General features: G+C 43.1%; 1 protein-coding gene across 1 annotated transcript; it reads left to right on the top strand.

The window, feature by feature from the left end:
* The first annotated feature begins 27,677 nt into the window (after nucleotides 1–27,677).
* On the top strand, nucleotides 27,678–102,255 carry GPR156 (G protein-coupled receptor 156). Its single transcript, XM_058661292.1, has 9 exons — nucleotides 27,678–28,089; nucleotides 28,308–28,444; nucleotides 66,987–67,116; nucleotides 67,363–67,473; nucleotides 79,250–79,375; nucleotides 80,262–80,357; nucleotides 83,751–83,987; nucleotides 89,517–89,672; nucleotides 100,815–102,255. Exons 1-9 carry the CDS (start codon nucleotides 27,994–27,996, stop codon nucleotides 102,108–102,110), a joined length of 2,385 nt encoding a protein of 794 aa, XP_058517275.1. The 5' UTR covers nucleotides 27,678–27,993; the 3' UTR covers nucleotides 102,111–102,255.
* The last annotated feature ends 8,123 nt before the right edge of the window (nucleotides 102,256–110,378 follow it).

Raw genomic sequence — 110,378 nt, 5'->3', positions numbered from 1 at the left:
TCCGCAGTAAAGTCTGGAGTCAAGCTTGGCCAGAAGAAAGAGTTGATGGTAACTTGGGGAAATGGGAACTTCCAGTCAAGCAAAGGTAGAACCAAGTCGAGTCATAGAAGAAATGTCAGCAGTGAGTGAATGTGAACCAGCTTCCAGCCTCCACAGCTTCCCCAGCGTGGAAGAGTAATGACCCGAGAAGAGACAGTCTCTGGAAAGAATAGACACCTAACAGTTTGTTTTCTGTTGCCTGTTGAGAATTTAACTATTTCCGTTTGTGTCTTTTTTTTTTTAATATAAGGGCATGTCCAGAGGATGGGGCCTTCTCTGAAGGTGACCCTTCTTCCTAAATTCTTATTTTATTCCATTCCCTTATGAGTTGTCAGAGAGTAGCTAGAGGTGATAAGAGAGAAGAAAAAAGTTCCAAGGCTCGGGCCCTGCACAGAAATCATGAAACATGCAGATAGAGGCAAAAAAAAAAAAAAAAAATGAATTTGAGATGTGAAAGGAAAGTTCTACATTTACTCAGAAGCCACAGCCTTAATCTTACAATAATGAAGATTCACATTTTTCGTATTCACAATCTTCATATTTTGTTGCTGATGAATTTTGTCTGATAAAGGACACCAAAACGATTTCCCTGCTTTCCTTCCATGATTTTATTAGAAAAAATGTCACAAATGTAGAGAAGTTACCCACATCCTTTTAGCTAAATATATAAGCTTGTTAATCAAGTTTAGAGTTTAGAATGCAGATAAGTGTGATCTGGCATTGGGCTGAACTTGACTCTACAGGGGTGATTAAGAAGTAGTTGTGTGAAGGATGTTGAGAAAAAAATTTTAAAAACTTAAGAGTTTTATGCTTTTGACTCTAATAAAAATCTTGGGCCAGTCTATTAATTACCCTCTTTTCCCATTCTTAAGAGATTAATTGGTTTATGTTATGCAGTTGAGCTTCCAGTGGCTTCTCTCACACTCAGAATAAAATCTCTCTCTCCACTAAGGCATGCCAAAGCGCTGTGTAATCTAGCTTGTCTGTTTTCTTGTGCGATCTGCCTGTCACTCTCTGTCACTGTGTCTGCCTTGCTCTTCCCTCTGCCTGAACAGTCTGCCCTTGAGTAAAGACACTGACACTTCTGTCAGTTCGTGCAGAGCTTTCTTCATTGAGACCTCAGAAGGGGACCTCCCCTGGCCATTGGATTAAAACAGCCCTTTATCCTCCAACCTTGCACCCTCTTTCTTCTTGGTACTTAGCAGTACCTGATGTTCTATGGTTTATCTTTCTAAATTGTGCATATTTCTTTCTCTCAGATGTAAATCCATAAGGACAGTGTATTTTTATCTTATTTATTTTGGTCATATTCCTGTGGGCACATTTTTAAAAAGATCTATTTCTCTTTATTTGAAAGGTAGATTTACAGAGAGAAGGAGGCAGGGAGATATTTCATCCACTAGTTCACTCTCCAAATGGGTGCAGTGGCCAGAGCTGAGCCAATCTGAAGCCAGGAGCCAGGAGCTTCTTCTGGGTTTCCCACATGGGTATAGGCCCAAGGATTTGAGCCATGCTCTGCTGCTTTCCCAGGCCATAAGTAGTGAGCTGGAATTGGAAGTGGAGCAGCCTGGATTAGATGTTGTTGATATGGGATGCTGGTGCTTGCAGGCAGAGGATTAGTTTATTGAGCCATGGCACTGGTCACCTGTGTAAGCAATAATTATTGAATTAATTAGTGAAATGACACAAACAAGGCATTGGCTCCCATAGGGTTTGTGAAACTCTTGGTAAAACACTAGAAGTCCTTTAAAGTAATTTAGGCCAATCAATGTTTTAGTGGTAAATGTTGATCCTGGAGATCAGTGGCTTCTGTTCTCCTCAGCATGCTTCTAAGCTGAATCCTGTGCTAGAAACGGAGCTTGTTTGGAGAAACCAACAACGCACTTAAGGCGTAAACAACTGCAGTCCCAGGAATTTTCCTTATGCACCATTCTGCTCCATCAAGTCTTTGCTATGATATCCGTTATGCATTAGTTTTGCTACTTACTGAACTTCATATAAATACAATTACACAGGTGTGTCTGGATTCTCTTGGCTCAACACAGTATTTGTGGTATTCATTCATATTGTATATATCAGAATATTTCTTTTTATTCCAGGGAGTTAGTGTATGAGCACTGACCATGTATTTATCCATTCTCTTACCGATGAACTCAGGTTCTTACCAAGTTGAGGCTATTTTTGAAGAAAGCTGCCATGAACATTGTTATAGTATCTGCCTCATTTTGAGTCCTCTGTATATTGTTTGAACATCCTCCTTGTGTCACCACTAGTGACAGAAGTAGGATAAGAATATGGGAGCAGGGACTGATGGGGCAGCTTAACTGCAGCCCAGCCAGCTCCCTCTCTAGACAGTCCCACTGGGAGCTGACTTACCCCCATCTCCCAAGGAGAGCACTTGAAACAAGAGTACCCATACACATTGTGGAAGGGCCCCTCCAGTGTACTGGAAGTGTTTTCAGATCCTTAGAAGGGACACTGTAGAGTGTCTGTGAGCCCACCCCTCTCAGCCTCCCCGTCTCAGTACAAGCCAACTCTAATCAGCCGCTATGCGATGTGCTGCCAACGGGTTTAAATATTAATGAGCCAGAGTCTTGTTCAGAGCCTGATGAAATATTGATGTGTTTCCATGGAGTGTTGGTTTCCATCTAGACTTCTCCAGGAGTTTATTTCTCTGAGCTGCTTGTCGCAATCATAAAGCACCCACAGAGAGATGGCCGGTCCAAGCACCTGTGTTGCTGAACTTCACCTTACAGAGGCACTCTGCTTTCTAGGAATGGGAGAGAAAGAGCAGACCATGTGTGGAAGGAAGGAGCTTGTTGGGATAACGGGGATTTGTTAAAGTTGGATGCCTGCATTCCATATGAAGGAACTGCCTTTGTCAAAGGCACAGTTACTCTGACACTGATGTGAGCAAGGTCTATGAGATAAAACTAAGCTGAGAGTCTAAATAACTTATCCCAACCTATTGTGTATCTTCAGGCAATGGGGGAGGCTAGCCAGGGCTTCCAAGTGGAAGACAGAACACTAATCCAGGAGAAATCATTAGTTTCCTCCCAAGAAAAAGTGGCGTTTGAGTCAGATTCTGAAGGAGGTATGCCTTGTAGAGCAGCTAAGATGTGGAAGGGCATATTCGGAGAGACAGAATAAATACTTGGGGAGATGGATATTAGAGTTGGAGGTAAAGGGTGGGTATAGTATGAGTAGAGAAGTGGGAGGAAGAGAACCATGGCAAGGCTGCAGTAAGAGATAAAGAAGGACACTAAAGGCCAGTTTAGGAAGGACACAGGAGTATGGACTTTAGTCTGTTTGCCTTAGGGAACCATATGACTTTTGATCAGAGATTGGGTCAAAATTCCAGCCCCAGCAAGGCCTTGAGGTATGTTTATGTGCAAGGTACTTCCAGAATATTCTGCTGTGTCCAGTGCGGACTAGAAACTCTCGGCGGCAGTGTAAGGGAGGCAGATGAGTGGAGTTAGATGGATTCAGTGCACTGCCAGGACTGAAAGGAAACAGGCCTCACCTCCCACCTTGCTGCTCCACAGTACATGTCCAACCCGAATGCCACAAGGCACCCTGAATTCCCAGGCTGTATGCTGCATTCTCTAATTTCCTCACGACCACTTAGCCTCAGCAAGGAAAGTAAGATGGTCTAAGGCTCTTCTTCCCACCTGAATCCAAAACTGAGCCAGTGTACTTCCAATTGAGTTGCCAGGCAACGGAGGAAGAACTGAGGCTGACAGACCCATCCCTATAGAAGCACGGCCAGAGAGCTGAGATGATAGAGGAATGGGGTGGAAGGGGTTGAGATCATACAGTTTGCTAATTCATGGACAGGATTGCTGGCCAACTTCCACGTGCAGCCAGCTTGCAGGAAGGCTCATACTCAGAAATGCCCCCAGGGTACTTTTTTAAAACCAGAATGAAAGTAGTGAGTAGAGAGGGTGTAACCTGTCAGTCATTTCTACCCTGAGCTTTTGATCAGAAAGAGATCATTGTGGAGGTAATGGCCCTAGGGAAGTCAGAACTTTGTCTAAACAGTTGTCCCTCTGTGCCCATGGGAGAATGGTTCCAGGACTCCCTGTGGACACTAAAATCTGCCCATGCTGAAGTCCCTTATGTAAAATGGCATAGTATTTGCATCTAGCATGCCAGCATCCTCCCAAGTGCCTAAATCACCATTGGATTACTTATTATAGCCTGTTCTATGAAAATGTTAGGTGAACTAGTTGTTTTTACTGTACTGTTTATAGAATAATGATGAGGGAAAAAAAGCCTGTGCATTTTTGATACAGACACAGCTGTGTGTGTGTGTTTCCCCTGAATGTTTTCGACCTGCAGTTGGTTTAAAGTCCACAGACACAGAGGGCCAAGTGTGTGTGTATGTGTATATATATGTGTGTATATATGTATGTGTGTGTGTGTATATATATATAGAAAGAGAGAGAGAGAGAGAGAGAGAGAGAGTAGCCAGAACGTCTAAAGTTCTAATAGGGAGAAATTTCTTGGGATAAATATGAGAAAGAATATGGCAGGTCTTCATAGGGAAACTCCATGATTCTGCTCAGGCTCTGGGCCTTCCCATTGTTGTTTGCCTATACTGGAATGTCAGGCTATGAGCAGGGCACGGTTAACACTGCACCTTGATTTACCAAGGGTAATTGAGAAGACCCTGAGAAACAAGGCAGAGTGATTTTTAAAAATGCATTTATTTGGGGCCCAGTGTGATAGCGTAGTGGTTGAAGTCATTGCCTTGCACGCGCCATCAACCAATATGGGCACTGGTTCTAATCCCTGCTGCCCCGCTCCCCATCCAGCTCCCTGCTTGTGGCCTGGGAAAGCAGTCGAGGACGGCCCAAAGTTTTGGGACCCTGCACCCGTGTGGGAGACCTGGAAGAGGTTCCTGGTTCCCGGCTTCAGGTCGGCGCGCATCGGCCCGTTGCGGCTCACTTGGGGAGTGAATCATCGGACAGAAGATCTTCCTCTCTGTCTCTCCTCCTCTCTGTTTATCCACCTTTCCAATAAAAGTACATCTTTTTTTAAAAATGCATTTATTTTTCTTGGAAAGGCAGATCAGATTTACACAGACAAAGAGACAGAAAGAAAGATCTGTTTGCTGGTTTACTCCCCAAATGGCTGCAATGGCTGGAGTCGAGCTGATCCAAAGCTAGGAACCAGGAGTTTCTTTCAGGTCTCCCAAGGCTTTGTTCCATCTTCCTCTGCTTTCCCAGGCCATAGGCAGGAAATTGGATGGGAAGTGTAGCAGCCAGGTCTCGAACTGTTGCCCATATGGGATCCTGGTGCTTGTGAAGTGAGGATTTAGCCTTCCAGCCATCGTGCCAAGCCTGGCAGAATGATTTCTTAACTAGGGAAATGCTAAGGGCCTGCTGGTGTGGTTGGTCTGGCAAAATCTCAGCCCAAAAAGGCTTTTCTTGGCTCCAATCTAAAATATTCCTGATTTTATGTTAGAGAGGTCTCTCAAAGACCAGTCTGAATGGCTGAACAGGGAACAGGCTTCATAGAGTGCTTTTTCTTGATAGACATTTCAGTGATTCCATGGTTGTGTCCGAGCCACCGACAGTTTCCTGCTTTGGGATGCTGCTGGGATAAACCCAGAAGTTCAGAGTAAAGAGAGAGAGGGAACGATATTGGTGGAAGTCATAGAGGGGAACAGTAGTGACCTCCTGGGGTCATGAGTACCCAATTATCTGTGAGAAACTGTAATGGAAGAAGATTAGATAACCACTCATGGGAATCATCACATGCAAGTATTGCTGACTTCCAAGGCAACTGTGAGGAGAAAGGAAGGAGGAGACACAAAAGCTGCTGTCATGAATATTAGCAGACTTGATGGAAGCTCATGGCTGTTCCGTATCAGTGAAGGTTGCAGCAATATTCTCCGTCCAAAGTCCCTTCACACATACAGTGTTTTATTTGTAATACAGACAGTGGTGCTTCAAAAATCCATGGAAAATTAAAAATGAGTTTTTTTGCTGCAAAAACCATCTGAAACCTATGCACTATTTTTCCATAATATATATTTTTTATTAATTTATTCTTAGGATGTATTTGTTAGAAAGGCAGAGTTACATGGTGGGTTCGGGGGAGATTTTTTCTGTCCACTGGTTCACATTCCAAATGGCCACAAAAGTCAGAACTGAGTCAGGCTGAAGCCAGGAGTCTGGAACTTCATCAGGATCTCTCACGTGGATGGTAATAGCCCAAATACTTGGCCCATTGTCTGTTGCTTTTCCCAAGTGTCCTATCAGAGAGCTGGATGAGAAGCGGAGCAGCCAAGATTCCAACCAGGGCTCTAATATGGGATACCAGTACTGCAGGAAACAGCTTAATGTGCTACACCACGATGCCTGCCTTTCCACAAACCTTTTAAATATCCCTCTTGATGTATGCATGAATTTCAAAACTTTTTTTTTGCAACCGTATAGGCTTAATTTTTTTAAATCAAGAATTTTTTATTTAAAATTTTTTTTAAAAAGATTTATTTATTTTTATTGGAAAGTCAGACATACAGAAAGAAGGAGAGACAGAGGGAAGCTGTTCCGTCCAATGATTCACTCCCAAGTGACTGCAATGGCCAGTGCTGTCCAATCCGAAGCCAGAAGCTCTTCCAGGTCTCCTGCGCAAGTGCAGGGTCCCAAGGCTTTGGGCCATCCTTGACTGCTTTCCCAGGCTATAAGCACGAAGCTGGATGGGAAGTGGGGCCACAAGGATTAGAACTGACGCCCATATGGGATCCTGGCACATTCAAGGCAAGAACTTTAGCTGCTAGGCCTCTGCGCCGGACCCTAATTCGGTTTTTCTAGGAACTGTTTGAAGTGCCTTCCTGTTTGAGATATTTGTCTATGTCTGCAAGGGTATATAAATGTCCAGCCCTAAAATGGGTAAACTATTCCAACACATTGGTAGTGAAATTATAAATGTTATAAATTATTATCTTTTTCAGCTCATCTGTATTTTCCATAATTGTTGTAATCATGGCTCTCTAAGATAATCAGGAGGACAGGAAAGATATATCTGTTAAAGAGGTTAGTTAAGAGACAGCAGGGAGCATGAAGGAAAAACAGTAGGATCATGGAAGGATATAAAAGATATTTGCAAGACAAGTGAACAATTTAAAAGGTCTGTTTTTCACAGATTGCCAACTTTTGCGTATTTTTCCTTGTTACTGAATGTCATTTGTCTATTTACTCCAGAAAATACAGAGGTGTGTAAAAACGGAGCCAAAGCCTTTTCTTGCCAATGCTGTTCTGTAGGTGACCATTGACAGGCCCAAGGGTGGCTTCCAGTGGGAAGGTCAAGGTATCTTCCACCATCGCTGACACAGAACATAACCTGGGCAGTAGCTTCCCTGCCATGGAGTTTAATATTTATTCCTGCAGGGCCTGGGCCAGCACTGTGCTTCGCATCTCTGAGATACAGAACTGGAGCCAGGAAAGCTTGTCAACAGTGAGAGTAGTGGAGTTTTCACTGACAAAAGCCTGTGTATTCTTGTCCACACCTTTGCTAGCTGCTCCCTGGCTCAGGCAGCTTCCTGGGAAGCTCTGTGGCTGAGACTTTCAGGAGGTAGATGTAGTTTTCATTTCAAAGCCACCAGCTTTTTCCAGGGCTTCCAGGGATTCTGTGCTTTAATTGGCTTCTGTCGGATCATGCAAGGTGAGCCTTCTCTCTCAGAGCAGACAATTCTGTCTGTACCCACTAGGATCAACTTCAAGCACTTGCTGGAGAACCACATACCCCACTGAACTCTGGGAACTGGCATTGCTGGTAATAATACAATCAATCTGTTATCTGTTTGGACTTTATTGTGTCTTCCAAATATAGAAGGTATACAAGTCTAGTAAGACATTAGTACTTAAGCTTCTCCATCAGAACATCAGAACATTTCCCTATGCCAGATCTTGTGCACACTGGTGGTTCCATGAGCCAGCCCTCCTCATGGCCTTCAGTTCATTCCAGTTCTTACTAAGGCAACTGGAATTTAAGAGCTAAGGCTCAAAAAGAAGAGAAACTCATTGAGTGCTCCCCTCATTCTAGATTGTTTTTCCCTTTGAGACATTTATCACTTATTGAACAGAACCTGAGGAGAAGCTAAGAACCAACCCATAAGCAGCTGTTAACAGTCAAAAAAAGCTAAGCGGAATATTCTGCAGTCTGCATGACTGGACAGGAAGAAAATGGAATTGAAGGATACCACGTGAACCAGTACGTGACAGGTCATGATTATTAAGGAAAATAGGTGCAGCAAAATCAGTCCAGTTGTCTAGAGCAATTTTTCTTCAAAGTCATTCACTTCTTTATAAGTAGGGCAGGTCAAGAGGTAAAAAATCCAGACAGAAAGCATGTGTTGAACAGCTTAAAAGCCAGTCAGAGCTACTTGTCATCTTGATGTGCTGGGAAGAGAAAAACAGGAGTGTAGGAAACACCCAAAAACCAGTCCTAACTTTCCACTGGGGCTCTTGAGCAGTGAGGAAAACCAAGGTGGACTCACTTTCACTCCATTTTGGAATCCAGGCCACCATCAGCTGAGCCATTGGTTGGGTTAAAATGAGCTGTTTTTATTTTGACACCCTCACAGAGACCTTCTCTGTATATATTTTTTCCTCTATAGCTTTTGGAGAAGAGAAAAACTATTCAGAGCTTCTTCTATATTTGCTATGCAGAATTTATTCAGTGAAATAAAACAAAAAGAGGCATACTAAGATCCAGTTTCCACAATATGGCACAAAGAGGAAGAAGAACCCAGGCTCCCAGAGTTGAGAACACAAAGTTTCAAGTCTAGGGAGACCAAGGTAAGTAGAATTTGCACAACAGTTTTCTAGAGGAGAAAACTATAGGGGAAATTTCAGAGAGCCTCGCAGGGCATGTGTCAATTAACACCCTAAATACAGGTCAGCACATGTGTGTGAGAAAACTACCTAGGTGTTGCAGAAAGACTCATCCAAAAGGATTAGGGAAGACAGTACTCAGCCAGAATTGAGAACAGTAGTTCCCACCAGTCAGAGTAGAAAGCTCATTATCTGTAGGGTATTGGGTGCTGTGCGCTGAAAGGCTATATGCCCTATTAAGGAGGAATGCTTAGCCATATATCAGGCAATGCTCTGATCCTGCCCAGCAGATCTTAAAAGCAGACCTGAAAAGAACAACTTGGACTCAAATTAGTTTAACTGCATCTCAGAACAAAGTTCACCACTATTTAAAAATACTTGAGCTATCAATATTAAGCATCTGATAAAGTGTATTGCAAAGCAAAGAATATTATTATTAAGGATAAGGAAAGTCATTTCATAATGACAAAGGAGTCGATTCATCAGGAAGACATAACAATACTAAACATTTATGCATCTAATTACAGAATTTCAAAACACATGGAATCGAAATTGATAGTACTTCAGGGAGAAATAGACAAATCCATAATTGTAATCCAAAATTGCATTATCCTCTCAGTAAATGATAAAACAAGATGACAGAAAATAATTAAGGGATATAAAAGAGAGTAATAATATCATCAACCAACTTGGCCTCATTGATTTTTATAGAACATTCTACCCAACAATAGCTAGATACACATTCTTTTCAAGCATGTGTGAAACATTTATCAAAATAGGCTGTGTTTTGGAACATAAAACAGTCTCAATAAATTTAAAAGGATTTGGCTCATACAAAACGTATTATTGGCTAGAGTGGAATTAATTAAGAAATCAGTAGCAAGAATCTTCAAATATGTGGTAAGAAACATACTTCAGAAGAATCATGAATTAAAGAAGAAACAAAAAGGAATATTATCATTTATTTGGGTTTGAATGAAAGCGAAGAGTCACTTTTGAAAAACGCTACTTGACTGGAATTTATAGCATTAAAAGCTTATAAAAGTTCCAAATCAGCTTTCATATTAGTAACCTAAAATGAAAGAGAGGAAATGAAATTCAAAGTAAGCAGAAGAAAGAAAATAGGAGCATGGATCAATAAAAATTGACTTAAAGATAAAGAAAATCAATGAAAGCAAGTGCTGGTTCACTGAGAATATTAATAAAACTGATAAACCTTTAGACAGACCAATGAGGAACACATGGGAAGAGGCACAGAGCAGTGAGATGACATCACCACAGGTTCTGCCGATATTACGGATAGTAAAAGAGCACTGTAAACAGCTCCAGCTTAGCGATTCATCAACTCGGTCGAGGTGAACACTTTATTTGAATGACACAAACTATCAGAGTTCACTCAAATATTCAAGAATATTAAGTCCCATACCTATTACACATAAAGTCAGAAAAAGATAGGAGTAGAACTTCCCTAACCCAATAAATGCAATCCATGCAAAAATTTTATCGAATATCATCTTTAATGGCAAGAAACAGAATACTTTTTCCCTAATATCAGGAGCCAAACAATGCAGTCTCAGTGGTTCTATTCAACATTGTTAGTACAATAAGGTCACAGGAAGAAATGAAGGGCAACCAGTCAGAAAAGGATGTACTAAAACCATCTTTATTTTTTCTATATAGATTTGATCATCTGTCTAAACAATTCAGTGGCGTTTACAAAAGAATTACTAGAACTAATTGTTTAGCATGGTTGTGAAATGAAATATCAATATGCAAATATCAGTTGTATGTCTCTGCACTAATGGTAAACAACTAGAAATGAAAGTTTAAAATGTTTATAATAGCATTGGGAATAGGAAACACTCAGGGATAAATCTAGCAAACGTGTCCAATATTTGCACAATGAAAACCACAAAAGGTTTCTGGGTTGCTTTTACAAACTGAAATAAATGGGGCCCAGCGCAGTGGCCTAGCGGCTGAAGTCCTCCCCTTGAATGCATCAGGAGGTTTCCGCTAATCCCAGCAGCCCTGCTTCCCATCTCGGCTCCCTGCCTGTGGCTTGGGAAAGCATTTGAGGATGGCCCAAAGCCTTGGGATGCTGCACCAGCTTGAGAGACCTGGAGGAAGTTCCTGGTTCCTGGCTTCAGATCAGCTCAGCTCCAGCCTTTGTAGTCACTTGGAGAGTGAATCATCGCACAGAAGCTCTTCCTCTCTGTCTCTCCTCCTCTCTGTATATCTGGCTTTGTAATAAAAATAAATAAATCTTTTTTAAAAACACTGAAATTGGGCCCGGCGGCGTGGCCTAGCAGCTAAAGTCCTCGCCTTGATCGCGCCGGGATCCCATATGGGCGCCGGTTCTTGTCCCGGCAGCTCCACTTCCCATCCAGCTCCCTGCTTGTGGCCTGGGAAAGCAGTCGAGGATAGCCCAGAGCTTTGGGACCCTGCGCCCGCGTGGGAGACCTGGAAGAGGTTCCTGGTTCCCGGCTTCGGATTGGCGCGCGCCGGCCGTTGCGGCTCACTTGGGGAGTGAATCATCGGATGGAGGATCTTCCTCTCTGTCTCTCCTCCTCTTTGTATATCCAGCTTTCCAATAAAAATGAATAAATCTTTTTTTTAAAAAAAACAAAACACTGAAATAAATGCAGAGTCATACAGCTTTCCTTGAGTTAGCAGCTCAGTATTGCTAAGATATCAATTTTCTGTTTCATCCGTATGATTTTGATTTTCTTTATATAGAAATTGCTAACCTGAAAAGCTCATATAAAATTTTATAGCGCTTATAACGACAAAATCAACTTTTGAAACATTATTTATTTGAAAGGTGAGTTACACAGAGAGAAGGAGAAACAGAGAGAGATCTTTCATCTATTGATTCGCTCCCTAAATAGCTGCAAGGGATGGATCTGGGCGAGTCGGAAGCGTGGAGCCAAGAACTTCTTCCAGATCTCCCACTAAGTGCAGGGGCCCAAACACTTGGGCCGGCCTCCACTGCTTTGCCAGACCATAAGCAGGAGATGGATTCAAAGTGGAACAGGAATTGAAGCAGTGTCCGCATAACTGCTATGAAGCAGCACCAGCCCCATTTTTTTTTTTTTAAGAACTAAGCTAGATGAGTTTCACTATCTGTGCATTATTTTGGATGTAAGAATGGTTTTACATATATGTGTCAAAACTCCTCAAATTGACACTTTAAAAATGCAGTTTGTTGCAATGTCATTTATGCTCACTGGAGCTGGTTTCCAAAAGCTAATAGGGAAATGGGATAATAGAAAATACCAGAAAGGGGACATAAAGCAGGTTAGACAAATAAAACATGTAGTAATGTAATAGACTTTAAGTTATACCCTAAGTGAGTAACTCCATCAGACAAATTGTGAGACCAGATAAAAATTGTATCTAAAATAACTTTAATATTCTAATCATTTATCATGTTAGTATGTCATACTGTATTAATGGGTAGCCACACAAACAAATGTTTGCACTTATGAGAATGCCATAAGGAATAATATAAGAAACAGTATTTTCATCCCTGGCTTCAGCTGAGTTGTGGTTTCAAATGACGCTTTTTTCTGGAGGTGATTGGGCTATGCAAGGGGGTTTCCTCTACCTTTGATCATATATATTCAACATTGTGTTTCCATATACTTTTACAGGGGAGAGTCCATAGCTTTCATCTATTAGGAATCATACGTTTAAGAATGGGAGAAGCCAGTGGTGTTCTAAGGATGTAATTTCTCAATGGTACTTCCTTGAAATTGATTTCTAGGGAAAGATTCAGATGCCTTGAGTTCTATGTGTATTTGAGTATCTTCACAGTTACCTGGATTAACGAGTTAAATGATGTTCCAATGTGTCATGTGATTTATGCTCTGATAAAAAGCTTCTTCTTTTTTTTAAATTATTTTTTTAATAATCTTACTTAGTTGATTAGGGAACAAAGGGTCAAGGGCTACAGGGTCAAAGTGGGTAATACCATTGTTTCCACATCAGTATCATTTTACCCTGTATCTGGGGTCAGGGAAAAAAACAAAGGGAAAAGCCCCACCCAACCTCCCACCCATCCCAGATCCCCAACGGGAGGCGCGCTCTGAGTGTCCTGCTCATACAGTTTTGATAGTTCATCAGTTCTGGATTTCTGCCAATGTCTCAGTTCCAATCGCAATGAACCCTATTCAGAATCCACTGGCTGACAGTCTCTTCATGGTTGGGGTTCTAAGATCAGTAGTTCAGTTGGAGGGATCTCCAAAGAAACTTCATCTGAAATGATCCCAGGCCTGATTCTTGCGCGAGTTTGCTAGTACAGAGTCCAACACCATCCGTCACACCAATCAGCTTATGCTCATGCTGGTCGTTGGGATTGCTGGGTTCGTTCTGTTTCGAGCCCTGTCTTCCACGTGAACCAACGGTTGTTGTAGTCCAGTTCGATCCTGCCCACTTCATACTCGGACCTCACGCAAACCGGTTGGAGCTACAGCCTAGTTGGGGCGACTCCCCATAACCCCCACCAGTTCTGCCCCCTACCCTGGTTCCCATGCTTGTCAGTACGCACCGCAGGCTTGTCAAGTCTGTCCCACATCCTGTTTAGCTCTCGCATGTGTTGATGGGCATTGAAGCCCAGCTCAACCCAACCAACCTACTATCCAGCTCACACATCTACTGGCAGGTGCCCTTCTGTCCAGCCACCCCTGTCCCTGTCCTGGTGTTCGTGCTGTCCAATGAGAGTGGTAGCCCCGAAGGAGGTGCCCACTATTTCCCTTCTAGGCCACACTTACTCCCAGATTATGCACTCTCCAGGTAGTTCTGGCATTTGACTTGACAGAATTAGCTCCAAGTGCCAGCCTCTGCCAGCTAGTACTGCGAAAAAGCCTCTTCTTAATGCTTCACCAGTATTCATGGTGTGATTTCCCAGGTCAGCAGCAGCAGGGCTTCAATGCCCATTGACATGTACGAGAGCTAAATGGGATGTGGGGCAGACTGAACAAGTCTGTGGTACATACTGGCAAGCATGGGAACCAGGGTAGGGAGGGTAGGAGCCAGGCCTGGTAGGGGTTATGGGCAGTCACCCCAGCTAGGCTGAAGCTCTCACTGGATTGCGTGAGGGCCAAGTATGAAGAGGGCAGGATCGGGCTGGACTACAACATCCACTGGTTCATGTGGAAGACATGGCTGGGAACAGAACTGACCTAGCAGTTGCAACGACCAGCATGTGCATAAGCTGATTGGGGCGATAGACTGTGCCAGACCCTGTACTGGCAAGCACACAAAAGAATCAGGTCTGGGAGCACCTCAGGAAAATTTTCTTTGGAGATCCCTCCAACTGAACTGCTGATCTCAGAACCCCAACCATGAAGAGACTATGTCAGCCAGTGGATTCTGAATAGATTTCATCATGCTTGGAATGGCGAGATTGGCAGCAATTCAGAACTGTTGAACTATCAAAACTGCTTGAGCAGGACCCTCAGAGCATGCCCCAGCTCGGGGACCTGGGTTGGGTGGCAGGCTGGGTGGGATCTTCTCCCTTTGTTTTTTTCCCTGACCCCAGATACAGGGAAAAAATGATGATGTTAGTGTGGAAACAATGGTCTTATCCACTTTCCTGTAGCCCTTGACCCTTTGTACCCTAAATCAACTAGGTAAAATTATTAGAAAAGAAGAAATGAATATTTGGGGTTGGTGCATGGCATAGTAGTTTAAGCCTTCACATGCAGTGCCAGCATTCATGTGGGTGCTAGTTCAAGTCCTGGATGCTCTGTTTCTGACCCAACACCATGCTGATGATCCTAGGAAAGCAGCATAAGATGTTCAGGTCAGAAGACTGCAGGCTCCCAGCTTTGGACCGGCCTACCTCTGGCTGTTGCAGCCTTTTGTGCAGTGAACCAATGAATGCAAGATCTATCTCTTAGTCTCTGCTCTCTCCGTGAGTCTGCCTTATAAATGAAAATAAATAAATAAAATTTTTTGAAGAAATGAATTTCCTCAGGTCCAGTCCAAACCTTACGAGCCAAAACTTCTGGAGGTGAGGAGCAACAACCAGTATTGTTGAAGCTTGGGTGATTCTGGTATGGACCAAGGTTGATAATCTTTGGATTCGACTCAATTTACAAATTTCTGGCTCCTTCCCTGTTTCCAGGCCATGTTTTAAAATATTTGATAAGGGCCCGGCGTGATAGCCTAATGGCTCAAGTCCTCGCCTTGGAAGAACCGGGATCCCATATGGGTACCAGTTCTAATCCCAGCAGCCCTGCTTCCCATCCAGCTCCCTGCTTGTGGCCTGGGAAAGCAGTTGAGGATGGATCAAAGCCTTGGGATCCTGTACCCACATTGGAGACCCGGAAGAAGCTTCTGGCTTCTGACTTCGGATTGGGCGCACCTCCGGCCGTTGCAGTCATTTGGGAAGTGAATCATTGGATGGAAGATCTTCCTCTCTGTCTTTCCTCCTCTCTGTATTCTAACTTTCCAGTAAAAATATTTTTTAAAAAAGATTATTAAAAAAATTTGTTAAGAAAATAGTTACACAATAACCAACCTAATATTGATGGCTTATTTTTTCCATCTCTTTGTCCTCAAGGAGCCCCAGTCACTTTCACACAAATCTCTTGGGTTGCCTGGCAACACTGAGCAGCTGGTTAAAGAAACCCAGTGTCCAGCTGGAGTTGGAATTTGGAGACACAGCCTGAGTCTACTCTTAAACATCATCTGTCCAGGCGTGCTTTCAGGGGTAGTCCCAGGCAATCCCAGCGGCCTAGCCTCTCAGCCTTCTCGGAAGGCTAGACTGTTCAGATCCTGGGATGCACTGAGCCCTCTCCTGACTGGGTTGCTCCTTCAAATGCCCTTCCATACAACACTCAGGATCACCACACTCCATTGGCAAAGTTGCTTCATTTATTCACTCAGCCTATGTTCAGGGAACCATCAGGACAGAAGTGTCAACTTAGAAAGCTGGAGCCATCTCAAACCAGACCCTGAAAGCTTCAAGTGTTCCTTCTCTCTGGTCCTGCTGTTGGCTGACGCTTGATTTGTTATGGCACCTTACTGTTCTGCTGGCAAGAAATAGCCTAGGGTGCGTCCCAGCACTTCTCATTAAAGAAGGGCAGCCAAGTGGAATTCATTCTTGGCTCACAGCAGTTTTCAAATGAGAATTTTATTGCATATTAATGAGCACTAATTGACATTTGTGACTGGTTTTTATGGAAATTCATGTAAGTATAATTTGCATAATAGTATATAAGTGTTTTTTGGGTGACAAGAACTCTGGGAAGTTGGTGAGGGTTTTTGTTTTATTTTTGTTTTTTCTATCCCTAAACCCGTGTCCCTGTAATAGTGTGGAATATTACCAAGCTTCTAGGATTTGAATAAAAAGCTCAGTTTGTCGAGTTCTTGCAGCTGGTGCCTGAGAGTTAGCAGAATATAGCAGGGCATGTGTCTGAAAGTAGGAGCTGCTCCTGTGACACCCAGGAAAGATGTACCAACCCTTGCTGTATGGGAATTGGCTCTCATGCTTCTCCTAAGTGACAGAAATAGCCAGTCATTCCTGTGGACTATTCCAGGACTTTATGCTATAAATTTTTTTTTTAAAGATCTGTTTGTTTACTTGACTTGAAAGGCAGAGTTAGGAGAGAGAGAGAGAGAGAGAAAGATCTTTCGTCCACTGGTACATTCTGCAGATGGCCACAATAGCCAGGCTGAGCAGGGTCAAAGCCAAGATCCAGCAGCTTGATCTGGGTCTCCCAAGTGAGTTCAGGGACACAAACACTTAAATCATCATTCACTGCTTCCCTAGGCATGTTGTCAGGGAGCTTGATCGAAAGTGAAACAGCTAGGACTCAAACTGGTGCCCACATGGGATGCCTGGGCTGCACAATTGTGCTGGCCCCTGTTTTCTTTCTTAAACATAGTTTGTTCATTCCTTCAAAAGGCAGAGTTACAGAGAGAAGGAGAGAGGGAGAGAGTGGGATAGAGAGAGAGAGAGACCTTCCACCCACTGGCAAGAGACCTTCCATCTACTGGCTCACTCCCTAAATGGCCACAACAGCCAGATCTGGGCAAGTTGAAGCCAGGAACCAGCAGTGCTGAGTCTCCTGCATGGCTGGCAGGGATACAGATACGTGGGCCATGCTCTGCTGCCTCTCCAGACACATTCACAGGAAGAAGGATTGGAAGTAGGTAGCCAGTACTCCAACATGCACTCTGATAGGGATGCTGACATCAAGCAGTGGCTTAACCCATTGCACCGCAATGCCTGCCTCATATCATGTTTTTTAAGTAATTCTGGATCATGTTAACAAATATGTACTGATGGTTTACTGTGTACCAGGCACTCTTCTAGGTGCTAGAGCAAGAGACCACACTGGCTTGTTCCCTGCCATTTCACTGACTGTTAACGTAATGATTAGTGTGCAATAGTTATCAATCAATGTTCACTGAATTAATGAACTTGATCTCTGCCCTGGGGGATTCTATAATTTGTTTTCTTACAAAATCTATTTTTAAAGATGGTATAAGGAGCATTGCTCTTCAAATTAGAAGACATTTTAATGACTCAGAACTTGGGAATTTTTCCAGTAGATGTAGGGAAGAAAGGTGAATAATCTAAGCACTATGCCCAAATCTTCTGTTAGGTGACCCTTCTAAACTATGGAAATGAAAGGAGCCAACATTTTTCCAAAGACCTATTACATATCATTTAGTTTTGCATATATCTTTACACTGTGTTTTTAAGTTTTCTTTTTAATTGAAAAGGCAAATTTACAGAGAAAGAGAGGATCTTCCATCTGCTGGTTCACTCCGCAAGTAGCCGCAATGGCCGGAGCTGAGTGGATCCAAAGCTAGGAGCCAGGAACTTCTTCCAGGTCTCCCACACAGTGCATGATCCCAAGGCTTTGGGCCATCCTCTACACTTGCCCAATCCACAAGCAGGGAGATGGACAAGAAGTGGAACAGCTGGGTCTTGAACTGGCATCCATATGGGATGATGGCATCACAGGTGGCAGTTTTACTACTACACCACAACACTGGCCCTCAAACCTGAGATTTTTGAGAAGCAGATTGAGTCAGTCCACTTTACATGACTTGGGAGGAAGTACTGAGTCCCAGTACTTATTGCTATACTCTTCTGTTGAAATGTGAATCATGACTACTCCGTTTCTGATCCAGTTCCTTCTAACACAATGCCGAAGGCAGCTGAAGATGGCCCAAGCATTCAGGCCCTTGCCGTTCATGTGGGAAACAGATGGAGTTCCTGGCTCCTTGCTTTGTCCTGGACTAGCCTTGGCCATTGCAGTCATTTGGAGCATACCACTTTCTGTTTCTTCCTCTTTCTTTGTCCCTCTGCCTTTCAAAGATACAAATCTTTTAAAAAATCATTTGTATATCTGAAAAGCAGAGTGACAGAAAGGGATACACACACACACACACACACACACACACACACACACACACATAAAGAATGGACCAATCATTCATCTGCTGGTTTACTCCCCAAGTGGCTACAATAGCTGGGGCTGACCTAGGCTAAAGCCACAAGCCTGAAACTCCATCTGTGACTCCCACATGGCTGGATTTAGGGTATCTGGGAATTGAATCAGTGTCTATATAGGATGCCAGTGACACTATGCCATCCCCAAATAAATCTTTTCATGTCAATGAAAAGTAGTGCTGAAACTTAATATATATGCATATATATTTTATTTCAAATGATGCTTACATAGTTGATCAGGGTGGGAGGGATCGAGGGTTAGGGAAAAGTGGAAGTGATCATTGTTTCCAGATTTTGTATTTCATTTTCCTGTATCTTGGGGGAGGAGGGAGACAAGGGGAAAAGCCACACCCAGCTTCCCACCCACCCCAGCACCACCTGGGGAGGGGGCACGGCCACCCATTATTGAGCCAAGGTCCTAGTGTGGTATACATTCTGAGAGTTCTGCCTAGGTGGTTTCAAAAGTTCTGAAATGTCAATCTCACCAATCCAAGGATGAGAGAACACTTTCAATGTCCATAAGGTGTTTCTATAGTCCACCTTAAAGTCTCCATTCTCCCAGATGTTTGCTGGCGTCGTTGGGCTGGGTAGATGACCGATTTGTTCTGTTCTCCTTCCACTGCTAGTGGTAACAGATGTCTTCTGCTGGCCCCCATGGGCTTCAGTGTCCTCTATGTGGATCTGAGCCAGCTGTCCCTTACTCTGCCTTTTCTATTGAGGAGGACCAGTTCTCACAGGTGAGCCCAAGAATCTGGAACACGCTACCGAGACCTCTTCAGACCCCACGCCCCTGGAGCTCACTGTGCTGGAAGTTTTGAATCCATGTATGTTTCACTAAAGCTTTTTTCCATGAACTTTTAAAACCTCATCGTATTTATGTTTTTGTGTGAATTTGTATATAAATCTGTTTTATTTCTCTTAGTGGATAACCTAAAGCTTAAATATTTCAAATCATGTATCTATTTACTCACCTTTGGTAGGAATGTTCATAATACTCCAATTTTTCCTTCTGTTTTTAAAATAAAACTTGTAGTGACAGGAAAGCTAAAATGATGAAGAAATCAGGAACAAGGATAAAAGGTCACTAGGAGCCAGCACTGTCACTCAGTGGGTTAAGCTGCTTCCTGCAGTGCTGGCATCTCATATGGGCTCCAGTTCAAGTCTTGGCTACTCTTCTTCCAATCTAGCTTCCTACTAATGGCCTGGGGAAAACAATAGAAGATGGCCCAAGTCCTTGGATATTGCACTCATGTGGGAAACCTAGAGGAACCTCCTGACTCATGGCTTTGGCCTGGCTCAGGCCCAGCCATTACAGCCACTTGAGGAGAGAACCAGAAGATGGAAGATGTGTCTCTCTGTCCATCTTTCTTGCTCACTATGTAACTCTGCTCTTCAATTAAAAAAAATTTTAAAGAAAAAAGGGAAAATGGGGCTTGATTTTATAGCTGGCATACTTGTATAGTCGACACAAGTTTGGCATTTACCAAGCCCAGAATGCCTGCTTTTCTCCCAGCAGTGTAACACTTGCCTAAGTACAAGGCAACCTAGGCAGTTGCCTGAAGCTGAGATTCTCACTCTTTTTGAATTACATGTTACGTGTTTCAAATAAATGATAGAAGGCCCGGCGGTGTGGCCCAGCAGCTAAAGTCCTCACCTTGAACCCTCCGGGATCCCATATGGGCGCCGGTTCTAATCCCGGCAGCTCCTCTTCCCATCCAGCTCCCTGCTTGTGGCCTGGGAAAGCAGTCAAGGACAGCCCAAGGATTTGGGACCCTGCATCTGCTTGGGAGTCCTGGAGGAGGTTCCAGGTTCCCGGCTTCAGATCAGCACAGCACCGGCCGTTGCGGTCACTTGGGGAGTGAGTCATTGGATGGAAGATCTTCCTCTCTGTCTCTCCTCTCTATATATCTGACTTTGTAATAAAAATAAATAAATCTTTAAAAATAAAATAAAATAAATGATAGGGTGACTTTTGTTGGAGGAGACAATCTGAGTAGTTGGGATCAGGTGGTCTGGAATGAGAATGCCACAGTATTGATGATTCATTTTGGACCCTTCTCTTTTCTGAGTTTAAATGATATGTGTAATTTTTCAAACAATTTTACTAATTTTATTTGAAGGGCATACTTCAGTGAGAGAAGGAGAGATGAAGAAAGAGAGAGAGGTCTTCCTTTTTCTGGTTCACTCGCCAAATGGCTGGATCTGAGCTGATCCAAAGCCAGGAACTAGGAGCTTCCTTCCAGTTTCACACATGGGTGCAGGATCCTAAGGCATTGTGCCATCCACTGCTGCTTTTCCAAGTTGGAATCATGGAGTTGGATCAGAAGTGGTGCAGCTGGGATACAAACCAGCACCCACATGGGATGTTGTTGCCACAGGTGAAGGATTAGCTTGCTATACCACTGTGTCATCCCCAAGAATATCTATAAATTTAAAAGCAATGTAAAACAGAACTATACACCAAGACAACAAAACTCTCAGGAAACACTAAAATATGAAAATCAAATGGAATTATAGCAAAGAGGAGGGATTTCAAGTGACGATGTTCATGGGAAAGTTCTATAGAAGGTGGAGCTGGGCTTAAGCAGAGATGTCTAAACAATCTGTAAAGGTTACCAGAAATGTGAGAAATTGCTGTAGAAAAGGGAGAAAATGAATCTTCTCCAAAGTTAGTTTGCTTAGCTGATAACTGTCAGTTGACTGTGAGTTACTTTTTTGTCATAAATGCCATATTCTCTTTGATAATAGAAGAGAGATTACTGTAGAAAGTTGTAATGGTTGTCACTGCAGAATCAGTAATTGATGTTTTAGGGTTATGAAGACAAATGTAACAACTCCATTTAGAATTTCTTCACACTATCCTTGAAATTTCCAAATGCTCTTTCCCTGATCTTCCCTTCTTCATTTTCTCAGTACTTCATTATACTTTTTTTTAAAGATTTATTTATTTTTAAATTTACTTGAAAGACAGAGAGGAGGAGCGACAGGCTGAAATCAGAAACCCAGAGTTTCCAGGTCTCCCATGTAGGTACAAGAGCCCAAGCACATGGGCTATCTTCTGCTGCTTTCCTAGGCACATTAGCAGGAAGCTGGGTTGGAAGTGGACCAGCTGGGATTAAAACTGGCACCTGTATGGGAAGCTGGTGCTTGCAGGCAGCAGCTTAACCCATATGCCACAGCACCAGCCCTTCTTCAATATCTTTTAACAGAATATTTCATTCATTTATGTATTTTGTCACTGATTACTCTTTGCCTTCCCCTGGAATACAAATTCTTTGAACGTTAGTGATCTTTGTTTTCTTCACCAGTGTGTTCAGTGCCTGCAACAGAGGTCCCCCACATTGTTGATACTCAAAATTATTTTTGATAAATAATGAATACCAGCAGGAACAGCTCTTTGAAAAAAAAGGGAAATTCTAATCATGGAGAAATATATTATAGTATGAAAATTTTTTCCTTACACATTTATCACATCAGTTGCTAGCCCTGAAACTCCATCATGATTCAATTTTATTGCTGCCAATTCAGGTTACAACTCAGGGAGAACATGAACCTCAGTGATTGTGTTGGAAAAAGAAAGATTAATTATTTTACCAATAAGTACATGCTTATGAGCATAGCTATTAAAAAAAGCAAAAAAATATGAATGCTTGCCCACATTTTTCTTTTATAGAACTCTTAAATCTTTTACATAGATCTGTATTTGCATTTAGTACCATTTTACTTCTGCCTGAAAAATTACCTCGAACATTTCATGCAGTGCAAATCCCTAAGAGTTTTTCTCTTTGAAAATATACTTGATCTTCATTTCAGAGATTTTCTGTGTGCATTACATTCTGCACTCTAAAGATACCCCCATATCTTTGTCTTGCATAATTTATGTAGTGTTTATTTTCAAATATTCCTACTACTATTTTATTATTTATTTATTGAAGATCAGTTTTTATATATATATATATATATATATATATATATATAGAGAGAGAGAGAGAGAGAGAGAGAGAGAGAGAGAGAGAGAGACAGACAGACAGACAGACAGACAGAAAAGGAGATCTTCCATCTGCTGGTTCACTTGCTAAATGGGTGAAATAGCTAGGGCTGGGCCTGGCCCAAGTCAGGAGCTTCCTCTGGGTCTTCCATGTGGTCAAGAGGGGTCTTCCAGAGACCCATGTCTGTGGGCCTCTTTTGTTACTTTTCCCAGGCCATTAGCAGAGATCTTGGTTGAAAGTGGAGCAGCTGGGACACTGGTATATCAGTGTCACAGGCAGCTGCTTTTCATGCTATGCCAAAATGCTAGCCCCTGCTCTAAATATTTCTCCTATTCCTCTGTATAGAATCTGGCTACTCTAAAATTTTCATTTTTATCACCATTTTCAGCAGTTTTGGTGTGTATTTGTGTATGTGTGGGTATTCTTGTGGTTAGTTGAACTTGCATCCGTGGGTTTAGAATTTACATCAAATGTAAGGAAAAAAATGGATCATCAGTTCTTTCAAGCATTTTTTCCTACTCTCAATTTCCCCCTGAATCTCCAACTACATATATGTTAGATAAGTAGTGTTCAGTGGTCACTGAGGCAAATGTTACTTTTAGCAATCATTTTTCTATTTTTCATTCCTGTCCTCATTCTAGTCATAATTTACTTTATATCCTAGAACACACTTATAGTAGTTAAAGTTTGTGTGTGCTAGTTACATAATTTTTGTTTTTTTTGTGTTTGTTTTTATTAATATGTTTTTAAAAGCATCTACATCAGGTCTGCTGTGATGTGGCAGAATCCTATATGGCACCGGTTTGTATCCTGGTTGCTCTACTTCTCTTCCTGCTCCCTCTGGTTTGTTGCCTGGGAAGGCAGTAGAGGATGATCCAAGCCTTGGGACCCCGTACCCATGTAAGAGACCCGAAGAAGCTCCTGGATTCGGGTCGGCTCAGCTCCAGCTGACTGGGGAGTGAACCAGTGAATGGAAGATCTTTCTCTCTGTCTCTCCTTCTCTCTGTAAGGTCTGACTTTTCAATAAAAAATAAGTAAATCTTTAAAAAAAAATCTACATCATTTTCATTACCTCCATGAATGCCTGCTCATTATAAATTGGAAGTTGGACATTTTGGATTTATTTGTTGAGTGCTAGATCTTGTATATTGAGTATTTGGTTGTGTTCTGAATTGACATTGAGTTCTTTATGGATTACTTTAATCTTTAAGGCTTTCCTTTGAGCATTATTAGGAAAGTGCAGAGTAGCTTTTGGTCTAGGATTTAGTTCTTATAGTAAGAACTGGCTTTTCTGAGGATTCTACCCAGACTATAGGGTCTTTGTGCTCTATTAGTGGGCATCCAAGGTATTTCCAACCCCACATGAGCTCTGAGAATTGCTCGGCCACTGCCTACCAGTAGTTACTTTTTCAACTTTGAGTAACTTTTTCTTTCTCACAGTGAAACCAGTATTTAGAAAAACACCATTCTATTCCCAAAGTGCATCCTTCCTTTCTCTGTTTCTTGTTTTTCTCCCTCTCTTCCCCTATCCATCTCTCCCTCCATCTTGCCTTTCCTCTTCTTTACCATTCATTATTCACGCAAGTTCTACATACACCAACTACCTAATGCCTCTGTCTATTCTTTTTACCTTTGCAAGACTTTTAAGTTCTATTTGCTTTTCTCATCATGTGCTGTGGTCCAGACACTCTCTTAGGAACCACATTCCTATAAGGTCTGTGGAGTGTTGTTTCTTATGTTTTGTCTGGCTTTTAAATTGTTTTTTGGAAAAAAAAAAAAAAACAATTCTAATACCAGGCAGTTCTTCATGAGATAAAGCAAAAATCCTTACTACTGCAAAAAAAAAATTGTAAGATAGTAGTTGTATGACTAGTTTTTCAGTTGCCAGAAATAATGGAGAACAAGAACAGGAGGCTGTTAAGAGCTGTGAACCTGTGAAAGACCATGTTGTCCTTGGCACCAATGTATACCCAAAGCAGCATCTATTTTGTTATGATCTAAATCTTTGGCAGGATTCTGTAATGTCCTTCTAGGAAATTTCACTACCATGCATGGCTTTTGGTATGTCTGTGACATGTATGGTTTATCTCTAGTGACTTTGTGTGGGGACATTTGCTTTAGGAGGGATCTGTAAGACCTTTATGCCTTAGATTCTGGTGCCTCATTGTTACCCTGTGACTAAATGCCACTGACTTTTCCAATTACCCAAAACTTTGACACCATTCAACTCTCTGCTCTGAGTAACTGAGTCATTTATTGTTTTACTCTCTCCTCAAGTGTCAGTCTCTGTAACTGTTTGCCAATGTGTGTTGCAGTTGAATACTTACTCTGTGGGAGCCCAAGATAATGGCATATAAAGTTCCTACAGATTATCCCAAGACTGAGAGAGGGATTAGCATTTAAACCTCCATGCCAGAAAGTTCATTTTGACCAAAGAGTCAGATTTGTATCTCCCGGAACTTTATGTCCTGATGGACAATCACATCATGTCTGTAGGATCTCTCAAAGATAACCTAGGTTTAAGATTGTCCACCCTTTTGGGATCCACAGACTTTTTCAACCTTAGCACTAATGGCACTTGGTGCAAAGATAATTCTTTGTTGTTTCAAGTGTGCTGTAGTTGTAGAATGTTCACCAGCATTCCTGGCTTCTGTCTGCTACATATCAGCAGCACCACCATTACAGTTTTGATAATGTCTCCAGATTTTTCCAAGTGTCCTCTGGGGTACAAAATTGCCCCAGTTGGGAAACACTGGTATTGATGCACCAGGCGATTTGCAGAAGTACAAATACTGGAGAGACCCAACAGCCTATGGATATCTTCTTGGGGAGAAGCCAGTCCAAGTGTAAGGCCCATGTAGAGTATACTGGGAAAATATCGACCTTGGAGTATAAACTCCTAGATTCAGGTCCTTCCTCTGCATATACAGGACAACTTTTGCCACTCCTCTGCTCCTCAGTTTTCTTATTTGAAAATGAGGGATGATATTGTTTACATCACACAATACTACAGTAGTAAAAGCCAAAGGAAATTTTATATCTACACAACCATATGTATATAAGAAAACACAAACATACATTTAATGATTCAAATAAAAGCACACTTATTTGCCAGTATGATTGTCAAGACAATGTAGGAAAAATAATTTTTATCCAGTACATCATGTATTTTAGTCCTCCATGCTTTGATATTGCTTTATACCTGAAAGCTCAACAGGAGATATCTTTTAAAAGAAGGAAAAGGAAAGAAAAGTCTTTTCCCCATCAATTAAAATTTCATCTAAATTAGAATGCAAATAGTCAGAATTTTACATTTGCTTTCTTATTTTGCATTCAGTAATCTGATCAGACTGTACAAGAATTTGAATGTCTTAATGGGAGAGAGTGGCTTTTAATTCTCCTGGGATTTCATTGTAATGAACCTGGTAAATAATTCAGGAACATTTGAGAGGCTACTGAATGGGCAGCACCTGGTGTTGTATTGTTCATGCCTAAGCACACAGAATCCAAAGATGGCATTCTACACCTGTCAGTATTGTTCTGTCTTGAAACTGGTCCTATGTTCAATGCTTATTGAAATTATAGTAATTGATATGTTTTTGCCTTGGCCAATTTTACCCTACAATCAAAGAAGACTATGCTAAGCTGTTTTTAAAAAGCATAAAGCAGGAGTGACATTCTCTGTTAAATTCCAATTAGTAAATTTTCAACTCCATTTTCTCTTTTTAAGATATGGATTGCTTCACAGAATTAGAATTGCGTCTGCCTTTTCTGCTGGCACTAATTTGAGCTTTTATTTCTCTGCCTGTGTTCCACAAGGTTGAATTTTTTGTTAAATCATAATATTCATATTGCAAGCACCATCTGAGAAAAAAAATCCCTGACCATGGACTCTGCGGGTATTCCTACTTTGCTGTTTATTCCCAGTTACCTGAATAATCAGTCTCACTCCTAATAGTTTGGTAAAGAGCTTGGCTGCCCTTCTGTGATTCAGCTAATGAGATATAGAATTTCCCTCTGGGGCTGGCACTGTGACGTAGTAAGCTAAGTCTCCCCCTGTGGTGCTGGCATCCCACATGGGTACCTTTTTGTGTCCCAACTGTTCCAGCTCTGATCCAGCTCCCTGCTTTATGGTCTGGGAAAGCAGCAGAGGATGGCCCAAGTTCTTGGATTGCAACACCCATGTGGGAGACTGGGAAGCAGTTGTTGGCTTCAGACTGGCCATTTTGAGAGTGCACCAAAAGATGGAAGACTTCTCTCTCTCTTTCAAGTAAAAATAAATCTTTAAATCTTTAATTTTTTTTTCCTTCCACTCACTGAGAGAACTTGAATGAGCAGCAGTCATGCATGGAGAAAGCCAAATGCCTCGCAGCATCAATTAGAGCCTAACCATGAGCTGCCCAGAGATCTTGGAATGGCATGGGCTTCCCAATGAAGCAAAAAAGGGCAATGTGCCCTCCAAGCCTAAACTGAAATTCTTATGGTGCTGGTCCATATGAGACCCAAGGAGAAACTACAGACATTCAAGCCAAGAAATTGTTAGCTGTGCTTTCCCTTTGTTTTTAAGATATTGTATAATTATTTTAAAATCCATTTTAAACTTTTGTGATATATTTAAGTGTATAACATTGATGAAGGTACTTCAAAAAGTTCCTTGACAGCCTGTGTTATGAAAAAACTATGTATGATATTCAAAATATTTTGTACCAAAATAAACTCATATTTTAATTCAACTTTTTGAAGTGCCCCATATATAATTAAAATGTAGCTATATACAGGTAAAAATATATGAAATATTTTTAGACCTCTGTGATACATTGTGTTATGGGTGGTGTGTGTGTAACCAGTTTCTTTTTTTTTTAAATTTTATTATTTATTATTTTTACTTCATTAATTACATTGTATTATGTGACACAGTTACATAGGTACTTGGGTTCTCCCCACCCCTCCCCAAACCCTCCCACCATGGTGGATTCCTCCACCTTGTTGCATAACCACAGCTCAAGTTCAGTTGAGATTCCCCCATTGCAAGCATATACCAAACATAGAGTCCAGCATCTTATTGTCCAGTCAAGTTCAATGGCTTCTTAGGTATATCCTTTCTGGTCTGAAGACAGAGCCAGCAGAGTATCATCCCAGTCAATTGAAAGCTCCAACATACCATCAACAAAAATTTACATCATTATGGAATTAATTGACATAGTAATGAGTAACCAATATGTTAAAAGTAAATGCGAGTTCCCAGCCGCCTTCTGTGACCACCTCACCTACACTTCAATTTTAGTTTATACCAGTTTCTTTCCTTCTTCAGGGCTCAGGAGCAGTGACTGCCCTCTGGTGGCAAGCCAGAATCGTCTCTGTGTGGAACAGATGGTTGCCAAGTGGTCCCTTTCTTGATTTCCCTGGCAGCAGGGGACCAGTTAGATAATGTCTGATGTTGGAGGGCCTCTAATGCTGGAACTTCATGAAATAACCCTTCACTTACACATGGATGGGATTTTCATCCCAGATTCTGAGCCAGAAACCGGCTCCAAAATGGGGTCTCTGAAGAAAAGACTTGATCTGCTGTTGTGTTTGAGTTCGAGAGAAGCAGCATCCCTCCTAAGACTGTGAGGAAGTACACACCACAGCAGCGAATGGTGACATGGAGTCTGAAATCAACTGCTCTGACTTGTGTGACAGTTTTCCTGGCCAGCAGTTGGAGAGGAGACCCCTCCACGATCTCTGTGGGACGACAATTGTAAGTGAGATGCCATGAGCTAGCAGGACTGCTCTGACAGTCCTGTTGTTGGTGTTGGTCGTGTTGTCGTTGAGGGTGGCAGTAGAGGGATGGAGAAAGGAAAAGGAGCCACACATGCAGGACATATTATTTCCCAGCTTTGATGATGATGGGGTAGCCCATGGTTGACCTATGGAGATGCTGCCTTCCTAACCATGTTCCCTTGATTCTGTCCTCAGACATCTACGCACCCTAGCAGTAGGAGCAGCCCTTCATTATCTCCCGTCCTCTTGGGTATTGTTTGGACTTTTCTCAGCTGTGGCCTTCTTCTGGTGCTCTTTTTTCTCGCCTTCACCATTCGCTGCAGGAACAACAGGTAAGCAGCCCCAGGTCCAGTTTCATATCTCCCACAGGTGGATAGCCAGGAGCAGCAAAGCTTGTTTCACCCTCTCAGGCACCAACTCTGCCTGAAATTGTCCTGACCTGGCAGTACAGATTCCCTCTAGAGGAGACAGGTTCATTGTAGTATTGTACTAGCTCCCACAAGCCAAGAGAAGGAGGAGTCTGTCCCCATAGAAGATGAGATGTTTGTGTTTATTCTTAACACAGATACAAAAAGAGACCATATGGAGGAAAGAACCAGTATGGGCGGGTTAAGGATTCTGTACAAACCCTGCTACCCAGCTGCTCTGCTAGACAGTTCCGGCTGCCTGTGAATTCACTAGCTAATCGGGAAAAGTATCTCTCAAGGCTGATGGCAGAAGCAAAGTGATGACTTCATTAGAAAGGACTTGCAAGGCCTTGCTGTTGCTGATACTGGAGCCTTCCCTCAGGGTCACCATGTCTCTCCCACAAAGGCACTGCTTGCCTTCCTCCTGCTCAGCTGTCCACCACTGGCTCCTAAGAGGCCCTTATACAGCCCTCACCACTGGCCCCCAGCCCACCTTTGCATCACCCGCTTCAGAATCCAACAACTCCCTGTGCTAGGCTCCGTGGTCTGTCCGTTTGGCAAAGGATCAGCCAACTGTAATTGTCTGTCAGGCATTCTGGAATTTTAGGCACAGAGGATGGGGGATTGTTAAGCAACAGAGACTTGGCTGGCAGGGTCAACCTTAGTATTACATCAGCACTTGGCACCCTGACCTGAGTACACCCTCAGGCTGTCCCAGTCACTTTTCATTTGGTTCCTCAAACACACCAAGCTAATGCCCGTCTCAAGGCTTTGTACTCCTGTCTCCTACCCTTCCCTTTGCCTGACAGTCTTTCCCACATCGTTCCGTGATTGGTTCCTCCTCATCTTCTAAGTCTTGGTACCCTTGTCACCTCTTCTGCCAAGACTCCCCCTTAACTATCTATCGAGAGTCTCTACCCAATGGTCTCATTTCATATCCCATGACCTTTTTTTGTCTTCTTGATACTGGCTACAAAAGGTCGTACTTGTATTTTAATTGGGATAGTCATTGTATTAGTATTCTAGTTACAAAGTTAAGAATGTTTTGAGTGTTATGGCCCCATCATAGTTTTTTTCTGTAATCGTTAGTTTTATATACAGTTTTGGAGCATGCAAGATTTGTCAAGAATTATGTATCTATTCAAAGAGGAATAGCTGTAAACAGCATTAAAGTAGAAACACCTATATTTCTTTCATTCTCTTAAAGATTTTTCAGCTTGTATTGCTTGCAGTTTGGAGCATGACTTGGCATAAAGAGTGAAGTAATAAGATCTGTGAGTGAAAACACGTTTTGCAATTAAGTAGCTTACAAGGTCAAACAAGGAAAGATGAAACAACCCGCTTTACTGAACAATCATACTTGTTCAAAGGTACAGCAAGTATCCCAATCAGATGCTTATTTCATTTCAGTTCTGTGGTCTCTAAATATGTGACTCTGTATGAACATGTGAGTGTGGATGCCAGATGAATAACAATATTTTACTAGCATAACAATGCTTACACTCAGTTGCAGATGTTGCATTTTTATCAGAATTTTTAAAATGTAGTTTCTCAAGAAAAATCCATAGACACAGAAAACTTGAAAAACACTCAACAATCTTGACCTAATTTAGATTTATAAAATCCACCACTCAACAGCATCATGCACATTTTTCTCAAATCCATGTAGGACATTTACCAAGACAGATCACATTCTAGGCCATAGGAAAAAAAATCTTATTAAATTTGAAAGGGTACAAGTCATGCAAAGTATGTTTTCTGAACACAATAGAATTAAATTAAAAATCAATTACAGAAAAGTCTCTGAAAAATTCTAATCATAAACAGAACACTTCAAAATAATTTACAATCAAACAATAAAGCAAAGGGCTGGCATTGTGGTGCAGTGGTTTAAGCCATTGTTTGCCAAGGAGTGCTGGTTTAGGTCTTGGGGTGCTGTGTTTCCAATCCAGCTTCCTGCTAATGTGCCTGGGAAGGCAGTGGATGATGGCTAAAGTCCCCAGGTATGTGCCACCCTTGCAGGAGACCTGGCTTCAGCCTAGTCCAGCCCTGGCTGTTGAAATCATTTGGGGAGTGAATGAAAAATCTCAGTTTCTGTCTCTCTTTCTCTCTCTCTCTTTCCCTCTTCTCGCCTCACTCCGTCTTCCTCTCTTTCTCTTCTTTCTTTCTCCCCTCTGTGTTCTACCTTTCAAATAAATAAAATCTTAAGTGACAAATCAAAAGGTACTAGAAAAGTCTTTTGAACTGAATGAAAATAAGCATTTAACACATCAAATGGGGGGAGAGGGAATTTAGAGCACTAAGTTCCATTCTGGGGGGAAAATGGTTCCATATTAATGACTCCAGCTTCTACTTCATGAAAGGAAAAAAAATTCATCAAATGAGTCCTTCACATAAGTAGAAGAAAAGAAATGATGATGATCAGAGTGAAAATAAGTTAAATAAAAAAAAATAGAAGAATAGTAGAAAAAAAAAGTCAGTGAGCCCAAAAGCTGTCTATGAATGTAATGAAATTGACCAATCTTATGACAAAAGGTTCAGGAAAAATGAGAGAGACACACTTACAAGAATAACGAATAAGAGAAATCGCTGTAGATTCTATAGCTGTTAGGAGGATAATAAGGTCGAATTGTGATGAATTATGGTAGGAATCCTTTAAAGTATTTTGCAACAATTCCCATTTCCTGGCAGTCATGCTCTCATGAAATCTTTTCTCCTTGAGCATGAATTAGATTCACTGATTCTCCTTTTCATTCTATATCACTTCTGGTGTTAAAGTACACAAAAAAATGACGGGCTTGCATTCTGGACTCTCACTCTTCATTTGTTCACCCTGAGGAAAGCTAGTCGTCATGGTGTGGCTGCCTTGTGGAAAGGCATTGATATTTCTAGTTGGCATCTAGCAATTGCCTTGGACTTACTGACAACCATGTTAGTGAATTTCAAACATATACCATCTGATGCCTGCTATCAGCCATGTAAATGAGCTTGTTAAAAGAACTCTTCTGTCACTCCTTAGAGGAAGATAACCATGGCCACACCTTGACTGCATTCTTCTGTGAGACTCTGAACCTGAGGCACCCAGTTGAGTTGTGCTTGTATTGTGATGTAAATATTATCAGGTCAACTCAAACTCTTCTTTAAAGCTGAAAATAAGAATGTACTCCCTAATTCAGTATTACCCTGAGTTCCCAACCTAAGGAAGACATTAGAAGAAGGAATGTGAATGTAGAGGGGGTGGGTGGAGGGGAGGGAGGAATATACTAGAAAAGCAATGACCATAGATCAGAAATTCTACATGAAAATTTTAAAGCTTAATTATAAAAAACTTTAAAAAGGATAATGTCATGATGAAACGGAGTTTATTCTAGGAATGCAGTGGTTTAACATCCAAAGGTCAGTTGACCTAATTTAGCTAATTTACTAACTTTAGAAAGCCACATATGAACATCTCAATAAATATAGAGAAGCATCTGACGATTTTTTAAAGATTATTTATTTTTATTTTTCATGATACAGTTCCTTAGGATCATTTTTCCCTTTCACCCTCCCCTCCCTCATCTGCTATTTTCTCTTATGTTGTAACAATAGTTTACTCTCTACAACAGTCACAGGTTCATTATTCTGCACTTGAATGTGTATCCTAACCTTGTAGGTATAGAGAATGATATAAAGTCCGGAATTCTAGTGTCAAGATCTATTTAACAATTTCATTGGTAGTACATCTTTTATTCAGAAATAGACATGTATCTCCACTTCATGGTATACTTGTCTCCATTATACAGATCCTCTAGATAAATACACACACACACACACACACGTGCACATATAAATACATGCCTAATAGTGTATCTATTAAATATAAGTATTTTGCAGAAAGATCACCTTATATCAAAGAGAATGTATGATATTTGTCCTTTTGGGATTGGCTTGTTTCACTGAGCATAGTAATGGTCTCTAGTTGGGATCATTTTGTTGCAAATGGTAGAATTTTATTCTTTTTAATTGCTGAGTAGTACTCCATGGAGTAGATGTACCACAGTTTTCTTATCCATTCCTCTTCCAAATGGGCATCTGAGTTGTTTCCATGTCTTTGTTATTGTAGGCTGTTCTGTTGTAAATGTAGGATTGCAGGTTACTTCCTCATATGTAGACTTAATTTCCTTTGGATATATTTCCATAGGTGGGATAGCTGGGTCACATGGCAGATAAATTTATTTTACTTGAAAGTCAAAATTACATAGACAGAGAGGGACAGACAGAAAGTTTTTACATCCATTGGGCTACTCCCCAGATCGTCACAATGGCCAGAGCTGGCCAGTCTGAAGCTGGGAGCCAGGAGCTTCTTCCAAGTCTCCCATGCAGGTGCAGGAGCCCAAGAATTTGAGCCATCGTCCACTACCTTCCCAGGCCATAAGGGGAGCTGGATCGGAAGTGGAACAGCTGGGATTAGAACCAGAACAGCCGGGATTAGAACCGACACCTGCATAGGATGCCAATACTGCAGGTGGAAGAATAGGCTGTTATGCCCCTGTGACAGCACCCACATTTGATAGATTTCAGCATCATTATCAATAAAGTCACAACAAAGTAGAAATAGAAGAAAACCTCCTCAACCTGATACAGTGCACATATGAAAAACCTGCAGCTAACATTATTTTTGGTAATAAAAGGCTGAATGTTTTACTATTGAAGTTAGAAGCAGGACAATTGTTTTCACTACTGTACTTCAACACTGGAGTTTTTAGCCACTGTAATAATACATGAAAAAGATGTAATAAAACACGATTACTTTTTTTTTATTAATTATTTTGCATTATGTGACAGTTTCATAGGCTCTGGGAATCCCCCCACCCCTTCACAAGCCCCTCCCCCCTGGTGGATTCCTCCACCTTGATGCAGTATTACAGTTCAAATTCAATCAAGACTCTTTCCTTGCAAACGTATACCAAGCATAGAATCAAGCTACTTATTGTCCAGATGGGTTGAACAGTTTCTTGGGGAGACCATTTCTGGTCTGAAGTTAGAGCTGGTAGAATATCATCCCAGTCAATTAAGAGTCCCAATGTAACATCAACAGCAATTTGCAACATTATGGAATTGACATGGTTTTGAGTAACCAGTAAAAACATGATTACTTTTAAAATTGAAGAAATAAATATCTATACCTCAGGTGCTTGACCACCTATATAGAAAATTCAGTGTCATCTGTTTCTAAAAAGCTGTTAGAATTAATAAATGCATTTATCAAATTTCTAGAAACAGGAACAGTGTACAAAACTTGGTTGTAAGAGTAAGCGCTTGATGCTGTGGGTAAGCTGTTGCTTGAGATACATACATCCCATATCAGAGTGCTTGGCCTTACATCTCAGCTCTGTTTTTAGTTCTAGTTCCAGCTTCCTGCTAGTGCACACCTTAGAAGGCAGCAGGTGATGGCTCAGGGATTTGATCCCTGCCACCCATGTGGGGATTCAGATTAGGTTATTTGTTCCTGGATTCAGTCATGGATTTAACCATGGTTGTGTCATTTAGGGAGTAAAACAGAGCATGGAAGATCTCTCTTTGTCTTTCTCTTTCTGCCTTTCGAATAAATAAAAATGAATAAATAGTTGTATTTTTATATGCTGACTATAGACAACTGAAAAGTAAAATTGAGAACAACCATTTAGGATATTATCAATAAATATGAAATAGTCAGGAGTACATATAACAAATAATATGAAATACCTGAACACTGAAAGCTATAGAATTTTGTTGAGAGAAATTAAAGAAAGCCTAAATAAATGAATAGGTACTGTGATCATGGATTAAAGACTCAGTTTTGTTAAGAGCTCAGCTCCTCTCTAGGTGATCTGCAGTTATAACTGCAGCTGTCATTACGTTTTCTTATTCACACATATCAAAAAAAGATTCTAAAGTTCATATGAAAGTATAAAGCATTTAGAAAGTCAAGACAGTTTTAAAGCTGAATAAAGTTGAGGGCTTGGTAGAATGGTGTCCAGACTTCATAATAACACTAGAGTAATGGAAACACTTTGGTATTGGGTAAAGATAAAATATACTTCAAAAGACAGAATGAATTCCAGAAATAAACCCACAAATGCATTAGCAACCAATTTGCAGCACAAGTGCAGATGCAATTCAGTAGAAAAGGGGAATTTTTTTAGCATACGGTGCTGGGAGAATTGACTATCCATTTACAAAAATGAACTTTGCTCTATTTATTACATCATATTCAGAAATTAGCAGATCCCAGGTAATACACTTGTATCCAGAAAATGAGAGTACTTCAAGAGTTCGTGGAAACGTGAATTAAAAGAAATATTTATTTTGGTGCAAATTTTTAAAATTCATGCACATGGGAGGTCTTGAAAAAGTTCATAACTTACATTTTATGAAAAAATATACATTTCAAAATTTTGAACACTAAAACCTTTTAGTTTCGTTTTTTTGTGAACATTTTGAAGTACTCATATATGAAGAAATCTGAAAACTAATTGATAATAAAAAGCTACTCATTTTTAAAGATTTATTTATTTTTATTGGAAAGGCAGATATACAGAGAGGAGGAGAGACAGAAAAGATGATCTTCCATCTGATGGTTCACTGCCTAAGCAGCCACAACGGCTGGAGTTGAGCCAATCCGAAGCCAGCAGGTAGGAGCCAGGAGCTCTTCCAGGTCTCCCACTCGGGTGCAGGTCCCAAGGCTTTGGGCCTTCCTCGACTGCTTTCCCAGGCCACAAGCAGGGAGCTGAATGGGAAGTGAGGCTGCCAGGATTAGAACCAGTGCCCATATGGGATCCCGGGGCCTGTTCAAGGTGAGGACTCTAACCACTACGGTATTGCACTGGGCCTGCAGAATGAGACTTAAACAGGCATTTCACCAAAAAAAAAAAAAAAAAAAAAAAGTTGATGGCAAGTAAAGATATGAATATATTTAACTCTATTAGTTATTATAGAAATGCAAATTAAAATGACAATAAATTATCACTGCCTGGTAAAATGACTAAAATTTTTTAAAAGTTTAAAAGGCTAAATCAAGCATTTGCTTATTTTATTGGTGGTAATATAGTACAACCACTGTGGAAAATTCTCTGGCATTTTATTTAAAAATTCAACACAGACCTTCCCTATGATCCAATAGTACCCTATTGTGCTGTTAGGCGTTTGGGTTTTTTTTTTTTTTCCTCAAGATAAGTGAAACTATATGAGGATTCTTGGAAATTTTCATGGGAAATACTACCTTTCAGTTGCATTCTTCCACAAATGTTTTAAAGTACCCACCAATGTCTGCACAGAAGTGTACACCATTAACAGCTTTATTTGGAATAGCCTAAAATTGAAAATAGCACCAATATCCACCAACAGTGAGAGAGTAGATAAATTATACATATGCATATAGCAGAATAGTGCATAGCAATCGAAACAATAATTTGTTGATACTTGGAACAACATGGATAAATTTCAAAATAATTAAGCTGAAGGAAAGAAACAGAAAAATTTACAAGCTGTGTAATTCAATCATAGAAAATTCTAGAAATTGAAACAATTGTGTTGTTAGCTAGTCTGTAGTTACAAAGAGCAGAGTAATGATTGCCTGCAGGTGAATAGGGTTAATGAAGAGGAGTAGGAAGAGAAAGTTACGAAGAGACATGTGAAGGGATGAATATGTTCATTCATAGTAGTTGTGATTTACATATTTTTACCTCTCATAGTTAAAGGTAGCATTCCCATAATAATCCCCAGTTTGGGAATTTTACTTTCTGGGAAATCAAGAATTTTGAGTAATATAAATTGTATAGTGTATGAGCTTTTACTTTACATATGGATTAACAAGTTAGCTTAGTACTGTATCGTGGATATTAGCAAAGATCTAATAGTCTTGACGCAGAAACAAAGTACTTAATTATGGCAAGAGCAGTAGTCAGAACTTTAGGTTGGGTTTGTGCTGGTTCTCCACCCCTGCCCTACTGTGTCCCTTGAGGATAATGAATGGATGTTTTTGCACACGCAGTGGTCTGCCATTCAGGGGCAGAGGAGCCTTGATCCTGGAAGTTTGTCTATTTTCAGAGTGAGTTATAACAAGCCTGTTCCTTGTGTGGTAGTAGATTTTACCTGATCCCTCAAGGTACTCAGTGCAAGCGTAAACCTAACAAATGGCTGGATAGAGAGCAGTTAAGGTCTTGCCTCTTGGTGTACCCAGCAAAAATGTACAGTGTTGCTCGGGGCTGCATCCCCCAACACTGAGAACTGTACACAGAGGCACCTGCCACCTGTACTCGAACCCTGGCCCGGAGTGGCAGGCAGAGATTCAGACACTGGCGAGTGACTGAATTCTGTCCATTCCTAAGGTCATCTCACTTGGTTATCACTTCCTTCCTGGTTAAGGTCGTTGTACAGGTCCTCTGGCTGCGTCTGAAAGAGTTGCCTTACATATTGTAATGTCCACCTGCTGTGTTCATTTTCTCCACCTTCAGAAAATCTGACATACTGCATGAGTCCTGGTTCTCAAGCCTGTTATTTCCATTCCCTTTTGAGAATCTCTCATCGGTCTTTATTATTATAAAAGTCCTCCAGATCTCTATGCTTTCAAAGAGCACTGCACTCCTTTTTTTCTTTTCATTGTTTCATGATCACCCTTTTCACACAACTGAAGTTTATTCAGCAATATTAATAACTATGTACTAAGCTGACTGTGTACTGTGCTCAGGATACTGTATTAAATAGAATTTCAAGGATTTCTAGCAACTTCAAATGCATCACCTTAGAGGGAAAGCAGGAATGAGTCAAAAGAGTACATCTTGTTTTGTTTTGTTTTGTTTTGTTTTGTTTTGTTTGTTTTGTTTTGTTTTGTTTTGTTTTGTTTTGTTTTAAAGTAGCTTTTCAAGCACTGATGCCTTTCTGCAGGAGTGGGAGCTGTGCACCTTTCATGTTAATTGCTTCAGATCTGTCCTTCATTGTGGTTTGCATACTTGGAGATGAAGGAGAGCAGTACTGATCTTTTTGGTCATGAGACAGTTTTTACTTTATATTTTCTGACAAGCATTTTTGGAATCTTCTCTAATGACTATTGGCCAAGAAGGAAAAAGAGGACCCAGTTAGACCCTGAATAAAACACCTGCTCTATAGCTCCGCATAGGGTAGTGTTGCAAGTCCAAGGACTAGATGAAGCCCAGCATCCAGGATCCTGCATAGCCTTGTCCAAAAAGGAAGCTAAAGTTCAAAACACAAAAAATAGACTTGGTCATCAATTGTAGATATTGGGCGTGGAGCCAAAAGTAGATAGTAGTATATCATGATGTCAAAACTGATGGGATAGGGCCTGGCACGGTAGCTCAGTTGGCTAATACCTTGCATACAAGCACTAGCATCCCATGTAGGAGGATCCTCTCAAGCTCCCTGCTTGTGGCCTAGGAAAGCATTGGAGACTGATTAAAGTCCTTCAGACTTTGCTCCCATGTGGGAGACCTAGAAGAGGCTCCTGACTCCAGATCAGCTCGCTCTGGCTGTTGCAGTCATTGGTAGTGAACCAGTAGATGGAAGATCTTTTTCTTTCACTGTAAATCAGCCTTTCCAACAAAAATAAGAATAAATCTTTAAAGAAAAAAACTATTGGCATGGTAGCATAAATGGGAAATGAAGTTTAATACAGAAGTGAGAGTGGTAAGTCTGGGACTGTGAACAAGGATGAAGTCTTTCTTGGGTGCTAACTGTGGAGTAGAATGTGGGTGAGTCAGTGGCAGTTGTGAGGCAGGGTAAGAGTTAACCCAGAGACTTAGTATGAGGCTATGGTCCATGATGCAGTCAGGTCTCCATCAACATCAGCCCTCGACGAAGTGTCTACATCCTCCTAGTGCACCTACTGTTACAGACTTGGCTAGCATTGCCCCATCACAGCTGATTGGCAACTACTGGATTGCAAGGAGAGCAGGCTCTGTCTCCCTCATCAATCACCAACAACTTGAATTTACTCATCTTTGTGTCTTATTTGTGCTTAAACTACACTGTTTCCTGAATGAACGTATTAACTGGACTAAAATATAGTAGGCTATGATGATAAAGTTTATATCCTTAGAAGACACACGTTCTTTAACCTATTAAACACAGTATCAACTTTACATAAAATTGTGTCCTAAGTAAGTAGTTGCTTTCCATTATTCCTTCTCTCAGACTGAGTTCCTTGCTTCAGCCTGGCCCAGTCCCAGCCATTGGAGGCATTTGGGGAGTCGATCAGCAGGTGAGAGAGTTCTCTCTTTCTCTCAAACAAATAATTTTTAAATATGCATTGAATCGACCAGCAATGTATCAAATAGTAGGCTAGGTACCAGGCAAAAATCACTTGCTTCATGAACCTAGCTTTCCTAGTGAATAAGCAGACAATAAATTAAATATTATAAAATACATTAAATGATAGTGAGCAGAAAAACAAGCAAAATAGGAAATCCATTCTTAGTAGAAGAAAATGGGATAATAACTAGTATTTTAGATTGTCTGGCAGAAGGCTTCACTAAGAGGATAACATTTAATAATAGAATTGAAAGTCATTAAAAAAAACAAAGCACTGAAACCATTTGGTCTCTGAGACAAATGGTCTCTCTATTCCTATTCCAGATAGAGGGAATAGAAAATGCAAGAGCACTGAGGTAGGAATATACCTAGTGTTCAAGGAAAAGCAGACCAGGAGCTGGGTAAATGAGGCAGAGGGTAGGAGAGGAGGTGGGAAATTATAGAAGATCTTGTAGGTCAATGTGAAGCCTTTAGCTTTCACTCTGAGTGTATGGAAGCCGTTGTGGGGTTTTGAAGCTGATGAATGACACAATTTGATTTACTTTATCAAAAAATTTGGCTGCTGTATTGAGAATAGACTTAACATTTATCTTCTTTTAAAGATTTATTTATTTATTTATTTATTTATTTATTTATTTATTTATTTATTTATGTGGGAGGCAGAGTTGCACAGAAAGAGAGAGAGAGAGAGAGAGAGAGAGAGATTTACATCTGCTGACTCACTCCTCAAGCGGCCACAATAGCCAGGGATGTGCTAGGATAAAGTCAGGAGCCAGGAGCTTCCTCCAGTTTTGCATGTGGATGCAGAGTTCCAAGGACTCGGGGCCATCTTAGGTTGGTTTTTAGGTGCATCAACAGGGAGCTAGATTATAGGTGGACTAGCTGGGAGTTGAGTTGGTGCCGGTGCAGCAGGTGGGCTCTTAACCCACAGCTCTGGCCCCAAGTACAGACTTTTACCATTTAAAAGAGATACTTGTACCTCTATCTTGAACAAAATCAGGCTCCTTGGGTACCCCTCCTTGTCTTTTTCTTTTTTTAAAGGAATCCCAGTGCTTGTGCGGTGATGATTTAGCCACTGAGCCATCTATCGTGCCAGACCCTCCTTGGGCACATTAATGCAAGGACATGAAAGGCCAAATGTGAGACTTGAAAAAACTCAAGTGTTTGGGGGAGTCCTTCTTGGTTCCCTTCTGCTCATATCGGCTGGGTGAGCAGCAACTCCGTCTCTTGCAAGGCTGGGGTTCATAGGCTGAGCGCTATGTACATGGACGTGGCCTTTGCTCTACACACCTTGCTGCAGCAATACCTTAAGGTTGGCAGTACACCAGAGAATATGTGTCAAGGGCCAGAGCCCTTCTTTATCCAAGCCACGAGAGGTGAGAGTCTCAAAGTAGTAAGTCTACTTCCAGGGACACTTCTTGTACACACTGGGGAAAGCCTAGGTTACAGAACAAACATGGGTGCTAAAAAGAAATTCTGAAAGGACTATCATATATCACCTACCAAAAACTGGTGAGGAAGAAAGTAAGTTACTTAAAGGTAGTGCAATTTTATGTATAAATAATTCAAAAAAGTGTTCATTTAAGTTATTAGAATGAATAAGTGACAAGGTTATAATAGTAGTGTACAACCTGAGAGGCATCAGGTGATACCCCAAGTAGCTGGGTCACTGTGACCAATGTGGGGGACTGCGACTGAGTGCCCTGTATTGTGTGTGTGTGTGTGTGTGTGTGTGTGTGTCCATCTGTCTGTATGTATCTCTGCCTTTCCATAAGATAAATAAATAAAAACATTTTAAAGTAAATAATTGTAATAATAGTAGTAAGTGGCAAGGGACTCTGGGCATCTGGCAGTGGCAGCTTAGAGTTTAGATGCTGCTGAATCTCCACATGAAAATAGTGCAAACAGATAGGAAAGACAAGAGCATCAGGGGCAGAAATACAAAGCACAGTGATAGGAAACCTTGATGACATGATGTTCCTCTGGGGACAGACCACCTGTGGCCACAGAACTGTGCCATGCGTGTCAGTGAGACAGAAAGGCAGAGACGTCCAACAGATCTAAGGACAGAGAACCAAAATAGCCAGAGATGTTCAATGGAAATTTTGAGTGGGGTAATTTGATCCGAATCTATTAGCAGATCTGATATTGTGTAGATGTCATTTCTCCCCAGACTGATGTATGGATTCAATAAAATTGCAGTAGAAATTCCAGCTTGGGCTGTGTGTGTGTAAGAGAGAGAGAGCGAGAGAGAAAGAGAAAGAGAGAGAGAGAGAGAGAGAGAGAACCAACAAGTTGTTTCTCAGAATTATCTGGAATTTCAGGGGCGGGGGGAGAAATAGACTGAAGGGGAAAAAAGATTTTCTCTTAGGTATCAAGACATATTACAAAGCTAGTAATTAAGCCATACTGAATATGCTACTGGGATGCAAATAAACAGTACATTGGCCAATTGGCTATCCACACAAGGAAAAAAATGCAATAGAGCAATTCCAGCTGAACTATAAAAAGGTGAAATAATAAAGCTTCCTAAAATACCAGTGGAGAATGTCTTTCTAATCCTGGGACAAGAAAGCAACCAAACAAAACAGAAAAGGCATTATTATTTTTTAAAATTTATTTAATTTTATTGTAAAGTCAGATATATACATATAAAGGAGAGGAGATAGAGAGTGGAAGATCTTCTGTTCGTTGATTCACTCCCCAAGTGACCACAACAGCTGGAACTGCACCAATCTGAAGCCAGGAGTCCGGAGTCTCTTCCCAGTCTCCCACATGTGTGCAGGGTCCCAAGGTTTTGGGCCGTCTTTGACTGCTTTCCCAGGTCACAAGCAGGGAGCTGAATGGTAAGTGGGGCAGCCGGAATTAGAACCGGTGCCCATGTGAAATACCGGCGTGTGCAAAGTGAGGTCTTTAGCCGTTAGGCTATTGTACCGGACCTAAAAGGCATTATTCTTGAAGGACAAGATTGTGCTTCATTAAAATCAAGAAATTCCATTTAATAAAGACTCCTGTAGGAGAGGGAAAAGGCAGAGTATATGTTGGAAAAATAAATTCACAGTGTGTATGTCTTCATAGAATTTTCATCCAGAATAAAGACTGATGAATCAACAAGAAAAACACAAGACAAAATTTTTAGCTTCATTAATGGGTAACTAACCTCATTAATCATCAGAGAAGAACAAACAAAAGACACAATGAGATAACGCAGGATTTGCCTGAATGTCTACAATAAAAATAGACTAATAAAACTGAGTTTGGGAAAGATGAGGAGCAGTGGGAATACAGGAATACACAAGGATCCACTTTATCAAACTATGTAGCAATTTTTACTGAAGTTCACCATAATTCATATCTTATGTCCCAATAAGTCCAACAAAGTTGCAAATACATGGAATCACTTGTTGGTATTCAAAGGAGAGTGCTTCCAGGATACCTCATGCTCAAATGTGAGCGCTCAAGGGCCTTATGCAAAATTACATAGGATTTACATATAACTATGCATATAAAAGTTAAGCACACCCTCCTGTATACTTTCAATCAACTCTAGATTACTAATACTTAATATAATGTATGTGAAATTCAAATAATTGCTACACTCCATCGTCTGAGGATGAATGATCAAAAAAGCAGTACATGTTCATACAGGCAATTTTTCTCAAATATTTTCTAACTGGAATTGGTTGAATCCACAGATGCAGAATCTTCGGATATAAAAGGCCAACAGCATTTATCATAATACATATACTAGAGTATACTAAGCAGCACTGTTTGTAATAGGCCCAAATTGGAAATTGCTCGAATGTCCATTAGCTGTTACTGTCTGAATACATCTCAATGAGTGGATCCCATACAGCAATGAGAATAAACGGTGAGCAGCTGCATGCCACAGTAGGGAACACTCTCACAAAAAGATTGTTGAGGACAAGAAGCTAATACAAAGATAATGACTTACATGATTCTATTTACATGAAGCACAAAAACAGGCAAAGCCAATCTAGGATGTCACAAGTCAGAGTAGTAGCTATGCTGGTGGTTAGAAGTGAGGGAAAGGGCTGATCAGAAGAGAGCAGAAGAAGGTTCTAGAGCACAGGTAATACTCCTTTTTAGACTGACACACAGGCTGCACAGGTGTGTTCACCTTCAAAAATTAAGTACCTTATATATTTACATATATTGTTTTCCTTTTGAGTATTTACTTCAACAAAAGTTCAAAAACTACATATGCTTTAGTTTCCTGACAAAACAAAGAGAATATCCAAAAGGGTACAATTTAGTTTATTAGTTGACAAAATTATTTTAAATATTATTTTCTGAAAGTACTTGTGACAACTTTAGAGAATAGAGAGATATTAAAAGATAAGATGTGTATTTTTACTTTAAGTGCACAAGTGGATTTTAATGTGACTATGACATCACTGATAATAGTGAAAATAATTGAGAGAGCTTGTGTTTATCTAAAGACACAATTAAGCGACCCTTAGAGCACAGCAGTAAAAGAATAATAGTCTCACTTGAGCAGAACGCTCAGAATGTGCTCCAGATCAGGGACCCTGAGATGTTATCGGGTGGCCATTCCCCATCCCCAGGTACTAAGGCAGTTGGGAGGCTGGATGTTGCTTCTCCCCTTATGTCCCCACTTTCCCTAGATACAGGAAGAAGAAAAAGAAAATGTAGAAATAATGTTCTCACCCACTTTCCCCTAATCCTTGATCCCTCCCACCCTAATCAACTATATAAATATTATAAAAAAAATAAAATCTAAAAAAAAAGAAAAATAGGTTCATTAAGTATCATCAAAATTAAAAACTTTTGTGCCTGGAAGCGCACCATTGAGAAAGTGAAAAGAACCCACATGACAAAGAAAGTATCTTCAAAGTAAAGATGTTTTAAGGGACTTGCTTTAGGATACGCCAAGAATATTTGTAACTCCAAAAAAGGCAGATAATCCAATATTTAAATGGACAAGAATTTGAACAGACCTGCCTCCAAAGAAGATACATAAATGTCCAGTAGGCACATCATCACACATGAGGGAAATTCAAAATAAAGCTACAATGAGATACCACTCTACACCCAATATTATGTCTGTAATAAAAAATTTAACAAGTGTTTGTGAGGATGTAGAAAAGTTAGAATCCTCCTAACACTGCTGCTGTAGGACTATAAATTACTGAGGCCACTGTAGAAATAGCCTGCAGTTCCCCAAATGTTCAATGTAGAACTATGTGACTAAACAATGAAGTTCTAATTACTCCATTTGCCATCCAACTTCCCAGTCTGGTAAAGCAGTAGAAGATGGCCCAAGTATTTGGGTCCCAGCACCCAAGTCCAGCACTGGCCATCTGGAGGGTAAATCAGTGCATGGATAATTCTGTCTCTATCTCTCTTCTGTACCTCCACCTTTCAAATAAATAAAATAAATCTTAAAAAAAAAATAAAAAACATGTATGAACAAAAATTGTACATGAATGTTTATAACAGCATTATTCATAATAGCCTAAAAGTAGAATCAACCCAAATATTCATCAACTGATGAATGAATAAATGAAATGTGACACAGGCATATACTAAATACTGTTCAGCATGGTTTATGCTAAGTGGATGAAACTTGAAAATATGTTCATTGACAAGAGCCAACCACAAAAGACCACAGGATGTAAGATTCCATTTATATGACTTATCAAGAATAGACAAATGTGGGCTTGGCGGCGTGGCCTAGTGGCTAAGGTCCTTGCCTTGATCCCATATGGCTGCTGGTTCTGATCCCAGCAGCTCCAGTTCCTCTCTGTCTCTCCTCCTCTCAGTATGTCTGACTTTGTAATAAAAATAAAATAAATCTTTAAAAAAAAAAAGAATAGACAAATGTGTAGAAAGGGAAAATAGATTAATACACAGATATAATAACTGCTTATATTTCTAGTGATGATATTGAAATAAAGATACAAAACTATGAAAGTCTGATCTGCTTGTGAGAGTGTAAATGGTATAATCATGTTGGAAAATAATTTGACATATCCTCCGAAATTTATACATATACATCATGACCAGCAAATCGACTTGTAAATTATACTCAATGGATACACTGATAAGCAGATAAGCATAAAAATAGTCATAGTTGCATTGTTTGTGGTCATTCAAATGTCTCTCAGTTGTGGGTTACTAAATTGGTGGTGATATAATCCTGCAATGAGATACTATAACACATCAGTGAAAATGAACATGCTGTAGTTTTTTCTAGCAACATGAATGAATTCCATAAAACAGAAAAGCCCATTGCAAAGCAGCATGCACTGTGTGATCCCCTCTATGAAGTTCAGAAACTGGCATAACTGAACCATTATTTAAAGTCAATACAGAAGTTTGCCTTTAGGGGGAAGGAGAAAGTTCATAATTAAGGGTGAGATTTTGAGGCATTGTACTCTTCTCTGTGGAACTGGATTGCTTGTGATAATTCTCTGAGCTGTATGTTTATAGTTTGTGGACTTAAAAATACCTTCCCTAGTCCAAGATATTTTTTTAATGGCAATCTTTCAGGGATCTACTGTGATAAGAGTCGCGAATAGAAAAAAGCAATGATTTCAGCATACTAGTGAGCATGAAGAGAAACAATCTACTTCCAGATGCCTTGCTATGTAAAAAATATTTGGACTGCCTGTGTTCGCCTTGAAATTCATGTGTTGAAGTCCCAACCTCAATGTGATTATATTTGTAGTTAGGGCCTTTGGAAAGTAATTAAAATGAAATAAGGTAGTAAGGGTAGGTCCTTAATTTAATAGGCTTGTGTCTTTGAAAGACTAGGAAGAGAACTAGATCTCCATGCCTGCACAGAGAAAAGGCCTTGTCGAAGCATGATGAGAAGACAGCCACCTATAAGTCAGGAGGAGAGATCTCACCAGAAAACCATGCCTGACTAATCCTTGAGCTTAGGTTTCCAGCCCCCAGAACTGTGAGAAGATAAACTACTATTGTTTAAGCTCCACAACATGTAGTAATAGACTAATCAACCAAATGTTCACATGTGTTCAGCTGCCTCATCATGATTATTTTTCATCCTTTGATCAAATCACTGCATCAGGATTTGTTCTTCATTTGCTGTTCTCATTGCTCTCGTGAATGTAACTGAGCATCCAAATTTCACTCAATTGGGATGCTAACAAGATTAGGCAGTAATCTGACATTAATCAGTGCCTGATCCTATTCTGAGCCTTCTTCCATCACCACCCTGCTAAGGAGCTTGCTTTTTCTCTCTTCTGGTCAGAGAGTAAGCATTTTTTAGGCAACTTGAATTTTGCCGTTGTTAGCGGTGAAAGAGTGTGTGTGTGTGTGTGTGTGTGTGTGTGTGTGTGTGTGTGTGTGTGATGGGAGGGGGTGGTGATCAGGATGCTAATCTATGCACAGTGACCTTTGTTTCTGTCTGACTGAGCAGATGTAGGAATTAATCATTGTCACTCCTGGATGGTGCGGCTGCAGCTGTCCCCCGCTGCCTTTCTACCCTTGATAGATTTATTAGTGTGTTTTGTTTGCTGGAAAACATGCCTCAGCACAAAAGAACTAGCAAATTAGAACAGCATATCTGTAAGACTAATTTTCGAAAGGATGTTTTTTCTGCACATCTGTACTTACTCTTTTTTTTTTTTTCAATGAGGTGGAGGAAAGAGAATACAAACTGGTAATATTGTCTCTGTAACATCTGAACCATGATTTCCCATCCTGAGAATTTTCACATTGCATCAGTGTCATGCCAACCAGCCCAGCATGGCAAAAACCTAATTGTCTTCTAACCTCTATGTCCTTTGTACTACTGACCTCTTTAATTTGAATTATCAGTTTAGTTCCTGCCACCAGAACGTTGGCTTTAGACACAAGAAAATAAGTGATCTGGGTTTTACTTAGTGTTCAGTTTATGTAATAGTAAGCCCAACCACAACCTCAGACCATAAATAACACTGGCTTGGCCCCAAACATCGCCACTCTGCAGATCTCCATGTAATCTCACCAAATCTAACTTGTGATAACACCAGCCTGGATGGAAATCAAAGTAGCCATATCCCTTTGGATGTTGAAAGTCAACCCCAACGTCCAGTTTAAGCTTCTTCGATCTATTCTATCTATTTTTTATTTCTCTTCTATGCAGCATCCCAAATTAAGTCACTTTTCCCTGTAGCAGAAGTTAAAGAGAAGCGGACAGTGTTTACTGAGAGCCTGTTCTCGCTTTCTGGTGGCTAGCCAGATGCCCCAAATCCTAGGCCTCTTCTGCTACAGAGCCCCATGCTAGCATGGGCCTTTCTGGTACACCCTCTGACAGACTCATGAGGAGCTCTCAGAATTTTCTGTACTCCCACACTCTGCTTGGTACACTGGTTCTCATTCACAGCCTTCTCTTTGTCAGCATCAGCTTTGTCGATATCCTAGCATATCTGATTCCTAAATTATGCTGTCCTTTAGCTTCATGTTCCTAGCACCTCGTATACGTCTTCCTAGTCTTATATGCATCCACCTTGACTCCTGAATTTAAAATTCCTGGTCTAAACTCTTAAACCATGATTTGAGTTTCAAGTGTGATAGCTTTTCTCCTGTCAGTGATGTCAAATGTATGGAAAAGAAGGTTAATCCTACTGTGTGTCAACCTTACTCAGTACTTAAGGACCATCTTCCCTAAGGAGGAAAAACCAACTCCTAATGACTAGTTGGTCAAATCGTTGATTATGGGATCATTTTCTTTTTTAAAAAAATTCTTTAGTTTTATTGGAAAGTCAGATTTACAGAGAGAAGGAGATACAGAAGAATATTCCATCTGCTGGTTCACTCTCCAAGTGACTGCAATGGCCAGAGCTGAGCCGATCTGAAACCAGGAGCCAGGAGCTTAATCTAAATCTCTCAGGTGAACCCAGAATCTTTGCATGCACCAGGATCCCATATGTGTGCCAGTTCATGTCCCGGATACTCCACTTCCCTTCCAACTCCCTGCTTGTGGCCTTGGAAAGCAGTAGAGGATGGCCCAAAGGCTTGGGTCCCTACATTCACATGGGAGACCCAGAGGAAGCTCCTGGCTCCTGGCTCCTGGCTTTGGATCAGCTCAGTTCTGGCTGTTGGAGCCATTTGTGGAATGAACCAGTGGTTGGAAAATCTATCTCTGTCTCTCCTCACCGTAGTTCTGTCTTTCCAAGAAATACAAATGAACCTTTTCAAACAAAGAAAACACATGTATTGCCAAGGAAAGTCGTTCTCAAATATCCATGAGTAACAATTCAGACATATAACAATAGGAATACACTTACCTTTTTTCTTTCGAGATATTATTCATGTAAGTGAAATCCAGCTTTTGAGAGTTTTAAATTTAATGATTTCTCATATATTCACAAGGTTGGATAATCGCCATTATCTAATTCTGGGATGTTTTCATCACTCCACAAAGAAACATCATACTTATTAACTGTTTCTTTTCCCCTCCAACCACCAGTCTACTCTGTCTCTATAGATTATCCTACTCTGACATGTTATGTAAATGGAATCATGCAGATTCCTCTGTACCTAAGTTCTGTCACTTTACAAAATCTTAGCATAATGTTAACCTATGTTACATCGTGAAGTAGCACTTCACTTGCTTTTACGGCTAGATAATAATATATAGATAATCCACAGTTTTATATGTTCATCCTACCCATTCATATTGGATATCGATTGTTTATGCTTTTTGGCTGTTATGAAAAATAAGCAGCTACATACATTTGTGTATAAATTTGGTATGTACATATGGTTTTAGGTATATACATATTGTCTTAGGTATATACATATTGTCTTAGGTATATACTTAAGAGTGAAATTTCTGGATCATATGAGGACTATGTATTTAACATAAGTCTGGAACTGTTTTTAAAAGTTGGTACACTGTTTTACAATCTCACCAACTGCATATAAGGCTTATAATTTCACCACACCATTACCAATACTTGTTAGCATCTGGCTTTGAAGCTCTAGTGGCTTTTATTTGCATGATATTGAGTGTGGGGTTTTTTTATAATCTTTTTTTACGTAGTTACTGGCTATGTATCTGTCTTCTTTGGAGAATTATCTATTCACAATCTTTGAATAATTTTTTAAGAGTTGATTGTCTTTGAAATGTACTTTCAGCAGTGCCTCTCAAATGTGATGTGTTAGTCTCCCAGGATAGTTAAAAAAATCCTGGTGCCCAGGCCTTACCCTTATTCAGTTGAATTAAAGCATCTAGGTACAGGAGCCAAGATGCCATTTGGAAACAAAAGCTTTATTTACTCATGTTTGAGAAACATTGCTATAAACTAGGTAAGTTGATGATACCAATAAAGAAATGTTAAGGACTTAGAAACTTCAGACTTGTGCCAGGTATTAAAAATGGAAGATTTGACCCAAATGTGGATTTATAAACTCCACAATCAGGTCAAGAGTTAGAAGTAAGCTTTTTAATAACTGTTTTTGATAAGATGAATTTTCCTGTGACAGGAAAGTCCAACTCATCTACAGTGAAGAGAAAAATCCTCTAGCTATGTTCTTGCCCAGCAGCTAGGAGTTGGGTTTATGAGGTAATCCTGGGTACAATAAATGTGAGTGATCATAATGCAGTTGCATTCATAAGTGCAGAAAATTTATCTCAACTGTAAAGTGCTCACTAAGCAAATTGAAAAAAAATCATTAGTATTAGATGGGAGAATTGAAAGGAAGGATTTCAGGGCAGGTGTTCAGTGCAGTGGATACTGTAATGGATGCCAGCACCCCATATCAGACTCCAGCTTCCTGTTAATCAACACCTGGGGTGGCAGCAGGAGATGACGTAGGTACTTAGCTCCTTTCCAGGAGGCCCTGATGGAGTTAACCGTTCCTGGCTCAGTCCAGCCCTAGCTGTGGCAGGCATTTGGGGAGTAAACCAGCAGAAAGAATCTCTCCCTCTCTACCTTTTGAACAAAATGAAAATAAATGTCAAAAATATTTTCAAGAGAAAGACAGGCTTCTTAAACATCATTGAGAGATTAGAAAATTTTAGAAAACTTTACTGAAAGTATAGGAAAAAAGTAATAGGTTTTTGAAGAGATTCAAGCATGTAAAATATTACAGTCACAGTGATTATTATGGAGGAAAAAGTGACATCTATCAAAGAATGTAGAAAGCTGCCCAGAGGAGACCAGGAAGCCTGTAGAGTATGTCAAGTTAGGTACAAAATAGGAAAAAAAAAAAAGAAAGAAAGAAAGAAGAAAAAGCTTTCAGGGGCATTTTTGAAGAGAGTACAGAATATATAAAGGGATTTTTTTCAGAGCCTATTAAGAATCTTTTGATAGTATTACTGGGATGCAAGAAGTTCTCAGGCACCACAGAAAAATTGACTAAATTAATCATGTTTCTGTGAATTTATTGAGAAAAATACCAAAGTGGTGATCACACTCCTATGGCTGCCAATGAATAGGCAAAGAGTTTTCTGTGTAATGCATATTTCAAGTCAGGTGGAGAGAATAAATCCTGATTAATCACCAGAAACTATTGATGGTTCTCTTGAAACCTTTGAAAGTCTCCAGAAGAAATCCTTCTTCTGCCTTTCCCTTCATGCCTTTCCCTCAAGCTATTGGCCCAGTATTGTTGTACCTGTGTGCCACTAACCCACTTAAAAGAGTTCTCTTCAATATTGTCTGCTAGTCAGCTCTGCTTCCTCACCTCCGGTTCAGTGATTTTCTTTTTTTTTTTTTTAAGATTTTATTATTATTGGAAAGCCGGATATACAGACAGGAGGAGAGACAGAGAGGAAGATCTTCCATCCGATGATTCACTCCCCAAGTGAGCCTCAACGGGCCGATGCATGCCAATCCGATGCCGGGAACCAGGAACCTCTTCCGGGTCTCCCACGCGGGTGCAGGGTCCCAAAGCTTTGGGCCGTCCTCAACTGCTTTCCCAGGCCACAAGCAGGGAGCTGGATGGGAAGTGGAGCTGCCAGGATTAGAACCGGCGCCCATATGGGATCCCGGGGCTTGCAAGGCGAGGACTTTAGCCGCTAGGCCACGCCGCCGGGCCCCCAGTTCACTCTTAATCTCATTTTTCTTACTTCTTTGAAAGATCATTACTTTTGACTTGTTGATAAGATTATTAGATCAATCAACACTTTCAGACTTCATCCCTTTTAGCTGCTATGTATACATATATAGCTGATATATATAAAGATACATATTTAGATATATAAATATGCTGTATTATCCTTAGATACTTACATATCTAAATGTATATCACATATATCATAGATTTTATAGATATTGTACATCTAAATATATTTATATTCTTATATATATTTGGGTACCTATAAATATATATATTTAGTTAATATATGTCTGTATAATATCTGTATCTACACACACACACACATATATATAACACCATTAACTATTTCTTCTGCCCCACCTTTCTGAACTTCTTCTTATATTCTATGAATGAATGCTTGGTATTCCCTCTCTCATTCTGTTTTTTTTTTAACATTTATTTGAAAATCAGAGTGAAGGGGTGGGAGAGGTGGATTTCATACACACACACACACACACACACACACACACACACACACAATCTTCTGTACTCTTAGTCACTTTCGAAGTCCTGCAACTTCTAGGCTGAGCCAGGCAGAACGAGCCTGGATTTCAATCCAGGTTTCCCATATGGCTGACAAGGATCAAGTCCTTGAGCCATCATGTACTGCCTACCAGGATTCTCATCAGCCGGAAACTGGATCAGAAGCAGGGCACCCACAACTTGTACGAGGCACTCTTAACTGGGAATGCAGGCATCCCAAGCAGTAGCTTAAGCCACCATACTGCTGCATGGCCTACCGTACTGCCCCCAGTTGCTTTCACTGGCTCCAGAATTCCATCTGCTCATTCAATTTTACTATCAACCTGTTTTCTAATTTTATTTTACTTCTTCTACCGTGGTACATTTGATTTTAACCTCTTATAGGACACAACCGCAACCCTGCCTCTCTGATCTCCTTTTCTAAGTTCATAGTTGATACAATCAAACAGGTTTTTCATTGTTAGTCTAGATTTAGTAACCAAAACCAAAGTCGTATCTTACCAGCAATTTTGCTCTCCATCTGTGTCATTCCTGTCTTGGTTGGTAGTAGGACAATTCATCCATTTCTCATTCTGGAAATCCAGGCAATACCAAAGCCTTGGATAGTTCATATCGGAAGTGTCTCACAGTTCTATCTTGTGCTGCTCATTTCCATTACCCAGGAGTGGACTCAGACATTATTCGTCTGGACTATTACAGTAGTCCTCTAGTTTTGCCCATGTTTTCAGCTACTGCCTTCTTGACAACTTTTTACTTTCAAATACAATCTGGTTTTCAGAAGCAGACTTCTGCATGTGCAATTTCTTAAGTACGTATTTAAGATATTTTATAATCTGGCCCTAATATATGATTTCCACTTTTTTTCTTTCAATTAAGTTGTACTCTAATTACACAAAGAAATAGCTATTCCTTAATCACAACATGCACATCCATCAACATGTCTTGTCCATGCTGTCCTTTATGGCGTTATTCTTTTCTCATCTGAAAAACTCTTTTCCATCCTCGGGGATAAATTCTATTTCTCAAAACGTGGATCCTAGGCCAGAAGCAGCAGCATTTCCTGGGAACTTATTAGCAATGCAAGTTTTCACAGCTCATCCTGGTCTCTAATCCAAAGCTCTGGGGAATAAAGGCTAGCAATCTGTATTTTAATGAACTGTTCAGGTTATTCAGATGCATTCTAATATTTGAGAACCACCCTTCTAAGCTGTAATTCCTCAGTGTCCATAGCAATTTACACACACGTGTATTATCCAATACATTATTTCATAATCATGTTTATTTATCCATCTCCTCTGCTAAATTTTGAGTCTTCCAAGTCAAATACAGTATCTAGTGTTCTAGCACTTGCTACGTTTGGCATATCAGAGGTATTTAATAAAAATTTGGCATCCTAGAAGCAGGCATTTGACCTTGCAGTCAATTTAGTTAAGATACCTGAATTTCCAGACACACTGACCATCACTCAGTTTGTTTCCTGCCTGGGTCTGATTCCTGGCTCCAGTTTCCAGTTCTACCTCCCACCAGTGCAAACCTTGACAGATAGCAGGTGGTGGCTCAAATAATGAGGCCCCTGGTACCTGTATGGGAGGTCTGAATTGCATGCTTCGCTTCTGACTCCACTTCCATTCCACCTCTGGCCATTGTGGGCATTTGGACACTAAACCAGCAAGTGGGATCTTCCCTAATCACTGTGTGCGTGTGTGTGTGTGTGTGTATTCCCTGTCTCTTTCTGCGTTAGAAACAAACAAAAATAGAAATCACCATACAAAGATTCTTCTTTTCCTCTCTAGGATTTAGTCTGGAGTATAAACAGATATGGATTGAAAATCAGATGTTGTCCATTGTTGGTTTGTGCCAGTATAAACCAAAAGTACACACACTAGTAAAACCAAATCTTAGCAAGGATGCAGAAAAATTGAATGTTCATACTTTGGTATGCATCTACACTGGAAAAGACTGGCAGTTTCTTAACCTATTAGCTAACCACTCACTGTGTGATTCAGATGTTAGAATCCTGGGTATTACCCTAGAGAAATAAGTATGCATGTTCACAGAAAAACCTGTACACAGATGTTTACAGCAGCTTTGTTTTATGTTAGTCAAAACTTGGAAACACTAACAATGAATACATGGTTGAAAAGGAAATCAAAATAATCCCATTTCTAATACTATTAAGAAAAAACAGGAATAAATTTAAATAAGGATGCAAAAGATCTGTACACTGAAAATTATAAAACACTGATGAAGTTGAAGAAGACACAAATAAATGACAATATTTCTGATAATTGTAGACTGGAAGAATATGTGTTACAATGTTCATGCTACCCAAGTGATGTATAGATCCAGGGCCATTTTTTGCAAAACTGGAGAAAACAATCTTAAATTCTGTGGAACTCAAAAGGTCCCAATTATCCAAAGCAGAGTTAAGTAAAAAACAAAACAAAACAAAACAAAAAAACAAAAAAGGAAAAAGAAAGAAAGAAAGAAAATAAAAACAGAACGAAGCTGGCAGAATCATATTACCAATTTTCAAAGACTACTACCAAGTTAAAGTAATCAAAATGGCTCAATAGTGGCATAACAATCACTATGAACCAATGGGACAGAATAGAGAACCCCAAAATGAGTCAACATATTTACAGTTCAGTGATTTTCTTTTTTTTTTTTTCAAAGATTTTATTATTATTGGAAAGCCGGATATACAGACAGGAGGAGAGACAGAGAGGAAGATCTTGCATCCAATGTTTCACTCCCCAAGTGAGCCGCAACGGGCCGATGCGCCAATCTGATGCTGGGACTAGGAACCTCTTCCGGGTCTCCCACGCGGGTGCAGGGTCCCAATGCATTGGGCCGTCCTCAACTGCTTTCCCAGGCCACAAGCAGGGAGCTGGATGGGAAGTGGAGCTGCCAGGATTAGAACCGGCGCCCATATGGGATCCCGGGGCTTGCAAGGCGAGGACTTTAGCCGCTAGGCCACGCCGCCGGGCCCCAGTTCAGTGATTTTCAGACATGAAGAAACAAAGGACTGTCACTTCAACAACTGAAAAAAATTGGATATCCACATGGAGAAGAATAAAACAATCCTTTCTTCTCACAGCATATACAAAAATAAACTCAAACTGGTTTAAAGAGTTAAATATAAAATTGAGAACCATAAAATTACTAAAAGAAAACATAAAGAAAATCTGTGTAATGTTGATCTACATGTCAATTTTTAAATATGGGCTCAAAAGTAAAGGCAACAGGGCTTGGAGGCTTGGCCTAGTGGCTAAGGTCCTCGCCTTGATTCCATATGGCTGCTGGTTCTAATCCCGGCAGCTCCACTTCCTCTCTGTCTCTCCTCCTCTCAGTGTATCTAACTTTGTAATAAAAATAAATCTTTAAAAAAAAAAAGTAAAGGCAACCAAAATGAAAATAAACAAATGACATAACATCAAATTTAAAAGCTTTTGCTCATCAAAGTAAACAATAGAGTGAGGAGGGACCCTGTAGAATGGGAGAAAATATTTGCAAACCATAACCTGGTAAGAAATCAATATCCAAAATAGATATAAAGAACTAAAGTCACTAACAAGAAAACAAATAACCCAATTTAGAAATTGGCAAAGGAACTGAATGGACCATTCTCAAAAGAAGGCATACATTACAAATAAAATAAATGCTCAATACATTAATCATGAAAATAGAAATTAAAATCTCAATGAGATATCAGCTTCTGTCTATGAGAATGGCTTTTATCAAATGGATGAAAGATAAGTGTTGATGAGGATGTGGGAATTATACAATGTTGATTGGAATATAATTAGTAAAGTCATTAGAGAAAACAGTATGGAGGTTCCTTCAAAAATTAGAAGTAAAACTGCTATCTGATACAGTGATCTACCTCTGTGTGTATATTCAACAAAAATGAAATAAGTGTGTAGAAGAGATATCTGCATTCCTATATTCATTACAGCATTAGTCATAACATCCAAGTTATGGAACCAACCTAATGGTCTACTGACCAAGGAATGGATAAAGAAAATGTGATATGTGTATATATTGTAAAAAAAAAAAAAAAAAAAAGAAAAGAAAAGAAAAGAAAAGAAAGGGAGGAAAGGAAGGAAGGAAGGAAGGAAGGAAGGAAGGAAGGAAGGAAGGAATTGGGACTGGAGCAGTGTCTCAATAGGCTAATCCTTCACCTGCAAGCTCCAGGTTCCCATATGAGCACTAGTTCATGTCCCAGATGCTCCACTTCCTATCCAGCTCCTTGCTTGTGGCCTGTGAAAGCAGAGGAGGGCGGCCTAAAGCCTTGGGACCCTGCACCCATGTAGGAGACTCAGAGGAGGCCCCTGGCTCCTAGCTACAGCTCAGCTTAGCTCCAGCCATTACAACTGTTTGGGGAGTGAATCAGCAGATGGAAGACTTCTTTGCATCCCTACTTTTCTCTGTAACTCTGTCTTTCCAATAAAAAATAAATAAATCTTTCAAGAAAATTAAAAAGCCAGACATCTCATAATTTACAACATGAATGAATCTGGAAGACATGATGTTCAGTGAAATAAGTGAGATACAAAGACAAAAATTATGTGATTTCACCTGTGAAATCTAAAATGTTGGACTCATAGTAGCAAAATAAAATGATGAATAACCATGCTTGAGTGTGGGCTTAGAAGTGAGGAGATTTTGGTCATGTTAAAAGCTACAAATTTTAGTTAGGAGAAGGTTTGAAGAGATATTGTATTAATGTGTACTTGAAGATTGCATTTAAGAGATCAGATCTTAAATGTTCTCACCATAAAAGAGTGTGAGCTGTTTGATATGCTAACAGTTCGATTTAGTTGTGTTGCAACATATACGTATATCAAAATGTCACATTGTATGCAGTAAATATGCAATATTTATTGATTATACTTTTATACATCAGAGAGAAAAATAATAATAAACCAAATGTCCTAAAACAGGTGAATGGATAAATTATGGGGTATCCTACAATGGAATACTACCTAATAATAAAAAAGGAGCAAAATATTGATAAATGCCACAACTTAGATGGGTCTCAGTGACATTATACCAGGTGCCAAAAAAGCCAATCTCAAAAGTTTAGATATTGCATGATTTTATTTACATAATGTTTTAAAAAGACAAATTATAACAATGGAGGAAAGATGAGTGGTTAATTGTCAGGAGTTAGGGTTGGCAAAGCAGTATGAATACAAAGCGGTGATGTGAGAGAGTTGTGTGGATAGTGGGTGGGTAGGCATGCATCCTGATTAGCTGTGGTTTCATTATTCTATACATGGGATAAACTTCACAGAACTACATAGACACACACATACAGACACAGAGGGTGCACGTAAATACGGTCTGGAGTTTAGATGATAGTATTGCACCAGCACACTATTGCATCAGTGTGCTGATTTTTGTAAGATGTTACCCAGGAAAGCTGAGTGAAAGGTTCATGACTGTCCCCTAGACTGGTTTTGCAAATTCTTGTGCATCTTAAATCATTACAAAATAAAGAAAGCACAGAGGTGTTTGGTGAAAGCTGAACTAGGATAGACTGCTCCTGATGAGATGTCCAGTGTGGGGTGATGTGAGAGAGGAAAACACGCTTCAAGCAGCTTCCCACCTGGGAAGGCCTGGGAAAGGAAGAAGAAAGAAGTGAATAAGGATTCATCTTTAGCAATGTTCGCAAAAGGTTATGTGTGTGAACAGTGAGAAGACAAGAGCTCAGGCCCAAACCCTCCTCAGATCCCATTTCTGTCAGCAGCCATGTGGCTTGATTGCACCCTTAACTGTGTAAAACCCCAACTGCCAACTTCAAAATAGGAGTGATAAGACTAATTTCAGGATGCTTTGAGAACATATGGGATGATCTATTCAAAGTACTTCACAACCATCAGCACATACTTAATATGTAATCAGTGCTGGCTATTTTTTTCGAATGTTGGTCTATATATTATATATGCATTATGAGAAGTTGGAGGAAATACACCGAGATGCTTCTGAGTGAATGAAATGTTTGAAGACTCAGTGGTGCTTTAGAACCCTTCAGTACTTCCAACTCAGAACATCAGGATTTTGTCCCTATGTGTCTTAATTCAATTCAACTTAAAATGCATAGTTATTTTCTGTTATGCCTGTTGTGTCTTCTGTTGTGTCCTTGTGCTTTGTCCTTTAGGTGCATTCTCTCTATCTTTTGCAGCATACAGGATAAGTAGTATTTCCCTCATTTTCAGCTGAAGAAACTGCCTCAGAGTGTCGAAACAAATCACCTAATTCGTACCACTAGGGAATCTAAATTAGTCTGATTTCCCCATGCTGTTTCCTCTATACCATGCTACCTCAGTCCACAACAGATTCCCCACCCACCAAACACACATTATCTATTTAATATCAGAATATAACACAGAATATCTAATCCTTATCACAGTCCAGGGTAGCCCTTCCAGACTACCACAAAGGTCAAGTCTAAGGGACACTAGACAATGACAGAAACCAAGAACCCAAAGTGGGTTGCAACAAAAATTCAGTTTGGAGTGCCAGCCCATAGACAGATCCAAAAGGCATCATGGGCACTCTGCCAAGGTCCAAGGTCCAAGATCTGAGCCAGCAAGCAGAATCCGCATGGCAGGGAAATCCAGCAGAAGGCATTGCAGGCTCAATACTGCCCACAGCACTGGAAACTCCTTCTGAGTCTCTGAATGATACTGGTCAGCCAAAAGGGCCCCTGTTTAGGATGCTGGCATTAACCCTGGAGCTACCAGCGCTACCTCAGAACAGTAAAATCCAGGAGAGCTACCTCAGAACAGTAAAATCCAGGAGAGCTCTTGGCAGATGCTTGATAATCAGTAGGATGGACATGAGGTCCCAGAGAACCGCGCTAACCAGAAAAAAAAAGTGAAAGGAAGTGGAGGAATCTAGAGTTAGCACATGTGGAGCTGGTCATATGATCCTGTGTCAGGAGTCCCTTCGTCTTACAGTGAGGTGATTGGGGCAGCTAACTGGAGCTCATTGGCCTTTCTCAGAACCCCAGGTCTCTCATCCTGCCTAGGGAGGTGATGAGGTGAAGCAGAAGCTCCAAGTTCACCCTTTTTATCTTCCTAAGATCCTCTCTAATTTAGCTGGATTATCCAGTTTGATATTTAGTAAATTTCTGCTGGCTTCCAGGCCCCAAAGGAGCTACTGATAAAGCTGAGTCAAGCCCAGTCCCAGAATCTGGCTGATAGGAAAGGATTCCAGCAGCTGTGGGGATTATTCAGGATTCCTCTCAGAGTGGAGTCCAAAGTTCTCCTGCTGCAAACCCAGGGATGAGAAAAGAGGGAAAGGAAATTCCCCTACTGTAACAGGAATTCTTTTGTGCCTGAAAGAGATCAACTGCCATGCCACCTGGTGGCTGGTGACATTCCGGTTTAACAGCAGACTCCCAGTGATTGGACATTTCGCATGGCTAATTGTGCCTGTGTTTTATGCCCTACTTAAAATCAGGGCGTCTGCTCAGCCCTTTTGGAAGTGCTGCAGGTCTCCTGATGGGAAACTTTAAAAGCCTTTTCCTACAGCTGCGAAGAGACAGGATGTTGAACTAGTTACCTTGTAAATTCCAATGTATGTCTTGATTGTAACCTTAGCGTCTGAGGTTCTAGAAACAAAAAAAAAAAGGTGGGGGTCTGAGGTTCTAGAAACAAAAAAAAAAAAAGGTGGGGGGGTGGAATTTTTTTCATCCTGGTATTTTACAGCAGACTTAAAATGTGTTACAATTGCATGAGATGTTAAAAAAACACATTTGAGAATTGTATTTTTTTTTGAAGATTTATTCATTTTATTACAGCCAGATATACAGAGGGGAGGAGAGACAGAGAGGAAGATCTTCCATCCGATGATTCACTCCCCAAGTGAGCCGCAACAGGCTGATGCGTGCCAATCAGAAGCCAGGAACCTGGAACCTCTTCCGGTCTCCCACACGGGTGCAGTGTCCCAATGCATTGGGCTGTCCTCAGCTGCTTTCCCAGGCCACAAGCAGGGAGCTGGATGGGAAGTGGAGCTGCCGGGATTAGAACCGGCGCCCATATGGGATCCCGGGGCTTTCAAGGTGAGGACTTTAGCCACTAGGCCACGCCGCCGGGCCCGAGAATTGTATTTTTTAAATCAGTGTTGAATGTGGCCATAATATAGCGAGGTAAAGCCACACAGACTTCTTTTAAGAAAATTTATCCTTTAGCAGTCTGGTTCTTCCTTACAACCAGTTTGTCTTCAGCTTTCAGTATGCCTTTTTGCTATTGTTCTTAAACTTGAGCAATTAAAATGAACTCATGAACACATGGTTGTGTATCTAGATTCCTGCATTTCAGCTTTAATATAGTTGCAAGATTTCCCTTTTAAATTGATCATTAGGCTTATTTATCATCCAGGAGAACTATGAATTCAGAAATGTATATACTGTAAGTTTATATTTGCATTCACACAGTAATACATAATATAGACCCACATACATAAATTTTGTTAATGGTACAGTGTATACGTGAATGGTACGAGATATACATGAAAACAGCTCTCATGATTACATTTGGAATTTGCTCTATTTTAAAAGAATGAGAAAGATGTCGTTATAGTGCAAAAGAAAGCAAGGAGTAATGACTAATGAGCTGGGAGCAGAGAACATGTCTCATTTGCCGTCCCAACTGCAGTTTTTAAAACCTGATATTAAAACTTGTATTCAGGACTTACTGAATTAATGTTTAATGCAGGAAGATCATTAAGAGATAATTGGTGGGGCATGGAAGCGTATACATCATAAACTACAGGAAAATTTAAGGGTGGAATATTTAGTAAGATTTCTTTTGTACTAATGGCTAAATAGATGCTTTGTTTGGTTGGTTGATCAATTGGGATGTAAATTCAACTGCATCTTTGATAACCAGAGCAACCTGATGTTGCTAGTTAAGGAAGAAGCAAAAATTCAGGTGTGCCTAGCTTATCAATAAATCAGCAGCAGGAGAAAGCTCGCATCATGTTCTACCACCTCGGAGCACAAAGGGCAGAATGCCTGTGTTCCTGCAGGGCCTCTCTAGCGTCAGCAGCTGCAGGGCTGAACTGACAGTGCTGAGTATGCTCACCAAACTATGCAGACACTTAGGGCTACAGGAAAGAATTTAGAATGCCAGACCCATTCAGCACAACAGGCAATGCTGAGCGTTTGGGCTTAGGACAAAACATGACTTACTGGCTTCAGGATGTAAAAAGAAGGCATGCTTGCTAGCCCAGCCGCAAGCAGCAGATCAGGCCAGAATCAGCAGGTTTTCTGAAGCCCAAGAGTGGGGTGCATGTGGTTAACCTCTGTTGCAGATGTCAGCTGAGAGTCGGTAAGCTGTGTGGTCATAAAGATGAAGTCTCATCCATCAAGTGCTCAACAAGGGCTGTTACAGCTCTGGACCTATGTGGTCCTCAACACATGATGAAGGAGGCTTATTGGATGAAAGCATTTCCTTAGGGAGTTCTCCAGGATGATTTCAGCCAAGGGAAGGGAACCCTTCAAGTGGCCTGATCTCATTGGTTAAAAATAAACATGTCCGTGCCTATGTGTTTGTGAATCTTGACTCCCCTGGGAGGGTGAATTTTCCTACAGGCAGAGAAAAGGAAAGCAGAAAGCTTCACACGCATTTTAAGGTCCTTTCTGCCTTTTGTATTTAAATTCCCTTCAGCACAACACTGAGAGGGGAAGCCAAGGAGAGGCTCACCCATATGACAAGCTTGTTCACTTTGAGTTTGGGATGTGGGATTTGTCAGGTAGTCATGATTCGGTGTCTGTGGACGTCTCTGGCACACAGAATGCTCATATTATCTCTAGCCTTACTCTATTCAGTAATACTGAGGATTTCTCAGCCATTCCCAGGGGGACCATAGGGATCTTCCTAAAAACACCTTCAGTGCCCAGAATATACCTTTATTGACCTATGACACAGGCGTTGACCCACCCAGCCCTAACTCAGGGATCTCTGGCACTTTCCATCCCTAAGCTTGCTTGCCTGGCCCTTGCCCCTTCACCTGCCAGAGGGGAGCTTTACCAAGGGGAAAATGAGAGTAGGTAGAAGACTTTCTGTATCTTTTAATCAATTCTCTGTTCATTCAACAAATGGCTATGGGAGATTTTCCAAAGAACCACTAAAGGATGAGTTATCAATGAATCAGAGACAGTATGACTTTTTCAAAGTAGAAATTGTCCAATGAAACAAATATAGCAAGGTGGTATAACATGACAACTGTGCTCTGATGCAGGTATCTGTGCACCCTGGGGTGATCCAGGGACATAGCAAATGGCAGCAAACCTAGATTGAGAACATCATCCAGACAGATATATGCCCTTATTTCTTTGCATGCAATGAGATGAGTCACTCACATAGAAAATGTCAAGAAATACTTTACAGAAAAAGTAGAAAGATTGGCAGCACAGTAATTTGACTGATTGATGTTGGAGCCCACGTAATTGGGTGGCGACAATCTTCAAGATTGCATCATTTTCTTTGGCAACACTCAGCAGACAAGAGGTAACAGCACACAGCAGATGCTAATTCTCACCTGAGTTTTATTGAGCAGAGGCAGCAAAAATTTGAAAGGGAACCAGGTGTTTTGAAAGAAGAGTTTCAATGGCCAACTTGATCATTGTAATTAAAGAAAGGCTGTGAATAAGCAAAAGAACCAAGTAAATGAAAGTGTGTAGGCTGCCAGTGAACAAGTGTGTTAGGAATGTCATTAATTCATTCATCATGTGTTTATCAAGTGCCTTCGATGTCCAGGTAGTTTTCCAGTGCTTGGTGTATATCATGAACAATTCTAATTGGGGAGAGAAAAGGGGGAAAAAAAAAACCCAGTAGTATTGATAAATTATGTAATGTGCTAAAAGGTAACAAGTACCATTGGAGGCCAGGATGAAATAAAGAAGGATAAGAAGGATTTGCAATTCTAAGGGCAGGGAGAGGATGAGACTACTTTTAAATGGGATTGTCATTATGACTTTGGTTGAGAAAGCAACATTTGTACTAGATATGAAGGAAGAAAGAAGCAAGCTATGCAGAAGGGTGGATTGAAATATTCCAGGTCAAGAAAACATCTACCTCAAAGCTTTGAAGCATGTAAATGCCTTGTGTTTTCAAGGAATGGCAAGGAGGCCTCAGAGGTTGGAGTGCAGCAGGAAAGTGAAGTAGGAGATAGGGTAGGGAGATGAAGGGGCCCAAATGTGTAAGCATTGTAGACCCAGGTAAAAACTGGTTTTGCTACTGGAAGATGCAGAGCCTTCATGGATGTTTCAACAAAAAAGTGACCTGATCCACCTTCAGTGGATCTCTGGCTACTGTGTTGAAAATAAAATATAGGGAAGTTCTGGAACATAACTGGAAAGACCAGTTAGGAGGCTAAAGCAAGGAAGACTTAGGTATGTGGTGTTAGCAGATATGGAGAGAAATCATTGGATTCTGGATGTATGTTGAAGAAAGAGCCAACATCTCATGACAGATTGGATGTGGGTGGTGAGCAAAAATCAAGGATGACTCCCAGGGTTTTGGTCTAAGCAACTGGAAGGATGTAGTTCCCATGATCTGAATTGGGGTAGAATGTAGGAGGAACAGATTGAGGTAGGAGTCTAGGAGTTAAATTTTGGATAGCTAGTGGCCAAAGAGGGGACAGTGATGTTTAAAATTCCTGCAGTGCAACTATTCTGACTGGTCATAAGACCTATGGTGTGACCCTGGAGATGGTGTTTGAACTGGAATATAAAGTGAAGTCATTATGATTAAAGAATTTATAACTCTGACAGTTGAAAGTTAATGAAATCTCCTGGGATGATGGTACAGACAGAAAAAGAGCCAGGTCTTTGTACTTACAGAGTTTAAATATAAATTATGAGAGGCCACACTAATAATAGTTTGAGGTGTACACAATTTCAATTATGTTGAGATTGACTAAAATATTTGGTATAAGAATAGTAAAAAGGTCAGACTTGCTGAAACACATTAAATGCTATTATGATATAACTGGAACTTCATATGATTTAGATGGATTTATAATCCCATAGTGGCATGGATCAAAAACTGGATTGAAAAAGAAAATTAATTTTTGCATCTTAAAACTAATTATTTTGTTAAAATATTTGGGTGAAAACATTCCTATTTTCCTTTAAACATGTTAGACTTCACTTTATGTCACTCATATCAACTCATGAAGCATTTCAGAAAAACATGATCTTATGACATCAGTGGAAAATATTCTAATACAGCATGTCAAGAGGTACCTTCTGCCTCATTTTCAGGTAATGTTTCCCTGATAGTAACTCCAAATATTATAAACTTCCAAGTCCAGAAACCAATATTTGATGAAAACTTCTAAAACATTATACTTGTGAGCTGATGAGTGTCACTTCAGCATCTGAATTCATGGAAAACTATTGAGTTGATCATGCATGATTGCACAGGCTCTGCAGGTATAGACAGGTTCATGTATTGAAACCTTATTTGAGAATTTAAAAAAATCAAAACAGGTTTTGCTTTACATTTCTAGTCAACAAAGTAAGAAGCGATGATGATGTCTAAGCCTTTAAAGGGAAAATGAAAGTCAAAACACATAAGATGATCTGCTTGTTTCTGACTACTAGCCACCCATTCCAGGCTTTTAGGGCTTCATAAGGGGCAGTGATAACTTAAATGGTGGTAGCTATTAAAATCTGTGTATAACACTTAAATCTGCTTGCCTTGTGGAAATTGTGTTTGTGACTGAACAAACATACTCATTTGTGTAGGCTTCATCTTTCAGTTCAGCAAAAAGATACAAATGATGTTGGTAGTTGAATTTCTATCAAATTGATTGACATTGCCTAGACATACATAATTCACTGTATGAATTGAAGATGATTAACCTTTCAGGGGTTTCACAGGTGCTCACTTGGCCAAACAAAATCATGTTGTATCCGTTTTTTTCTTGAGGCACGTTTACTCTAAAATTGTTCAAGAGAAATATCAGAATATACATAATTAAAACAATAAAAATATAATTAAACAATGTATAATTAAACAAGGAATTTGTACCAACAAGTGAGATGTACAATGTAATGTCTATTTCTTCAAAAAATGACTAAATTGAGGAGGAGACACTGTCGTGTCAAGAGTTAAGCTGCTGCTTGTGATACCAATAACTCACATCACAGTGCCAGTTTAGATCCTGGCTGCTTCACTTCTGTGCCAGCTCCCAGGAAATGCTTGGAGGAAAGCCACAGGGAGGCCCAGGTAGGAGCTGCCCATTGTTGGAGACTAGATGGAGTTCCTGGCTCCCAGCTGTGGCCTAGCCTGGCCACTGTAGCCATCTGGGACATGAACCAGAGCATGGGAGATACTTTTCCTCTCTCTCCCCTCTCTGTCTGCCTTTGTCAATTAATTACTTAATTAGCAACAAACCAATCTTCCTTTGAAAAATTAATTGAGTTCCTCATGACAAAATCAGTAAGGATAGGAAGTCCAAATCGGAATGTCATACAGTGCTATATCACTCAGAGGACACCTGGTTGCACACTTGTGTTCTGATAAAATGGGCTCAGAGACAAATTAAACAAGAAACCTAGTTATTAGTGATCTAAACAGGTTGATACATCACTGTGAGACCCAGGTTATTCCTTGTTGATGAGACCACCAGAAGAGCCTTTGTAAATGTTTTATTTACTAATTTATTTATTCACCAAATGCCTACAGTAGGCAGAGCTGGGGCTGGCAGAAATCGTGAACCCAGAATCTAATCCATGTCTCTCCCTCAACCATCACCTGCTTCCTCCCTGAGTGTACATAAGGAGGAGGCTAGAACTAAAAGGGGTGCCAGGACTCAAACCCAGGCATTCCAATATAGGCTTCCGGTGTCCCAAGCAGCATCTTGTCCACTGCAGGCAGTGCCTCACATACAGGATCATGGATATGACCATGGGAAGATTGCGTCTGGCTGTACCTGTAGACCAGTTTCAGATCAGTAGTAACCTGTGTTTTAGATCAGTGGTAACATTGGTCTCACCAAGGAGCTAGTTTCTTTTAAAAAGTGTTTGGGAAGCTAGTGGTTAACATTGTTCTTACATGGAGTCAGAGGAGGCAGACCTTAAATAAATAGTGGATGGGGTTAGACCTTAAATTTGGTTGTAGTAGATTTAAAATAGTCTCTTGAAGTGGATATTTTTGTGTTGGCCTTTAAGATAATCAAGAGACCTAGCAAAGAATGTGTTCTTCCTTTGTTATTTAAAATTAGCAGAGGCAGGCATCAGCCCAGCATTTTCTTTTTCTTAAAGATTTATTTATTTGAACTACACAGAGAGTTACACACAAAGAAGGATCTTCCATCTGCTGGATTACTCCCAGATAGCCTCAACAGACTGCTTTGAGTCAGGGCCCGGAGCTTCATCCAGGTCTCCCACAGGAATGCAGGATCCCAAGCATTCGGGCACATTGGCAGGGAGCTGGATTGGAAGTGGAACAGCTGAGACTTGAACCTGTGCCCATATGGAATGCCAGTGTCACAGGCAGAAGTTTCATCTGCCATGTCACAATGCTGCTCCTTGTCCCAGCTTTTAAGACACTGCTTGGAACACCTGCATTCTACATTGGAGTACCCTTGTTCTTGCCCCGTGTTACTGTCACTTCCAGTTTTCTGCTAATGTGGACTGTGGAAGGTATTGGTGATGGTTCAGGTAATTAGGTTCTTGCTAATGGGAGACAGGGATTGAATTTCAGCCTGGTGCTGGTCCAGCTCCAGCTGTTGCAGGCATTTGAAGAGTGAACAAGTAAGTGGAATCTCTCTCTCATATTCTCTCTCCTTCCTGCTTTCATTCCCTAATTTAAATAAATGCATATTTTAAAAGTATAGCTAAATGCAATTATCACATGACTGTTAAAAATATTTACATTTTTTAAATTACATTCCAACTTGTTACTTTGATTCATTTGTTAACAGTCACTTCAACAAGCCTAGTTTTCCTTTTAGGTTAATCCAGGTTCTAAAACTCTGCTGATGCCCAAGATTTGTCCACATCTTCCGTGAACCTCCAGGTTGCTCTCTGACCTCATTTAAAACTACTCCAGAAAATATTTCCCCTAATTTTCTACTTTTCATCCCTGTTTCTTCATTCTCTCTTGATCCTGTAGGAAAAGACAATTTGCATATCAAATAAATACTGTAGAAAACCTCTTTCTAGGTAGTAATTTACCTCATAGCTCATTTCTAAAGGTTCCAGTTGTCTCTGTGGGTTTCCACCTGCTGGTTGTTTATTCACTAAACTGCATATAGATCAGTCCCTTAGCAACCATAAACTTCCCAGATAAAATTCTGTCTCTGATACCACCTGTTTGTAGGGAGTCAGCTTTATTTTAAAAGACTTGGAGTTCTACAAGAAAGCAGGGTCAGGGTTTGGTCCTTTTGAAAAAAAAGTTAAAATATATCATACATTTTCATGAGGATGTAAGGTGTGGTCTTTCCACAGTGGTCCTTCCTTCTGAGGTTGCCTTGGAGGTTAAGCTGGTGTGGAGAAACTTTGATCTTTCAGGGTCCCTGCCTCCAAGACCAAGGATCAGGGTTGAAGTCTTCCCTCCCAATTCTGTTGTAGGATTGTGAAGATGTCCAGCCCCAATCTGAATATTGTGACCTTATTGGGCAGTTGTCTGACTTACAGCAGTGCTTACCTCTTTGGGATTCAGGATGTTTCAGTGGGGACCTCAATGGAAACTCTCATTCAGGTAGGTGATGTTTTAAGATTTTTTTTTTTTTAGAAAGTAACATTAACATTTTGCTACATTTTTAAATCAGTTGCTCCTCTGGGGGCTGGCTTCCTGTACCTCTGATGTGGGCACTGGCAGGGGCTCCCTGGGACACTTAGGCAGAGAGGCCCACTTTGTGCCTCTGTGCCCTCTGTGGGATAAGGCTCTGTAGATCAGAGTGCGCGGAGAGCTGACAGTTTCTTCTTGGGACTCTTGCACCTATAGATACGACTGTCCGTGCTTTGCATCGGCACCTCCCTTGTGTTTGGCCCCATTCTGGGGAAGAGCTGGCGACTCTACAAGGTGTTTACTCAGAGGGTTCCGGACAAGAGAGTGGTGAGTAGGCATCCACTGTATTGTGTGTGGTTGCAAACAGCAGCTCCACTGTGGACTGAAAGCTACAGAAGCTTGTGTGGATTGCTGGGCCCAGCTGATGTTCTTGGGAGTCCTGTGGCACCATTGAGATCCAGGCCTACAAGGCCCCAGAGAGTCAGCACTGTTGGGAGCTAGATGTTTGAACAAAGGCCTCGGGCCCTGTAAGAACGTGAGAGTTGGCCACCACCTGGTACCAGTATGAGAGAGAATAAGAAACCCAGAAAGACTGTTGCTTGGTGCACATATAAGCCAGTAGAGGAGGGAGAGTATGGTTATAGAGAAGCTATTGCAAGGACATGATTTTCATTCCTGAAGCACAATTCTGTTCTAGGTAGAAACTGGTCCTCTGAACTGAGATGGAATGGGGCTGGAGCAGACAGCCAGGGAGAGGACACCAAGAGTCAACCTAGAAGCTATGTGTCATCCAGGCCATATGCATGTCCCTGATAGCAGATGTCACCTGAGCCACATCCCTGTCTTTATCAGGTTCTGTGATAGTGTTCCCCAGAAGTGTCAGTCTGCTCCAGCCCTGCATATCACTCCGTTGGAGCCTGCTCCTTTAGAATGATGACATTTTGTTAAGTAAATGTTGCTGAATCCTGGTGAATATTTATCAAGCACCCAGTTGAAAGTAACTATACAAATGAAGAAGACTGCCTAAAGGCATAAAAAGTTCATCCATCAGGCAAGAACCCTAACTCCTTTTCTACAGACAGCTTTACTGAGGTGCAGTGGACACAATAGACAACACAAAAGTAACTTTTGACAGATATGTTCACCCATGAAACATGGTAGAGGTGAACATATCCATCAACCCCGATAGTTTCTTCTCGTACCCAATCCTTATGTTCCTTCCCCTGTGCTCAGAAAACCACTGATTTGCTTTCTGTCTCTCTAGTTTAGTTTACGTTTTCGAGAGTTTTACAATGGGAGTCACACAGTATGTACTCTTTTGTCAGACATATTTTATTCACTTATTTTTTTAAGAAGTTCATTTCCTTAAAATCAGAATTACAGAGAGAGGGGGAGATACAGAAATAGAGAGAGATCTTCCATCTCTCACTCACTTCCTAAGCAGTTGCAATAGCTGGAACTAACCCAGGTCAAAGCTATAGCCAGGAACCTGGAGTCAGGAGCTTCATCCAGGTTTCCAAAATGTGGCAGTTGTCCAAGCACTGGGCCCATTTCCCATTGCTTTTCCTAAGCCATTAGCAGGGAACTGGACTGGAAGTATAGCAGTTGGTTCATGAACCAGTACCAGTGTGGGATGTTGGCATGTCAGGTGTTGACTTTACCTACTATGCCATAATACCAGCTCCTGGAAGCTACTCCTAAGTGCAAAAAACACTACATTCAGAGTATAGAAAGAACTTAATCAAGTTAATAACAAGGAGGCAAAAAAATCTAATCTTAGAAATGAGTGAAAGGTCTGAGCACATTCTCATCAATAAAGATATGTGGATAGCAAATAAGCCTAGAAAAAGATAGTCAAAACTGCATTCGGGAAATACAAATTAAAGCCACAATGAGATACTATTATATACACTGTTATACAACCTACACTGTCCTTTCTTCAATGAGTTACATCTGTGCCTTCATTAAAAATAGATGTGATGATCTATTTCTGGACGTTCTGTCTTATTAATGTGTTTGTTCGTATTGACTCCAATACCATATTGCCTTGATTTCTATGGCTTTGAATTAAATTTTGAAGTCAAAGGGTATTGGCTCTCCAGCTTTGTCCTTCTCTTTTGCCCAAGTCCTCTGAATTTTCATGTGAATTTTGAGTCAATCTGCTAATTTTTTTTAAAAGCTTTATTTATTTTTATGGGAAAGGTAGATTTACAGAGAGAAGATACAAAGAGCAAGATCTGCCGTCTGCTGTTTCACTCCCCGAGTGACCACAGTGGTTGGAGCTGAACCTAAGGCCAGGAGCCAGGAGCTTCTTTGATGTCTCCCACATGGATGTAGGGCCCCAAGGCCTCGGGCCATCATCTACTGCTTTCCCAGGCCACAAGCAGAGAGCTGGATGGGAAGTGGAGCAACTGGAACATGAACTGGTGCCCGTATGGGATCCCAGAGCATTCAAGACAAGAATTTAGTCACTGAGCCACCACACAAGGCCCAGTCTGCTAATTTATATAATAATTCTGTTGGGACTTTGAAATTGTGTTGAATCTATAGATTAAATTGTAGATAGTTAATTTCTTAATATTATGTCATTTGACCCATGAATATAGTATGTTTCTCTGCTTACTTAAGTCTTTAACTTCGCTCAGCAATTTTTTGGGTAATTTTCAAAGTAAGCCTTTCACATCTTTTATCATATTTATTCCTCAGTATTTTGTGCTGTTATTTTTAAAATTTCACTTTTTTAATTTCTTCTTCTTCTTTTTTAAGATTTTATTGTTATTGGAAAGCCGGATATACAGACAGGAGGAGAGACAGAGAGGAAGATCTTCCATCCGATGTTTCACTCCCCAAGTGAGCCGCAACGGGCCGGTACGCGCCAATCCGATGCTGGGACCAGGAACCTCTCCCGGGTCTCCCACGCGGGTGCAGGGTCCCAAAGCTTTGGGCCGTCCTTGACTGCTTTCCCAGGCCACAAGCAGGGAGCTGGATGGGAAGTGGAGCTGCCAGGATTAGAACCGGCGCCCATATGGGATCCCGGGGCTTGCAAGGCGAGGACTTTAGCCGCTAGGCCACGCCGCCGGGCCCAATTTCATTTTTTTTTTTTTTTAAACTTGCATCCATTGGTTCACTCTAGCTATGGCTAGAGCTGGGCTAGTCCAAAGCTTGAAGCCAGAGCTTCTTCAAATCTCTCATGTGGATTCAGGATCCCAAAGACTTGGGCCATCGTCTGACACTTTCACAGGCTATTAACAGGGAGCTGGATCAGAAGTGGAGCAACCAGGACAGGAATCGCTGCCCATAAGAAATGCTCATACTGGGCCCGGCGCCGTGGCCTAGCGGCTAAAGTCCTCGCCTTGAAAGCCCCGGGATCCCATATGGGCGCCGGTTCTAATCCCGGCAGCTCCACTTCCCATCCAGCTCCCTGCTTATGGCCTGGGAAAGCAGTTGAGGACGCCCCAATGCACTGGGACACTGCACCCACGTGGGAGACCCGGAAGAGGTTCCAGGTTCCTGGCTTCGGATTGGCATGCATCGGCCCGTTGCGGCTCACTTGGGGAGTGAAACATCGGATGGAAGATCTTCCTCTCTGTCTCTCCTCCTCTCTGTATATCCGGCTTTCCAATAATAATAAAATCTTTAAAAAAAAAAAAAAAAAAAAAGAAATGCTCGTACTGCAGGTGGAGGATTAGCTTGTTATGCCATTGTGTCGGCCCCTAAATTTCATCTTTAAGTTAGTTATTGTTAATATAAAAGCATGTAATTGCTTTTTTATTGCTAGTGGGTGGGAAGGTCAAGGAATAGGGAAAAGTGGATGAGACCATTGTTTCCAATTTTCTTTTTCTTCTTCCTGTATCTGGGAAAAGAAGGGAGAGAAGGGGAGAAGTCACACCCAGCATCCTAACCACATTAGTACTTGGAGATGGGGAATGGAAACCCAATGTCATCCCCGGATGCCGGATATGGAGTATGGGTATGAGGTTTCTACTCAAATGGTTTTGATAGTTCTGAAATGCTATTTATTTCATTGCTCCAAAGATGAAGAAGTCCTTCCAAGATCTACTGACTAACATAGCCCACCTTAAAGTCTCCCTATTCCCAAATACTTGCTGTCAACACTTGACTGGAAGAGTTGTCCAATTTGTTGTTGTCCATCCTCTGCTATGACGTTAGATGTCCTCTGCAGGTCCAATGGACTGTCATATCCCCCATGTTCATCTGGGCATGCCATCCACTGCACTGCCTTCGGTAACCAAGGAGGCCCTGTTCTGACACATGCACTCCACAGTCAGACCACAGATTCTTTTTTTTTTTTTTTTTAAGATTTATTTACTTTTTATTATAAAGTCAGATATACAGAGAGGAGGAGAGACAGAGGGGAAGATCTTCCGTCTGATGATTCACTCCCCAAGTGAGCACAACGGCCAGTGCTTGCCGATCCAAAGCCAGGAGCCAGGAACCTCTTCCGGGTCTCCCACGCGGGTGCAGGGTCCCAATGCATTGGGCTGTCCTCTACTGCTTTCCCAGGCCACAAGCAGGGAGCTGGATGGGAAGTGGAGCTGCCGGGATTAGAACCAGCGCCCATATGGGACCCCGGTGCGTTCAAGGCGAGGACTTTAGCCGCTAAGCCACGGCGCCGGGCCCCAGACCACAGATTCTATGATTCTCACCATAGTTGGAGTTCTGAGTCCAGCAGTTCAGCTGGGGGGCGGGGGGAGGGCGCGAGGGAGAGTGGGTCTCCAAAGAAACCTCCACAGAGGTGACTCCAAACCTGATTCTTTTGTGTCCTAGCCGGTACAGAGTTTGGCTCAGTTTGTCACCCACATTAGCCTACACACACGCTGATGGCTGCAGTGTTGGGTCAGTTCTGTCTCCCATTCCATCTCTTATGCAGATCAATGGATGCTGCAACCCAGCCCAACTGTGTCCACCACACACTTGGCCCTCATGTACACCAGCAGGAACTATGGCCTAATCAAAGCAACCCCCAATAACCCTTCCCCCAGCCCTGGTTCTTGTGCATGCTGGCCATGTTGGTCCAGTCTGTCTCACATCTCATTCAGCTTTTGTACACACCAAAAGGTGCTGCAGCCTAACTCAGCTCAACCAGTCCCACTATCCAGCCCACACTTATGCTGATGGATGCTACATGTCTAGCCAGGTCCACCCCAGTCCTGGTTCTAATGCTCACTGGTTGGAGCTGCCACCCATCAGAGAAGTGTCCACAGTTTCCCTACTAGGCCCTCCCAGCCCCGGATCTTGAAGTCTCAGTTGGTTTTGCAGTCTTGCTTGAAAGGACTTGCCCCCACTCCCAGCACTTGCCAGCTGGTGCTGCGGTTAAGCCCAACCAGCCTGCACTTACTCTGGCTCATGCATACTCCAGTGGATATGGTTGCTTAGCCCAGCCTGACTCTCCCCCTAACCCAGCTCACATGTAGGCCAACGAGTATTGTAGCCCTGCATAGCCAGGTCTGCTCCTTGTCCCAACTGTCACACTCACCAGCGGGAGGAATGATCCAGCAGGAGAGTCCTCAGGCCCCCTAACCAGGCTAACCACGTCCCCATCCCCATGGCCTTGCATGTGCTAGTAGATGCCATGGCCCAGTCTGTCATGGCGTGCCTCATCTCAGAATTTGCCAGCAGGTACTGTAATCTGGCCTAGCACAGTGTGCCCGATTCTAGCTCGTGCTGGTGGGTGCTACAGCTTAATTTGACCTAGCTATCCCCGAGTCCTAGCCTTAATATGAACTGACTCGTGCTACAACCCAACCCATCCTGTCCTGCACCCATCTTTTTTTCTTACATCTATCAGTGGGTGTTATTTATTTATTTATTTTAATTATATAAATCTTATTTTTAATAGTTTTTACATATTTGATTAGGGTGCAAAGGGTTAAGGGCTAAAGGAAAGTGGGTGAGACCATTGTTTTCACATTCTCTTTTTTTCCTTCCTGTATCTGTGGGGAGGAGAGAGATAAGGGGAGAAGCCACACCCAGCCTTCCAACCATCCCAAGGTCCCTGATGTGGGGCAGGCTCCATGAGTCCTGCTCTAGTGGTGTTGATAGTTCAACAGTTCTGTATTGTTGCCAGTCTTGCCAATCCACTCACAATGAAATCTCCCCAGAATCCACTGGTTGAAATAGTCTACCTTAGTGTCTCCATCTGCCCAGATCTTCACTGCCAATGGTTGGCTGGGGTAGTTGATCAATTTGTTCTGTCCTCTGTCCTCTGTTATAGTACCAGGTGTCCTCTGCAGGCTCCAGTGTACTGCCATATCCTCCATGTGCACCTGATTAGGCTGTCCACTGCTCTAAGCCACTGAGGAGGCCCAGCTCTGACACATGTATTCCATGGTCAGACTATGGAACCTGCAATTTTTTTCATGTTTGGAGTTCTGAGTCCAAGTGGTTCAGTTGGGGGATTCCCACACTTACTTCATCTGAAGTGATCCCAGACCTGATTATTGTGTGTGTATGCCAATACAAGATCCGGTACAGTCTGTCACCCAAATTGGCCTACGCACACACTGTTAGTTGCAATTGCTGGGTCAGTTGTCTCCAGCCCTGTCTTCTACACAAACTAATGGGTGTTGCAGTCCAACCTAACCCTGCCCACCACACACTCATCCCCCACGCGAACCAGTGGGAGCTGAAGTCTTGTCAGAACAACTGGCAATAACTCCCAATAGGCCCACCTCCTGCTCTGATTTCCATGCTTGCCAATACATACAGCACACTGGTTCTGTCTGTCTCACATCCCATTCAGCTCTTATATGGGTCAGTGGGCACTGAAGCCTAGTTCAACCCAACCAGCACCCCCTATCCAGCCCACATATTTGCCAGCAGGTGCCACTCTCTGTCTAGCCATCCCCGTCCTAGCCCTGGTTCTCATGCTTACCAGTTGGAGTGGCAACCCAAGAGGGAGGTGTCCACAGTTTCCTTAATGGGCTTACTCCCACTTCTGGAACTTGCACTCTCCAGGGGTTCTGCAGTTTAGCTCAACAGAGTTATCCCCTTGTGCCAGCATCTGGTAGCTGATGCTGTGGCAAAGCACAGCCAATCCTCATCCCCTCTGGCTTATGCATGTACCAGTAAGTACAGTCCACCCAGCCTGGCTTGTCTGTGATCCAGCTTACATGCAGACCAACAGGTATTGTAGCCCTGCCCAGCCTGGTTTGTCCCCAATCCCCGCTCTCATGCTCACCAGTGGGAATAGTGGCCCAGCAGGGGAGCTCCCTGCAGCCCCTCCTACTGACTTCACCCACTTACCCCAGGTATCACCTGTGCTGGTTGGGTGCGAAGCTCATCTTGGCATGGATCACCTCACCTCGGCATTTTCCAGTGGGTGCTGTAGCCTGGCCCACCATGCCCATCCCCAGTTCCAGCTCACGCTGGGGGGGACTATAGCCTAGCCAGCCCAACCATCCCCCAGTCCTGGCCTTAATGTGAACTGGCTGGTATTGTGGCCCGACCTAGCATGACTCACATACCATTCTGGCTCTCGTATTTGCCAGTAGGTGATATGAACTGGTGCAGCCAGGCTTGCCCCTACTTGAACCAAAGGTGAACCCATGAGTACCATAACCTAGCCTTGTCTGGGCTGCTCCTTTTCTTGGTTCATGTGCTTACCTGCAGGAACTGTGTCCTGACAGAGGAGTTGCCAAGCTTCTCCATCAGAACATCTCCCAGTGCCAGATCTCACACACACCAGTGAGTCCATGACCAGCCCTACTGAGTCCACCCCCCGTGCTGGCAGGAACAGTGGTCTCTCCTGACCGGCTCTCACCGATTCTGGTTCTTACTATTAGGTAATACAGCCCAGCCAGCCAAGCCTAGTCCATACCCAACACAGCTCATGCATGGCTCAGCAGGGGCAGAGACCTAGCCCAGCCTGTCCTACACCCACCCTGGTTATCATGACACCAATGGATGCTGGAGTTTAACCCAGTCTGGCATGCTCCAGACCCAGTCAACACCTATGCCAAGGGAGAATAAAACCATGTCCAGACCAGACTGCAGCCCCCACTCCGGCCCCCGTGCTCAACTATGGGACCCACAACCCAGCCATGGTGTCCCCCTTAGCTCCCCAACCAGGCCTGATCCCAGCAATGGATCTCTTGCGTGGCAGTGGTTGCTCTGACCCAACTTAACATAGCCACTCCCCTGTCTTGGCCTTTGCCTTTGGATGCTGCAGCCTGGCCTGGCCCAGCTGGCCCCTAGTCCTAACTCTCTCTGGCAGGTGCTGCAACCTGGCCCTGCTCAGTCTGCTCTCATCCCTGGATCATGTAGGTATGGCAGCCTAGCCCAGCATACCATGCACTGCATCCTTGTTTCTGCACTTGCCAGTGGGCTATGGTTTTGTTTGGCCACACCTGGTCCACCCCATTCTGAAACCAACTCACATATTTGCCGACAGCTGGAGCCACCTTGCCCAGCTTGCTGAACACCCAGGCCTTGACCACATGCTCATCAGCAGGAGCTATGAACCACTAGGGAAGTTACTCAGGTTCCCCCACTTGGCACATTCTCAGACCCAGATCTCATGCATGCCAGCAGGTACTTTGGCCCTTACCTGACATGGTCTACCCCATCCATGCCAGCCTTTGTGTGAGTTGATACAGTCTGGCCCACTCAACACCATGTTTTAGGGTGCTCACAGGGGTGCTGCAGGCTAGACCTGCTTAACTTGTTTTCGGCCAAGTTGTATTGTTGAGCGTTCATGAATTCCATGGTCACTCCTAACTCAGCCCATCACCATCCCAACTCATAGGGTTGGGCCCACATATCTTCCACAAAATCTACACCCAGACCTCATTCTCTTGCATGCTGGTTGGTGTCATGGCCCATCTAATGTGACCCATTCCCTGATCTGACACTCACTGTCAGGTCCTGGGATCTAGCCCTGACAGACAGGCCTCCAGCCATAGCTTGCATGTGCACTGGCATGTGGTGGTCAGCCACGTTCCATGCTAACAAGCCCAACACAGGACTCCCATGTAGGCTGGTGCATCAGTCTGATCCATAAAGATCTTCAGGTCTCTCCCCTCCAAACCACCAGGTCTCAGTCCCCTCGCTTACCTGCAAGTACAATGGCCCTGTCGTTGGGTGTCCCTCAGGATTCATTCCTCACCTACACATAGAGTGGCCTTATCCATGGATGTCCCTAGGCAGTAATTCCATACACCCAAGACCCCAGAGATCACCACTGGACAGCCAGTGTGCGAAGCCTGGAGCCAGTTGGTGCTGTGGCCACCCACAAGCCCAGGACCCTTTCCCCTGCCTAGCAGCAGTGGATGAGGAGCTAGGATCCCCAACGGGAAGCCTGGACTGGCACAGGTACTCCCAGCCAAAGCCACATGGCTGGGGGATCCAGACACCCACACTGCTGCTCAGACTTACCTGGACTCCTGCCTAGTGGGTGTTATGAACTGGCCCAGTATGGCCCATCTCCAGACCTGACCCACTTGGTGGATACTATGATCTGGCCTGGTCTGGTTTACTCCCAGTCTTGATTCTTGCACTCGCCTAAGGATACTGTTCTAATAGAGGAGTTCCAGCTTATCTACTTTATTTAGTGTTTTGTGAAGAATTTGGAGTTTTGTTAAATGCTTTTAATGTGTCTTATTAAGTTGATCTTTTGTTTTTAGTTTATTCAGATGATGGATTACAAGAAATGATCTTAGAAGGTCAAAGCAACTCTGCATTCCTATTCTACTTGGTCATAATGTATTGTCCTCTTTGTGTATTGTTAGGTTCTTACTCATACAATTTTGCTTAGTGTTTTTGTGTTCATGTTATTAATGGGCATTGCTCTGCAATTTTCTTTTCTTGCAATTTTTTGCTAATAGTAGTATTAGGATAATGTAGTCTTGATAGAGTTAGAAAGTATTTATTTCAATTTCTGGAAACCTTTTATATAATTGTACAATTGGTACTCACAAATATTTTAAGTACTTCACAATGATGTGTTACTGAAAAACACTATTGGACCTGGCTCAATGGCTCAGTGGCTAATTCCTCTCCTTGTATACACCAGGACCTCATGTGGACAGTGCTTTGTGTCCTGGCTGCTCCACTTCCCATCTAGCTCCCTGCTTGTGACCTGGGAAAACAGTGTAGGATGGCCCAAAGCCTTGTAACCCTACTCCTGCATGGAAGACCTAGAAGGAGTTCCTGGATTCTGACATCGGGTTGGCTCAGCTCCGGCTGTTGCAGACATTTGGGGAGTGAACCAGGAAACAGAAGATCTTTCTCTCTGTCTCTCTTTCTCTCTGTAAATCTGCCTTTCCAATACAAATAAAATAGTAATGATATGATAAAAAAAACACTACTGTTTTTGCTTTTACATACATTTTAAGCCCCATGTAATTTATTATTTTTGTTTAAATAATCAATTATCTTTGAAGATATGTGACAAAAGTAAATGCTGCATTTTGCCATGTCATGACCTTTTACAATGATTTTATTTTTCTACATGAATCCAGTTTCATCTGGTATCATTTTTCCTTTTGTCCCATTATCTGCCATCCTAGTGTATGTTAGTGATGAATTCTTTCAGCTTTTAGACATCTGAAAGTCTTTATTTTGCCTTTGTTTCCAAAAGATACCTTGTTGAGTATAGAATTCTGCATGAAGGTTTCATTTTCTTCCTTCAGTACCTTGAAGCTGATTTTCCACTGTCGTCTTATTTGCTCTTGTGGTGGACAAGTCTGTTTTCTCCCTTATGTTTCTCTACACATAGTGTGTCTTTTCTGATTGTTTTGTCTTTGTCACTGGTTTGGAGCAATTTGATCAGGCAGCTGATTTGTATTTCCCTCGCAGATACCTTAAACCATCTCACTGGCTGTGTTCCTTTACAGGTTGCTAAAAGTTCAGATCCACGTTTCTCTCCCAGTTGATGAATGCTGTGTATACTCCTTGCCTGAGCCTACATCATAGTTCTTTTTTTCCTCTCTTCCTTGATATTTTTCATTGTGTTTATCCTGTCACAGCATGTATATTTTTCATTTTAGTTTTTATAGTCACAAAAATCACACATTGTCATTATTTTAACTGAAGGAGTTCATACATTTATGAAAATCCTAAAAATTTCTCCTTTACCCACTTCATCCTTCAATACCACCCCAGGCGTTAAAAGTAAGAGTGGCAGGTGCTGTGGTGCAGGGGGTTAATCTGCCTCTTGGTATGCCAAGTTCCCACATCAGAATGCTGTTTCGAGCCCAAGCTACTCTGCTTCTGCTGCAGCTTCCTGCGAGTGCAGCCACTGCGGGGATACAGGATGGCTCAAGTAGGTGGGCCTCTGCTATTAATGTCAGAGACTTTGATAGAGTTCCTGATCCAACCCTGGTTGTTGTATACATATGCAGAGTGCACTAGTATATATGAAAGCTGTCTCTGCCTCCTTTGCTCTGCCTTTCAAATTAGATAAAAATAAATGAACATGGGCCTGGCGGCGTGGCCTAGCAGCTAAAGTCCTCGCCTTCAATGCACCAGGATCCCATATGGGCTCCGGTTCTAATCCCGGCAGCTCCACTTCCCATCCAGCTCCCTGCTTGTGGCCTGGGAAAGCAGTTGAGGACGGCCCAATGCTTTGGGACCCTGCACCCGCGTGGGAGACCCGGAAGAGGTTCCTGGTTCCCGGCATCAGATTGGCGCATCGGCCTGTTGCCGCTCACTTGGGGAGTGAATCATCAGACGGAAGATCTTCCCCTCTGTCTCTCCTCCTGTCTGTATATCTGACTTTGTAATAAACTGAATAAATCTTAAAAAAAAATGAGCATTTTAAAAATAGCTACCAGCAATTTGATGTGAAAACTACCACATCTCTATGTGCTCATATAAACATATCTAGAAAAACTATTGTATTTAAGACCCCTTAAATCCTTGGCCAAAATGTAGGATATGAAAAAATTAAACAATGATAAGGTTCATGGTGACAATGATGTTGTCAATATAGAGTTCCTAAAAGTTTACTGTGTTTCATCTTTATAGACTTGAAGTTTCCTGGGGGCACTGACTGGCCTTGTTCAGAGCACACGGGCCACCTTCACTCCTGTGTTGTATAACTGGAAAACAAGGGCAAGTTTGAACCTTGGCTCTTTTGCAGATCATCAAAGACCTGCAGTTGCTGGGGCTGGTGGCAACCCTGGTGATGGCTGATGTGATCCTGCTCGTGACCTGGGTGCTGACTGATCCCATCCAGTGCCTGCAGATCCTTGGTGTCAGTATGACGGTGAGGGGCTCAGTTCCTGGGTGTGTACTGTATGAGTGTACCTTATGTGTGTACTGGACAGGCCTCTGTGGAAACACAGGGGTCATTGTCCCAGCAGCATTCTCCTTGGAACAAGAAGATGAAGACTCCAAGGGGAAGGAGCGTCAGGGACTGTGGCTACCATGAGCACCTTATCCCTTCTGCTGGGCGGCTGCCTTCCCTTCTGCTCCTCCTGCCATACATGCCTTCCTGGAGGCCATCCACTGAGATGTCAGCACACTACAGTCTATCTGACTATGGTCTCTGCTTCCACATTAGCAAAATAATGAGAACTTTGAGCTGCAGAAGTTGTCTTTCTCTACCTGTAGAGAGATAGAGGTTGTATTTGGAGATGATCTGTAAGATTTGACTCGAATCCCAGTTCTACCAAGCTACCAAGTTATTTAACTTCTTTATGTGCCTGTGTCCTCATATGGAACATGGAGGTAATAATACTGTTTCATAATGCTGAGGTGAAGATTAAATGAAACAGACAGCTGAAGGACTTAACTGTGTTGGTATATCACATTCAGTTAATAGGAAATAGTGTGTGTGTCTCTAGTTTCACACTAGACAGTTCGTCATTTTGCTGAGCCAATGCTTGAGTTGTTGTGTCAGGGAAGTATGTAACTGAGGGACAAGCCCTGCTGCCACAGCATCCCCATGTCAGCACGATCAAACCAACATATGCTTGAGTTCAGAGTGCCTCTCCTTCCAGTGGTGTCACTGTGCTCTATGGTTATTACTGCCTAAAGGGGAACTTATGTGCTGCAGAGTTCTCACTCCAAGGTGTACACCAAGATCCACTGTGTGTGTGTGTCTTCAGTAATCATGGGTGTCCTCAGGCCTGACTCTCTGTCCCTCCTAGGTGACAGGGAGAGACGTGTCCTGCTCTTTGACCAACACACACTTCTGTGCTTCCCGGTACTCTGACGTCTGGATCACTCTTGTTTTGGGATGCAAGGTTGGTAGCCTCGTCTCCTTGGATGAATCTGTCTGTCATGAACAAAATGCACTTGAAGAAGGAGCCACAGGATTGATGAGGTCTGCTGATGAGGAGAGCACTGTCGATGCATTATCTCACAGCCATGACCCTTTCTATTTCCTGTGCTTTTGATGTGTTTGGAGGTCACGCTGGGTGCCTTCATTAAGTCTTCCCCCAGACCACCTGGAATCTACCCACTGCTTCTCTTGTTTCTTGGTCTCCCCTGCTTCGTACTCAAGGGCAATGATGAGAAAACAGCCTATCCAGCTGCACTTGGCCTGCTGAGGGCCCTTATCATGCCTCTGGTGTCTTGAATATTTGGGTCAGGCCCACCTGACTTTCTCATGCTGTTTAGGAGCAAAACTGGCTATAGACACAGCAGTATCCATGGTGTTTTTTGAGGGGCTCCAGCTGCCTCATGGAGTCTCTCAGCCCCCAAACAACCCAGTGTGGGTGGAGTCTGCACATTGACCATCAGGGCAGAGCCATCTGGTTGACTAAGTACTGACAGGGCAGAAGGAGTTTTTGACATAGGTTGGAGTTCTTTAAAGGTAAATTTCCTGACTCTACTACCCCTTGAAGAGAGTTCAGGTGGTTGCTTCTGAGACACAGGCCTGGGGATGGACAGGCCCGCACAGGAAATATTGCTTTTAAGCCATGTTCATTTTCTAAAGGAGCTTCCAGGAAGTGAATAGATATGGATCTCTAGGATCTTGCTAACGTTGAAGGATGTGGACTTTTTCAGAATGCGACAGAACTGAGCTTGAATTCTGCCATGCCCTCTCGGAGCAGTTCCACATTCTGCTTTCACACCGTTCCAGCCCATAGCCAAAGCTCAAGAAGTGTCAGTGCTGCTGCTTTTCTGTCCTCTGCCTCCAGTGGTTTTGCAAACACACTGCCTCTCCTGGCAGCTGGGTCCCCGTGGGAGAGCATGCCCTCCCTAGCACAGAAACCTAGCCCTGCTCCCCCAGCAAGACACTCTCTGGCCCAATGGATCCTTCTCCATTGTCCTGCTTTTTTTTTTTAAGATTTATTTATTTTTATTCCAAAGGCAGGTTTTTACAGAGAGAAGGAGAGACAGAAAAACCTTCTATCCATTGGTTCACTTCTTAAGCAACCACAATGGCTGGAGCTGAACCAATCCAGAGCCAGGAGCTTTTTCCTGGTCTCTAAGGCTTTGGGCCATCCTCCACTGCTTTCCCACGCCATAAGCAGGGAGCTGAATGGGAAGTGGAGCAGCTGGGATACAAACTGATGCCCACATGGGATCCTGGTGCTTGCTGGCAGAGGATTAGCCAATGGAACCATCATGCTGGCCCATCTCCATTTCCTTTTATACACTTCCATTTCTTTCTACTTCACTGTAATGTCTGCAGGAAAAGGAGAAAGATGTTAAACATCTGAAAACTGAGCCAGACCGCCATAAATCAACATCACCAGAGCAGCACCCTAGTCTCCACATGAAGTTCCAAGACTCCCCACCAGAACCTGTTGCCTAACCTGTACCCCTTCCTCTTCCACAGTGAATGTGAATGACACAAAGATCAGCCGTGAGCCATTCAACAGGAGCCATGAATGTATAAAAGCTTTATTATCTTAACCTGCCTTTGATCAAGAATTTATGGGATTAAAATATTTTAGTAGAATCATATTTGACCATTTTAGAGTCACAATATTATTTTCATTTTTAGGAAGTCTTATTTATTTGTTTATAGAATAAGCACATCAGCATCAGAGATAGAGAAGAGATCTTTCATTTGCTAGTTCATGCCCCAGATGCCTACAGGTCTATATGCCCCAGGGTCTATACCAGGCTGAGCTGAAGCCAGGAGCCAGGAATTCCATCCTGGTCTGCCCCTTGGGTAACAGGAACCCAAACACTTGGGCCATCTTCCACCGCCTTCCCAGGCACATTAGCAGCGAGCTGAGTCAGTAGGAAAGCAACTGGGACTCGAATATATGGGATTCTGGAGTCACAAGTAGCTGCTTAGCGCCCTCCCCACCCCCCGCCACAATAGCCCCACTGGCCTCCTGTGTCCTTGATTCAGTGATGATCCAGGTGTGGGACCGTGAACATTAGGGACACCTGGAAGGCATCACTGCCCTGTGGACTCCTCCTTGACTGGCCCAACCAGTCCTCCCAAACCATATCTTTAGAGCTATCTCTGCCAGTGGGGCTGGCTGGTCATGTGATGACAGGGTTACTGTGAAGTGTCCTGCTGACACTTGACTGTAATCTCATTATTAGCTCTCCCTCCAAGTGCCTGTTCCCTCCTCTACTCCTTCCCCTGTGGCATCTTGGATATAAACATAGTCATCCTGATCCTACCGGACCTGGCACTTAGAAAGCCTATACCATGCCTTCTGTCTTGCACCACTGTTTGCTGCCCTATTCCTGGTGTAGCACATTGCACATAGTCGCAGAGGTGAGTGTTTGTTGCATTCCAGTGTCTGTATTATTGATTAAAGCTTTGATCTCGTTTGAATGCAGCTCCTCCTGGGAGAGGCAGCACTCACTAAAAGGTGCCGTGAGTTATTTTCGCCTTAGTACAGATGAGAAATCTGAGAGCAGGTTTTTATTCCTGGGAAGAGGAAAGAATAGGACCCAGGGTGCCTTGTGTGGGGGCAGGGTATATCACAATGAGTGGAAAGTGTAGATGGAGCATTTGCTGCCAATGCTACACGACAGCCTTACCCGGGTCCCAGCCTGCCTTTGTTCTCCTCTTTTTCCACCCCTCATCTCCCATAAACATTCACTGGCACAGAGCCTCTGCTGGCCTAGAGAGATTCTTTGTGTAGATTGGAAAAAGGCATCCCTTCCAGGCAGATGCAATCTCGCAGGTGCAGAGCTTGGCAAGCAGATGGTGCCTGTGGGCATATGAGGAAAAAGAGCCCCTTCCCCCAGGCCCTGCCCCTGCCAATGGTGCATGACTTGACAAGCAGACCACAGGTCAGTTCTGGCTTGCACGTGGCCTGCAGCTTTGTGCATTACAAAACTGCATAGCAGTTGTTGTGACGCTCCCCACCAGCAACACCAAGTGCCCACTGCCCTCCTGGTGCCTGGCAGTCCTTTCTGAACAGTTTTACCCCACTACATGACCCTTCCCCCAAGAGCCCTGATGACTGCCTTGCTGACTTCATTGAGTGGTGCTCAGTCAAGGCCAGGGAAACCGTACCGATTAAGAACCTACCAGGTACAAGGGTCTGCTCTGAGGATTCTCCTGTGCATTCTCTTTGTGACCCCTCCTAGCAACCCTTTAAGAGAGGTGTTCTTTGTTCCAGTTCTACAGGGGCTGACCCTGACCCCGAGCCTGATGCTCTTGGACCTGTTGAGCTACTTCTCTAAGCCCTGGGTTCTCCTCTCGCTTGCAGGGTCTGCTCCTGCTGTGTGGTGCCTACCTGGCCGGCCTGACCGACCATGTCAGCTCGCCGCCTGTGAATCAGTCCTTAACTCTCATGGTGGGGGTCAACCTCCTGCTACTGGCTGCTGGGCTGCTTTTGGTGGTCACCAGATACTTGCAGTCCTGGCCCAACCTGGTCTTTGGACTCACATCTGGAGGCATCTTTGTTTGCACAACTACAGTCAACTGCTTCATCTTCGTTCCCCAGGTATGCGTTCGGGGCCCGGGTCAGTGGGGAGGGAGGTACCGGAACAGGTATCTTGGTTACTCCCATGATTTCTCCAGTCATATGACATGGCTTACTTTGTTTTTTTGCTGATAGTTTTTCATGTCATTTATTAGAGTTTAAAGAAAGACAAGGATCCTAATGAGCTGGGCCTCCTCTGTCCCTGCTCTGTGTCCTGGAGGAGGTGGATTCTGTGCTCTGGTCAGCAGGAGGGACAGCCACAGTGGCCAAGCACTAGCAGCTGCCCCATTTCACCCTCACAGCTGCAGGGCCTGTTCCTCAGAGGCTGCTTTCATGATCCTCTTTTCCACCCAGCATCCCTCTTCTGCTTCACTTGTTCCCAAGCCCCTCTCCGTCTTACCAGTATTGTTCTGGGAATGAGGAAATTGGAATCTCTTTCTAATTAGTTATTGCAGAATCACAGTGAAAAACCGATTTGGAATCTCTTTGACTTAAGCTCCTTTCTGTTTTTATTGGAGGAAAATTTAGAACATTCCTCTTCTTTTTACAAACAAGGAGAAATCAAAATGTGTTTCAACTATGAGGATGAAGAAAGAAATGAAATGAGGGAGGAGGACAGAAGCAGAAATAGCCAGTGAAGAGGGAGAATGGGAATCTGAGGCAACAGAGAGGAAAGTCATGCATTTTGGTTCATGTTACGCCCTAGGGACCAGTGAACAAGATATATCCAAGTTAATGAACTTGGCAGAAAGCATTTTCTCCTGTCGCCTTAGCTTTTCTTTCCTTCCTCGTGAAGCCTCTTTCACTCACCTCTCCTGTTGGGATCCCATTCTGATTCCCACCACAACTTCTGGGTGATGATGAACTACTTCCTCATGAAAGAATTCATCCAAAACTTAAGTGTGTAGGTTTCAGTGTATTTACAAAAGGGAAAAATTCACTTTGAGGCATGATAGTGTGAAAACACACATACATCATTTCTGAAGTATGCATTTTTAGAAGGCATTGGATTTGTCTCATCAATAAAATTCAGAGGGTATTGTCTCTTTTCAATTACAATAACCCACCAGTCAAAGGACAAAATCTTAGAGAATGAAATATTGAGTAAGAATGAAAGATATGGTATTAAATTTCAACCCCCAAGGCCTGGTGGCTAAAGTCCTCACCTGGTACGTGCTGGGATCCCATATGGGTGCTGGTTCTAATCCCAGCAACTCTGCTTCCCATCCAGCTTCCTGCCTGTGGCCTGGGAAAGCAGTCAAGGATGATCCAAAGCCTTGGGACTTTGCACCCGTGTGGGAGACCCCGAAAAGAATCTGGGCTCCTGACTTCAGATCAGCACAGCACCGGCTGTTGCAGTCACTGGGGGAGTGAATCACTGGACGGAACATCTTCCTCTCTGTCTCTCCTCGTATCTGTCTATATAACTGACTCTGCAATAAAAATAAATAAATCTTTAAACAAAAAAAAATTTCAACCCCCAGTAGAAGCTTGGGATGGGCAGTTGGACGCTAAAAAAAATATCCAATGACTGGTTAATGTAAGGAAACAAAACCAATAAAAATGAGAAACTAAAAAATATAGGGAACAGACCCGTCAATAAAATTTATGAATAAAACAGGAGCCTCTGAAAGAACACTGGAATTTGGAAAGGAAGTAATCATTAGGGAACGATTAGAAGATCAGCCCTCTTGATTTGAAACAAGACTGCCTTCTGGGAGAGGAACAAATCAGCAATTCCTGGGACATGGCTTTCTCTTGACCTTCAGCCCTCCCCACTGCCCACCTTGATCTCTAAGCCTCAGCTTCTGGTGTCTGAGCCTTAACCCATGGCCTGTGGCAATTTTTTTTTTTTTTTTTTTTTTTTTTTTTGTATACTCCCAGTCCTCATTGATACAAAATGCAGGGCAAAGCCTGGACTGTGATGTTTAGGGTTGAACTAAGCCGCAGTGAGCTGTTGAGTTGGCGAAGTGGGAGTGGCAGTGGGGATTGCTGGAGGATGCAGGAACAGGTGGGTACACAGTGCTGGCCTTTCTCTCACCTCTTCCGCTGGACTTACCCTCTCCCTCCGTTGTTTTCTTGCTCTCTCCTTTATTTCCTTCATTTTTTCTCATGATTCTTTTTTCCTTTTGAATTAAACATGGTATAAAACTCTAAAACATAGTGCAACACTCTACTGTATTTTAGGTATTGAAGGCACGTTCTGTTTTGACAAAGTGAAGTTTTATTGTGGTTTGTCCCTGAATTTATTTTCTCCTCTGGCTCCGAGGACTTTGATATAGAAGAATGGTTCTCCCTGTGAGCCTTGCACTGTGTATTCCCTAGAAAAAAAGTAGGACACCAGGTAAATTTGGTAACGTTGTTAAGGAGAGCTATGGAGAGGGCAGGGATGGCGGTTTGCTGTGGAGTGGACTCCTGCTTGCCATTGAGCTTTCACAGGGCACTGTGATGGGAGGGGGTTGCTAAAAGCAGAGGCACAGATGCACCCCCAGGGCACTAGGAGGTGCTAGAGAGTTGGGTGAAATGGATGTCAGTGCAGCAAGTGGACCCAGCAGTGTTCTACACAGGCACTCAGGAAATGCCTAAGTGTTTATGCCAAACGCTGAGATCATCACCAGCAGTCAGCCCGCCTCTGCTCTCTTAACCTGAATGCAACCCGTTCCTCCATCCTCCCACTCAGAGGCAGGAGGGTCCTGAGGCACACTATTGCTTTCTGCTCTAGCACCTGAAGGGTTTCACCTGCTCCTCCATGATCTTAGGACTTCTCTGCCTAATGGCAACTGATGTCCCAACACATCTGCCAGACCAATGAACTTTTTAAAGCTTATTTGTTCCTGTAGCCTTCCATCCATCTGTTAATTGCTGGGGACATGCAGTTAAAGCCATGGCCCCACCTCTAAGTCTAGTGGGGAGCTGACATGAAAGGATTTGCAATATGCCTGTTAAGTGCTTTGAAGATGGCAAGTCATGCAAGGTCAAGGAGGGCGCACCCTGACTCTCTGGGAACTCAGTCGCACCTCTGCAGGAAGTGGGGTGTTTGGGGTCAGCCTGGAAGGAACAGCGAAAGTTCATGGAGCATGTGGAGGAGGGACAGTGGGTGGCACCGCAGATGGGATCACACCACAGCCAGCAGCAAAGAGATGTGAGGGGCAATCTTCTGTGGGTATATGCTGTGCTTGGCCAAGAAGCACAGAGCGAAATAAGAAGGAAGTGGCAGGAGGGCAGGAAAGCTGCTCTGGTGAGCTTCTGCGGACCCTGGGGCACCTGTTGTAAATTTGACATTTAGCCTAGAGTATTAATTTCCTGTTGCTGCCACTGCAGACTCAACACCTTACCACAAGCACACCTATAACATCTCGGAGATCTAGAGCTGAGAAATCTGGGGCAGGACTTATTTGGCTAAACCCAAAGTGTCAAAAGGCTAGCATCCCTTCTGAAGACAGGAAGGGAGTCCCTTTTCTCATCTCTGCTCCTGCACTTGTCGGCTCAGGAAGATGGCCTCTTTTTCTGCCTTCCGAGCCAGCAGAGAGACATCTTCAGTTCTCTCTGACTTGTTTCTGTTGTCATGCCTCCTGTCACTTCAACCCTCCTGTCTCTCTCTTGTGAGGACTCATGTGCTCACCTGGCTAATCCAGAGTAGCCGCCCCATCTCACCACCCTTAATCACATATGCATCACTCTTTCTCTATGTGAAGTAATGCGTTCCCAGATCCCAAGCATGAGGAGGTGAATGACTGTCTTTGAGGGACCATTACTCATCCTACCACACCCATGGGACCCACAGGCTGTGAAAACAAGTTTTTTTTTTTTTTTGCGAGGTACTGGAACTGGCATGTGAGGATCATTTACACATGTACTCTGGAAATCCTGAAAGGGTCAAGTATTAAGAGTCAGGATCTTTGCCAAGGAGGCTAGCAATGTGGAGATTTAGTCAAGGGGCCCCTTGGCTCTTGGGTACCAGCTCAGGGAGCAATGAACCAGAAGTCTTGCAGGAACATTTACACCCAGGTTGGGCTGGTCTTCCAGGGACCCTGCAGAGAGGGCTGCGACTAGGGGTGCCAAGGAAATAAAGGAAGACCTGTGTGGTTAGTACAGGGTGGGCACTGAGAGAGATCAAGGCAGCACTGCTAGGATCAGTGCTAAGAGAATAATAGCTGCCTCGTCTGCTGAATGCCATGGAGTGGCCCGTGGTGTCAGTGGCCAGTAGATCCTGAGTACGTGAGAAGCCTATGACATCCCTCTGTAAAGAGGAGACCGCCTGAGAGGGTGCATGCCTGTTACTTGGCACAGGCCACACAGATCCTGGTACCCTGAAGATTCACGCTGCGTCAATAGAGGACCTGAGAGGATTTGGATGTACATGGAAATGAATGGCGACATGTAGAATCCTATGTGAGATTTACAAAATTTAGGTCCCACTGCATTGTCAGTGCTTGATGAGTGAGCTGAAACAGTGGTCACCTCAGCTTCATTAGAGCAGAAGAGTCCTCAGCACCCATCACCAGGACACTTCATTATGGGGAGTCCTGTGGGCCAAAGGGATGCCTCCACCTGCACATCACTGGCATCGACTGAGGGCACACAGCATCCCGCAGGCCCCAGAGCAGCTGCCTCCTGTGAATGTTCTAGGCTCAGCCCCATCCCTGTTCAGTTAACCTGTGCTTCTGTAGGTTGTTTCCCAAGGCCAGCTTATTCAAAAGAACTTTCTCTAAGACCACTGTAGCTGATGGTCTCTCTCCTTATGAACTGTGAGAGGACACGTGCTGTGGCCTGGTACCCTGTTTGCTGCTGACTGTGTGAGCTTGGATGAATCACGCTCCTCAGCCCTTCAAACGATGGTCTGGTCTCAGATGCAGTATCATCGTTCCCATTGACATGGGGGTGGTTTTCTGCCTGCCTGAGCCTTGATTATTCATTGGATTGAACTTTCAAAAGGAAAGAACTGGGTTTTCAGTGACAGCAAGCACACCATTAGCCAAAGGATAAAAAATAATTAAGAACCACTAGGTACGACACAAAGTAGTTTCTTTCAAAACAAATGATGCTTAAATTGCTTGATCTCTGTGATGACTACGGTTTTGAAACATGGCTCTAGAAGTATATTTCAGCTCTGGTTTTCTTCGATTAGTTGGTAGTAGACAGGTAGGTAGGTTTATTATTTACTTGGAAGATAGAGTTACAATGAGAAAGGGAGATGCAGAAAGGAACAGAGACAAAAAAAGAGAGTTGTTTTTCTCCCATATGGGATGTCAGTGTCGCAATCAGCAGTTTAACTTGCTATACCACAACACCCGCCCCTAAAGTTTTATTGGCTCATCTAACCTGTCATATTCTTCCTCTGTTATTTTTAAACTGAGATAATCTTAACATTCCCTGTACTTTCTGGTGTTCCTGTCTATGAGTCCTCCAGGGTAAAAGTATATTCTGAGGGGAGAATAGTTCGTGCATATGTGTGTCTGTGACCGTGCCATTCCATGGTGTTGACAAGGAAGAATGAAGGAATGTGTTTCTGGGTGTGTAATTAAATAAACAGCATGCGTTCTTTAACAGCTGAAGCGATGGAAGGCATTTGAAGAGGAAAACCAAACAATCAGATGCATGGCCAAGTATTTCAGCACTCCCAGCAAAAGCGCCCATGCACAGTATGGTGACGAGAACTGCCACCTGAGGGGCGAGAAGAGCTCCATGGAGAGGCTTCTCACAGAGGTAAGCCACTCCCCTGCCTGCTGGGGGCAGAGCTCCCATCATGTGCCACGCCCATAGGTGCCCTCATTGCTGAGGTTCTCGTTTCCTCCCACGCTTGCAATCCCTGCAACAGCGAACAAAATCTCTGACTTTCCCTGGCTCCTCATCCGCTTCATCCGTTCAATGAACTGCTGTATATAGTCACTCCTGTTTGCCAGGCATTGTGGTAAGTGTGGTAAACAAAGCCAGCATAGTTCCCACCCTCATGGATTTCGCAGTCTAATCCAAAAAATATGTCTTGACCACTGATGAGGTGGTCAATTTTGTGACTTCAAAAGCTGGTGGAAATGGGGCCAGCCCTGTGGCTCAGCCCATGTGAGCAACAGTTCGAGTGTTGGCTGCTCTGCTTCTGATCTAGTTCCTGTTACTGCGCTTGGAAAAGCAGCGAAAGATGGTCCAGGTGCTTGGGCCACTGTTGGCCACGTAGAAAACTCAAATGGAGTCCCAGCCTCCTGGTTTCAGCCTGGCCCAGACTAGGCCATGGAAGCTGTTTGGGGAATAAGGCAGCAAGTAGAGGTTCTCCGTTTCTGTCTTTTGACTCTGTAACTTATGCCTTTCAAATAAAATAAATAAATCTTTAAAAAAAAGTTTGCGGAAAATGGAATTAAAAGCTAAATTTCTTTTGTTTGGAAATATGTACATAAGAAGGTGCCTTTAGAAAAAGTCATGGAAATATATTTTATTAAAAAAATTCTTCATGGCTTTCAAATTTTTGGCACTGTGAAAAATATATATATGTGTATATACACACATACATACATATACATATTTATATATTTGAGAGGCAGAGACAGAAAAAGAAACAGAAAGAAACAGAATGAGCTTATACCCACTCGTTTAATCTCCTCAATTCCTAAAATGGTCAAGAGGAGGGAACAGGTGTAGGGGCAGAGAAGACCAGGCCAGTGCCAGTGCCAGAGCCAGGCAATTCATCTCAGGTCTCCCACATGGCATCAGGGACCCCATTATATGAGTCATCCCCTTTCTGGATCTACATTAGCAGGAAACTCAAATCTGGTGCCCAAGCTGGGAACTGAACTCACATACTCAGGCATTTTTAAAATTTATTTAATTACCTTATGATACAGTTCCATAGGCTGTGGGATTTCCCTTCCCCCACTCCAAAACTTCCCGCCCCTCCCCAATGTCCCCTATATTATTACAATGGTATAGTCCTTCATATACAATCATAAGTCCCTCATTCTGCCATTTAAGTGTATCTTGACATTGTAGGTATGGTCAATGACAGAGTCCAGCATCCTATTGTCAAGATATATTTAACAGTTTCATTGGCAGTCCATCTTTTATTTGGAAGTAGAGATGCACACTACATTGTTTCTTCCCATCTGGATATTATAGTCTCTATTACACAGTTACTATATGTTCCCTTAAATGAAAAACCATGAAAAAACCAACAAGAAGAAAAATAGAAAATTTACAACAGCATGAAGTTAAATAATATGCTACTGAATGATCAATATGTCACTGAGAAATGAAAAAAAAAATCAAAAACCTTCTTGAAGCAAATATTGCTACCATATGAAGTGTTAGACAGTGAAGAGATTAGTAAGAAAAACTATTTTTAAAAAACTGAAAATAAAAAAAATAACAAACCCCCTGAGATGTAGCAAAGACAGCACTGAAAGGGCTATTGATCTTGTATTTTGCATGAAGGTTGCCTTATGTCAGGGAGAACAGATAACACTTGTCCTTTTGGGATTGACTTCTTTCACTGAGCATAATGGTCTCTAGTTGGGACCATTTGGTTGCAAATGGCAGAATTTCATTCTTTTTAATGGCTGAATAACAGAGTAGATGTACCACAGTTTTTTGTTGTTGTTGTTTTTTGTTTTTATCCACTTCTGTTTTGACAGGCGTCTAGGTAGGCTCCATTTCTTTGCTATTGTAGATTTTGCTGCTGTAAATATAGGATTACAGACCCCTTTCTCCTATGCAGATTTCATTTCCTTTGGATGTATTCTCAGAAGTGGGATAGCTGGGTCATACGGCAGGTCAGTTTTCAGTTCTCTTAGCACTCTCCATGCTAACTTCCATAGTGGTTGTACTAGCTCACACTCTGATCAACAGTGAAGAAGGGTACCTTTCTCCCACATCCATGCCAGCAGGTGTTGTTAGTAGAGCTCTGAATGTAGGCCAACCTCACTGAAGTTAGGTAGAACCTCAATGTGGTTTTCATTTGTATTTCCCTGACAGCTAGGGAGCCTGAGCATTTTTTCATGTCTATTTGCTATTTGAATCTGTTCTTTTGAAGAATGTTCATTTTCTTTGCCCATTTCTTCACGGGGTTGTTTGTTTTGCTGTCATTGAGTTTCTGAAGCTTTGTAAATCCTGGATATTAGTACTCTATCATTTGTGTAGTGTGCAGAGATTTTTCTCCCATTCCATTGGTTGCTTCTTCATTTTGTTGATCACTTCCTTTGCTGTACAGAAGCCTCCCAGCTTGATGCAGTCTCATTCATTATTTTGGCTTTGACTACCTGTGCTTTTGGTGACTTTTCTAGGCAGTCTTTTCCTATTTCTGTATCTTGGAGAGTGCTTCCTTTGTTTTCCTCTAATAGTTGGATAGTTTCGGGGTATAAATTTGGGTCCTTGACCTATTTAGAGCTGATTTCTGTATAAAATGACAGGTCTTGTTTCTTATCTCTGCCAGCTACTATCCAGTTATCTCAGTAGCATTTGTTGTAGAAACCAGGTTTTTTCCCCTAGATTATTTTTACTTTTCTTATCAAAGATTAGTTGGCTATACATGTGTGAGCTCTATTCTGATGTTTCTATTCTGTTTCATTGATCTTCTCTGTTTCTTTACCAGTAGCAGACTGTTTTGATGACCACTGCCCTGCAGTTATGTCTTGAGGTGAATTGTGGTTCCTCCAGCTTGATTTTTAATATTCTGGATAGCTTTGGCTATTCGTGGTCTCTTGTGTTTCCAGATGAACTTCTGTATCTTCTATTTCTGAGAAGAACGTCATTGGGATTTTGATTTTGCATTGAATCTGCATGTTACTTTTGATATTATGGACATTTAAATGATGTTGAACTTACCGATCCAGGAACATGCTAAGTTTCTCCATCTTTTAATGTCTTTTTCAATTTCTTTTTTTGTTTGTTTGTTTTGTGATGTTTTGTAATTTTAATCATAGAAGTCTTCCACCATCCGTGTTTGGGTTAATTTCAAGGTATTTAAGATTCCCCACCCCCACTATTTTAAGGGGGACTGTACTTTCAATTTATTTCTCAGCCATGGAGTTATTTGTGTATACTAGTGCCATTGATTTATGTTCATTAATTTTGAATCCTGCTATCCTGATAAAATTCTCTCATGAGTTCCAATAGTCTCTTGATTGAACTTTTTGGTTTTCCTATGTAGAGAATTATGTACTCTGTAAACAGGGATAATGTTAATCCTTTGTTCTAATTTGAATTCCTTTAATTCCTTTTTCTTGCCTAATAGCTCTGGCAAGAACTTTCAATACCATATTGAGTAGCATTGGTGAGAGTGGACATCCTTGTCTAGTTCCAATTCTTAGTGGAAAAGCTTCCAGTCTTTCCCCATTTAGTATTTTGCTGGTATTGTTTTTTTTTTTTTTTTTCTTACATTGCCTTGATTGTGCTGTAAAATTTTTCTTCTATGCCCATCTTTTAGCATCAAATGATGCTGGACTTATTCAGATGTTTTCTATTCAGTTATTGTGATGACCATATGGTTTTTATTTTTTAATTTGTTGATGTTGTGAATCACATTTATAGATTTGTGAATGTTAAACCATTCCTACATGCCAAGAATAAATCCCACCTGGTCCTAGTGAATTATCTGCCTGATGTACTGTTGGATCATGTTGGCTGGTGTTTTGTTGAGGATCTTTGTGTCTATGCTCATCAGGGATATTGGTCTACAGTTATCTTTTTCTTTTGTTTCCCTATCTGGCTTCGGTATTAAGGTGATATTGGCTCCATAGAGTATTGAAAGATGGCCTCCCTTTGTATTGTTTGGAATAGCTTGTGGAGAATTGGGGTAAGTTCTTCTTGGAACATTTGGTAGAATTCTGCTGTGAAACCATCTGGTCCAGGGCTTTTCTTGGTTGGAAGGGATTCAATTACTGATTCAATCTCAGCCTTTATTATAGATCTATTTAGATTATTAATTGCCTCATGATTCAATTTTGGTAGATCATATGTATCAACAAATCTATCGTTTCTTCTAGGTCTTCAAATTTGTTGGCATTCAGTTGCTCGCAGTATTTCCTAATAATTCTATGTATGTCTGAGATATCTGTTTTATATCCTTTTTCATCTCTGATCCTATTGATGTGTATCTTCTCCCTCCTTTTTTGATTAATTGGGCTAGTGGAGAATCTATTTTGTTGATTTTCTCAAAAAACCAGCTCTTTGATGCATTGATCTTATGTATTGTTCTTTTGGTCTCTATTTGGTTTATTTCCTCCCTTATTTTTGTTATTTCTTTTTTCCTGCTAATCTTGAGATTGCTTTCCTGCTATTTTTCTGACTCCTCCAAATGTATAGTTAGCCCATTTACTTGGTGCTTTTCAATTTCTTAACATAAGCATTGATTGAGAGATAAACTTTTCTCTTAACACTGCCTTGATCATGTCACATAAATTTTTATTTTATTTTTGATGATGTTTACATAGTTGATCAGGGTGGGAAAGGTCATGAATCAGGGGAATGTGGGTGAGACCATTGCTTACACATTTTCTTTTTCTTCTTCCTATAGTTGGGAAAGGAGAAGATACAATGGGAGAGACCGCACCCAGCCTCCCCAGTACCCAATGTCATCCCAGTCATGTCCCCATGGTGGAACATATTAGGAGGGTCCCACTCAAGTGTTTTTGATAGTTCTAGTATCGCCGCTCCAAGGATGAGGAAATTCTTCAAAGGTCAATTGGCTGACATAGTCCACCTCAGAGTCTCCATTCATCCAGAAGTTTGCTATTAAGTTTCACTGGGTAGTTGATAAATTTGTTCTGTCTCCTCTGTAAACCAATGGGTGCTGCAGCCCAGCCCAACCATGCCCACCACACACTTGGTACCTAGCGGGAGCTGAAGCCCAGTCAGAGAGACCCCCATAACTCTCTGTTAGATGGCCCCCAACTCCGGTTCCTGTGCCTGCCAGCATGTGCAGTGGACATCCCATAAGTTTTGATACGTTGTGTTGATGCCTTCATTTGTTTCAAGAAGTTTTTAAATTTCCCCTATAATCCACTGTTCATTTAGTAGCGTATTATTTAGTCTCCAGCTATTTGCATATTTTCTGGGGTATTTTGACCTATTGGTCTCCAGTTTCACTCCATGATGGTCTGAGAAGGTGCATGGTATAATTTCATTTTTTTTAATTTGCTGAGACATTTTTATGGCCTATAACATGGTCAATCCTGGAGAAGGTTCCATGTATTGATGAAAAAAATGTATTACCTGTCTGTAGGATGAAAGGTTCTATAGATATCAGTTAAGTCCATTTGCTGTAGTGTCTGGGTGAGCTCTGTTGTTTCATTGCCGAGTTTCTGTCTCTTCAGTCTGTCCCACTGACATTAATGGGGTATTAAGGTCTCCCACTGTTATTGTATTGGAGTCTATTTCTCCCTTTAAATCCATTAGTATGTGTTTCATGTAGCTAGGTGCTCTGGTGCATATATATTTATTATGGTTATCTTCTTCTTGCTGAATAGATCCTTTGATCATTATGCGGCACCCTTCATCTCTTTTTTTTTATTAATTATTTTGCATTATGTGACAGTTTCATAGGCTCTGGGAATCCCCCCACCCCTCCCCATGCCCCTCCCCTCTGGTGGATTCCTCCACCTTGATGCAGTATTACAGTTCAAATTCAATCAAGATTCTTTCCTTGCAAACATGTACCAAGCATAGAGTCCAGCTACTTATTGTCCAGATGGGTTGAACAGTTTCTTGGGGAGACCATTTCTGGTCCGAAGTTAGAGCTGGTAGAATATCATCACAGTCAATTAAGAGTCCCAATATAACATCAACAGCAATTTGCAATATTATGGAATTGACATGGTTGTGAGTAACCAGTATGATGAAAAAAAAAAAAGGAAAAAAAAAAAAGCAAGTCCTAACCACAACCTATGATTAGCTCATTGACATTTCAATTTTAGTTTATATGCAGGACCGGCTGCTATATACTTTAAAATGGCTATAAGGTACCCTTCATCTCTTAATATTTTTCATGCTAAAGTCTATCTTATCTGACATAAGAATGGCTACACCAGCTTGCTTTTCCTTTCCATTAGCCTGGACTACTTTTTTATCCTTTCACTTACCACTTTCATATCTTTGTTGATGTGTCTCCTGTTGTCATCAGATACATTGTTTTTATTTTTTGATCCAGTCCACTAATCTATGACATTTGATTGATGAGTTTAAGTCATTTACATTCAGGGTTAATATGGATTGGTGTTAATTTGGTTCTTCATTTTAGCAATGGGTTGTTCATTGTTTGATTTAGTCCTCTGTTGTCATTTTATTGGGTTGTTCTCCATGTTTCCCTTTGATTTTGTTAGGTGCTATTTGTTTTCTCTGCCAAGAGAACATCTTTGAGTGTCATTTGTAGGGCAGGTCAGAAAGAGCTGAATTGTTTGAGCTTTTCTTTAGCGTGGAAGAATTTTATTTCATTCTCAAAGACAAAGGAAAGCTTTGCTGACATACTAAGGCATCTTAAGTGCTCTGCCCACCTCTAAACTTACCTTTCATCCATTTTTACAAACTTCCTGATGTCCCTTCATAAACATGTAATCATAAAATGTGATAAAAAAAAACTATAAAGGAAAAAGAGTAGCAAGGGCTAAGGAACCAAAGTTAGAGCAAAGAAGACTCTTGGCAGAAAGTTGAAAGTAAAATACAAATTGGCTCAAGCAAAGAGTTTTAGGGAAACACATTGTAAGCAGAGAGAGAGAGCATTACAAAGGCCTTGAGTTGTAGATGATAATGGTATCTGTGTGATATGTTCTTTCTTTACAGAAGAGGACATTTTCAAAAATGTCATGGAAAATGGGATTAAAAGCTCTGTGTATTTTGGTACAAATTGTTTTGAATTCCACACATTGCTTTTTTTTCCCCCATGAATTTTGTGAAGACCCCATGTATATCTGGATTTCAAAATTCTTGGTACCAAAATGAGCTTAGCTTTTAATTCTATTTTCCTTCATTTTTCCAAGATGTACCCCTATGGAGTAGCACCTTCTTGTCCGAGATCTTACAGGGCCCTTCCTGTCTTTTTCAAGTTTGGATAAGAGATGTCCACCTCCTGACAAACCTCTGCTGTTGCACGACATGTGCACAGCTGAGGAAGGGTGGGGTCAGCCAAGGACCTCTGAGAGTCACTGTAGCACTGGCAGAGTGGGGCTTGGTTGACAGGCAGCCCCCAGCCATTCTCTGTTCCTGAGCCAGGACTGGCCCCTCTCCCAGACCTGGGCAGTATGGTGTAGGCTGAAAGACAGCACGTAGCAGAACGCAGGGGCTGTATTCCTCAGGAAAAAGGCACCAGGCCCAGGGGAATTAGTCAGTGTGTGGACTCCAGCTGAACAACAAGGCCATATTTTTTTTCTGGTACAGAACATGCCTGAGTAGCTGCTCTGTGGGAAAATGCTTCTTATCACCATGGACCTGACTAGGGCATTCGAAGTTCCTAGTGAGGAGGTTGAGATTTGCCCAGGTAACCCTGAGCTACTCCCTCTGCTCCATGGTCCTATCCTGTCTATACGGACCTCTGCTGCCCTTTGGAGCCAAACCTGCCTGTGTTTTAGCTGTTTATGAAGCTTTCTAGCCATGCTTTCAAAACCAGACCTCTTCACACCTGGCAAGGGAGTAACCTTGCCTTGACACTTGTGAAGTTTTCAAAGATGCTTTTCTTACGGTTTTTTTCTTTTTAACTAAACAGGAAGCCAGAAGCTTGGCTGGAACATCAAGGATGGTTTTCATTCATAGTCAGCTAAGGTTGGAACAGTCAAGCAGCCTGCCTGGCATGTGTTGCTTTGTGACATGCTTTCCGTTCTGCCATGTTGCCTGGTTTCCCAGGCAGTGACCCCCCACCCCCCACCGACTCTGCTCTGGAGGAAAGAATCGTGCACCTGTGCAGGAACGGCCCAGCACAGGTGCAAACAATGCAGGCTGGGCGAGCTGGCCTCCTCGATCCTGACAACAACGGGGGTACCTTTCCCAGCATCGGCCTGAGCAGCAGCAGCACTCCCTGCCCTGTGGCAGGCTAAGGGGTGCTCAGTATCTGCATCCCGGCTCCTTAGGTAGACAGATATGTGTGCAAGTCCTGACTTCTTTCCCACGCATCCTTCCTCCTCTTTGGCCTTCATCGTCTCATTCATCACCCTTTTGCCCAGATGACTGGGGGTCCACAGGCAACTGAACAGCACCTGACCTTGACTTCCGGGTCTATGGGAAGAATAGTAGCTAGGGGCCCGGCGGTGTGGCCTAGCGGCTAAAGTCCTCGCCTTCAACGCACCGGGAGCCCATATGGTTCTAATCCCAGCACCTCCACTTCCCATCCAGCTCCCTGCTTATGGCCTGGGAAAGCGGTTGAGGATGGCCCAAAGCTTTGGGATCCTGCAACCACGTGGGAGACCTGGAAGAAGTTCCTGGTTCCCGGCATCGGATTGGCTAAGCACCGGCTGTTGCGCTCACTTGGGAAGTGAATCATCGGACGGAAGATCTTCCTCTCTGTCTCTCCTCCTGTCTGTATATCTGACTTTGTAATAAAATAAATAAATCTTTAAAAAAAAAAAAAAAGAATGGTAGCTAGAAGCTTCCAAGAACTGGAAAGATTCCTCTTCTGAACTTTACAGCAGAAAAAAATTCACCTCTTGCCTTTCTTCCTTGAAGCACAGAAACCACAGGTGGATTGTGTTTCGTCTGTGGCCTGCACCCTGTGAAAGGTGTCTGTGCGTGTTTGGCTACTGCCGCCCCTCCCCACTTCCCTCACCGAGAGCCCACAGTCATCATTCATTAAGTTCGTGTGACTGCAGCTGCTGGACTCCAGCTGCAGTGGTTTTGGTCTGACAACGGAGGAGCCTCACACCCCGCCTCTAGTTAGCATGCAGCCATGGGGAAAACAAAGTCCCACTTCCTTTTCTGGTAAAAGGGAAATGTACTGTTGGGGCTGACATGTCTAAGTCTGTCCGTGGGCAGCTTCGGATGCTGGGTTTGCTGAGAGTGGAGCCCCTTCCTCCGTCATGGTTTATACTGGTTTTTGATAGGCAAAGGAGGTTGCCAATAAAGGGACAGAGAAGCAGCACTTACAGTTCACCCACTGCCATGGCTATCATCGGTTAAGGTTTTTCCCTGACTCTGGGAGCAGGCAGGAGCCTCCTGAAGGCAGCCTAACAGTATGTGGGGTTGGCTGCAGGAGAAGGGGCAGGTGGAAGAAGATGGGGGTAATATGCAGCCGTCAGTCACCCCCAGGAGACAGACAGGGAGATGGGGGAGAGCTGGCACAGCCCAGATGTTGCAAAGAGCCTCATGTCTCAGTGTTCCTCGTCCGCTCTGCTCCTGGTGAGTCCTTGAGTCATGCATACTCAGCTAGCAACACCCAGACCTTACCACTCTGCAGGCAGGGAGAAGGGGAACAGGTAGTCAGGTGCTTGGCTGAAAGCCCCCTCCCTACCTCCTTCTCCAGTTCTTCAGTGGCCCTGGCTTCTGTCCTAATGATGAAAGCAGTAGACTATGCCAGGAGGAACAGAAGTACTAGAAAATTCCTTTCCCTGTGTATCCAGGGCAGCTAGCCTTGTGGCTGGACAGATTGTTGAGCTATTTTACTTACGTTACTCTTCTGTTTATAGATAACTCTCCCATGTGAACTTGAGTAGAAACCACGGGGCCAACCTATAGGCAGCCCAGATTAGCTCTCCTAAAAAGGGGGCAGAAGCTTTGGTTTGGTTTGTAGAGCCCCATCAGTGGATACCCAAGTGCTCATGCTTAGCTCCTGGAGGATGATAGCAGAGAAGCAACATTTTGCTGTTCAAACAAGCACATTCTGGAACTTCAGATTTGGTATATTAACTTCTGCTGTGTGCCCCGAGACTGCAGCTGTAGTGAAGATCTCATCCTACTGCTCTTCCTGTGAGCCCCAGCAGTGAGTATACAGTCAGAGATGCAGGGCACAGCTGTACCTGGTGTACCCACTGCCCATGCTGCCATCCATTCCCCACAATCTTGCGCTTGCAAGTGGCACAAGCGCTGTGCCACTTGTCACCTGCCAAACCCACTGTGCTGTCACCTGCCAAACCCACTGAGCACTGCCTCGTCTTCCACTAACTTCCATGTGACAGGAAGGCCGTTCAGCAGGAGATGTGCCCCAGCCTCATTCATCTGTGCCCCGTTCTAGATCTACTATAGCCAGAGACTTGGGTCCAACAAGCCTTGTTGTCCTTTTCTTATGACATTTCTCCAACACTCCTGATGCACACGTTTCTTTGGGAGATATTGGCAATTGATATTGCCATGGGGTAGCTTTGTCCTTTTGTCCCCACTCGTCCCCCCTCGCCAAGCTTCAACTAACCCGAGATTCTCAGTGGTGCTTCCTTGGCTCTGCTCTTACTCTTTCAACCAGAGAGTCTCTACCCTCTTCCCTGTCCTTCCCATTGACTAGGCTCCTTAGCAAGAGGCAAGTGCTCATTCCTCTGTCTGTTCATGCCCTCGGGGTGTGCTCAGACGTATGTGTGCTCTGCCAAAGTATGACACACCCAAGATGGAAGCAGGTGGCTCACAAAGGCAGCTGGCTCTCTCAGTTCAGGGGCAAGAGGAGAAGGCTCTTAGCAGCTAACGGGGATCTACGATGTGTCTTCTGCTTCCTCATGGACGACATGGGGAGGTACAGATTGGCCTAGTCAAGCACCACACGTCAGTCACTGTGCTGAAGCCACCCAGTGTGCGTCAGCTCCAATCCCCTGGGGCAGGGGCCTCCTCAGAGGTCATCAGCCCATACAGTGGAAGACCTGAGATTCAGCCCAAGCTCTTCTGACACCACATTTAGTCCCCATGAGAAGTGGTGTGGAGACCCCAGCAGCATCTTTGGTTGATGGCTTTGCTTTTATTTCACAGAAAAACGCCATGATCGAGAGCCTGCAGGAACAAGTCAACAATGCCAAAGAGAAGCTGGTGAGGCTGATGTCAGCGGAGTGCGCCTATGAGCCCCCACCAGCCGCTGTCCTCCCTGCCTCCTCCCAGAGCAAGGACCACCTGGAGTTGGCCTCTGCCCACAGCCTGACAGCTCAGCGGCCTTTGGAAGGCCCCTCTGACTCTCCAAATGATGGTGGTGGTGCTGCCCAGGGCTTCCAGGACATCCCAGGCCCTTTGCCACGTGGGCAGTGCCTCCAGCAGCCTTCAGGGAACACCAGCCCCTCTACGAGGCAGAAGGAGACGATGTGTGACATGAAAGACTTTTCTGACCCTTTAGACTTGGTTTGCAGCCAGAGTCCGGAAAGAGGAGACCAGGGACTGGTGGCCCCTAGCCGGGGTGCCATGCCAGGTGGAGGGGGCTCCCGTCCCCAGAGCCCAATGCAGCTGGAGAACTTGGAAGGATCTCCGAGACGCCTGCCCAGAGTCAACTCTGTGATCAGGGAGAAGCTGCAGGAAGTCTTAGAAGACCTGGGTGTCAGCCCTGAGGTGCCCCTCCTAAGCTCCCTGGCTCGTCCCCAGCAGCCCCTGAAGAACAGTGCGGCCTCCAGTCCCCAGAAGACAGCCGCCCACAGGGAGCTGGGCTTCAGCCCCTACCTGGTGAGGAGGCGACGGGCTCGTGCCCACCTTCCAGGCTCAGTGCCCTCATACGCTGGGCGTCGGGCAAATCGGACTCTTTCTGGGACACATGGTGGGCTGAAGGTGCAGAATGCAAATAGCTCCAAGCTGGACCCCCAAACTGCTGACTCTAGGATCCCAAGACCCTCCCCCATGAAGCCATTACTCCTCCCAGATCCTAGAGTCAGGTTGGGCCTCTTGGAGGGCAGCAAACCATGCCAGACAGAGACCCTAGGGGCGGGAGAGGGCAGTGTTGCCCTCCAGGGGCAGGCACCAGATCCTGCGGCACCACACCACCACAGAGCCTCCACTGCCCTCCCAGAGCAGCGGCCCCTGCAGCCTCCGCCAGCCCAGGGCTGCCCCTCCCTGGCTTCTCGGTGCCCCTACCTCGACACGGAATCCAGCAGCTCCGATGAGTTCTTCTGCCACTGCCACCGGCCCTACTGTGAAATCTGCTTCCAGAGCTCCTTGGACTCCAGTGACAGTGACACCTCCGACTCTGACCCTGAACTTGCTCCGGGGCTGGCCTCCTGGGAAAAGCTGTGGGCCCGCTCCAAGCCTATCGTGAACTTCAAAGATGACTTGAAACCCACACTGGTGTGAAGAGCAGTGGAGCTGGTCTGGACAGAGCCCAGGACCATGACACTGAGGCCTGGGGAAGGAGAGCGCATTTCCAGTCTTTGGGCATCAGCCCAGTGTCCTGCACTGGCCTAGTTTTACTGCGTGGCAGCTACACTTACCGTGTTACCTTGAGCTCCTCTATCAAAGGAGAGGGGCTGCCTGTCGTGTTACTACCTCATAGCTTTACCATAAAAGACTTCAATCAAGGGACTGTAAGTTAAGGTGCTAAGTGAACACACAGGGTCTCTGTCCAGGGCAGCCTGTACTCTACAGAGCTCTGTAGAACAATGCGTAAAGGGATGGGTAGGTAAGATGGGGATGGACAGGAAGTGGCTGCAGAACCTGAGCTGTTGGACCCATCCAACTGGCTTTTTGATGGACAAGCGTACCTGGAAGATAAGTCTCCGTTATCCTTGGGCTGCCCACTCCTGGAAAGGGCAGAGGTGGGAGACGTTGCTCGTGTTAAAGGTTATGAATAGCACCGCCCCTGGTTTTCCAGCTTCTGGCCTGACTCAACTTCCTTGTTCGTATCAGCGCACCATCACAGCCCCTCATTCCTGAGTGTCAGGTCTCTGCGCACCCATAAGCCACACACCTCTCTCTCCTGGGCTCACATGGTGTCTGGTCCTGTGGCATATACTTTGGCCATCCCAATGGCACAGATTTGTACTGGAAGAATATAGGGGGAGGAGGGACTACTGGTTCAGAGATTTTTGGTGCCATTGGTATTCCATGACTGGCAACAGACAGATGTGAAAAACAAAATGGGAAAATAAGAAGAACTGGAAGACAGAGGCCAGGAAGAAAGCAGGTGTTGAGCATTTGACTTGAGTCCAGTGCAGTTCTTGCAATATGTGACTTGAGCAATTCCTGTGATAACCCTGGGTGTTGACAGATGGGAAGTAGGCGGCTTAGAGGAGTGAGGTAACTTTCCCAATACCATACTGCTGGCGAGTGGCTGAAGGAGCTCTGGCTCACTGTTTGGGACCATCCAATTCCGTTCAGGTCCCCGGGTATGCACTTCATTCATTCATTCCGGGAGTGACAGGTGAGGATTGGTGGGCCAGATAGTGGAGCAAGGGTAGCATGGAACAGCTGAGATGTGCTCCCACAATATCCAGGCTAACAAAAGTTGGTTCCCCTTCCTCACTGCTTTGGGGGTATTGGTCACTCCCAGAGGAGCCAAGGGGTTCCCTACCACCAAAGCCACAAGAGGGTGTCACCAGGTCTACTTCACTTGTTGCTGAGCTGCTGGTCAGTTAAAAACTATCCCCTGAACCCACTTCATTCCAATATGTGCCTCTGTGGTGTGCCCAGGATCATGGGAAAATTTGGTCTTGCTAGGGTGGCTCAAGATGTGCCACAAGTCTGTCACAGACTCTCGGGGGTTGAGACATCTCATGGCTCTTCAGACACTGGACTGTGGAGGCTGTTCTGGTGGCTCAGCGTCTTCTGTCAAAGCTGTACAATATGGATTTCATAATTTATTCTGTGTGTGGGTTTGTAGTTTCTGCCTTTGCTGTCTGACCACTATTCAAGTGGTATCTGAATAAAAGAGAAGTGAAGGCAAGTCCCTTCAGTTGTCATGGTCTCAGGCTGGGTATGAGGGCCTGGGGGAAGGCTGAATCTGGCAGGGGAGCTGGACGCTAGAGCTGTTAGAGTTGCTTCTGGAGTTCTCTGGCTCCAGATTTTTCTACCAAGAAAATGCTTTACCAAACATCCAGAGGGAACAGATTTCTCTGCGGTCTCTCTGTCAGGCATCCCATTCCAGAAACACTCCCACAGGAGAAGGAAGGAATCATGGAAATCCCAGAGTGAGGTGGGCATGGGGGCCTAGGGCTGGGCTTTTCTTCCACTCCCTTCCTCCCCAAAGACAGCTGGCAGCAGCCCCATGCTCATCCGTGGGGAGTGGGCAGGCACTCGGCCTAGCCACTGCTGGAGCTTGTTCACCACACCTGCTTCTAGACCCTCAGTCCTGCCAGCTCAGCCTTCCCACTTCTCCATCCTTCTACCCAGCATTTCTTTCCCCCACTTTGTGCATCTGATAAATCACTGATACTTCTAGAATCAGGTGGAACATTCATTTCCTTTGCAGGCTCTCCTAGACAAACCCAAGTAAGCCTGAGGCTTCTGTTATCCATTTTACCTAGAACAACTTTGTAATCCTTGCTAGACCTGGCTCAAAGGATGGAGAATCCACCCCAAGTTCTTACTGATCGTGTGGGTCAAAAACTACATGCTGAAGAATGCCGTGACTGCCTGCCTGAAAAGCTGCCAAACCAATGTTTGTTCTGCATCCCATCTCCCAGCTCCCAATCCTTGCCAGCTCCTTTCCTAAATCTTTTCCCCGAAATCGGCTAATCCGGTGGTGAAATCCTTCAGGGGATGAACAAACTGTGATGCTTGGTCTGTCTGCCTTGGTGGCTTTGCTCTTGAAGAACAGGCAGTGAACAGTGCAGAGGAATTCTGGGGAAGTAAACACTGCCCCTGCTGCCATTATCCCAGCGCTCTAGGTCTCTCTCGGTCCTGAGCGTGGCACAGGGCCAGGCCTGCATCTGACTCCAGCACTTGCTCTCCATTGAATGAAAATGTTGGGGTGATAAGCATCTGCCCTCTTCCCAAGGTCTATCCCTCTGCCTCCCAGCCTATCCCAAACCCTTATTCCTGAACAGATCAACTTGGCTTTCCTAGCATTTCTAGAAGACAAAATAAAGCATCAGATTCAGGAAGACTGAGTCACTGGCCTCACTCTTACCAGCAAGTTCCGAGCATGAAACATCACAAGCAGATCCAGGAGCAACCAAAATCTGGAAATGACAGTATTCGAGGTTTTATAGTGGAAACTAAGATGCCGTAATGGAGTTCATGAAAGACAAACAAGAAAGTTAACAACGACCTTCTCCTCAAGATGTATTGTTCACACACCTGCAAATGGATACAGAGCATCATTAGCAGGGGGACAGCCTGTTTAGCTTCATCACCATCAGCTTCATGAGTCTTCTTAGAAATGCCAAGCCGTGGGCCCGGCGGTGTGGCCTAGCGGCTAAAGTCCTCGCCTTCAACGCACCAGGATCCCATATGGGCACCAGTTCTAATCCCGGCAGCTCCACTTCCCATCCAGCTCCCTGCTTGTGGCCTGGGAAAGCAGTCGAGGACAGCCCAAGTCCTTGGGACCCTGCACCCATGTGGGAGACCTGGAAGAAGTTCCTGGTTCCTGGCTTTGGATCGACACAGCACCGGCCATTGCTCTCACTTGGGGGTGAATCAACAGACGGAAGATCTTCCTCTCTGTCTCTCCTCCTCCTGTCTGTATATCTGACTTTGTAATAAAATAAATAAATCTTTAAAAAAAAAAAAAAAAAAAGAAAGAAATCCCAAGCCGAGCTGCTCCCCTGTTGCCCTTGGCTGTGTCTCTTTCCTGGGAACACTGCAGGGCCCTGTGAGGGGAGGGGCTGATGCACTGAGGGCATACAGGTGGCCGAGAGCAGGACAGAGCTCACCCGCTTTGTCCTGAGGCCATGCTTGCCCTCGCCTCTGCCACCCACTCTGATGTGTTTCTTCCAGAAATGTTTCTGATTTTAGCAGCTCTAACCAAACTATGCTTGAATAAGGGAGATATCTTGGGATGTTCTGTTCATTGTTGAGTTCCCAAAGAGATGAGAAATCCCAAGCTCATGGGGCAAAACAACCTTCTGTGAGTGTGGCAAGATCTGGGTCAGGCTTTCCCAAGCCACACAGGCTTAGAGATGAAGTGCCTGGGGACAGGCTCTGGGAAGGTTGGTGGGTGACTAAGCACAAAGCAGAGGAAGGGAAGAGGGAGAGGAAGCAAATGTCCAAAGAACAAGGGAGAGACAACAGGGGGAGATGGTGAAGGAGGAAGCCAGGCAAGCAACCAACTGTCCCTGACCTAGTCAGCTGGCTGGGAGTGGCACCTGCCTCTTGTGTAAAGAAATATGTTGGCTCCAGTTCTGAGTCAAGAGATGGTGAAGTGTGTTTCCTTCAAGAAGGCTGAGAGGCCCAGCAGAGTCCTGTCTTGGCCATGCATGTGGTTGTTGATCTGTTTCTCTACTTTCCCAATAGACTTTGAGCAGCTTGAACTATGATTGCCTAGGTTTCCATTGTACCAAGAATGGAGTCTGGCGTGTGACTGATGACAAATGTCAGCCTTAAGAAACAAACCGGAGGAGGATGAGTGATCAGGTGTCAAGGGAGCCAGCAGGGAGGCAGATCTTTAATGTGCACCTGTAAGCAGGCCTTAGGAATTTCACCAGTATGAGACAGAAGACAGTGCTACTGATTACCTAACTTTAACTGCTCTGTAATATCCAAACCCTATGTCAAAAGAAGGCACTTTAGGTGGGCTGTTATCTCTGTTTAAAAATTGTATTTGTTTATTTGAATGGTAGAAATACAGGCAGAAATCATTCATCTGCTAGTTCACCTCCAAATGCTTACAGCAGCTGGAATAAGGCCAGACCACAGTTGGGGAGCTGGGAAAGCAACCCAGATCTCCCACATGTGTAGCTGGGATTCAAGTATTTGAGCCGTAACCATAGCCTCTCATGGTCGCATTAGAAGGAAACTACAGTTGGGAGCTGATGGCGGGTTTCCTCCGTGGCACACAAGTATAGGATCATGGGTCTTTAGCTACGAGGCTGCACGTCTGTCCCTCCATTAATTTTTGCATAAACATTTTTTGCCCTCACTACAATGTCTGGACACAGAGTCACCCAGTGTCTGTGTGACTTTCATCAAGCTGCATAATCTGTTTATGGCTCAGTTTCCCCAACTGAAAACTGGGCTGATAACATCTACTCCCTAAGGTTGTTTTGAGGGTGAAATGATTTTGTATTTGTAGAATAATTCCAACTGCTGGGCACCCGGCAAGCATTGTTTGCTAAGTAAACCTAAACACATGAAATGCCTTAGAATGGTATCTGAACAATACAGGTTTAGAATTAGAAGTCCTCTTTATGTTCCCCCAATTTAGGCCAAAATTCCTACTTCTGTCTTCTATTTATTTCCGAGGGGAAAGGTTTGTCAAATTGAGGATGGTCCTTTGGTTCAAGCTACTTTAAGGGCAACTGAATCTTCTCCCTAAGCTGAATCAGGTGCCCCTACTGTAGGAAGCGCATCCATCTGTGGGGGCTCCAACAGCAGGGGTAGGCCAGAGGGAAAGGTATAGTTGGACAGTCAAGAAATACGATCTTTTGGGGGAGAGCCAAAAGACACAAGGGACATCCTTTGCAGCAACATCATGCACTTTGAAATAGAAAAAAATATGTACAGGCACTGCCTGCAATGCCAGCATCCTTTATGGGCATCGGTTTGTGTCCTGGCTTCTCCACTTCCCATCCAGCTCCTTGCTTATGGCCTGGGAAAGCAGCAGAGAATGGCTCACTTCTTGGACCCCTGCACCCACATGAGAGACCTGGAGAAAGCTCCTGGCTCCCAGGTTCAGACCAACCCAGCCCCTGCAATTGCTGGGGGATGAACTAGTGGATGAAAGGCATCTCTTTTCTCTCTGTGTCCCTCTGTCACTCAAATAAAAAATAACCTTAAATTTATCTTAAGAGTGTGTGTGTGTGTATGTATATATATACATATACACCTACTATGTTCTGATCAATTCCTGTCTTGCTTTAACTTGTAACTACCTCCTAAAAGCAATGATTTTGCCTGTTGCACAGATGAGGAAACCTGGAATGGAAGAAGTCAGACCAGATGTGGAGAGTCACACTGCTGGTGAGCAGCAGAGCCAGAGTCTGTGCCCAAATCTGACTTGATTCCAAATCCCTCTCCCACCTCCCAGGGCTGCTTGCAGAGCACGTGCTGCAGGCATGCTACCAGGGGAGAGGAGGAATTTCCACCCGGCAGGGCAGGGACACAGCCTGAGGTTTCCTTAGGACAAGCAGGCTGGTCTGGTTCTGCGAGCCTATTGCAAAACCTTTCGTTGCTGAGTCATTGAATCACCGTCCAGGAGGTTAAGAGGGCACTTTCTAAAGCTACCTGTCACTCAACGCTAACCCCGAGTTGATCCTGAAAAACGACCCCAGTCATCAATCCCTGGAATTAAACTTTTGGAAGAAAGAGGTGATGCTTGGCAAGAGACCCAGCCCACCCTGTAGCAACTGGAAACAGTGCAGCGCCCCCGTCTGCTGAAGGTGTGCAAGCACCGTGAAGGGTCAATTTACCCTTGCTGAGCTGAAAAACCTTTATTGCTCCCCCACTTCCTGCCCCAGGAAATCTGCCCTTGGCTTGAGATTTGAGATCTTCCAAGGTGGAGCTCCACCCCCTCCAATTCTGTTTATCTACAACTTCTCTTTGGTCCAGCTGAGCAGGTTTGCTGTCTGCTCCCAGAGACAGGTGCTCACACCAGCCCCCAATCTCCATCCTTCTAACTGCCATGGCCTGAAGTGGCCTCCTCTTCTGTCCAGTTCCAGCTGTCCTCAGATTTATTAGGCAATAAATCATATACTCCTGATAGGCCCCCTGACAGCGATTCTATTGTTGTCTTGGGCTGTTCTATAAATCTTTTATTGTTCGCTTTTCACGTGCGCTTATCTTGCCTCTCAAATGGATTAGCAGAGACTAGAGGGCAAGAGCCATGTTTAATTCATCATCGTGTTTCCACACGATCTTACACAATGCCTGATGCCTAGTAGATCTCAACAAATATCTCCAGGTTTATTTTGAAGACGGGCCAGCTCTGCCTGTGTTTCCACCTTTCTGTTTGTACCAGAAGGATCCTGAGCTGATGAAAAATGGTTGGGTGGTGGTTTTCCCACAGACAGTCCTTGAAGCGGAGCATTTCCAAGAGCTCTGATGCCCCCTGGGAAGGAGGGGGCCATGCCGTGCTGAGTGCTCGCTCTGTGCCTGGTCAGAAGAGTCTGCCCACCTGCTGGGGGAGACAGAGTAGGCAGGACTCTGGCTTTGCTTTTTGCTGCTGTAACTGGCTAGACCGTAGTGGGAAATCAGTAAAGAACAGAAAGGCATTTGCCACAGAGAGTTTGCAAATCAAGTTGCTGGCACATTCAGCTGTCGGACCAGGGCTGCAGCCTCTGGAGGGGAGGAAGGTTTTGTCTTTGCATGGTTGGGGGACAAGGGAGTCGACACATTCTGTGAAGCCTCCTTTATAAGGGACTCCCAGAGTTCGGGGAAACATGTATGGGGTGAGGGGGAGGGAGCAAAGAACTATGTATAAATCTCAAAAAAATTTCTTTGCACCAAAATGAACTTCACTCTTAGTTCTATTTCTCCATTTTTAAAGTTCCCTTGTAGAAGGCCCTGATCCCCTTCACAAGGGAGGGGCTCCGCTAGTCTGACTCCTTCTTAAAGCTCCAACTTATAACAGTGTCACATGGACAACTCCTGAGTCTTGGCAAGGACACATTGAAATCCCAGCAGTCCCTAAAACATAGACCCAGCCTCCCTAGGGAAAAAAGCACAGTGAAAGCATCTTTCTGAGGGATCACTGTTCGTGAGGAGCTGCAGGGGGGAAGAGACTTCAGCGACTCAGCCAGCAGGTTCATCTTGCTGCACTTGCTGCTGCTCCTGGTGGAGCATGTATAAAAAATTGGAAACAAGAGCCGATTTGTCAATATCTTCTTCTGATGTCACAAACATGCACTTTCACCCTCAAGAGAAAGAGGCAATACCTTGGAATGCAGCCACATATCTGGTTTCCAGCAGTTGTCCTAGCCACTCTGGCATCCCTATCCTGGGCCAAGGGGACCCAGGCTAGGCAGGCAGAAGTCACTGCTGTCAGTCCGCATGCTGAAGGGACTACTTCTCTCTGAACCGCTGCTGTCGGTATATGGGCTGTCCCAGGTCAAGGTAGGGTCTTGATGTTCGCGTTAAGTGTCCAAAGTGAATGCAATGAACAGCCAAAGTTGAGAACTTCTGACTTGGACCTCCTGGGATGCCAGAATGTACCTTCTGGGTTCTGTCCATCATCTTCATCCACATCGCCGGAGCAATTCCACTCCTCCCTTAACCCAGATCCTAGGCAGGAAGCCAAGGGACTGTGAGCAGTTTACTTCCACCCACTCTCTCCTGCTCTCTTCTTTCATCTCCAGGGCAGGTGCTTTCTGTGAGCCTATTCCTTTGCACCCTCAACACATTGTGTCCTCCACTTTGGCAGCATCACAGAGCAGTCAGGCTCCAATGCCTGGCCAGCACACATCCACTCCCTGCTAGTAGAATGTGGTCCTTCCCATGGGCATGTTTTGTCTCCTTCCTGAAATCATG

The sequence above is a fragment of the Ochotona princeps genome, chromosome 3 (assembly GCF_030435755.1).
Source record: "Ochotona princeps isolate mOchPri1 chromosome 3, mOchPri1.hap1, whole genome shotgun sequence".
Lineage (NCBI taxonomy): Eukaryota > Metazoa > Chordata > Mammalia > Lagomorpha > Ochotonidae > Ochotona > Ochotona princeps.
This window is presented reverse-complemented; position numbering and strand designations above follow the sequence as displayed.

Excerpts from the sequence above, each read along its gene's own strand:
- GPR156 (XM_058661292.1), top strand. The coding sequence starts at position 27,994 with ATGGAGTCTGAAATCAACTGCTCTGACTTGTGTGACAGTTTTCCTGGC. Across the intron at positions 28,090-28,307 it reads ATCTCTGTGGGACGACAATT|ACATCTACGCACCCTAGCAG; the intron begins GTAAGTGAGATG and ends TTCTGTCCTCAG. Across the intron at positions 80,358-83,750 it reads CTCTTGTTTTGGGATGCAAG|GGTCTGCTCCTGCTGTGTGG; the intron begins GTTGGTAGCCTC and ends TCTCGCTTGCAG.